A 119,693-nucleotide genomic window follows, 5' to 3' on the forward strand; every position below is an offset into this window, starting at 1 on the left:
AATTTTGTACCTGTATTTAAGCTGAAGAAGTGTTATAGCATAGAATGTTCTTATTTAAGAATAAAATTTTATATAATATATTGTAATACTAGCATTATAATGCTATCCAAATACTTTGTAGTGAAAATTTGTGTCAAAGACCAGACCTTCCTTTCTACAAGGACAGCTGCATGTGACCTTGAGCTTTTCAGAAACATCTGATTTCTGAGCATACCAGACTATCCCAGTAGTCTCTCTTAGGAGGAGAGAAACTTAACATAAGTTCCTTTATCTTCTTTCAAAAATCCTCCCCAGATTGATTAATCATCTTCTTGGCCACTGGCAATTGAGACACATACATGCAAATATTTTAATACCCACCATTATAGTAATGAAACCATGCAACTTCTTTTCTTCCATCCACAACAGTATTCTTGCATAGAATCTTAGAATGGCTTGAGTTGGAAGGGATCTTAAAGATCATCTAATTCCAATATACTTTTATAGTCAAATGATTTTGCTCAGATTCATGTGCTTCCAAAAAAAATTGCTAATCATTTCTAAATGACAGATGGCAAGAAAAGCAGAAGCAAAAAAACAACCAACCAACCAAACAGATTAGTTTTTCTGATGTTAAATCATGTACACAGATCTCTATGAAAATAATGCCTCCTCACAGCTTGCCCAATGAGGCTGTGAATGAATGTCCCCTCCACTGAAGCATTCATGGCCAGGCTGGATGCAACCTGGTCTAGAAGGAGGTATCCCTGCCTATAGCAGTGGAGTTGGAACTAGATGATCTTTGAGGTCCCTTCGGACCCAAACCATTCTATGATTCTATTTATTTCCATTGAAAATACAATAGGCCTAAAGAGCACAATAACACTTTGATTGAACTAATTCTCAGCTACAAAACATGGTTTTCCAACACAATCACTACCATCAATTACGCATTTTCACAAGTAATGAACAAGAGCCTGCTTGTCATGCTTGTAAAAAATCTACATGACCACCTGGGACATGACTTGTCTTTCACATAACTATCTCTGCTGCTTACCCACCCTCAGTGTGCTCTCATCCACTGTTTGGTCTCCATAAATGTTCAACCAGAGTCAATGAATGCCACTTTTCTCTGTATGGAGGATTTCAGTGACAACTTCACACTTTCACATCAGACATCATTTTCATCATATTGCTCCTCTCTGCCATCTGTCACATGGCTACAAAATGTAACAGAAGATTCAACCTTTACTGCCATGATGTTGTGAGCCCACATAATATAATAGGAGGCATTATTTTCAGGGCAGCCCTACTAACATGAGGATAACTATATCGAGAAAAGGACGGAGGTAAATCTGGTTCTTAACAGAGATACAGGAAAGAACAGGAGAAATTGAAATGCTCCTTTGGAGGTTTCCTGGCTACATTTTCACACTGAATTAACACTGTAGTATCCATACAAAATAGAAAAATGACTGCTGCAAATGTATGCGTTCACTCTTATATACTATATTCTGTACAACCTTTAATTCCTTCACTGAGATGCAATCTCGAAGGAGCTATGCAAGCTGATATTCCACAATTTATATGAGCTGCAAGCATCTATAATGATCAGATTAATTGAAAAAGTTTTAGCCTCAGCCAGTATATTTTCAGTTAAATTACTCTGTGCACACAATAAGACAACTGAATTGAGAAGCTTTCCATAAAACATGAAAGAATTACTTTGCCTGCTGTCATATTTAGACATGTTAGAGCAGAAAAAGTGTCAGCACCTAATCAGTTGCGAAAGCAGAGAATATGAGATTCTCCAGTCTTTGTCTTTGACTTAGAGGTATCCTTTTAGCAGAAAAGACTTAAGAACTAGGTCTTTTCCTCAGAAACATTTTTTTAATTGTCTTGTATCACCTAGAAAATCCAGGAGACAAATATTTTAGATAATCTTGCAATTTCCCCAGATAGAATAGAGCTGGAAACGATCTCCTCTTGTATCACTCCCCATTCCCTCACAAAGAGGCTTACAAAGACTATTCATCCTTTGCAGGAAACTGCCATTGTTTTATTCTTTCAGCTATTTATCAATATTTACAGCATGAAAAGCCTAAGTAACCCATAGGGAAAATTTTGAGTCTTAATCTACAATCAAAAATTGAAACTAAATAGCTGTGCATTATGGATTAGGCAGACTCAATACATATTTGCTTCTGTCCTGAATATCTACACGTCATGAGTTAAAAGCAAGTTTTTAAATATCAGGAACTTGTAGCTTTAATTCTGCTTAATTGAGATAATCTCTCCTACCACTTTTCAAGGTAGGAAGATAACAACTAACAATACATCTTCTTATATCCATTGTGCTCAGGAAACTAAAATTTTGAAATGTAGAATAAAAATGTATTCAAATAGATTTTGAATTATTTTTCTTAAGTTCACATAGCATAGTCAGTGCAACTTATCCTTAGGCTGTAACAATTATTAATTAAAATATTACAGTTGAAACAATTCTAACTAGCAATGTCGTTTTTAGAAATCTGTCAGTAGTTTAGTAAATCCTGCTTCAAAACCATGAAAATATGGTGTTCAGAAGGTCTGAAAATATAAATCTCAAGGCCAATTAAAAATACATATAAACTGAAGGCATTTGATTTTAGATACATCCTGCTACAGAATACAAAAATTTCTTAAATATTATTTCACTGATGAATTACTATAGACAGTAGGCTTTTAGGCAGCTTAAAAAAGCTGAAGTTGATGTGAAGACAATCCGAAATATTGCCTGGACAATGTTAAGTGCAGGTGGGTTATACTTGCTTTCTCTACAGTATATTAGAGAAAAAACAATAGCTGAGCAAGGACTGATTAAAAAAAAAAAAAAAAGAATAAGAAAAGATAAGAAAAGATAGTCCCCATTTAAGGTAAACAATACATTACTAGGATGTACTATCTCTCAACAGAACTTCACATCACTGATATGCACAGAAATGCTCCAATGAGTCTCCATATACAAACAACTGCTGCAGAATCATAGAAATTGTATCCTTCAACAGGAAAATTACCCATCCTACATGTTTGTACTACCTGGGATGAATTCTCAGTCTTGCATACACATTAAAAAAAAAATAAAAATAAAAAAGTTAATGGATTTGGAATGTGTCTTCTATTCATACAGAAAAAAAGAAAAAAAAGAATTGGTGAAGATAGCAGTTACCCACTAATTAAAAATAACAGGACACGAGTAAACACAACGGTCAGAATAGAAAACAAGTGGGGAGATACAAACATCTCTCTTAGTACATAATGCAATAAAAAGATTTTTTCTTTGTGGTCATTCATAACTGTTGCACCTTCTTCAATCAGAATCACCATGAAATGTATACAGAAGCAACTTGCTATGTGACAACAGGTTGAACAAGTTTGAAGAAGAGAGACCCGTTATGTTTTTCACTCGTGTATTTTTACAGAGAATGTCTTTCAGTGTATTTTTTCCCTTTCCTTCACCTCAATCTTAGATCTTCCCATTTCTGCAATCACTAGGTTATACTGAGGAACAGGTAGTCATTCTCATAGGTTGCTACCTTGCATTCTATGTCAGTAACTTCTTCAGAATATGAAGAGATAACCAGCTAGAAAGATGATGATGCTCAGTGCAGGAATTTCCTGTTTTTCATTCATGGTATCTCACTCCAGTAGCTCTCATTTCCTTGATGTGCAAAATACACCAACTAGATTCTTTTTCAAAGTGATTTGTATGGAGATCCAGGAAAAAAAATCTGAATGAGACATTAAATTCGTAGTAAAAAAAGAGATCTAGGGATTCCATAGTTGGTTGTGTTTTGATGCTTTGGTTTCACTGGTATTTTATGTTACTGAAAAGCAAACTTTTGAGTGTGTAAAATGCAATACAGCATAGAACCAATGTCAAAGTACATATAACAGACAGTATTCTTTTTTTGCCCTGACTATGAAACAAAAAGATTCAGTGGCTCTTCCATACTCTCCCTTTAAAAAGATCTAATATTGTTATCAGACTCTTTGTACACTTCTCTTTCATTAGAGGATTTTCTCATATTTTCTCTGAAAAGAGAAGAACAACCGAGCACAGAAAAAAGCCTTTCCCACACACAATGAAAATAAAGATTAAATCCATTTTTGAACAAGAGAATATGAAGGAGACTCTTCCTTCTGAGAGTACAATAACAGTTGTTATCTATAATTCTGCTACAACTCATACTGAATGTGAATTTATGTTATTAGCACAGGAATAAAAATTAGGACACTTAACAGATGAGTAGGCATCTCAAGATATATATGCCTTAGAGATCTTCAGTATGATTTGTGTGCTCAGTTTTCTATTACTGTGAATCTCAGCTTCCTCTCCTGGAAAACAATCAATAATGTCTGCTTCAAAATATCATCATGAAGTTCTTCAGAGGAAGCTGTTTGTAATTTGCAGAATATTCTGTACACTGTTTGTAAGAGCAGAGGCTCACAAAAGCTAAGCCAAAGCCACTTATACCAAGGTAAGTTTTTTTCATTTATTTTATGCATTTTAATTTTCAAAGTTATATATAACATATAGAAATAGAAAGACTCCTTAACTTGAGTGACATTAGGGAAAAGAATATTTTTTACTGATATTTGAAAAAAAAATTAACTATTATGATGGCCAAATTTTTAAAGGTAACCTCATGCAGATACCTTGCAATGAACTTTGCAAGCAAAACTCCCCATCCTGACAAAACTGTAATTAATAATAGTAATGAAAATGGTAATTAAAAATATAGCCTTTCAACAAGGATCAAGAGACAGCTTCAGAAGATGTTTATTGTTATCGTTGCTTAAAAATTGAAATAAGTAATAATTTATTCAGTTTATCTTTTTCTCTTTTCCTTTGTCTTTATCTTTTCTTTTTCCCCTCTGTCCTTCCTTTCCTATTTTTCTCTTTCTTCTTGTTCTTCCTTTTCCCAAATAGTAAACATGCTTTCAGAAATACATAATTAATATTAACAATGAAATTAGCACTTTTCCCAAGTTTTTTAAACATCCTTCTGCATTTGAGAAAAATTACAAGACAGGACATTCCTTTGTATTTGATTCTGCCAGTAAAATTAATTTCTGTGGAACTTATTAGTTTAAGTCACATTAAATCCTTTAGTGCTTTCCCCTAAGAGCTGTTTGAGTTGTTTTGCTTAGCAATTTCTCTCAAGAAAGTCTTCTTAGGAGGCTATTGCTCATGTGTTCTCCTGCTACTCAGCTGTCCATATCTAATGCCAACTTAAATTTAAATTTTAACAGACCATGAGACATTGATGAAATGGTTCCAAATTCAGTAAAATTTTGTCATCAGGTGGCTCAGTAAATTAAGTGAGACACCTGTAGTCTTCTATGAAGTTGAATGTTAAATTAATCCAAAGGATCTTCTTTGATAAGCAAGAAACATTAAAATTAAGCTTCAAAATCAAAAGGAATTAAATTTGCAACAAGTACAGGTAAAAAAAAAAAATCCTTAAGTACTTTCAAAATACTGCATTTCATCAGAGTTCACCCTCCTCATATCATTGTACCTTAGCTATAAAAATAAATTTAACATGCTTCTCTATCTTCTTATTATAGGACCCCATTAACCAAGTTCAGGTATGTCTCCTAGAACAGATCTTCTGTCTCTTCTGACACTTGTATTGGCTCTATTATAGATATAATGGCTAATATAAGTCACCCTACTGAACAGCTACCTGCTGTTTCATGTCTAATAGCAACCATTTGTCAGTTGAGGGACATGCAGGTTCTTGTACAAAAAAATCACACTGCACAAAATTATAATTTGGAAGTAATTAAGGAAAAACTTTTCACTAGATGTTGTGAGAACTTCAAATGTTATTAATCTGGTTTATGTTAATTATTTTTACATTATTTAAGAAAATCTGTAAGCTAAAAGACCTTGCCTTTAAGCTATGAATCATAAACCTTCAAAGATCTTTTGTAGTTATCTCATGTTAAGCTAAGTAATTGTGAAAAGTTAAAAAAAAAAAAAAAAAAGGTAGAAGTTATTGATGGGATACTTTGACCCCATGCCTCTCACAACCATATTTGCTATCCTAAATGGGGGCTCATTGAGGAAAAGAAGATTTATTCCATTGTAGACAGAAACCAGATTAGAAATGTACGTTAAAGACCACAGTTGTAAAAATTCGATACATCAGCCACATCAACCAAAGAAAATTAAATTCTGTCATAAAGGAGCCAAAAGCACTCAGCACCTAAGTATCTGGTATTTAAATGAATCTATCATTTCATAAGACAAGTTCAGGAATACAGCGAACTAGAAAACAAATACTTCTGTGGAGAAAACAATTTTTCTGCTTTTGTTATTTGCCACTCAAATTAGCATAGGGTAAATTCTACAGATTCTTAATCTTATGAACAATTTTTAGAGTCTATTTGGGTATGTGAAAAATATCCTGTAAAACAGTCTTGGAAGTAGGCTCTTATCTGCCTTCCAGATGTTTAAACAGACTTTGTAAAAATAAAAATGCTAAAGCATTAGCTATTTCTGACAACTCCATCTATCATTCCTGTACTGTTTATACACAGTAGCATCACATCAAAAACATGCAAAAAAAAATCTTACTCCATAGCACATTGCAAAGGTTACCAAATGTATGCCTTATTAGAAAAACACTTCATGTGTTCTTACTATATATACTATGTTATAAAAACTAAACAAAACAAAATCCCCAAACTTTAAGCTTTAAGATTCCACCCCAAGCAAGGTTGCTTAGCGACTTGGGGGAAAAATAAGACTTTTCTGGACATTTGAGGTAAACAGGTATGACAGTGGGAAGACGCTTCAATAAGACACAGTGTCCTTTAGTTTACACTCAACATTCTTACCAGTGAGGATCAGAACACTGGTAAGTGAAAAAGATGCACATTAGTAGCAGAAAAGCTGTATGTCTCCTATGTTTAGATACGGAGAGAAACAATCTTAACTGGTCACTGAATATTCATTTAACCTAAGGCACAATGAGGAAGAGTATAACCCTAGAAACCTTGTTTCTTCCTCCATAAAGCCAGTAATACTATAAATGGATATCATACAGAAGAGAGGGAGTTGCGCTGTTCCCATTGTCACTTCTTTCAGTGTCACTATAGCCAAACTAGAAGGTTAACTGTGGTTATAAGCAGAAGTGACCTTCTGCCTTGAAAAGGGGAACTATGAAAGAGTTCGAAGTCTTCCTCACAATCTAATTGCCTGACAATCCCTGAAGTGTCAAATTTCAGTAGCAGATGAAGGAGGACTTTGTTTTGTTTGCCCAGCTGACTGAAGAGAAAACAAGATGTGCTGCAGGCAGACTCTATTCTTTGCACTAGCAGCAGCAGCAGCTGGGGACAATGATGGTAACTACTTTGTGTCTGTCCCAGCTGAGGAACAAAATTTTAACCTGAGGAGGAAATTACCTAGGTCATTCTGAAGGATGGTGCTAATCTGTATAGGGGAGGACTGAACTATCTTTCTCCCAAGGAAGAGAAAGAAGCTCCAGTAGTTTGCCCACATGTTGGTGGATTATGCTTTCTAAACCTCAGATTCAGTTTGTAGCATCAAAGAGGTTGAGCTACAGTGAATGACTTATAAAAGAACACTGAGATAATAATAAATTATATAACTCAATGAAAAAAATATAGTGTTAATTATCTATAGCTAGTAGTGGAATATTTTTTTCAGAAACTGTTATTCTGAATTAATAGTTTTCATTCATCTTTGTCTGTATTTCCTTATCCTAACTACAAATCAAGTACCAAATCTCAATGCATTTTTTTTGTAAATTATAGAAGAGTTGAAGATAATTATGTTTGCAATTGCAAACTACACAAGGTGATGGAGGAAGACTAGGAGAGCAAGAAAAAAATATTTGGTTATTGCACTAATTGATTCTTACAAGTGTAATTCTATACAGAAAAAAATAGAACATTTGTCATTTAAATGCTCCATGCCATTTACAAGATATGATCTAAAATAAAATATATAAAAAATGGATGCCAGTTGCCTTTTTAAGAAAAAAATAAAAGCTATCCTACAGTATGAAATATACACTTAGGTTGCTCCAAAGCTATTGCCTCGTATTTATTTCCATACAAACCACAACAGATAAAAAAAATACAGTAACACTATTAGATAGAACACATTCTCAGCTACAAAACGCTATCTTTCAACATAATCACCACCATTAGCTATGTGTTTTCACTACTAATGAATAAAAGCCTGCATCCCACACATGAAAATCCACACCAGTTCAGATGAACCACAGTTGCTGTCACCAGTGCTGAAACACACCATACACCACCTCACTGCTCTCAAATCCACTCTTTGGTTTCCATAAACATTCAGCAAGCACTGACAAATGTCAAAGGGTGCAATTTTTTCCACATGGAATAATTCAATAGCACACCTTCTCCTCATCCACACTTCTATGTCTCACACCATTTTGTCAGACTACCACTCTGCTGACATCTGCTACATGGCAACAATATACAATGAAATACTGGTTGAAAAGTTCAGCCTCTACTGTATTTCATAAGCTGAAATCTCATCACAGTTATGAAACAGGTATTTTTTACTTCTCAAGTGTCTTTTAATTTGCTTTGAACCAGAAGTTGTATAAACCACATAAATGGTTAAAATAATAAGAATAAATCAGTAATAATGTGTGGCTGAACCTAACTGAAGGCAAAGTAGAGGTTGAACGAGCTCTGCTGAATCTTCATTTTGATTATATACTGTCTCTTCATTTCAACCTTTTTTTTTTTTTTTTTTTTTTTACCTTTCAGACAGTGTTACAGAGAATAATTACATGGCAGTCAAAATGGTAGAAACATTTCCTCTTCCAAGAATGGTTCTTTTTCATTTTTAATCCACTATAGTGTAGAACAGAAGCTTCTATGTGACAAATTGGATATTATGGAATATTATATGCAACTAAAGCAATTAACAACAAGAAAATAGGCTGACTAAATTTTCAGGCTGATGTAGAAGCATTTGATATGTGCTAGATGTTAAATACTGTAGGAATTTCATATTGAATGATTTGAATGCCTAAGGAGTATTACTTTGTATTCTAAATTACAGTCATTAAAATGCCATTGGAATAGTCTCCTTAATATTAACTGAGAATTCCTCATTACATAACAAGAAAAATTATTACTTTTGCTGAAGTCACCTTTCACTCTTCTCTTCTAGCATTCTTTAACATACAGTAAAGATCTCTGTGATCCAGACACAGAGCGTCTGTTTGTCTAAAACAAAGAGTTCTAATTTTCCAGAAAGCAAGAAAAAGAGAAAAAAAACATAACAAAAACATTATATACAATAGGGAAATGTTAGCAAGTCTTAATCCTAGTTCCACCAGTTAAAAATCAAAGCAATTTACAGAGTTCACATTTAATATTGAAATGGCTCCCAGTTCTGATTTTCAATACATAATCTTCCACAGAACCTTAATTTTTGGCATAAGTAACACAAACAGTGTTCTTTAATTTGGAGGCAAATTCTCCCCGTTGTAATACTAGTAGCATTAGGAAGGAGTTTTCATTCCCAATTTTTAAGATAAAATTATGTTTCACTTATTTGAGAAAATCAATATATTTCATAAGAGTGAGACCGAAAAGATTATTTTTGAGAAGACATAGTATCCTGAAGACCTTTTCGTGTGATACCTAAGGAGTGTGATCTCAACAAGATTAAAATTAAATTATTAACATGACGTTAACATGTCTGCAAAACAATGAATGGCTTAAGAAAGTAATTTGTAAAAAGACAGGTTTGATAGTATCTGGTGGCTCACACCAGCAGTGATTAATAATTGCAACATCTGCAGCTTACGGGAATTGGACTGTAACAGAGAAAATCTTCACATTGCAGCTGAAAATGAGTGAAATAAATTCTGCTCAAACGGAAAACATTTAAATTCAATCTTGCTAATATATCAGAAGGTTGTAGATAAATTTAGGGAAGTGTCCTTCATGTCAATTATACACATCTATTTCTTTCAGATTTTGTAGCCTGAGGGATGAATTCTATTACAGTTTTTAATACTAATTTATCTAACATATCCAAAAAAATATTTTAGCAATTCTATTTACAAAAAAATCTCAAGTGCCCTCTAAAATTACTATAGGGAACCCATGGATCTTTTCTCTCTGCCTTTAACGTTAAGCTTTTTGAAAAGAAAATATCACTCTGGTCATTTAAAAGATGCAGAATCTTTAAAGCTCTGTAAAACTTCACGGTGATTTGTCCACATGTTTCAAATTGATACCAGTTTGCAACATACTAGATAGGATGGATGAGCAGGCTGTGAAAATTCCTAGTAATTTGGATGAAATAAGTATAAAGTTGGTCATTGAACTAGAATGAGACATGAAGGAGAAGAGAACAAAGGAAATAAATAATAGAATAAGTGCCAATGTGAGAAAAGTAATAAGAAATGGACAACACGCAATACCAGAAGTAGAAGCAGTAGGAGTTCCACCCAGGGAAACTAAGATTCATGATAACAATCATCAGATATGAGACTTTTAAACAATGTCACAGGGACCTGTAGCTTTTTCCCTTAAACTCCACATTTACCAAACTAATTTTTATTGGTCTTACTGAACAACTGAAACTTTAAAAAATACCCCAAACAAACAAAAGCCCAAAACCCTACTGACAAATGCTACTGACAGTATGTGCGACTTCTACAAATGCATTTTTGAAGAATTCCACATATCTCAGAAAGGAAAAACTTTACTTGATGAATTTTGTCAAAAGAAAATAATTGCCAAATTCCACTACCAACAGATACATAAAAACAAATGTGAAATATTAACTAATGAATGCATAATACTCTATTTCCATCTCAAAACTGGCATCTATTTAAGTAACGTTCCAGTCTCTCCTGATGAACCAGGAAAATACAAGGTTCACAAAGTCATGTAATTTTTTATTTGGTCTTGCATAAATTAGTGAAATGCTTTTGGTAAGCAAGTATTATAATCTATGAAACATTTATTTTATGTTAATTGATTTTTTAGAACAAAGAACATCGGCCTAAAGAACTACTGATTTCTGGGAGACTACTCAAGAATCAGTGCTATATCAGATATTCACAAACTCTTTAAAGTTACTGATGCTTAAAGTCTATAGATCTCACTATGAAAAATTATGGATGTATGTAAAGGATCATACTTGCTGGTTTGTGAACTAAATCTAACTTTCTTCCTGTTTCCCTGCATTTTTAAGTTGTATTGATGGCTGAGGAAGAGTCAAAGGTAACTTTTCAGTTTGACAGTAGATTTAATTTTTTGATCTGCTTCATTTCTACATTTTAGTTTTTGTATGGGGGGAAAGGCATTATGTGACATCTTCTATTCTTTATTATTTTGTTAACCTTCTGTAATGCCATAATGCGATGGAAAGCACAGCAGTAATAGCATATTAACAAAGCTTTAGGCAATAGCAAATGAGGAGATGCTCAAACATAGCAACAAATGATAAAGAAACAAAGGAAAGAATCTCTTTACCGTACAAAAGTCTCACATACACAGGGTCCTCCAGCAAAAGATCCTTTTCACCACTGTCAACCCTTAAATGAGGTTTGGGAAGGGGTAGATCCTGGCTTCACCCCTTCCAGTTACTCAGGTGCACTGCATGCAGCTGAGTTCCCCTGGATTGGTCCTGCCTTCCCAGCAGGTGCTCAATCACTGCTTCAGGCCATGACTTAGTATTTCCACTACACCTTGCAGTAAAGTTCATTTTACTGTCTTTTCTGTGTAGTCAAAAGTGATAGTATTTTATTGATTAAGTTAATAGAAAGTCCTAGGGTAAATCTATGTTTTGTGGTTTGTAAATATTTTTATATAATTCATGATAGTTTTTTTACATGATATACTTTTCTCCAACTAACCCTGCAGTGTCCATCAAAGTTTTTATTTCCATAATTAGTTTGATTATTGTATATATTTATAAGAAATCTGTCCATGACTTACAAAAAACTTGCAGAACTTCTCAGTTTATTATCTTATTTATGAATGCATATATTCTGTTGGGTTTTCTTTTTCTTCTAGGAAAAAAAAAAGTATGTGAATGTGCAAAGTCAGTGAAGAGCGATTGCAAATATATATTTCTGCACTTGACCTGTATATTCTCTAAAATTATCAGCAATCTCTCTTTGATGAACAAAATTAAAATAGCTACTTAGGGTTACTTTTACAGACCTTTTGTAGTTTCTCCCTCATTTGTTGGAAAATGCAATGAAAAAGAGGCTCACAGGCCAAGAGTTGTTGATCAGCAAGTTATTAAGGTTTCATCTACAGTGAACTTTCACATATCAAATAATTGTTGCTGCCTTTTCAGATGACTCATCTCCTAACATCATTGCTAAATGTCAATATATAAATATGCGTGAGTCTACCATAAAGGTAAAAGGAAATCATCCTTCACTACCTCAAAATTTGCAATGGATATTAAACTTCTTTGCTTCCCATTCCAAAATGTTATATGGTTTAATACTTTTGAAAACATATACTACTCAAGCTGCATCTGAGTGTGTATTACAAATGGAAGAGTTTCCAGTGTTCTTATAACACAGTTTGAAAAAGTAATACAACAGTAAGAAACAAACAGATTAGGGCATACCATTAGACATTCCTCAGTATTAAGACTTTGCGAGTCTTAAGCATAACTGTGCCCCAGGGACTGCCAAAGTCTCAGGAAGTCAAATGAAGTTTACCCAAAGTAGTTATAGCATCATAGAATCATATAATGACTTGGGTTGGATTTCTTCTCCCAGTTTATTATATATGTATCTGGGATTACCTCGAACCAAGAACAAAACTTTACACTTTGTTCTGTTGAACCTCATTGGGTTCACAAGGGTCCATCTTTTGAGTTTATCAAGGTCCCTCTGAATGACATCCATTCCTTCTGTTATTTTAACCACTTCTCACAGCTTGGTATCATCAGCAAACTTGCCAAGAGCGCACTCAATGCTATCATCTCTATCACAAAGATGTTAAGGAGTACTGGACCTAAGATGGACCCCTGAGGAACACAGCTTGTTACTGGCTTCCACATGGACATAGAGCCATTGACCACAAACCACAAGTTGTGACCTTCCAACTAATTCCTTATCTAAAGAATAGGCCACCCTTCAATTTCATGTCCCTCCAATTTTGAGATAAGGATGTGGTGGGGCACCATATCAAAGGCCTTGCAGAAGTGCAGGTAAATGAGTTGCCCTTCCTTAGTCCACTGATGCTGTTACTCCCTCATAGAAGGCCACCAGAACGGTCAGACGTGACCTTCCCTTGGTAATGCAGGCTTGCTGTCTCAGATCAACTGAGTTGATTTACAGTTGATTTCACTCCAAATGAGATCAAGATAATTCCTTGGAACTCAAGTGATTCACCTGAACTGGAACTTCTCTGAGGTTCTGTCTTTGTAGCATGAAAGATCTATTTTAGGGAAATAAAATTGAATTCTTAAAAGAATTAGAGCTGTAGGAGAAAATTATCTAGCAATAGCAGCAACAACTAGACAGAAATAACATATTTAAACATGTATTTATGTATTTGATTTCCTTCCCTTGCTTAGTTATTCGTTTGTTTTGTGAGAGGTTACTTTTGTTCAGTTCAGGGAGATAGACGAACTAAGGGAGAGGGAAATGAGAGATTATATCAAAGTGGAATGATGTAGGAACAAAGACTTTGTGGTGGCTAAACTTTGCAATGGATAAAAAACAGCTGCATTTCAGATATGAGAACCTGTATTCTAGCAGTACTTAACAGATTAAACATAAAAGTTTTCAGTTAGAAAAAAACTGTGATCACAATAGCAAGACATTGGCAGTCAGAGAGTGAGCTACAGGCACAGATTTCACCCTCATGCTCCAGTGTCCTGTACCCAATAAGACCTCCAGCATGTAATGTGAGTTTATTAACCTATCTAAGCTAAAGCATACCTATCTTCACAGAGCCTGTGCCTTGACCTGTACAGTTACTCTTCTGATCAAGAGAAGCCTTTCTCTTCACTTGATTTCATTAATCACAAATAAACTATTTAACCTTGATTGTATCTAATTAAATACTTACTTAAGAAATTACAAGGAGCAGTTGTGTGTTGTTCACAGGAGCTTTGTAACAAGCTTGCCTAAAATAATTCATAATTGTTAGTGCAGGCATTTTCATAAAATTGAAGTAAATATATATAATGTATCAATTATATTTAGATATAAGAAAGTCAGATCATGGAACATTTTGACTTTATTTTTTTTCCCTATCACCACCTCCACTGATACTACATGGTCTGACAAAAGTTTATAATCACCTTTTAAAAACAAAATGCCACAATGAGGTCTCCCCATAGCCTTCTCTTCTCCAGACTGAACAAGGCCAGTTCCTTCAGCCTGTTTTCATAGAGGAGGTATTCACAGCCCTTTGATCATCCTCATGGCCCTCCTCTCGACCCTTTCCAACCTTTTCAACCACATCTTTCCTGTACTGGGGTGCCCAAGTCCTGGAAACAGTATTCCAGCTGGGGCCTTATGAGAGCAGAGCAGAGAGGGACAATCACCTCCCTGTCCCTGCTGGCCACCCATCTTCTGATGAAGCTCAAGACACCATTGGCCTTCTGAGCTGCAAGACCACACTGCTGAATCATGTTCAGTTTTTCATATACCAGGACCCCTTTGTCCTCCTCAGCAGGGCTAATCTCAAGGATTTCTTCTCTCACTCTGTATACATGCCTGGGATTACTCCGACCCAAGAGTAAAACCTTTCACTTTGCTATGTTGAACCTTGTTAGGTTCACATGGGCTCACCTTTCCAACTTATTTCAGAATTTGTATAAGAATTCTATAACTGTTTTGTCTTCTATGACCTTAATCAACACAAAACCTCCACTGAAGTAATCATGAGATCATTTTTCCTTTTTTTTTTTCCTATCATTTACCCCATAAAATTATAATCATTTGATTGTTACTTTCAAAAGAATATGAAATATGTAATGGCATCTAGTATGAATGGTTAATGTGCTGGAAGGGAATAAAATGATAATCACTTAAGACAGAAGAACAATATGTCTAAATTAAAATGCTGGTCAACAGAACACAGAGCTGACATTTACAAAGGTTATGTTTGACTGTAATAAAATAAATGGCAGCTCTTTGTGTACACAGTTGTCAATTAGCATTGCATATGTGTCTCTTGGATACATTTATTTTTGCCTAATGACTCCTTATTCAAGATGCAAAAATCTATTATTAATGTTTGGTAAGTACTCCTGACTGAGAGAGATCACTAAGAATAATAGCTGCCTCTTCGTATTAGCATTTTCTTTCCATGAGAATGTCACTGAAGTGGGAATATAATATAACATCTAAAATCACCAAAATTGTTTGGAAACAGAAAAGTCAAAATATAATAGAAATGAAAAACATATAAGGAAATCTTATTCACTGTAGATTCAAGTGAGACAAGAATTTTTCTTTTTAAGGTTAAGTTAAAGCAAGTAGATCTGTTATTTATCTACTTTAAATTTCTGATATGTAATCAGGCTCCTAATGTAGACATGATTAATCTTGAATGGTACTTTTTGGTAATTGAAGACAAAAGTAATTTGAAAAAAACATTTATATTTATTGCAATGCAACTATGCATCTCCCAGATGCCTGAATCTTTTGAATGATTCATCTGTAATGGAAGGTTTATTTCCGTTTTGCTCTTAATCAGGAAAAAAAAAATCCCTCCAAATGAAACTCAGAAGGGATAGATTATTTCCTTCAGAAATCTGTATGCAGATCTGCTTTGCCTCAAGAGGAAGTGTAAAGAAAATGTGCTTGCTAATTCTCTCACTATGTTTGAGCCTTGATACACAACCCCCAAGTAGCACACAAAGGGTTCTTTTGCCAGAATTATATCTGAATATCAATTTAAGTTAGATTTATTTCACAATTTTACAGCAAGTAGCAGATCAGACTCTTACTCTCACTCCTAAAGAAATATCTTGATACAAGTAAACTGATACCATTTCCCACAAATGAGAAAATTATTTCATATTGTGATATCCATGATGCTTACCTGAAAGGGCCCTTAGGAGTACCTTGGTTCTAAAATTTACTCATAATATTTTGAACATTTTACATCAAAACAATCATTGAATATAACAAACAAACAATCTTGGCAAAAAAAAATGTCTTGGAATAGGTGTGGTGAGTTGGTCTCAGCCAACAGTCAAACTTCCATTCCAACCTTTCATTCACTTCCCTCTCCCATGGAACAGAAATAAACAAGCAAAAAGATGAGAAGCCTTGTCAACTGAGATGATATTTAATAAGGAAAGTAAAAGCTGCTTGCATAATTGAAAAAGATTCAATTCCCTCTGTTCTGTCCCTTTTTGGAAAAGCAGGATCTCACCATGTGTAGCAGTAAATTGGGAAGAGCAATACTGTAATCATGAATGCCCCTTTCTTTCTCTTTCTCTACTCAGATTTTATTGCTGAACGTGATATCACATCATAGAATCATAGAATCATAGAATCATAGAATCATAGAATCATAGAATCATAGAATCATAGAATCATAGAATCATAGAATCATAGAATGGTTTGGGTTGGAAAGGACCTTTAAGAACATCTAGTTCCAAACCCCCCTGCTATAGACAGGGACACCTCCCTATAGACTAGGTTGCTCAAAGCCCCATCCAGCCTGGCCTTGAATGCTTCCAGGGAGGGGGCATTTGCAGCGTCACTGGGCAACGTGCTCCAGTGTCTCACCACCCTCGCAGTAAAGAATTTATTCCTAATTTCTAGTCTAAATCTACCCTCTTTCAGCTTAAAACCATTTCCCCTTGTTCTGTCACTACATGTCCTTATAAAAAGTTTCTCTTCAGTAGTACAATATAGTGTACTACAGTCTGATAGTAATGCACAGTATGATGGAATATCCTTTTGGTCAGTTTCGGCAGCTGTTTGCACTGTGTTCTCTCCCAGCTTCATGTCCACTCCTAGCATAACTGTAGGATAGAAAGATTTGCTTCTGTGCAAACACTGTTCAGCAATAGCCAAAACATTGATTTGTCATCAAGGCTGTTTAGCCACAAAGGGAGAATGCAGCAACACAAGGGTGGCTCTGAATAAAATTAACTTCATCTCAGCCAAAACCAGTACACCAGGATATCTCCTGACAAATGCATGTGCTATTAATCTACAGAATCCCACACAGTCACAGACACTACCTCAGTGAAGCTAATCTCCTTCCTGTAATTTCTGTTCCTTGATAATTTTAATGTCAAGGGTTTATTGAGAACCCCCAGCTCACTTGTTATTACACTCTCTGGAAAGGTAGAAGAGAGAACTTCAATTTTCCTCTACCTATGGAAGGTTTCCTACTCCTTTTGTGTGATTTCTCTGATTAAATGTCTATCATGAAAAAGATGTTTCTCAGAATTTCCATTATAAAATGTAAAAGGTGATTGCACTGCAACTTTCGAAATGTTGGGCTTAAAGTCTTAACTTTAACAGTCTAACTGTTTGGGTTCTACATTTGAACAAATATCTAAGCATAAAAGACAAGTATTACTTGAAACTCATTCCAAGTCACCGCTTCTCAAGCAAGCTCAAGTCAGTCTTTGTGATGTATATTGTCCAAAAGGGAACTCTGTTGATGAAAATACACTTTCAGGACTTTATTTGATTTCTACTGAAATCAATGTCATGGCTTTTTTCATCTTAAAATAAATTCAACACTTTCTACATCATTTTTTCATTTTTAAACAATATAATTACCTATGACTATTGTTTTCCAAATCTTAACAGTTATGACTTTTTAAAAATTTGTGGAGGCAGAAAATGCCATTAACACTTTTGAAAGTTAAAGTTACTTTCCAGTTATAACCTTTTACCATTATTATTATTTTATTTTTTTATAGAGCAGTCTTGCTATTCTGCCTATTGATAGATTTAATCCACAAGATGAAAGGAGATGTAGAGGTACACTATTATGTTCCTGACTTCTATTCTTAAATTCCTTATGGTTATTTATATGAAGTACTTTACCTAAGCAAATATATGTTCCATTTTAATAACTTGAAAATGAGGTAGTTTATATGATAATGATTTAAGCCTTCATGTATCTATAATGAGTATTTCTTTGGTTCTCATTTACTTCTAGAGCACTAAAAAACTATTTTAATTTATTGCCTGATGAATCTGCTGACAATCTAACTGTGAGGACACACACAAATACTGAATACACTGGGACCCAAGGACAATACACAGAAAAACATTGAGTAATATCCTCATAAAGAGCATAGGTTTTGCTCTTATCTCAGGAAGAAGAAAGTTTAGTATTCAACCATGAAACAAAATAGACAACATTGTCTGTTGTGGTTTAACCTGGAAGCTGCTCAGCAGTCCACATCTGTTCTCTCACTTCCTTCCAATTGGCCCGGTCTGGCCTTGGGCACACTCTCATCACTCCATTGAAACATGAGTGTGCCATTAACACTGTTTCAGCTGAAATCAGGGCAGAATATTTTTTTTTTCTACATTTTTTTTTTTCCTGGTCCTTTCTTTATTCCTTTTATTTAATTAATGAAAATTCCGTGGTCTGTGTATATAACATTTATCTCAGATGCCCTACTTAAGAATACAGCAGAGCAAGCCAATGTGATTTTCTACCTCTAGCAACCCTACCCATGGGAAGGAGCATTAGAACCAGATAATCTTTAAGGTTTCTTCCAGTCCAAGCCATTCTGTGATTTGATGCACTTCTGTGTAGCCTCCAATAAGTGAGGAAATATATTTTGCAACAGAGCCTCAGTAATAAAAACTGTTAATTAATATTATATAATAAAATCCAAAATGTTGAAATAACTCAAATGATCAGAGCAATATTGAAGGTTTTTCTTTTTCATTCCTGAAGTACATAGAAGAAATTATATAACAACAACAACAAAAAAAAGTGTACAGGATACAGGATCCACAGGCCTGTGGATCAAGTGACTGACAAAGATACATTCTGATTTGGGTACTGCTGCTGCAGCATACAGCGATCACCTTAGATTGTGGTAATTCAACAGGCATCTTACATACTAAACTCAACCAAACTCAAGTATTTCTCAGTACAGTATTTCATTTAATTTAGAGATGATAAAGGCTGTTATCTACTCATAGACACACAACAATGATATTTTCATATTACCAAATGACATAAAAATAGATGCATCTACAAACTAAAAATAATCTTTATTAACAAAATTTTTGAACTGTGGTGAAGCTTCCAGCCAGAACAATAAAATGTACTGCAGTGAAAATGGCAGTGTTGAAAAAAAAAATAATAATTATAAAAAAGTAGATTTACCTTTTGTATTGTCATTACTTATTTTACATGTGTCATGCTTTGAGCCTGAAATACTGAAAATGCATTTGAATTGCAGTGTTTAGATCTAAAGCTGGAAGGACTTCCCTTAAAATTAATTCTTGCCAATATAGCATATCACCACCACTTTCATAAATATGGCTCCATAGCATAAATTTTTTTTTTTTTGCAAATGCTAAAAAACTACTTTTATTTTCTTAATCTCTTCTTCTGGAGGAAAATAAATTTATTCTTTATATAATAAAAGTAAGCAAGTTTATTTCTGAGTTCTCTTTCTAGTGCAGATTCTCTAATGTGTCATAAATAACACATGTATTATTTTTTTCTGTGGGAGAACTAGTTTACCTGGGCAACCATTGTAATGAAAATCATGAGAATAAAAGAACTTGGAAATTTCCATCTCATATCCAATGAGTAATCACTTTCCATTGCCATTAGGTAGAAGACAATTGGTGAAAGAAGCCATTGTCACGGAGCATTTTCATGTTGCATAAAATAAGAATGAGAAAGAAACAAAAATCAGATTCCATTGAGATAATCAATAATAACCCATGATTGTAACTTATTTTATCAAACTATGCACAATAGTTGCATAACTGTCTAAACAGCCCAAGTAGATTCATCAAAAAAAGAGCCATAATACATGTCACTCAAATTCCACAGGTTAAAAATGATCCTTCCACTTTCAGGGGAAATCTCGTTGACTAAGCAGAGCCTATGAAATAACAGAGATTCTGGAAGTAAAAATCCTTATAAGTGTCCCCAAAATGGAAAAGTATCAAACAGAGATAAGATCATCTTAGGGCTCATCCAAGTCAGATTTTCAGAAGACAGACAAGCCTTTCTTAGTGCAGACAGATTTTTTTTTTTTTTCATAATTCTAGAACATAGTCCATTAAAGCAGTGACATAGAAGCCTGTCTGTTCAACCTCATGCACATTTGAAACTTGCAAACTCCTAAAATATTCTTGAAATCAAGTTTATAATGACAGTTTTAAATTCAAAGTATTAAAGTTCAGGCCACTCAACTAAGTAAAAATAAAAAAAGCATTACTAACCACAAAAACTAACAAGGAAACAAAAGTTAAAAATTAAACAACTCTTTTTATCCCTACAATCATAAGGTGAGACTGTGAATTCCCCCTCCCTGGAAGCATTTGAGGCCAGGCTGGGGCTTTGAGCAACAGGTGTAGAGTGAGGTGTCCCTGCCAATAGCAGGGGGTTTGGAACTAGATGATCTTAAAGGTCCCTTCCAAGCCAAACCATTCCATGATTCTGTGATAATCAGAATGCAGTTTGCATCAGATTTATGTGTAGCTAGAATATAATTTCCTTGTATTTTTCAAGATTTATGAAGATATAATTTTTTCTCCTTTGTGGGTGCAGAGCACTCAAAATGTAAATAAGTTTCAGGGCCTTTTGAATTTATTTATTTATTTATTTTTCTCCTATGGTTATCTTTGACTGTGCCAAAAGCTCCACAGATTCCCAACTGGCCAATTAAATTTCTCAGAATCCCAATAAGAATTTCCTTAAATCAGTAACAACTCAGAAGACTCTTAGGTCATATATGGTATTATATACCACTTTTTCTAATTTCAGCAGTTGTTTCTGATGCTCAAAGAAAAGGGACTGATTTATTCTCTATGACACTTGTAGAGTGACTGACATCACATATGTAATCAGACCCATTTATATTTGAGACATTACTGCAATAAGTTTACAGCTGACATTACGCTGAGGATTAAAGTGAACATATGTTATTCAAAAGTACTTGGTTACTTTCAAACAAAACAATGCTGCAAGGCCCAGCCCAGCATAAGTATTAATTACTAATTGTGTTGTTATTCTTATTGCATGCAAGTAAAGTGAGATTGTCCTTTTGTTTCTTTTATCTGTAAATAACTCTTTGCATAAAAGAAAAAATGAAAGTGACAATTGTGCGTAGTGTTCAGTACTCAACATAAGGACTACTGCAGCATCCAGTGACAAGATCATTACAAAGGTGTGAATTTGACTAAGTGCTATGAGGAACAACTCTTAGCTTAGTCTTGTGTTTTACCTGGTAGCAGCAAATTCTTAAAGAGGCAGACGTTAAAAAATGAGAACAAAAAACAATTAAACAATTTCTCTCTCTCATCTCCTCTAATGATACTCAGCCTTTTACAAAAGATCATCCACCTGTAGGCATTTTGTGTAGGTACTTACCTTGTCATTAGGAGAAAGTTCAGGGCACTTGGTGAACCCACTTCTTGAATCAAAATCTCCTTCCTCATCACTTCTGTCTGGATGGATGCATATCTCTAGGAATTTCCCTGAAATTGCACTCTCTCTCCCTGTTCTTCTCTTAGTGTTTTTTTGCCATGGTTCTTCTTCACTGGGAAAGATGTAAGCCTCCTCTACAAAGACAATCCCCTCAAAGTCAAATCTCAATGCATAGAAATAAAGATATAAAAGAAAAATTGAATGACCTTGAAAATTGCAGTACAATAATAACGTAAAAGAGTGGAGCAAAAAGGCAATTTTTAAAAAAGAACTTATTTTAACCCCGCAGTGCTAAAGAGGTAGAATAAGAAACACTAGCAGATACTTGGAAGAAAGAGTTGTGTGTGGGATGTAAACCATTAAGTATGACACAACCGTAAAAAATGATGAATACAATTGTGAAAGGAAGAAAGATGAGAAGTTAATACTATTTAATAAAACATCGGTTAGACTTCACCTAGTATAATAAGTACACATCTGACATAAGTTTAAAATTAATTCAAGCTGAAATACTAATTAGGTGAGAAATTTGAAAGTTGTCCCTGTTCCTAGGGAAAAGAAGTTGACTAAATTGTTTGAGCCTAAAAAATAAATAAATTCAGAGGTGGGGTTGTTAGCCCCCAGAGACAGAACAACTGCAAAAGTATGAGAAAATGGAGAAAGAAGAGTCACTTATATCCAGAGACAGAATTACTACATGAAAAATATATGTGTATATCTGATAATAAATCAGTATAATCTAGAAGATAGAAAATAGCATCTAAAACAGAGCTTCTCAGAACAGAGAGCATAGCCACTGTGGAGATAAAAATAGATCCTGACAAGTTAAGATGTTAAGGTGTCCTAAGGTGTTAATTTAGTAGCATTATAGCTGATTTTCATATGTTCTTTTCCAGTTTGGAACTTCTTTTTCTTTCTGGAAAACTTCTCTTTGATGAATATTTCTCCTACAAACAAACAAACAAACAAACAAACAACCCCCCCCCCCCAAAAAAAAAGTAAAAGAAAGAAAATGGCTTTGTTATTTTTCAGAGTCCGGTATTCTCCAGCTAGTTTTTTTAGATATTCTACTCCTTGAGGGTGCAATTCCTAATATCAAAACTACTCATTAGAAGACATTTGATATTGCACAGGATTTTGTATTCAACAAAATCTGAAAAAAAAAAAAAGAAAATCACTGCAAAATATAGCCATCAAAAAGCACTGTTCAATCACAATTGGTCACACTATTAAATGAATCACTTACCATAGCAGCATCTCTCACCATAATAAACAAGCATACATTTCCCAAGTTCTGTGGAGAGCATAGTAGCTAAGGGTGTCATTAATCACAATGGGATCTACAATTTAATTTAAAAACAAAAGACAAACAGCAATATGAATATTGATTATATTAAACTATGCGCAACTTCCAGAGCTTCTATACCTGTAACAGTCTTCTTGTAGTAAGCCTGCATTGATAAGACAGCATACACACTGTCATTTAAATTCTCCAGAATAAATCAATCAAAGATGTGTAGGTCCATGAAACAAGGTGCACTGTAGTTCAAGGTTAAAGAGAGACTGTGCTGCTAAAACTAGCTGCTATGACTCATGAAAACACTTCATCAAATCCAACAGATAGATGTGCCTGATAGTTCATTTCATAAATAAAATTTTAAGGCCACCTAATCCTAACTTTTTGAGCACCCCATATTCAAGTCCAGCTGCGCTTTCAATGTCCCACCTGTTATTAACTCTGCAGAAAGAGATTTATTGTCCTAGCTACTCTGATTAACAAGCCCAGTGCCATTCAGTTCCATGATCTAAGTCAGAGGTTTTCTTTTCAGGATCAGATAAGTTTGTTTTCAACTGCTCAGATTTACTGTGAATTGGTGTAATTGCATTTTTAATTGTATCTTGACTAAATGAAACTTTCTCTTCCTTTGGTTTATCAGTACTGCTAAGAATTTTATAAGTCTGTTCTTACATTGTAATGCAATTTAATCCAAAGTCTAGTTGGCATTCTGTTTGTCATTGGGTTAAAATTAATTCGGGTTAAAATTAGTTCTGGTTAAAATTATAAGTCAAAGGTACAGTAGTATTCAGCAGTAATACCATGAATTGGAATATGAATGTGAAGATACAATATCCTGTATTTGGCCTTAATCATGCCTAATATCATGCTTATGCTGGGTTAATGATGAAATGGTTATGTGTAGTTCATTTCTCCTTTCCCTATGGGCTTGTGCTAGACTGTTTCAGTGGCAGCACTGAGGCAACAGAAGAGAAACTTGAGAAAAAGAAATTAGAAAAGAAGGGTAAACCCAGTTGGTAGCTGGAAAAAAAATAGATAAAGAATGAATATTAGACAAGATAAATTAAGTGTATATGAAAAACAAAATGTATAAAAGATAGAGCTTTCAGAAAAAGAAATGGAAAATGAAGGAGTTTAAATGTTTCTCTTTCCTATTAAATTCTCCTGCATACTAGAAATTCTTTTTTATGACTTTATTCTTAAATGGAAGTATAGATAACAGAAATAAATGCCAAAATTTAATCACTGGAAGGAAACAGCAGTTGCAGCCAATAATTATCTGAATGAAGTATGAATTGTATGCATAAATTAAAAAGAAAAGATAGGAAAGCAATACTGCATAATCCATAAAGGAAAGTGAAATCTATTTATATGAAGAAGTCAAAATAAAAATATATTGCAAATAAATTAAATCATTACTAAATCTGATATTCAACTGATTATAAACTTCCATAAATACCGAAATCTAGCAGTGAATTTTCATAAATCTGGTACAACAAAGGCATGTAGAACTTGAATATATTTAACCATCTCTTGAGAATAAACTATTCAAAAACATGTTTTTTCCAAATACATCTGATTTCTTCAGCTTTGTTGTACAGACAAGTATTCAAATGAATGAAACAAATAGGAGTCTTCATTGATAAATTAATCAAAAGTACAGCAAATTAAAAAAATGAAAAGGGGACAGTGGATTCCCGAAAGACTTCAGAATCATCTGCTTATAAACAAATGTAATTACCAGAGAAACAGGTACATATTTACAGGAAGGAAATTTACATAGTCAGGATGTAGCTTAAAGACAGCTTATCAATTATAACCGAAACAATTAAAAGATACATATTTGATGGTCTCTGCTTCTTCTCAGAAGTGCTAAGTCATCACTATCATTTTAGTGCATAAATAAAAGCAAATTAACAACAGCATGGATAAATCATTAAAAAAAAATAAAATTGTTCACACTATTCAGAGGCAGAAATGTCACATATAATGGAAAAAATAATTAGGATATTATAATTTTAATCCTGCCTCGCTTTTTCCTTAGACAAGTCAAAGTGAACGGATTCTCTCTGAAACACATAATTGAAGGCACTGATTAGATTCAGGATCAAAATAACATTTTAGAATTTTAATTTCTGAAACCAAGAAAAGATCTTTTAGGAAAGGTCCAAAAAATAAGGTTTGTGAAGTAGTGAATATGTAACATGATAATATCAGAATTGGTACATATATTTTTTTTCAAACACACATGAAAAGATAATATAACAACTAGTAGAAGATCTTTCTCAAGCCTCGGGAGTGTGACTTTCAGACACCCCAAAGACCATTTGCCTTCTTAACTCTGATTATGCAATCTGCTGTAAATAATTCTAAAACGTCCATAGGTTAGTAATTGCTGTAGAGGAGGAGCAGCACGATTCTTGATTTTTTTGCTAGATTGCAATTCATGAAGAGACATGCAACTTTCATTCACCAACAAAGTTTTTACGAACCATAGAGCTCAGGGAAACTGATTCAAAATGTTAAGAATAAGGTAGTACTAGACAAATTACTTATCAGGGACCTGAGAGACCTCTCAGATATTGCTGATAAATACTACATATCTTGTCATTGGCATCATACTTGTTTCCCTTAACCAACAATCCTGCTACTTGCCTTGAAAACATATAAGCATATGATTTGTCTAAATGTCAGGGCATACTCAAACTAAGTTATAATAGTTGGAGTTTATTTATTTCTGATGTCTATTGCAAGATTCACATCAGTTATGGATTTGCATGATTTGTATTCTAGATTATTTTATTAAACACTTAGCTTATGATTCTCTAGTTTGATGAATGGCTTTCAATATAGATCAACTTCAAATTGAACTAATAACTGCCACTTAGATAAAATTCACGGGAAGAAATATAAATATTGTTAAAAATTAATAAAGTAAAGGAAAGCAATTAAGCGTCGATTTTTGGTGTGTCTTTCTAGAAGATATTGGAAAGAGGACATTTCTTAATTACGAGAAGAAAGAAAATTTCAGGATCATAAATCCCAAGAATTGTTAACTAGTACCTTACTAAGCCTTACATAGATTGTAGATATGAGCTATATTAAATGCAAAAACTTTACTTATCAATTAAAAATGAAGCAGACACAAATTGATAAAAATATACCAATATGTCTTGCATTCAAAGCTGCTCACTTTTAAATTATAGTTTCTTATTGATTACTGACTAATTTACTCAAAGATAAATGCAATTCAGGCAACGCATGGAAAACTAGATTTTCCTTGCTTTGTTTTCAAAATGTTAAGCATCAGATATATTTTTAGCTCTATCATTTTACACGTTCAGTATCTCTTGCAACTCATCAGAATTCCCCCTCAAGAAGTAATACAGTGTGACACAGTTGACTAACCACAGAAATGCAGTGATTCCAGAACTTGAGGTATCCTAAATACAAACTATTCATAGTGAATAAGAAGATATAGGAGATCCATATTCTTCCAGGGAGGCAGATGAAGTCTGAACAGTTACTGCAACAGCTAAAGTGGTACTAGAGCTTTATTTTTAGAATCTAAATCATTCAATCGTGATAAGACATCCTAGAAACTCAAGTAAAATAAATTATGTCTGCCTCTCTGAATTGAAATTGTACATGGCATTAATATTCTACTAAAAACTCATCCAATTACCCAGAAGTGATAAATTCAACAGACATAAGTGAGCTTTGGAGGAACTCCCAAATACGGAAATGAAATATATTTAAATGTCTGGTTTTTCTTATACCAGCAAATAGGAAGATACTATGAAATACAGACAATTTAACAACTGTCAACTTACCAAAAAATCTTTAAACTAATCTTCCAATCTTTCTTGCAACTGAAAAGAGGAAACAAGACAACTTTGAACATATCTACTAAACAGTCCTGGTTATAGTAAAATTCATCTCTAGGTAATTTGGTACATCATCCATTTTTAACCTTCATAATGTCTCTGATATGATTTAACTCATTCAAGCTATTTTGACTGAATAGAAAAGACTTGATAATGCAGAAATCAAAGATGATGTTGGTAGTGTTAGACTGAAATGATGTGTTCTAATTCTTCTTGGCTGAGGGCCATGTAGGTAGGTACATAGATCTACAACACCTATTTCTCAGTTTTCACTACCTGTTTGGCTTGAAAAAGTTACCTATTCCTTTTCCTCTTCTTGAGTACTGAAAGTTAGTGATCTCTGGCTGATTTTTTTTGTTGTTATTTTCCAAGATGCACAAGCATAGCAGGGAGCAACATAAAACTCTTTACATTTCTGAAAAAAATGCTTGAAGAATCACTTAGAAAAAGAATTAGCAGAAGTGAGAGAGCTTAATTCAATCAAGAGAAGTGGGTTCCTAAATTAAGTGTGGGATTAAATTTCTCCTCTTTCCCTTCATCTTTGAAATTAATGGCAGACTGATTCTGTACCTTAACAGATTTGAAATAATGGTCTAGACTTCAAATGTGGGGACATGCTAACAAACATGACATGGTCATTTTGAATTACTCTAGCATATGGAAGACATTCTCCAAAAAATTTCAGAACAGTCCTGGACACATTATTTTCAGATGGACAGTTTTCAGTTTCCTACAAAAATAATATTTTTTATAATATATATTAATATTTTCAGCGGGAAAATTGAAATACTTTGTTTTAAATATGAAAAATGGTTTATTTTTAATGTTGGCATTCTGACAGTTTTATTATATTGTTGCTATTATTTTGTACGAAGATCACTAATTTGATTTTAGATACAGGACAAAAATAATAGTATCATGAGTTATTCTTTATCTAGCCTGGATGAAATGCAACATTATGTAATTTTATTTTTCTAGTTTATTTACACTATCAGACATAATTCAAATTGTTAATTCTTTGTGTATTTATATGAGCTAGAAAACAGAGGGGAAGGACTGTATTGAAATTTTTATATCTGTTTGACCCAGTAGAAAAATAAAGATTTCTGAGACCAAATCAAGATTTGGTCTCAGAATTTCCAATAGGATCCGATCCCTAACTGGACCCTGTATAGAACTTGTAAATAAATTTTATGCTGCACTTACACAGCAAATTGAATGTGACTCCTGTGGATTGATAAATCCATGCTAGCATTTATGTAGCCAACACAAATAAAAATAATAGCAAAAAATTGGTAATGTAACAACTGCTCTGTCTAGTAATTTGGTGCAAATCCATAGGGGATCTGAAATGCCCATCTGGGGCCTAAGCCCATGCTAAAGGTCTTTCATTTGCTGCTGCTTCTTTCTGATAGCTGCATTCTAAGGCCACCTACCTTACTTTTTTTTCATTCTGTACTAACAAGATAAATAAAACTTAATATTATTGCTTTGGTGTAATTTGATTCAGAGAATGTATGTTTGATAAATAGGGCTTAGAAAGAAAATATAAAAAGAAGAGGGAAAATATTTGGATGTAAACTGTCCTCAAAATTATGTCTTGACAATGTGGAATAGCTTTTATATCTTCTGAGTATCTAAGTATAGTAGGCAAGGTGAAGGCTTGAAGGCACTGCATTCTCAGAGCAAAGTAGACATCTCCTATTAAAAAGTTAGTACTGTCTTAAACAATTAAAGAAGAAAATGGGTATAACTATATTACACACTAAAGCAGTGGTCTAAGCAATGTCAGGACTGAGCACATGCACTTACCTAACTCAGAAACAGGCCAAGTAATATTAGCTTCACGTAATAAATGTGGACTGAACTGATCTCAAGTGAACTAAAACATTTTGTTCTCTAGTACATGATCATGATCTGGAGATCTAATTGGAACATTATTTTGCCTCCCTTCTGTCTACCGTAAAGGAGCACGAAACATCTGTTTATTCTTTAATTCACAGATTAGATGCATTATTTCCCCCTTCACGCTCAGATTCACAGACTTTGATTATTTCTTATTTCTTTTTCATAAATGAAATCCCTGAAAATTTCAAAGAATCCTACCTGTACAAATACATAGTAGCAGCATTGGTAAACAAGTATAAAGTTGCTGAATTCAGTTCCTTACAATGGCAACATTATAGAGTTCTGTACCAGGCTTTATGGCCTTTCTGATAACACTACAACAGTCCAATAAATTATATTGGAACAGTGGTGAATTTGGCTCCAAGGAGAGATGGATAAAACTTTTTAAGCAATAACAAATTAATCAAAAACTTCAGCTTCAGGAGAACTGAACCGCTTTGTGAATTCAGGTTTGAATTACAGAAACATTTCATTCTAACACTCTAAAAAAACCAAAATATATTTTATTTATTTCAAAAGACACTACAGAAAAGACTTTTTTACAAAGTGCTAATATTAAAGAGCCAACTGCTATAAATGTGATTTTCGATAGAGACCAATAGACCATCATTTGAGGTAAAATAATGCCCTACCTATACCAATTTTAAATGATTTTCTTTAAGAGTGTCTTGAACCTAGAAAATCTAGACTGATGTCTGACTATTAAAATGAAAAATGGATAATTCATAGATTGCTTTTTCAGTCTCCATATGCCCAGCTGAGTACTGTTCCAAAAATAAAAGCTTGCATACAAACCCAGTCAATTCCAGAATTCCATACAATTCCAGAAAGGAAGCCTAATATTAAACATAAACTATTGAAACACTAAATAAAGAAAACCTGGAGCCCTGTGCATTAAAACTGAATTTTGGAAAGAATTAGGCAAGTGCACAAAAAGTATCAGATTTTAGCTTCTTTTGTCTTCCAATTTCTCTTTGTCAGATATGCTTATGTTATGTAGAAATTAAAGGTATACCTGGCAAAAGAATAATGTCTAGTAAATTCTGCTTTCAAACTCCTTGGGGCTGGATTGTTTTCTTTAAACTCCAGTTGCAACATGCATGAATTGATTTTTACCAAACACTGTTAGACCTAGGCTGAACTTTCAATTTTCATGTAACAGAGTCCATAACTTTTAATATCATAAAGAAACATGGTATTTGTCCAGTGTGCTCTTTCACAAGCAACAGGCCAGAGAGTTCCAAAAAGCTGCTGAAAGATTCAGATATTAATTTGCAGCTGTCATTCTGAAGCAACAGAGAAGTGCTTTTGACATGCTTCCCATTGGCAGTGTTTTAAGTAAGTCTCTACTGTCCAAAGCACTGTCATGTAGAAATATCTCAATATGGTTCTGGGAACTGGCCAGCTGCATAGAATGCAAAGAATGAGTATGTTCTGTCTCTGAACCTGAATCTCCAATGTTATCCTCAGTGCTACAATCCGATACCCAGCTGTTGGGATGCACATCTGCTCATACAGTAATCAGGTCACACATATGTCAAAAGCAAACATTTTTCTCAAACGGCTTCTAAAAATTATGTGCCAAACTCAGTAAATGTTCTTTGAGCAAATGAGGTCTTAAATCTGCTTTGCAGACTTTTCATGTCTGTGGTTGTGGTGCCCTCTGTGTGTACTTAGGGAGCAAAGAAAGACCTTCTGGGCAGTGAGGAGATAATAAATTTGACTGAGAAAGAAAGAAAACAGAAAGCATGAAAATAAATTTAAAAAGAAGAAGAAAAAAGTTTCCTGATTATCTAGATAGTTACATTTCTTATTTTGAAGAATGCTCCTTGAAAAGTGTATGTACCTAATCTTCCAACTACTTCAAAAACTATTTGAAGGAAAGTGAGCAGAATGAAAGGTTTAAAAATTTCATTTTCTTTAGTGGAATTCTGTGCCTCTCTGAGAGCAAGGTTCTTGCATGGGATTCAGAAGAAGATAAATGTATTTTCTGTAAATACTGATAGCTGCATTGAACCCAATGGTACTAAAAACAAGTTTTGGGTTCTCACTGGATTGTACCTGGTCCAAAAAGGTGTCACAGTAGTACTTTCTGTTTGTTTGATTCATAAAATATAAAATGTATCACTGGCTCTCAGTGCTTCTGACCCAATAAATTCAATGATGTTAAAAGTCTTTTGTGTGTTTGCACACAAAAAAATAAACAAATAAACAAATGTTGTTGTATTTCTAAAATGTATTTCTAAAATTTCTAAATTGGTCTAGATGAACAATTACTGGATGATCCAGAAAAACTTTCAGTTTTGCATACTGTTTAATCACAGACTGAGAAAAGCAAGTAACAGAAGAATTCTGTAGAAGCAGTTAACCTGTTCAGTCTTTAACAGGATACAGGAAAAAGTAGCATTAATACTTTATAAAAGTATTATAAAAAAACTTGTTAATGAAAATGAAATCTTTATTCTGTGTTTTCTGACAATTAAAACACAAACCATTGATCTTATGCACAATGTAACTGAGTTAGCAATACCTAAACAACTGATACGCATGATCCTGCCTTAATCACTAATGCTATATTCAGAATAAGACAATCTGTTTTGTCATCAGGAAGATAGCTTACTGAAGTAGTCTGTCATTTTAAGAGCTCACTCTTCTTCTGGATCAGTGAAATGGCATATTTATGGAATATACCATGTGAGACAGTGTGCACAAAGACAAAATATGACTTTAGCTTGAACTCAAAGTATAGAAATAAAAAAGTTCTTGATAACGAATTAATATGATGACTGCAAATATGTATACAATAAGAGATGTTCTTTCTCGTACCAACAACTAAATTAACACTGAATATGTCTCGAAGTCTCAGAATGAAGTAAAAGAGGATTCTCTAACTTTTTTTTTAAAACATGGCCAACCTAAATTATATAGTACATAGAACTGACATATCCAGCAATATTTTTGATGTTTTAGCAAGTGATCATGTTATATGGTATTTCATGCAGTCAAAAGGTAACTGCGGAATAAAATTGTGTATAAAAATACTTAGGGAACTAATAAGTTGTAGAATTTTAAGGGTTTTGTCTCTGAAATTAGAGTTTCAGAGAACTGTGCAATTTATATTTAACTACGATCCTTCATTCCAATTAGCTTGAATCAAAAATAAATAAATATAGACATAATAAATCTCTGATGACTGATTTCACTGGTGTTCAAAACAGTCTTCACATAGAATAACTCAAAAGATAGATCTGACCAAGTGTTTGGGTCTGCAAACACAATTACCTACTATCAACATTCCTTGTGTCATCTGAACGTGTGTTATTATTACTCCCTCTGTGCAGATTACCCATTGTCAATGAATGCGAAGGAATAGAAGATCACTGTGCAAGTTCCCAATGTGCAGCATATGCTGCACTTATGAAAGCTTGAGCTTTGACACCTACCATGAACATAAGCTGCTCCCAGCTAATGTACCATAATAATTTGCTCTTGCAAGCACAATAAATATTAAAATCCTTCTGCTTTCTGAGATATAGTTGTATATTTGCTAATGGAACAGTCATTAATTAAGAAACCATCTTTAGCCATATTTTACTGAGAAATTGTAGAATTTAAGTTAATAAATATGTTTTCCTGGAAGTGTTCAATTTTAAAAAAAAAAAGTAGTTGTTGTCATAAGTAAATAAAAGGAGCTTTTACATTGCCTTTAAAAGAAGTAAAATCACACTCCAATTTAACCATCTCTTAGTTATTGGACCACAAGACATTCAAAAATGCTTTACACCTCATACAACATAAAACGTTCAATAATCTATGAAATACTGTTCTCCTGTATACTGTAGCATTTTGACACAAATATTTGCATTTAGAAGCAAAAAATGCAGTAGCTTGGATTGCACTACATGCATCTTTCCAGTGCTTCTGAATTGTTTTTAACTACGTAAGCTCTTATCAAAACATCTTTGTAAAGATCCTGGCCAGGAGACTGTCTGGTATCAACAAGTTAATGATCCGTGTAACAGTTGATCTGAATACACTCAAAGCGGTGCTGTTTTGCACTAAGCTTAACATGCAGTGTTGCCTTCACACCTATGTTGGCCTGCACTAAATCCTTGGACACTGAATGAAATCAGTATATCAGAGGAGCACGCAGGCAGCTCAGTTCCCACATGGAATCAACGATGTGACACTTGCATGGCCTTTGTCTGTATCAAAAGTGCAAGAAGTTCTCATGAGAACATTTTATCTGTCTGGCAGTGCAGATAATGAACAGAGTTGCTTTCTTGTAAGAAAATGTATATCATTTAAATGACCAGAATAGTAAGATGTTTATTCATGGATAGGACCTATTCTTCAAGCCGTGCTAAAATCTGAAGTCTGTCTAAAACTTCACAAAAGCAGGTTTCCCATCATCTAATAGGATAGACTAAAACCTATCTATATTCCTCATTTTTAACTCCTTTTTCCTAAACCAACAATTTTATTAAGGTTTTACTGTTGGACCTTTGTAACCAAGATCCAGAAAGCACATTGCACCAGCCCTCTCTTTCACTTTCACATCCCTTCCCCCACTGCAGAACCATTTATCTCTCCTTTTATCCCTTGTTCTTCTTAAAACGGAAATGCTTTTTCAAAATTCTCTGAGGCTGATTTTTTTCCTACAATAAATCAGTTATGAATCCTATTGTTATGGAGTTTGGGTTCTGAGGTTATTTACTCTCAGAACCATAATCTTGAACCTGATGTTTGTTTCCCTCTTCAGAAAAAAAGAATATGTATTCCACACTACCTCTGGGTTGATAGTAGAGATTATAGCCTAACTTGGTGGACAAATACATCGTTGATCAAAAGAACCAGAACTTTTAGCAATCTGAAAGGTAATACTCTTGCAGTAATAAGTGGACAAGTGGGAGTGAAGGTATGGATTTCAGCTTTTAAAATAAATTTAAAAACAAAACAAACAAACAAACAAAACAGTTTGCTGATTGTTTTGTTCCTGAAAAGATCAGAGAAGAGAGCTGAAGTGTCCAGTTTCTGGGTGCATTTGAATTTACCCATTGTTTACCCCAGAAAGTTTTGCTCTTAACAGTGGTAATGACACTGCAAAATATACAGCTGACAGAGTTTAAGAAGGCTGGAGAATGCACTTCTATAGCTGTGTAGAACTTAATAATGGTAGTAGCTGCTGCATTAGGCTAGAGAACCATTAAAAGGGTTTTTTGGTTAACAAAAGTAAAAATAAAAAAATATAAAAAGTAAATAAAAGTATATAAAATAAAAAGTATATAAAAGTAAAAAAATATTATTTGGGAAGCTTCAAAGTTAATCATGATGACAGATGGTTTCATTTATCTAAGAAAGGGCTTTTTCAGTACTGAGAGAGGGAAAAAGCAATAACAGACAAGTGAGCTGTGAGCCACTCAGTGTACATTGCTCTGCATCACCATGACAGAAGGACAGAACGTTCCTAAAAGTGATGACAGAATAAATCTCATATGAGGCAAAGAAAGACTAGATTGCTATCTCCATCTGAAGATATCTTCATTAAAAGAACTGATTCTCCCCATTAAACAGCAGTCTTTGCTAATAAGTACTGGTCATGTTCAATTATCCATTGAGTAACACTGAATTAATTTCCTTTCAGAGGGTTCCTGAAGAAGTAGATTATTAAACTAAATACACTTTACACATTAGGCCAAAAAATGTTGAACATATAAGGACCCAGAATTGAGCTACAGTCAGACAATACACTTTTCACTCAGAGCAAATGTTGATGGGCTTTGAAGAGTAGATATCCCTCTTCAGATATTCTGCTCCATGGATGCTCTAATGCTAACGACAGTGGATGCTTAATTAGACTAATGTCAGCACGGGATTAATCTGCAAGATGACGGTCAGCTGCATAACCTTCAACACATCTCCTCCCAGGAAAGAAGCCTGAGGAGAAAAACTAAGAGGTCGTCAGTGGCACAGATGTGCCTGCAGGAAAATGTTCTTCTGGTCATTTATGATTGAATAAAGAAATGTATAGAACCTCAGTGGACCCAAGGGTCCATAACCAGAGTTGAGAATCTCTTTTCATTTTTTAATCCATATAGGAATTTCTGACTATTGTTTCATACACTGTATTCATGAAATTCTCCCTTCGAAGAAAAATTGGTCTTATTCAAACCCATAGTTTGACCAAGGTTTCTGGAGCAGAATTTTTGCAGAACATTTCCCACTAGAAAAATCAGGATGAAACATACAATTGGCATGTATGCAGTATCAATCTAGCCATCTATCTGGGCCAAATTAAAGAAGGAACTTACTTAAGGAGGAACAGAATAAAAGAAACAAAGAAGTAATGCCTTAAACAGCCAACAAAAATATCTCTTGTAAACATAACTTCAATATTAATTCTGCTCAAGGGAATATATCCTGTACATACTAAATGATATTTTCAAAAACATTTCCCTTCATAATGAAGGGTTTTGTGTTTTCACCTTTGAGCAAACAGAGTTCAAATAATAAATGAAAATCACAACATCTCCTATGTGGCAAAAATTCTCTTTGCTGATAATCTCTCTCATTTACTGGCAAAAGGAAAGCAGAGATATTTCTTAAGATGCATTACAGAAACAAAGTATAGGCAGTAGAGGCAGTCAGCATATGAATGAAATGCAAATTTGGGAAGCAACTGAAAAAAAAAAAAAAAGATTAGAATATAAATACAAAGTTTTCTGGTAATTGTCCAAGGTGGCATCTCCAAGCAGACACCTCCAAAGCACTCATTACAGTCTAGAATTACACATGTTAAGAAAATTAGCTCAGCTGGACAGTAATTTTTACTGCTACAGTAGGTGTATTAAGGATACTTATCAAGAAATAATTATCATTTTCTTTTGAGATCAGTGATATTTTCAGCTCATACGTTCTCTCACATCAATTTTATTTGCTCTAATTGAATGCGTAAAACAAGTGGAATTCAACTCTGCATGCTGTGCTCCCATCTGCACACGCTTAATCTTTTTGCTATAAGAGTGGGTATTAGAAGTATACCCTCAATATTGATGTGATTTAAGGAAGTGTAGGTGCAGGCAGAAAATACTGTTTGTCTGAAAGTATTATTTAAATGCATGTTCCAAAATTTGTGCGTTATTTTCCTATAAACAAGCCACCACACTTTCATCTATTCAAACCAATAAATTAGTACTATATGTGTCAGAAACAGAGCGTAGAGTATAATTTGGTGTTCATAACTTTAAAACTTTCAAACGAATAAGCTACGTGGGAAACCAAGTATTTGGCTTAATGTAATTACTTTTAAATGTAATCTACATCTGCTATTCGTTTTAATGTTCTTTTTTTCAAAATATGATAGCACAATTAAGCCATACTCATCGTCGTGCAGAATAAAAAATACATGCAACTCCCTGTTTATAACAGGAAAGAGATTTCATTAATAGTTTATGGCAATATAGTATCTGCCACTGCCTCTGTCTGTGCATAATGATGTGTCCCAGATCATTACAATCCTGGAAACGAAACAACAAAGTCTTTGCTCTGTGAGATGTGAGTTTTCTACTCTGCTGAACGTCATTTTCAGCTTAGGGTGCCCTAGTAACAGCTGATAGCACCCAATCCCACAGATTCAGATCTCCAATCAGGATTCATACATTTTTAGATGAAGACTGTTCCCAGTATCAATGTGACTGTCTTCTCCCAGGAAGCAGTAAATTTTCAGAAATTTTAAAAAGGCAACAGTATTTTCACCTATGTAGATGTGATCACATGCTGTAATTGCCTATCGCATGACTTCACATTTTAGTGCAGGCTATAGAAAATGTAGTTTTCAAGAAGTCCATGGGGTCACATTTCTTGTTTCAACAACACCACGATATTACAAATGGACTAAAACTGAGCTTTTGGGGTGGGCTTAGTATACATTAAATTACATCCTCTGTAGCCGAAACCATAATTCATACTGATGAGCATCATTATAATGTATCTGCAATTAAGATAAGCCTTACAAATTCTTCGTATACTATATGCAGAGCACAAAAGAACTACTCACTAACATTCAGATTCTGAGTATGATGTATTTTAGTAATTGTGATACCTAAAAAGCTATTCAAAGATAGATGTTATCTCATTTTGGAAATTTCTTTTTATTATATCAAAGTAATCACAAAAGAAAGCAACTATCACCTCATTTTATTCCAAGATGATTTGTAAACATTTTATCATATATTTTATAATAATATATTTTATATATTTGTACATATATATATATTTTTTTCCTGAAGACATAAGAGGCAACCTATTCCTCCATCTGTGAAGACAATAAAACAAGACCAAATTCATAGAGAAGATTAAGTATATGGAAGTAATAATAATAAGTAATTGGTTAAAAGAAAAAAAAAAAAAGCCTGTGAGTAGTGCGGGGAATCCACCTCTCGGGAATCAGAGAGGCATCTATAAAGTGATATAACAGAAATGGCTCCAGATAAGGAAGGTCATGGCAAAATACGCCCCACTCTCAACAGTGTACTAAAAACAACAGAAAGGAGAAGCCAAACCAATCTGATTGGTACTGCAGAACCAATCTGCCTTCACAGTCTTTATATTTAGAATTCTGGATGGGGCTTGAACAGTTTCCATTTAATAAAAGCCTTTTCTCAACCTGTGAACCTCATGTTCTCTCATCTACAGAAGGATTTTAAAAGTTTCCATCCTTTCTGATTGTTTCTGTTAGTTCCTTCTCTCATATTGGTTTGTGTGAAATCTCTCTGCTACTGGTATGGAATACTTTATAACATCATTCCAAAAAGATGCCATTATCAAAAAGAACTCTTCCTTGTTATTCTCACTAAATTCTAAAAGTTATACTGCTGATCCACTGCAAGGTCTTCATTGTTTTCTAAGCAGCTTAGTAAGAATGAGTGAATTCTAAATTGTATGATAACAATGACTTTTGCCTTCGTTTTTACTTTCTTTAAGTAACAGCATCTAACATTATTTGGAGAATGAGACATCTCTACGAGTGGAAATTAATCTGATTTATTTATTCATGAAATGAAATTGCTTTGGCTATAATGTACAAGCTTGAAAGCATCACCTCTCTCTCATCCCATTATTGTGCTGTTTCCTAATTACCTCTCTAATCATGCTACCTAATATTGTAAAGTGCCTTGGAGTATGTAGAGAAGTTGCTGCACATTAAGAACTAAATTAACAGACTTTGAGAGGAAAAAAGTCTTTTTCTGTATATAGAAAAAAAAAAAAGTCTTTTTCTGTATATACTATTCTATAGTCCCATGGGAAGGAAATAACTGTTTTTTAACCTTATAATAACAATTCAGCTCTGAAAGTCCAGGTGGCAGAACATACTTTCCACTTTAAAGGTCTATATGCTTCAAAGAGTATTTCTCAGAACATTACTTGGAAATTACAGTCATTAAACATCACTTTCCCACCCATACCTTCATTGCATTTGAGTTTGGTGCAACTAGTGTGAAGTATAGCAAAAGAGGCTGTAGAAGAACTGCCAACAAAGCTACGGACTGCAACGAGGCCTGACCGCAAAGAAAGAATTTCTGTTTTAGGAATGTCTTGTAACACTGGATTGTATTCACACTAAAATAAAACGAAGTTAAAAATAAATAAATTAATAAATAAACATGAAGGTCTATTTCTTCACCTATCTTGAGTCTTTTATGTTATGTTTTGAATGAGACTTTTTCTCTAAACATTGGCTTCCAACAGAACCGGTCTGTGTGTATACATTCAAACAGATCAATTGCCCTTCTCTAACTTTCATGCAAAGAACTTGATGCATACTTGCTTAAAAATTTATTTACTAATGTATAACCAAATCATCAATTTGTATCATTGTAAAGAAGCACAGAAGTCAGTTTTCAATAACTATCAGTTTGGTTGGCATTATTTGTCTGATTTCAAAATGCTGTTGTCTTTCTTAAATGCTGTGAAAGAATTCCTATATATTATGTTACTTCTTCCTTGAAGTTACATTTAAAATGAGCAAACAAAAACAAGCAAGCAAGCAATCAAAAAAATCCACACCACAACAAAAACAGGCAATCTTTTGTCTATGTGAAAACTGTTTTTGGAATGTCATTCTCTCTTGACCAGGCGTTTTAAGGATGTTTACTCTGTCATAATTCTGAGTGCAATTTGGTCTTCTCCCACATACTTTCTTGCTGATTCATATTTTTATTATTTTTTGGAAGGTTTCCTTTACTATGTAAAGTCATTAGACAGTTGTAGGTATTTGTCTTTGTTTCCTGTATGGTTTTGTTGTTATTCTTTATATCATCATCTAGGCAGTAAGAATCCCAATGTATGATGTGCTCCACATAAAATCTTTCTATGGTCAGAAAATTGTTAAAATTTCATGCATCTCCAACCAAAAATTACTTTCATAGCACCTTATGAAAAGCTCAACAATAAAAATGGGAGTTGTTATTCAAACTTCCTTTGAGGGTCATGTAATTCTCACTTGCATGCATACTTGACCCATGGTTATTTTATTTATGTACACTACACTAAAAACTATTTCTTACAACAGGAGTTACGTGGATCTTCACCCATTGCAGCCTCTTTTTTTTCATTTCTTTTTTTTTTTTTTGTTTTTTCTTTGTTTGACTTGAGTAGTTTGACAAAGACACTGTTTCTATGCACATATTTATGTTCTCCTTCCTTGCAGGAAACCTTAGGCTTAACACAAAGATCACTTTTACCATATTACTTGTTTAATGTTTTCCAATAGTTCACTTCCTAAAGCAGCATCAGACCATTTCTACTGTATTTTATGCACAAGATGTCTCATGATGATGCACAGTTCTGCATTTGGATATGGATATCTATGCACTCCATTTGATTGTTTTGTTCTACTGATTCTTCTTGTTTAAATCTTTTCCCACACCCCTTTTTCTTTTCCTAACACACCATAACCCACAAATGAGAAATAATAAAATGAATGAATACTTTCAAATACTGCTATTTTCATTTTTCCTTCAGTTCACAGGAAACAAAAACAAAGCAGGTGGTACTATTTTGAGGTTATAGTATTAAGAGGTCCTACATATATATAATAGTCTCACAACTCAATTCAGCTTAAACAATGTAATTAGGATCTTCAGCAGACAAACAATTTAATCATTTATAAACTAAGTCACTTTGTTTGCATGTCATGATTTCTTACTGTCCAACAAAATGTACAAAACTAAGAAAAAAGAGGAGAAAGAAAAGATGCCACCAAATAAGAGTGCACAGGTAAGTTAAAAAATTTCTCAACATGTTCTAAATCTACTGTTGGATGGAAACTGGCACAGAACGACTTTTAAAATCAAGCAACCATGATAGCTTCCATAGTAGACCCAGCTCAAGGAACAAGAACTTAGGGCTACCACATCCAGCCAACCCTATTGATTCAACAGCTCCACACACTTCCATCTGCTATCAATAATAGCTTTGTAAGAAGAAATTTCCATGCATAACTTCATGCATTTACCTCTCATAACTCCACGGGTTATGCATAATTTCTTACTAACCTTGCCCATTTGTCCCTGCTTACCCTTCCTCTACACTTAAAACAACTGTGTCAGGTAAACCTAAAAATAAGTCAAGCCATAAGAAAATTATAAATATTTTACATACAGAGGCTGAACCATCATCTGGTTCTCAGTAATTTTACGTATTCTTGGAAATGCTTTTACAGAGAAGTTACAGAGAAGTCCATTACGTCTTACTTAACCCAAGAAAAACATGTTCATACTAAGGATTCCTCAAAATGAATGTGTTTACAGTGTGACCAGGAAAAGAACTATGTATGCTAGCTCAGTTCTTACACGTGCTTTTCTCTCTGTGACACATTGTTCTTGGGCCACAAAATCCTCTCATTTAAACCACCTCAGACACAACATATTTGTGAGTCCAAATTCACAAGTCCAACATTTATTCCTCAAGTAAGTTTTAAACTGTAGGATATGCTAAGCTCATCAAGGTGATAATGACATTCTGTTGTTAGTGATCAGTTTATATTCTGTCTCCAGAGTAGAATAATACAGGATTTTAACACCTTTTTTGTTTCCCAGATGATATCCTCCACTTTTTCTTGTCTTGACTTCTACCTTTAAATTAATACTCTGATGTTGTTCTTGAAACAAAATCCCATTGGGAGATAACACAACAATTACTCACACACTTCTGCTAGAACAAGTGAAGGAAGTATTATTGTTTTAACCAAGTGTACAACTATTTTTACAAGCATAATATCTACCTAAGAAATTCTGTACAATTACACACAGCTCTTAATGTCACTTTCCCTTATGAATAATTTTTTAACTCTAATTCACTATAAATTGAAAATTCATCCATTCTTTTGCTCTCTTCAGAATTTGCTCTTCAAAGACGGGAGAAAAAAAAAAAAAAGAGGAAGGAGAAGCAGTTCATTTGCTTTGCTCTTTTGAGTCCCTATTATTCACTATTTATCAGCATTCAGGTGACTACTATTCATAGAGATATTTGTGAATCCCAAAAGTTCACTGGATTGTAGCATGAATAATTATTCATCTGAAAGTTTGCACTGAAATTGGATTATCCTCTACTGAATATTCACTATTTACCATTGTTAATTCTTCTTCTTAAAAGAGTTAATCACAGAAAAAATCATAAGAAATATCATGCAATACACATGCAATAAATAATCATAGAGTCATAGAGAGTCTTGGGTTGGAAGGGACCTGAAGGAACATCAAGTTCCAAACCCCCTGCTACAGACAGCAGGGCCACCAACCCTCTGGTACTAGCTCCATTCAACCTGGTCTTGAATACTTCTATGGACGGAATATCCACAACATTCTCTGGGCAGCCCATTTCAGTACCTCACCACTCTCTTTGTACAGAACTTCCCCCTTACATTTGATCTAAATCTTCCCTCCTTGAGCATAATAGTACTATTTGACAGAGCAAATTTTCAGCTATAAAACACTATTTTTCAACATAGCTGCCACCACTAGCTGTGCATTTTCACCAGCAATGAACAGGAGCCTGCGTGCTGTGTTCATAAAAATCTGCAGCAGCAGAGGTGACTAAGTGTTGCTGTTGCAACTGCTGAAACGCACCACCTGCAACCTCACTATGCTCACATCCACTCTTTGATCTCCATAAACATTCAGCAAGTGTTGTTGAATGCTGATGGTTGCCATTTTTTCCTCATGAGTAATTCAGTGACATAGTTTTGTTTCATCCACACTTCCATGTCAGACACCAATTTGACAGACCGTCTCTCTGCTGCACAGCAACAAGATGTAATTGAATATTGTCAGGAAGGTTCAACCTCTACTGTCTTACCACCACCATCTGTCTCTGATAACAACATAATAAAATTGTCAAAAGCATTACTTTCGGAGCAGCTGTTGTAGTATTTCATATTCCCTGTTCATAGATATACCCTCAAAAATAAATGTCTAGCTATAAAAATAGATAAGCCTTAATGTCCCTTGGACAAAATTGGTAAATTCCCAAATATAACAGTTTTATTTTTGCAGCATTTTGAACCATGACAGCTAACACCACAATCCCTGCTGGTAACTTGTCAGTTTGGCACATTTATTTCAAAGCCACATATGGTTCCCAAGTACATAATAAACATTAATTATGCCTCTCTGTACCTTTTTACTATGTACTTCTCTGGTCTTTGGGTTTGGGGAATGTGTTTATTTATTTCACTTTATCTAGATTATCAAATATTCCCATTTACATAAAGGTCTGACTTTTCTTGGGTTTTTATTTGCTGTTTTATGTTTCCTTTCTTACAATTTTTAAATTTTTTTTAGAGATAGGTAATAATGGTCTGATTTTGCAATAGACTTGCAATTAAAATACATGCATATATATATGTATATATATATATATACACAGATGTATAAACATATATTTATAATTAAATTGTCTCATCAAATACCCAGATTGCTTTTTAAAATAATTAATGTCAGAAGGCCACCAACTATGACACATGTTAAAATGACACAAGACTCTTACTGTATAGAAAATTTTAGACTCTCAGAACTCTATACGCTCATGTTAACTAATTAATTGATACAGAAAGAAAGCAACACCGATGCTTCATATTAAAAATTAAAATGAAGTAGCAGCTTTATTGCTTTACCTCATCTCTAACAGTAATATCAAAAGCTAGACAATGTCTTCTGTAGACAAAGATCTTCATAATCTAGAATTCTGTTACATTTGCATTTAATCTCACAATACCTTTAAACATACATATTCTCTTCGGACTTCGGGGATTTTTGATTGCAATATGCATTTCTATCTTTTTTTTATTGGAGTGTCCTCACTTTAGTAATTAAAAATCTAGAAATACTGTTCTAATAAGATGTAATTATTATTCAAATGTGGCTAAGGCAAAGACATAATCAAGAACAGGAGCATTAGATACATCAATGCTCATTTTTTTCTACCTATTTTTTCTCATAAGAATCTTTCTACTTTTTCTGCCTTTATATCTCATGTCTATGCCTAATGGTGTAACTGGAGAAAGGAAGGGAAGAAATAGGAAAGATATATGATTATGTGGGAAACAAATATTCTCCTGTTGAGATAATACAAATGCTACTGAATATTGCAATGTGGTGCTATTTTCATTTCCTTCTTTTTATCATTCAGTTTTTTTTTTTAGGAAGCACAGCTTATTTATTCTTTGCCTCAAAAGAGCTAGCCCAGATAAACTTGGAATACAAATGTAACTTCTGCATTCTAGATAGTGTTTCACAATCTTCTCAGCCCATGACTCAACACCAGCAGTTTGGAATTCTTTCTGATATTTTCCCATCTCCTTTATTTCTTGTAATTCTAGTAGGCACAAGTGCCTTACAGTTTGAGCAGTGTTGCCCTAGTGGGGAAGCCCTGGGCAGAGACTTAGAAGACAGATTTACCCATATATGCCATCTCTTATTGTGCAATTTCATAAACTGAACTATTTTTCCCTCTCCCATTCTTTCCTGTCTAAATTATTTAGGCCACAGCATTTTTACAACACCTATCTACATTTCCTAGCAGATCAACACCTTATTTTCTTTAAAGTATTTACCAGTACTGTTAAAGCGTGAAGAAAATAATATAATCATATATTGTTGCTTTATTGGCAACTCATTTTTAATGTTAAGCATGGCACCACTCATCTTCTCTGCATTTGAATTGTGAACATCTCATTCAAATGGCAACACTCACAGAGAAACTGTATATTAACCCTACTGAAAAGAGTCTAGAAGTTCAATTATTTATGTAACAAAATGTCATAGAGTACATGAGAAAAAATGAGAACTATTTACAATAGCTTAAACAATACCACTATACTATGCTGTTCAAGTGACAGGATTGAGAATACAGATTGTCTGCCCACAGACTATCTAAAAAACAAAAGACTTTCTAGAGGCCACTTCTCCAAATGGAATGGAACTACCACACGATAACAATTCATTGTTTGTTATTACAATTATAAGGCAGATGGAAAAAAAAAAAAAAAAAAAACTACACAGAAATGAGAATAAAACATACTAAAAGCTCTAGGACAAAATTATTTTTTTTCAAACTACTTTCTGTGTGAATAAAAGAAAACCAAGTTACTAGAACAACCTGTAACCAACAAAAATAGCATTTAAAATGAGAAACATTTGTCTGGGAAAGAAAACCAGATGCTGACAAGAGCCTGAGAGAAATGTTTTATATTCTCATTTGGCTTCAGTTAGATTTTTCCCCTTGCAGTTTGGAAGAAGAGGGGAAGAACTGTCTTGTTCTTGAAAAATCTCTACTTAGAAATATCACAAATTGAATCCTTGTGTTGATTCTTACACTCAGATGCTACAAACTGTGGAGGTTTCTCTATAAAATAAAGGCTTTAATTTGATTTCTTAACATGTCAAAAACAACACCTTACCATTATTTGACTTGGGTTCTTACATAGCATCTGTCTCTTGGTGACATACAGAAAATATTTTTTAGTTTCTTAAATATCATTAAAGGAGCATTATTATAACAATTTGTTTGTTTCTTTATGAAAACATTATTTATCGTGCTGATATTTATAATAATTATATTTTTAAAGGTTTATTAGGTAGTGAAAACAAACAATGCACATAATGGATGCATGCCACTGCTAAGCATAACAAAGGAAAAAAACCTGAGCTTATGTACTCACCTCCAGAGCAAGGCTGCCAGTCACAAATATCTGATTAAGTGAGTGATACTTCATGATCTTATCCTCCAACCTCATCTGCTTCCCAGCCCCCAACCCAAGTATGTACAATGAGATATGGAGCAATGGTATGACAGTCTTCTGTTCACTATCCCCACAGCTCAGGCATCCATAGAACAGATTTCAGATTGACCTATCTCCTCTAACACATAAACAATGTTACAGGAAATTGATGCTCTCCCATTTATCACTAAGGATGTTTTACTTCCTTGTTTGTTTGTTTTTAACCCATAAAAAAGAAAAGCACATAACCCTACCAATAACCTTGTATGAAATGGAATAAGAGTTGGATTCATCTGAGACTAAAACTGTCAAAGATCCCACCACAAAGCAAACAGCACTTAATCTGCAGGTCTGAATGAGCAGGTAGGAGCTACTAACACTAAATTAAGTATGAAATACCATACAGAGGTGTGATTTCATAAGTAAATAACAGTAAGATAGTTCTTAAGAAAACTTTTAACAGCTGCATGAACTCAGTCTTAAAAAAAATTTATTTCTATAAATTTAGGCAAACTATTTCCTCTGATTTGTAGAGTAAGCTACTCCACAAACACAGTGGTAAAAACAGATAAAGAAACTTCAATTAACTACTGCATTTTTAATCTTGCTCAAATGGCTTAGCTTTTCTTCACATTATACACTCAGCTTGTTTTTTCTATTAGAAATGCTGTTCTTCCTTCAGATTCTTTGGGCTGTAACTAAAAAAATAACAAATGAAATAGCATAGCTACAGGAATTGAATAGTATATAGGAATTGATAAGGGGAGAAAGGATGGGAAGGGAAGTGGAGGAGAGGGGAGGGGAGGGGAGGGAAAAATGCAAGTAGTTTTATATTCCTCAGAAATATGCAGAGTACAGTCAGCAACAAATGGATTTCATGCAATTCTAATAAGAGTGGTTCTATGCTATTTGCACGTATAAATAGTCTAGTTTGTTTTAAAAAAAAAGGCAATGATTTTTCTCTGTATACTAAATATAGTAGGGATACTTTGATAACAGCATTTGATTATAATTGATTATAATCTGATATTATGATTATAATCTGACAAAAGCAGACCAACACATCTCTGTGAATTATGAAGTAATGCAGTATTTTCTGGATTCATTTAACTATGTGCACTTTATTTTCACTGGGAGAGAACCATTTTTAACTTCCAGGAAGCTTCATCACATCTCAGGTAATCGTATACATTTTTACTTCCCTAAACATGCATATACATTCAAGTACAAGCTGTCTTGGAACAAGTTCTACATGACTTAATTGAAATAAAGATTGTACAACAGGGAATATTTTAGATGTAAGGCAACAGTAGTCATCATTTCTGGCCCCGCTTCCAATTGCTCAAGAGCTGCAAAATATGTCACATGCTTCAAAGAGGTGACTGGCAAAGAGATATGAATATGAATATGAAGACGTTCACAACTAAAATCGATTTGAATTCAACCCCACAGTAGGATGCAGGGAGGTTTCCTGCATAGCTTTGTATCTGTAAAATCCAGCAATTGATAACAAATGTTGCTATCTCCCAGTCTCTCAGACAGATTCCTTACAGTACTTACTATCGCTACATGTATGATACTGTGACATCAAAGTCTGTGAAATATGAGCACATCAGGACTGATGGGTTGCCCATTCTTGCACAGAAGTTTATAGGAAATAGGCTGTTTTGGCAACCAAGTGTGATTTTTCTAAAAAACAAAAACAGAAATATAACAGTGTCAAACTTTTCACTCTCATAAGAAACGTCTGTGGTAAATGTGCAACTCTCATATAATGACAGAAAAATATATTTTCTGGTTCAGATATTACATTCAATCTTACCACATGACACTTCATAGAATCATAGAATCACTCACGTTGGAAAAGACCTTAAAGATCATCGAGTTCAACCACGACTTAACCAAACTATCCTCATTCTAACAACCCTCCACTAAATCATATCCCTGAGCACTACATCCAAAAGGTTTATAAACACATCCAGGGATGGTGACTCAATCACATCCCTGGGGAATCTATTCCAGTGCTTAACAACCCATTCTTAAAGAAGTGTTTCCTGAAATCCATACTAAACCTCCCATGGCACAACTTGAGGCCATTTCCCCTCATCCTGTCACAAGTGAAAAGAGACCTACCCCGCTCTCACCATAAGCACCTTTCAGATATTGGAAGAGAGCGATAACATCTCCCTTCAGCCTCCTTTTTCCCAGACTAAACAGTCCCAGTTCCTTCAGCCTCTCCTCATAGGTTATATTCTCCAAGCCTCTCGCAAGCCTTGTTGCCTACACAGCACTCACCAGTGCTGAGTACAGGGGCAGGATTACTTCCCTAGTCCTGCTCACCACACCATTCCTGATACAAGCCAGGATGTCAGTGGCCTTCTTGGCCATTTGGATACAAAGTTGGCTCATATTCAGCCGACTGTCCATCAATACAACAAGGTCCCTTTCTGTCAGGCAGTTTTATAGCCACTCTTCCCCAAGCCTGTAGGGTTGCCTGGGGTTGTTGTGACCAAAATGCAGGACCCGACACTTGGCCCTATTGAAACTCATACAGTTAATCTTGGCCCATTGATCCAGTCTATCAAGGTCCCTCTGTAGTGCCTTTCTCCCCTCAGGGAGATCAACACTCTCTCCCAACTTGGTGTCGTCTGCCAATTTACTGAGGGTGTACTTAATGCCCTCATCAAGATTGTTAATAAAGATGTTAAACAGAAGCAGACCCAGTACTGAGCCCTGGGAGATACTGCTTGTGTTCGGTTGCCAATTGGATTTTACTTCATTGACCACAACTCTTTGGGCCTGACCATCCAGCCAGTGTTTCACCCAGTGGAATAGTTTTATTATTTTAAAGTCACATTTTCTGTGGGAGAAAAAAGGCCTTGGTGATTTCTTTTGACTTGCTTCCTTTAAGACCTTATCCTTAATGTAAAAATAAAACATTTATCGTATTCACTTGAACATTTCATTTGACTCTTACTGTAAGGAGACTTTTACAGTAAAAATAAAACTCCCTAAATTCGCTTACAACTTCAACAAGATGAAGCATACTCTCAGAGAACAGTGGATAATCTCAGCAGATTTTTTATGGGTCTTCCCACTTTCTTCCTACTTGTGCAATTGGAACAAGATGCTCATGACCCTTTTACAGTTCTGGCAGACCCAGTACTGAATTTCACAGCATTCAATTTCACTCTCTTCTTTTTACCCTCTCCTCATGTAGAGTGTGAAGATGTTTTCTCTGTCTCACTCAATAGAACATGAACATGACTACATTTTACTACATTAAACAAAGCACTCACAATGCATGTATCAGAAGCTGAAGCACAAGGAAGAATTTTTCTACTTTTTTCCAACTGCTCAAACTGAAGCTAAAATGGGCTAAAATTGTTTATTTTTTCTAATTTTCAATGTAGCACAAATGAAATGAAATTCCTGCAACACCAAGTTTTTATATATACTGCAAATCTTAACTTTCTATGTATGTTTTTTCAGGATTCTAGATTTTGGAAGTTTCAGATAGAGTGCACATCAGATTGATAAAGAACAATAATTTTTTAATGAAGATAATTACACCCTCTTACGTACATACTTGTACACAGAATACAGTATATATGGGGAAAAAAAAAAAACAGAAAAAAAAAACCTGGAGTTTTTCCACAATAAAGAAAATAAATATAAAAAATGAGCATTATGCAGTATTCTAATAGACATAAAATGAAACTAATTATAGATTATAACTACTTAGCTAATCTACTTAGATGAAATTGCATTAGCTATGATACTTCCAGTGTACTCAACCCTTGTGATCACCATGCGACATTAAGAGATTCCTTTCCCAGAAGTGAAAGTACGAAAATAACCCAGTGGAAAATTATTATGGTGCTTGTTATTTTCCTTACTTAAACTCTGTTTCTTCTTAGTCTTCAATGTGTTAGGCCTAGTAAACAAAGTATTAAGCTGCAATTCAGGAGATCTGTACGCTGGTGATAGAGGTCTGTTGCACAGTCCTTCACAAACCAGTGTGCCACTCTCCACCTTTCTACTTCTTTCATCTTAATAATGACAGAAACTTGGGGAAAAGATAGGATAATATACTATCTTTCTATTTCCCAAATAATTCCAGGTCTCACTTCCCTTGGAGTCTTTTGGTGCTAATGAAATATAAATTATAATGCAGACATTTATCTTTAAACGCTTCCTAAAAAAGTAGGTGAAGATTACATCCCAAATGATACAGGATTCATTTGTTTTACAAGATTTTTTAATGCCTTGCACAGATCTCCTATTCTTGGATGGTCATGGCAAAAACTGTTCTCCCATAAGAAACTCAGGTGAAAGTAATTTACTTGAGAAGCTTAATCGATTCTCCTTTTGAATGCACCCAACTCTGCAGTAAAGCAGTATTTCAGTGATAAAGAAAAATGTAATAGAAAGTTTCCTTTCATTTCTAACATCTTAATTTGACAGAAAGAAGTTTGTCTTTCACAGAAGGTGGATTGCAAGCTACAAATAAATTAACTTTTGGGAGAATAAATTTCTGTCACATAATTCTATCATGTTTGTCAACCACCTGATATTTCTGTGAGGATAATAAAGAACTATTTAAACTGTCATGCCTTTACTGAAGCCATCTTTTATCTTTCAGACACAGTAAAATTGCACTGTAAAATTTATAGCAGGAAAGGTAGCAGGGTGTTGATCAAGTCCAGCACTAAGTTCTTTGGACTGCGTAGCAGCAGCTGATGCAAGTTTATTGTTCTCATTTTCACAATGGATGAGCAATCCATTTATCAGTGTTTTCCACAGCCCACTAAAATCCTACCAGATTTTGGTCCCAGTGAGGAAGGTAGAACATGGTTGTGTATTTTCAAGATCTACTAAAAAGGCATATTTTGAATTGAATGCGCATTGTTGCAGGAGCTGGGAGTTGCCATGTGCTCATAGCAGTCTACGTTTTTCATCTGTCAGTGACTATGCTATATTCAAAGCTTTTCTGTATGTAGGTGTTATATACATACCAAAATCATATGTAGATACAAATGCATAGTTAGATGTATATATATAAACCTTCAGATGGATAGACATAACCCTAGATATCTTGTTAGTTTGTCAGAGCATCAGAATGAACAGTGAATGCTCCAGAAATTTGATGCAAACCAGAGTTTTAGAGAACTCAGAAACAAGTATGTATACAGTAAAACACAATAAATCAATTAACCTTCCCAATTCCTATCCAAAATCTACTCTTTAAACAATGAACACAGACAGATCAAAGATTCCCAGAAATGAACAATAAAGAAATCCAGTACTTCGATTCTCTTGGAAACAAAAGGCATAAAATGGATGAAATTAAATTCAGAATACCAATGAACAGATAAACTTCTGTAATGCTAAATTTGACCAGACAAAAAGAAAAGAAAACCTTCAGATATTTACTCTATATATTTAATAAAATATAAAGACAAATTATTCACTATTTGGAGCTGCAAACTGAGGCCTTCATGAAATCCCCCAAATTGAACTCCAGACCTTCCTGAACTGTGCTTTTAAAGAATTCTTCAATAGGTAGAAGAAAATGCTGTAAGAAAAGGCAAAAGAGGAACTATCTGGAATTAGAGAAAAAAAAAACCAAAGAGGTTTTTAGGTTGTCTACAGGAAAACTGTAAGATTCATTTTTCACACAAAGATTTAAAGAAGAAAGATGGCATGGAAATTATACATTTTGAATATTTAAAATGGAGCCTTATTGGAAAACAATTAAGATGGCAATGCTGATTGTAAAAATGATTGAAGATAACCAAACACATATTGATAGGAACAACTGCACTCCGAACTGAGTGTAAAAAATTACCTGTACAAATAAATATATCTTTATGATATATTTTTAGGCACACCTTGGGATCAGAGTTTTGTACACATTTAAAATTTATTCTTGATGGCTTGAAAACTGCATGAGTCACCTCAAAAAAAAGCATTTCTGCTGTCTGGTTAACAACATAGAAAGAATTATAATGAAGCAATGCCTGTGCCTCTGTGGACTGTAGAAGCTTTTCTTCAAAAAAAAATTAGTGACAATCAATAGAATAAAGAAACACAAGAGTAACATGGATTTAAAAAAAAAAAAATAAATATTCTGAATATATGTTGTTTTTCTTTCAGCTTCAAGGGGCATATATCACTGAACATAAATTAGGATTTTAAAGAGAAAATTAATTGTTATTATAACCAATTTGTAACTACAATAAAGAGCTTACAAGCCACATGAAAAAAAGCTATTACATCTAACCGTATCTTAGTCTACATTCTCTGTATTTAATTCTACCAATTACCCAAATAAAATTCAAAATAAAGAGCCAGCTCTGTATCTCCTGAGATACAGAAAGAGTAGTTTATGATGAGTGCAATCAACAGAGAGCTACAAACTGAACATAAGTCTTAATATAAGGATCATTACTATCACTCAGGAAGCCAAAAGGTATAGTTGTGCTGCAGCCAAGAAGTAGCCCTCTAAACAAATGGGTCCTCAGCTGGCAGGCTTGGAGATCAGTCAGGAGTTCCTTCTAATGGGAAGCACTCTTTGACTCAAGGCAAGCACTATCTGAAACACATGTAATCAAAAAGCAGATTAACATGGGCTTAAAGATGTCTTGGTGGTTGGTTAGTTTTAATAGTATTAATTGCAAACAGATCAGAGATGAAACAAGGATCCTGAAGGGTACCCTAGGTAGCATAGAATAAGAAGTTGAACACGCTACACTTCAGGACCCATAGTATATAGAAAATAAATATACTTTGCCATAAGTGCACACAGCTGCCAACGGAAGTTTTTCTACTGGGCTAGCACAAGAATTTCAGCATGAATCTTAATTATTAATGATTCTACATACAAGAGCAAATCGCATATTACATAATGCTGCATCTTCTGAGCATTTGTGATGAGGGGCATATCTCAAAAGTGCAAGGTTTTGTTTCTAGTGTGGCAATCCATCTTCATCTTATCCAGGGAAGTGCTTCTGTGAACCTTCATAGACAGAATGTTCTTACAGAAGCAAAAGCATTACTATTTTTACTATAATTCACACTTTATTGAATCATATATTATACTCCAGAAAATTCTCTATGTAGATCAATATTCAATATAAAATTTGAAATTTTATTTAACATTGTTTCTTTCTTTTTTTTTTTTTTTAATTCATAAATGCACTCAGTAAGCACAAAATTATATACATCACCAGCTGAAAGAAAAAAAGAATTTTCATTTAAGTCTGTGTGAATTTTTATAATACTATTTCATTCTTTAAAATTTAGGAAATATCACAACAGAAGTTAGGAAAAGCTGCATTTAAGTGTCATAATGCAAATATCTTCATTAATCATTAATCATCATGTGTTTGTTTTCCTTTAATACTCATTAAACTGAAAACAATTTTCAACTAAAAGCAAATAGTTAGGTAAATCTATGGTATCTAGTACTCTTCAGTACTAGAGTCCTGAAGTTAGGCTGATTTATTTGAGGGCAAAGAAAAGAAGAGGAAATATTTATTTCAAAAATAGTAACTGCTCTCCTGCACTCCACCTCTAGTTTAAAACTTAAAAATGCCTGGCTAAAAATTGGTACATTCCTGTCAGTTGTTACATTAAAACGTTATTCCACACGTTGTGAGCATACAGTCTTTGATAAGTAATAAATTCCTGTTGTGAGGCTCCATTCCTTTAACAGACTGGAGAACTGAACCCAAACTTCCTGCATGATATAAACAGAATCAGTGACAGAAGCACTAACTGATAAGGCTCAAAATCTCAGCATTCCAAGTTGTACCACTTTTGTCCCCTCATTACTGAAGGAGAATATTTGTGATTCTGCATCCCATTTGTTTTCAGCAAGACACTTATGGAGGCTGGTCCATAGAACAACAGTCTCAGTACTGAGATAAAAGGCTCACAGGAATATCTTTGTGAAGTCTCATTTTAATAACTCATTCATATATTTCATCATTAAAAGCAGAGGTGAGAATAACTAGAAATTGCTCCCACCTACTAATGCTCTACACCTTGGCAGTATGAATCTAAGAATTCAACCTATTGTTTTGCTTTCAAGATTGTTCTTTGAGTAATCAGTGTCTGCACCCAGTGTATTTATGATTTCAATTTTTTCTTCTGTTCCACTTCCCTAGCTATGTTGCGGACACATTTCAGTTATTCTGTCATCTTTTAACAGCTACTCTATGTCTTCTGTTTCGTTTGTTTTCAAATTAAGTTCCTGTTCATTCTAGCAAAGACTGAGTTTGTGATGTATGACTGTGCTTAACCTGAACACGTCATCAGTATCAACTCTGTGAACAGCTATTTCTGCAGATAAACGAGACCAGTATGACACTGGGATTTTGGTTCACTGGAGATCAGGATGATAACAGCATTACCAACATCATGCTTTTCTGTAATAATTTCTTATTACTTCCAGAGTTATTGATGCATACAGAACAAAAACAAAAGTATGACGAATTAATATCACTGATAGGGCTCAGACAGCAAGAAGCAGACTCACCCTGCTAGTCTTAACCAGATATCTCACAGACATACTAGAAAAGCATTCATCAGTGCCGAGGCTAGTACTGATTTTTCAGTTTTTGGGAAGAAAAAAAAGAAAAGAATAAAAGGAGGAGAGCTACCTAATCTTTGATGCTTTCAAAGCGGCTGTCTTTCTCCATCCCTCTTTCATTTTCCAACAATAGCTGAATTTACTCTATGCAGTGTTAGCTACTTTGCATGCCTTGAAATGAACTAGTTCCCATCCTGTTCAAAGCATCCTCAGGAAGATGCAGAAGCCTTCCCCCTCTCGCTGCACAGCTACAACAATGCTATAGCCAGAAGCAGCTGCATACAGTCTGTACACAGGAACCACCTGATCTTCTTTCTCATGAGATCCTGTTGCTTGTGCTATGTTAGGAAGGACCAGGGAATTTCTGTCCTTGCTGTTGAGTTATTCACTGGGAAAAAAACAATGAACACTTCTGCTTGACCACAATCTCTCCTGAAGAGTACTGCTGATATAGTTTCCCTTGACCTAGCAACATGACTTTCATGTGGTGAATGCTGATCTGATAGTGACAATACGACAAACACGGTAGCCTTTTCAGCTGCACAGAAGACATTGCAACATGGAGATGTTCCTCAAAGGTGGGACAGCCTGAAGCTTCCAAAATGTATTCCTGTGTAATGATTTCTCTGCATGTGTGATCCAGGATCATTGTCTGGGGGGAACTCTTCTCAGAGCAACCTGTGCCTTGGTGTAGGAAAACATCTCTCTTAGTAATGAGCTGGGTGGAAAGCAAGAGAAGGTAGAGTTAATCTCTTCAGTAAGTAAAACAGTTTATACAATTGATAAAGGCAGCGAGTTCCTGCAATGAGCATCTTAAACAAGGTCATGCAGGTAGACTGTGGTATAATAAGCCACAATAATAAAAACAGACTGGCAAACACTCTGTAATAGATTTCTCTAGTATTAAAGCTTAATTCTTCCCTCAGTTCCAATAAAATAAAACAAAATAAAAATTTTATTCCTTAGTGCTCATTTTGTTTTTCTTATCTTTTTCCACGTATCATTACGCTGCCTCTAATATTCATAGCAAAGCCAAAAGGCTCTCCCTGATTTCAAGAAGAATGTTTTCCTAAGCTATTAGTAATCATACTAAGGCACAGTTCCATACATGGTTCTATAAAGTCAGGGAAGAAAATATTTGAAATGCAAAGCATATCTACCACTAAATTATCAAAAAGACATAATAGCAAGATAGTAAATGTGTGGTATGTATATTTAGTATTTATTATAGAAATTTACTGAATATAAATTATAAGGAAGTGCCAGATGCAGCTAATAAATATGAATGAGGAAGGTTTCGTACCCCTAGAGCTATATATGTTGCTGTCTTATAACTCTCCAGTTGAAAACATTGTATGAATATCACTTCACTTTGTTTAATTGGAATTGTATCCTCTAAATCTTCTGTACCTGCCTTAATCAGCTAGTGCAACACAAGTTTGTATGTGCAGTTAAAGTTTCCGATAGAACACTTCAAAAAGGAAAATAAAGTTAACAAAGAAACAAAGAGTGGAGGAAGGAAATAAAATTGAAACACCAACACAGCAGGAAACAGTATTCTCAGTAACAAGAGCAAAATATCTCAGTAACAAGAAACAAAATATCATGATTATTTGTTTTTGTGATTAGCTGATGTTCCAGCCTGATTTAAATGAACAGGGAAGAGAAAAAAAAGAAAAAAAAAAGAAAAAAAAAAGAAAAAGAAAAGAAAGAAAAGAAAGAAAAAGAAAAAAATAATGAAAGAAAAAAAGGAAACAAACAGTTTTTAATAAATAGTATAAATAGTATCTTCACAAATAAATTAGAGTCTATGACTATAGTTTCTCCACTTCAGAAATACTTCATACAGTACATTTTGCCCTTGAATATTATTTTCAAATTTTCATCTTATATTTTTAATATAAAAAACAGTGCAAAATATGAACAACTTCAGACTGCCAGACCATTTAGAAAGACAGAAGGTGAATGTTGCATAGAAAAAAAGCTCCATTGATAGAACTATATAAACTAGAAATTAAATCAAAATAATGCTTTGATTTTCCTATTATCATACTCATAGAATTTATACAAAAATAACCCAAGTGTTCTTTCCCAAGTAGTTAAAAAATAATATAAAATCCCATGGAAATGTGCTGCAGAATTAAAAGAAAGTTTAGTCACTGCTTCTACTGATTGAGATAGTAGCAAACAAAGGGAAAAAAATGTATATATATTTCTCAGCAACCTGATAGCAAATTGTTAGGTTCCATATAAGTATGTGGGTGAATAGCAATATTATTGTCATCTTCCCTTTTTATTTTCTTCTTTTTAACACAAGAATATGCCCGTATTTATTAAAATTATCTATAATGCTATTCATTAACCTATACATTTTATAGAATTTGATTCTGTTCTTGTGGTAAATTACATTGACCAAATTCAGATTTCAGAGAATCTCTCTGAATCCACTGCTGATATTACAGCCACCTCACCTGCACTGGTACTGCCAGAATTCAGAACTTACTGCATGTTATTTACTAAAACTGAATCTTATTTGTAAATACATATATATGGAAACAGCTTGTACTGCAAACAACAGAGGTACATCCAAGAATTGCCCCTATCTTTCAAAGACAATGACAGTATACATCTTTTTCACAAAGAAAGCCAGCTCAGTAATTTATGTTGATTTTTAGCAACTCTGACCACTACTTTGACTGAACTCCATTTATCAAGGGTATTCCTGGCATTCATGCTTATTTAGAGGGAAAAATGGTTTCCTGCAACCACTCTTCCATACATTTTCAATAAAATAATAAATAATAAAATAAAAAAGCTAGGTGGCAGCAGCTTAGATTACTTTTTAAATACAAAGGTCCTTCGAAGTTTGACATTTATGTGATCATGCATAGAAAATGGCATTCATTTCTTACCTGCTTACTTAAAATGAGCAAAGGATGAATGCAACCACCATGCAGATTGTGAATAGAATCATAGAATCATGTAAGTTCTAACACAAGTTTTGTCACAGAGTCTCAGCACCATGCTGAACTATGCTCATGAGGAACTTTCTGTCCACCTCCTTTTCCTGTACTGCTTCACATATGATTTCTAACAAAAAAAAAAATAATTATTATAATTAGAACAATAAAGAAAAATACACTACACATTATACATGCAGAGTATGGCTGCATCCCTTATGTCTAGCTAATTAAGTCTCCAAAAGCCTGCAAATCTTGAGGTGATATTGATCATGTGCAACTTTGGTGTAAATTGCAAAGACTACTGAGGCTAGGAACTGGAAAGAAATTGACTTAATTTAGTTCTTGTTAGAACGGGTCATTATCAAAAAGGTGACTAAAATATAAGAGAATGAATTTCACTTCCTACAAATCTTCTGAGATGAAAATCATATCTTAAGACAGGAAATCAGAGATGTTAATTGCTGTGAAGCATAGAAGTTCAACTGAGAACAGCACACATTCTAATTCATGAATATGAAAGCAGGGTTGAAGAAAGTGATAAATGAACCAACTACAGATAAATGCTGTTAATCTTTGTATTGATGCAATAAATTGCTCTGAACCTTAAATTCTCAAGATCTATTCAACAAATGCTTCTGTTAGGACTTCTGACTTCCTTTGTTGTTGATTGTTTTTGAACTCTCTTTAGAAATAGAAATTCTAAAGAATGATTTATGTCCTAGATGGAAAAAACGCAGCTACCTTGTGAATTTTCTGTTTCTCAGTAACAACTGCATTAAAAATATCAAAGATGTTTACTTTAAATGGCTAATCTCAGAGCAGAGCAACAGCCACCACAATGAAACATTTCACTAGTGAAATGTTGCACATGAACTTGTCATCATTTCACACTCAGAAATTCTTCCTGGCAGAATACCCAGAAGCAAAAAGGGTGGTCTTATTTTTTCTTTTCTCTTATATTCTGTTTTGTTGTTGTTGTTTTCTTCCCTGTTTTCCCTGTTTACTCCAGTAAAACTGCAACAGAAATAACTTTTTTTTTTTTTTTTTTTTTCATTTCATTGATGTTTTGTACTTTACTATATTTATAATGACAGGGATATACAAGAGACAGGTCTGATTTTGTTCAGATACAGCATATTGTTTTCCTTCTTACATATAAGCAACAGATGGATAACTTAGTATTTATTTCCTTCTTTCTACTAACAACTCTTTCTTGTCATACTTCTTAATTATTTCAGTGCTAAAATAGGGAAACAGTTACAACAGAAACAGAAGGTTTAGACTGGACATTAGGAAGAATTTATTCAATTCAAATTAAGAAATTAATGGTTGAGCTTTGAAAAGTGCTGCTCAGGGAGATAGTAGAGTCCCCATTCCTGGCGATATTTAACAAACATGGCACTAAGGAACATGGTACAGTGATGGGATTCAGTAGGTCCAGTTGATTTTGAGGGTCTTTTCCAACTTAGATGATTCTATGAGTGAAGGACCCCAGTCCATGTGAGATCAAGCAACCCATCTTCACCAGGAATAGAGTAACATTTTCTATTTGTCCAGCTGACAGTAAACCCCACATTATACAGCAGAGAATAAGTTCTTCAGAAGGAAAGTTCTTAAATGCCTCATCTAGAGTTCTTCTTGTGTCCCAAAGCATAAACATTTCCATCCCCTGAACTATTTGCAACACTATCTTGCATCCTGTTTGTCCTCACTGTCCCTGTGAAAATCTTTTCTTAATTCTAGATCCACTAAGGTTTTTGCTCCAAGAATATATTATAACACTAATTTCCTTAGATTAATTATAAATAGCATGGGAGAATGTCTTTTTAAGCAGTTTCATGCATATTGTCATTCAATTTTATTTTAATTTTATTTTGAGGGGAGGAGAAGCAAGAAATAAATAAGTTAAACAGCACTGAAATCAGTTTTCCATGTAATGTCATTGATTTAATATTTTACTCTCTATCACATTTCCTGCATCCTTCTTTTTTAACATTTGGTGTCATTTTCCTACACGTTACTATAAACACTAAGATATTTCCATTAAGAAGTTCATGATGGAAGCTTGAACAACATTCTTACTTTATCATAAATGAAATTACATTTGAAATAAGATAAATGAAGTGTGCAGTTTATAAATGTTCTTTCAATACGACAGCAATTCTAAAATTCTTTCCACTATTTTTGTAACATCTATTATTTTTACATCTCTTAACCTCTTCATACCACTGTCAATTTTGGGTTACCTGTAGGTTACTATTTTTTCTTTACAGGTTTTGACAATAAATGGTGATTGACTGACCTACCTGTAAAATCAAAATGAAACGGAAAAAGCACTCCTCGTAGCAAATAAATCACATGATAAAAGAAAAACCATAGCTCTTAATAGAATTCTGTTCGCTCGTACGTAAATAAATAAGAACGAATCTACTACAACTGCAGATTGTTAATTCACCCAAGGTGAACTAAAGCATGCTCTCAAAGCCTTTTAATTGTCATCTACTTCACCCCACCCCCTTTTCCCACTATTCATTGCTTCCTGGAGAATGAATTGCATCCTACCCAAATAGAATCATAGAATGACCTGGGTTGAAAAGGACTACAATGATCATCTGGTTTCAACGCCCTGCTATGTGCATGGTCACCAACCACTAAACCAGGCTGCCCAGAGTCACATCCAACCTGGCCTTGAATGCCTCCAGGGATGGGGCATCCACAACCTCCTTGAGCAACCTGTCCAGGTGCATCATCACCCTCTGTGTGGAAAAACTTCCTCCTAATATCTAACCTAAACCTCCCCTGTCTCAGTTTAAAACCATTCCCCCTTGTCCTATCACCATCTACCCTCATAAACAGCTGTTTCTCCTCCTGTTTATATTCTCCCTTCAAGTACTGGAAGGTCACAATGAGGTCTCCCTGGAGCCTTCTCCAAGCTAAACAAGCCCAGTTCCCTCAACCTTTCTTCACAGGAGAGGTTCTCCAGCCCTCTGATCATCTTAGTGGCCCTCCTCTGGACCGCTCCAAGATCTCCACATCCTTCTCGTACTAGGGGCCTGTCTCACTCCAATTTATAGGAGGAAGATGAGGTTCTTTTAATATCTGTATACCTGGCGTGAGATTAAGAAACAACGGTTCATATGTCAGTCCAACCAGTTTAAATCCTAATTAGGGAGACAGGGAAGGGAAGGAGGGCTATAGAAAAGGTAGGAAGGAAGCAAGAATGCCGTAAAGCGGGGATAGTCACCACCAGGATCCAGCAGCGATCCCATTGCACGTCGTTTCAAAGGTCCGAGGCAGAAGCAGCAGGGGGGGGAGAGCAGCAGCGTGGCCGGCCTTGGGCAGCAAGCAGGTAGCAGGAAGAAGTCGCAGAGCCAATCTGGAAGGAAGCAGCAGAACTCAGGTAGCGGGCCCAGGAGAGTCCATCAGCATGTAGGAATTCCATAGTGAGGAATCTGATGGCAGACACCTTTGTTCTTCTTCAGCATTGTGGTAGAGCGCAGAGCAAGTCCAGGAAGGAGAGAGGTGGGTCGTGAGGTTTCTTCATGGCAGAAACCTCTTCTTCTTCATGAAGAATCTGTTACCAGAAAACCTCACGTTGTTCAAGATTGTAGGACCCCATTTTATCCTTCTTCTCTTTCTGCCTACGTGACATCCCTGGGTGCTTGAGCAAGTCATGTGAGTACCCCCTGAGATGGCCATCTTCTTCGAGATAAGCCCACACAAAAGACCACTTCACAGCTATTAAGCTGCAGCTTGTCTCTCTCTTGCTGCCCCTGACCTTGTCCATCTGTGTCCCTCAGACAAAGGATTTCACAACCCTTGCCCAGGACTTGTCCATCAAAGTTCTCCAGATAAAGGATTTCTCAACCCCTACCCAGGACTTGCCTGAACTTGTTCATCTGTGTCCTCAGCAAGCTTTGAGAGAATGATGGAAAAAGAATAATCTCTTACAGGGCCCTAGGTCTGGATGCAGTACTCCAGATGGGACCTCACAACAGCCAAGTAGAGGGGGACAATCACCTCCCTCTCCCTACTGGCCACCCCTTTTTTAATGCAGCCCAGAACACAGTTGACATTCTGGGCTGCAAGCACACACTGCTGGCTCATGTCCAGCTTCTCATCCACCAGGACCTCCAAGTCCTTCTCCGCAGGGCCGCTCTCAAGCAGATCTTCCCTCAGTTTGTGTAAATACCTGGGATTGCCCTGACCCAAGTGCAGCACACTGCACTTGGTGTTATTGAATCTCATTAGATTTTCATGGGCCTACTTCTCCAGCCTGTCCAGGTCCCTCTGGATGGCTTCCCTTCCTTCCAATGTTTCAACTTAATCACTCAGCTTGGTGTCATCCGCAAACTTGCTGAGGGTGCACTCAGTGCTATCGCCTATGTCATTGATGAAGATGTTGAAGAGCACTTGTCCCAAGACTGACACCTGGGGGAAACCTCTTGTGACCGGCCTCCACCCTGACACACAACCATTGATCACAACCCTTTGGCTGCAACCAGCCAGCCAATTCCTAATCCATCGAACAGTTCATCCTTCAAATCCACGGCTCTCTAATAATTATTAACAATTTTCTGTCAATTTTGCATACTTAATCACACTTGCTCTAGTTCATTATGAGATTTGAATACTTTATCTTGTTTTATATTGTGATTTTTTTTTTTAGGAATCTGAGCTTTCATTAAAAGTAAGAAAATGTTCTCTATTCCCTATAGGCATAAGTAGATCCATGAATATATGAAACAAGAATTCGATACAAAGCTCATGTTAGTTTTTTTTTTTTTTTTTTATATGCAGAAGAAAACAACATAGATAATAAAATCAACAAGATCACTGATCTGAAATCTAAACATCTTCACTGTATCTCTGCTTTTATTTTTTGGGACAAGGTCCCACAGAATTTTGAGGTTTGAAGTTTTTTCCCATCTCCACAAACAGAAGAAACTGAAAGTGGTCTTAGAAATCACTTTCTTAGAATCTCAAAAACTGTTCCAACTCTGCCAGAGCAATGTAATTGCTTAGCAAACATTCAAGTCGGAAAATAAGACAGAATCTATAAATCATTTGGTATACATTTCTGGGATTAAGTAGTCTTGAAGTCTGATGCTTGCTTGATGGTTATGAACTTGCACTGAAGAGTCATCCCACCAAAATAAAAATAAAATACTAGAATATATTAAAATGTTTTAAACATAAAATAGCAAGATAAAATTTGCAGAATTAAAAGTCCCCAGAGTACATTCATTCCGAAGAATTTGTACTCTTAATTTTATGAGTTATTAGTATTGAAATTTTAATTAAAATTTTGTTAAGAAAGAAATTTGATCTGAGCTCCTCATCTAGAAAACACGAGGATTAAAAAAAAAAAAAGAAAAAAAAAAAGCAATATTTAATTAGTCTTGATGGTTTTTGCCTAATGAATAAAATCCTTCAGGGCTAATTAAAATACTTTTAGCTTCTGCTAATAAGATTTAACATAAGGAACAAGAAATAAAATATCTGACTTTTATGAAGAAAAAGTGTTGAATCACATATATCTCTATATCTTTTTTCCAAGATAGATAGTTGCAGAACTTTTAGCAAAATTTTAACATTAATCGGACTGGAGAATATGAATATTTGCAACTAATGCAATAATGCTGTTAGTTATCAATAATAAGTTTTGTTCATTTCTTTGGATCCCTGCAGGAACATAAAAACTGAGATCTTCTGCCTTATTGTGTTTACAATAATTTTATAGCTGAAATACTTTTTAATCTGCCATCTACACCTCAAAGGGAAAGAGAAACTCACCCTTTCTTGGCAGATCTTTTTTCTACAGCACTTTTTGACTGAAGTGCTGAAAGTCCTTTTAAATCACTATGTTCACTATAAATAAAATACATAAACAGAACTCTTAAGTTTAGAATTCTGTTCAATGTACAAATCAGAGTTCATTCCCAGATAAATCAGTACAAGACAAAATTCAGAAGCACAGTAGGGCTTGGATACTAAACTACACTTTCAACTTGTGCATGTATCAACAAATGAACAGAATGTAAGGGAATTATTACACTTGGATGCCAAATCTCAATGTCTGAAAACTTCTTTTCCTTTTGTAGTTAATTAAAAAAATTAATTTGCTTTTACATACCTCACTTTTAAATTCTTTTCTTCTATTGCTGAAGAAGCTTCAGTTAACTGCACTGTAAATTTCTACAAGTTTATTCTGTACTTTATAACATCTTATTTTGAAATGCATAGTGCCATTTTATTTTTCAAAGATAAAAAGCACATGTTTCTCTAAATAAAGGAGTGTTCATAGGTACAACACAGCTTTTACTGTCAAAGAAATACCAGCATCAAACAAACCCCAGATCTTCTTAGATAATATTTATAAAGAAAATTTGAGATCTGCATTATCAAGATATTACAGGGTGCCACAGAGAGCGGTAAAACACAAATATCACTCCGGAGCACTATAATCTCTGTTACTTTAAACCATGGTAAAGATGTGTGGAAAGTGAAGTACCTATAGACCCATATTTTTAATTAATCTAGATTGTAAAATCTTGCACAAGTGTGAACTAAAGGTCTATATTTCTCAAATTAATTTGTACAAATCAAATGGGGTTACTTTTAAAACAATAGCATCAGTTTTTAAAAGACTTAATAAACACTGTACAACATTAGACTAACCATTAAGTGCTTTTTTATTCAATGTAAAAATGAGACCTGGGAAAATACAGTAAGTACTTCCTTTTGAAGTAAGGAAGAAACACAGAACTAGGAATAATTTCTACACCGAAACAGTAGTGATTTTCTAACATTCTCTCACTTTCTTCCCCCCATAAAAGAGTTGATAAATAATTGTACTGTCACCTTTCTCCATTTCATTTTTTCTATACAGAGAAACAGAATATTTTATGAACATTTCAAACCATTGAGCATAGCTTTGGAGCATTAAAACGTTATAGCCATCAAAAATATAAAAACCTCACCGTATCAATAAGTATTTCACTATAAGCTCTAGCTATTGGCATATAATGTCTTTACTTCTCCTATATTTCTCATGAAAGAGAAAGACAATAACCCTACATTATCATAAAGAGGCTGAGATAGTTAATACTACAGAAGGGAAGAGGTATTTATGTCAGCTATTTCTGTGAATTAACTCATAGACCTCATGCAAACTGGCTTTTGAAGTAGAAGGGAAGGAAGTGAAAAAACGGGAAATTAGAAATCCATTGCTATATCACAAACAGATGCTACACACAGATTTAACCTAGAAGTTACCCTGATACAAGCAGCTCATTGGAATAGTCAACCTCTCAAGTCCCTAAAAGAATCCTATCACAGATTATAGAACTAACAGAAAGCCCATAGCAAAAAGTAAGTGGGTAAGCTAGGGGAAAAAGAAAAAAAAAAGAAAAAAAAAAGAAAAAAGAAAATTTAATGTTAAAAAAAAAAAAATCAGTGAGCTGATTTGCTTGCATACTTTTATTCTGGAGTGTGATCTGTTCATCACTGTCATACACAGACTGCATAATTATCAGTTTTTAGAGAAGTGTCTTAGTAAGCTTCTTTAGGAGCAGGCCAACCCCAACCTTAAATCACGTATTTGGTTGTAATTTTCTGGACTTCAAGTTAGGATGTCCAGGCTTCTTGCTTTGGTGCATAGCCCACTGATTTGGCTTGAGAATAGGCCATGATAAATGAAAAGAATTTGATCTACAAGCCAGAATGCCAGAGAAGATGAGCAAACACTCCTTTCTGAAAGTCCAAAACTTAGAAGGATCAATAGTGCCCAGTCACAGAAATAAAATATATTGATCCAGGCAAGTGATAACAAAGCAGAAGGTGTAGAAGAGGTATAACAAGTAACACGAACCAACACACTGACTAGGCTCAAAACAGTTCATCTGGCGCTTCCCAATACAGACTCTCACTTTCCCATAGATCAAGACACTTCCAGATAGACAAGAGCCTTAGACCTGCAAACAAGTGTCTTGCAAGGAACTGATGTCCTTTAGAGACCAGAGGTAACTCAAAAGGCAAAGGAAGCAGAAGGAACTTGGTCCCAACACCATGAGGATGCAGCAGGCTCCTTGCTAATATCTATCTCAGCTCCTTTACCCCTCTGTCCAGTCTTCCTGATGAGGATGATTCTTTCATAGATGGAAACAGAGTGGGAAACTTGAGTAGGCTCTTGCTAATAATGCCTCAGCATTCACATACAAATTAAATATACATGCTTTTGTGTGACAAAGGTAACTGTCTATGTGTTCATTTGGAGTAGGCAGTTTCATGGAATATATGAAAAAAAATGTTAATGTCCCAGCTATCTTTACTAAAGGACCCCACATTTCTATCAGTAAGAAGGGAAATCTCATGGTACACATGATATATGGCAACTTAATCAACTTACCTTTACCAACTGCACAGCTTTGATTTTCAAGTATATTATGTATCAGTTATTTATTTTCTCTCTTAGTTGGTAAACAGCACATATAAAAGTAGAAGAGAACAATTACCTAAAAACAAACCATTGAATTTAGTACTACAGATATCAGCCATTTTGTATTGTCCAATTTTCAATGACTTTGTTGATTTGCACTTTATCAGCAATGACTTTGATGCAGAGCTGGAAACTACTAGAAAAGAAAGAGCTGACAAGAATAACTTGATAATGAAAAGCATTCTGCACAACTCCCATACATATTCGTATTACCAAAAAGCTTAATGAGTAAGTATTCTGCCTTGACAATCAAATCGCACAATTTACAAATAAAGCATTGCAAAGTAAAATTCTATAGAGTTGAAAGAACCTGTGTGGAAAGAAGCCTTCAAAAATGAATGCCAAGCACTATGTAAGGTGCTGAGAGAGTATATTTTTTCCACGCACTAAGAGTATGCAGATTTTAACAGCTATCTCCTGTCCTCATGCTTGCAGCTGATAGTCATTACAGTAGCATTAGAACTGCAGTAGATTTATCACATTTGCAATGTAAATTTATTACCATTCAAGTAATCCTAACACCTGTGCATTACCATTAATAGATATTCCTTTACTTTTGCAATTTTCTCATCGTCCTTCACAGCAGAATGAATCTATAAATGAAACTGAAATGTAAATTTAAATACATTCTTTCTAAAGTTTTGCCCTTAAAGCCCATTCCTATTAGAATTAAAAACCGCAATAACTTTGTAATGTTTCATTTCTTAATCAGAAATTGATTCAGGGAGATAAAAGTCACATGAGCAGTGTTAACTTTTTTTTTTTTGTTTGTTTTTTAAACAACAAATGAAATCGTGCATTTAATTCCAATTAAAATTCAGGGGAAGTAGTTATACTGCATATTTCCATTGCATGCAGGCACAGTGAAGTATGTATAATCACAGAGGAATTTGAGCCTTAATACTGGTCTTACTGAAGAGTATAGGTCCCTGAGAAACTTTATGGTCCTTAAGAGAACACAAAATTGCAATATTTATGGAGATACCTATGCAGATAGCTCTTTCTAAACAGCATCAGTGGAAAACTACTCAAAATAACTGGAAGCTTCTTCTCACACCTGCCTGTAGACAATATGCAGAAAAAAATAATTCCCTAGTTTCCCTTCAAATTGTGGCTTTGTGAATGTTAAGACTGGCCTTTTCCCAGCGCAGGGAAACACCAAGGGTATTATTTGTGGAGCTGTTATCTCCCAAAGATACTGTATGCAGATGAGATTTATAGTTATGGCAACTAGAACTCTTCAAAATACTCACCTCCACACAAACACATATGCACACAGAGTAAATTTACTTAAAGGATCTATGCAAAACAATAAAATTACATGACCTTAATGTGAGTAACATAGATTAATTTTAATCACTTTCATAACAGCATGGGCATATTTACAATTTGAGCTTTATTCTGGAACAAGTAACCAACAGCAAGTTGAAATTATTTTTAGAATGATGACACAACTATTAAACCTAAAGTAATTTTTTCCAGGAAGTTACATTACAAAACAAACAAATAAACAAATAAATTACCCTTTATTTTTTGTTGCAAATTTGAATTGAAGGACTTTTTTTTTTTCTTTTGAAGAGTAAAAATATACTGAAATATAAAAATATAATATAAAATATACTGAAAAATATAATAAAAATATACTGAAATATAAAAATAAAAATATACAGTATATAAAAATATACTGAAAAATATACTCCTTCCTATTTTCTGGTACTAAATGATAATACTGATTTGAATTTCAACACTTCATGCTACCAGAGCATTCTTTACTTTTAATTAGCATTATTTTAACTATGTAAAATCTAAGATCTCCTCTTTGCTCTACTGCATACTACTAATGATACTGGAAAGAAAAAAAGATCAAGGATATGTACAACATCCATCAGCCTTTAAACAAAAAAAGAAAAAGAAAAAAAAGGGCAAAGTATTTTTCTTATGTTTTAATTTTCTTTTTAATCAGATTATGTTACCATGAAAATGGGAATTTTTGACTGTATTCATCTTATTTCTTATTATAACCAAGTAAATTAATTTTGAATTTCAAATGAGTTAATTTATTTTTTTCTTTCTTTTTTAATGTTAACTTTAATTTACATAAAGCTTAAATTGCAGTTTGCCTACAAGGAGTCTGCTTTCATGGGGGCAGAAAGTGATTTTTTTTTTTTTTGCCAGTTGTACAATTAGAAGTCAAGTCTATCAGTGAGGTGAGTTGATTAGTTGTTCAGAAACATAATCTGGATTGGATAATCACCCCTGAGAAACACATGATCGTTCTATCCATAATGTTCTGATTTGTATTTAATGATAAAATAGCACACTAATATATACATTGAAAGTTTCCTGCTGTAAGTTGAAGTAATTTTAGTGTTACCTTTGCCTGACTTTGCTTGATGTATATACTTGTTCGTATTGTCTAAATGCCTTTCTCTCTCATAATTGATAGCTTTGATCTTAAAAGAATCCATAAAATCGTAAGGGTAATTACACCTTCAGGTATCATTCTCACACCATTGAAAATAGTATGATACAGTGCTTACTAGAGCAGGTTCTAATTACCTGTCCCACTACTGCAACACAAAAATTACCTTACAAAAGGATTTGAAGCTAATGTTAGAGATAGTGTGAAGAGATATACTAAATGACTACCAGAAAATAGAGCTTAGTCATAATTAGATTAGCTTGCTGTTAATAGAATTAAGCCTCTAATGAGGCAAGGTTGAAAAACCATAGACTGCTTTTATGATTGCACCAGAATAAGATTTGGTAACAGATCTGAGAAGGCTTATTTCTCCACAACAAATAGAATGAATTCTAAGTTGGGAAAATAAGGTTTCTGTCATTTTCTCTCTTATCCTTATAGCTTTTATATTCTAAAATCAGTTTAGCTAAAAACGGTATGCAGTATGTAGTCTCGCATCATGAAGGCCAAGTTGCTTAAAAGAAAGCTAGCACAGTTAAATAACAAATTCCTCTCTTCCTAATATTTGACATTATAGTGACGTTTTTTCTAAAGTTGCTTGAGAAATATCTTGAGTCAGTTTATTCATACTGATGCAATTTTTTCTAAGGAATTAAAAAGAAAAAAAGCTAGTAGAACAAACAGATAAAATATCTTCCTTATGCCCTTTTACACACACATTGTTAATACCACTCACTTTATAATGAACTCCAGAAGTATAAGCGAGTCTCCATACAATGCATTAAAATTTCCCCGTAAGTTTGAAAACAGTCATTAGCCATAGTCGGAAGTACATTAACATAGTAGAAGTAGGAAATAATAACAGGGAGTTTTACAGTAGCAAGGCCTCATAATATTGAGTTCATTCGTTCTCTAAAAAAACTGTGCATAAAATCCAGCAAATGCATTTTAGTTTTAAAATATTCATTGCTTTATTATATCCTGCCTGCAAATGCAAAGATCATGAATGGAAAACATGAGAGAGACTCATCCTTTACCCAAAAGGCAACAAATTAAAATATCACTGAAACCATCTGCTTCTTACATATATCTTTGTCTCCAAAAGGAAAAGGGCCACTGAAGAACTGAAAAAAATCTGAAAATTTCTTTAAGATACTGTAGCAGCACGTACAGGACCTGGAAGGGAAGAAACTCCTTCTGAGTAAGACAAAACTCTGTACATTAAGAAGATCATCTTAAAAGAATTTGCTCCTACAGGAAAAGAGCAGGGACAGGATTGTACTCCCTGATGGTAGGTGCTGGTACCCTTGGAGGGATACAGAGGGCTGCTGAGGTAAGGAAATAACTTCTTAGGCTTTACTGAAAAGAACAAAATAATAAGCAAATAAAGAAACAAAAACAAAAATCAAAAACTGTTTCAAGTCAGTTTAAAAGAAAATGAAAAAAAGAAAAAAAGATTCTGAATTTTTATATCTGTCTGATGGTCACATGCATTGTCCCACCAAGCAAAAAGTACAAGGCAAATGGGTGACAATAACCTTCTTTAGCATCTAAGATTGTCTTTATTCTTTCATTTTGCAGCTTTAGATCAGCTTGAGTTATCATTCAATCTCATTTCTCTGATCATAATTTTCTAGCTAACCATGAAAGATAGCAAACGCTCCTCACAGTACAAGAAAATGTATTTATAGTGATATTAAGACCATAAACGTTAACATACTAAATATGAGGATATTCTCAAGGTTAAAGCTTCAGAAAATATCTGTTATTTCTTGCATCAGGAGTTCAAGTGCAGAAGCAGTCATAACTTCTGCAAAAGTAAATAAACTTCTCAAGTAATTTGCCAGCTATTGAATACCCTAGAGTACACATGTATTTATATGTACTGAGGGATGTCATACTGCACAGAGTCATGCAGGGACAGAGAAATGATTAGATACAGATTTCTCTAAAGGAGATCATTAATGCCATTAAAAAAACTGCCGTTTGGGAAACACTGAAGTCCCAGATGGCTTGCTGGTATAATTCTTTAAATCTTTTCTGTATATTGTATGCCAGCTCTTAATGGATATACTTAGTGAGATGCTTGCTAGAGGGCTACTCTCTAGAGATGTAATGCTTTCATTAATCATTGCAATCCTCAGCAAAGGAAGGGATTCCTATGCTGTATGTATCTGCAGCAGACCTGTACTTTTGCTAACAATATAAATGCAGAAAAAAAACAACCCAAGTTAAAGTGGAACTCTGACAAAAACAGAGCAATTTCACTAGCCTAACAGGCATAAAAGCAAAAAATAACCCCCAACAACCCCACAACCCTATAAAAACATATAGCATAGTTCCATATGGTTGCATATACTTATGTGCAAAATTACTTACTGTTGTTTCCAGCTTTTCAAACTTTAAAAATGAATCACTTTGGATATTAAAAACAAAGCTTATTTACAGTCATTAAGATCTTACTGAATGCAAGAAGTCTTTAAGATTTCACAATACTGAAGTCAGTAATTGGTACATTATACTCCACATATCCCACATTAATGGTATTTTTGATCTGCTACAATTTGATTATAAAATGCTTTAACATCTATGTCAATTATCAAAAGAATATAGCTGACCTTTAATTAGATCCCATATTGTCCATAAGAAGTATAGTACAGTTCAAAGTCAGATATTTTGTTACCTAGTCTACTTAAGACAGGGTTTTTTTTGGCTCAGCTGGTACTTTATCCTAGGATAGATATTTATGCTCCAAGTATGTATTAAAAAAGAGCTAGTAGGTACGATTTTTCACAGCATATAATGACAAATACATACCTACAAATTTACTTTACTGGCATTCACAACAGCCATTACTCCCGAGTTTGCTACACAATCTAAACTAATTTAGATGTAATATTTTCAGGTATATTAGTCTAGGAATAATCTTTGCAAATTTTCATCATTTTACTAAGTGAATATAGTGCTCATGTCTTTCTTTGGGAACTGACACGTGCATGATAGAAATAATTGCTTACGAAAGTACAGATATACACAAAAAGAGATCATGACATACATCCCATGATCAACATAACTAAGAATTTGTGGACAAGAAAAAAAGAAAAACAAAACAGTCACAAAAGGGCCCCAAACTAAAAGAAATAATACATTATCAATTTTATTACATCTTTATTATAGGAAGCTTCTCTTGAGAAACACGAGCAGTCAGCAGCAAGTCAGCTGTAATGGACTTTGGCATGTTTAAGAGGTCTATGCCATAGATGAAAAGCTACAACTGGGAAGCAGCCCAAAGTACTCTGAATCACAGTTTCCTTTCATTCACTTTGAAAAGTTACTTTCACAAAATACAATCAGGAAGCCTTAATCCCTTTTACACTTGCCTCAACTCAGGTCCTTGCAGCTTGTCATCCCAGTCTCATTCTGCAAGGTCAACTCTAGAAGTAATGCCTCCTACTTTATTATGTTGGCCCACAACATCAGTGGTGGATGCTGGTGATATGGCAGTAGAGATCGAGCCTTCTCAACAATATTTCAATATCTTCTTGTTGTTGTGTGACAGACTGTAGTGGGCAGTGCTATTATGTTCTTTTTATTTGTTGTAGTTTCCATGGAAGTAAATAGGAGGCATTACTTTTGGAGCAACATCAGCAGTTTCTTATATTATACCTGTTAAATACTGTGGTTGCTCTCAAAGGTAATCCTTTAAAAAACTTTATCAATGAACCAACAAAAACAGTTATTTCTTGTTTCACAGTCAAGCAAAGCATGGTTGTATACTATGATGTTTGGTAAAATTTCTTTCACTGTATTTTGAAGGCGATAATGGAGTCTGCTCCTCAGTTCCATCAGTTCCTTTTTTCAAATGCACTATATGAAGAGCATACCTAGGATGCATCTTCTGACTACCAAACTTCTGGACATGTGAGTAGTCAAAAGATTTTCAGCAATCATCTTGTTCATGCATTGTTCAGGAGTGCTGATAGCATGTAATTGTTCCTACCAGATGAAGTTACCATTGTATCAAGGGCTCCAGTTGATCAATGTCCCCCCCCGCCTGCCTTTTTGCCTTGCATAGCATAGCCTTACACTCACTATGTGCAGATGCCACACAATATGTATTTTGCCTTCAAACTCACTACAAAACAACAAAAAGCCAGCCAAATGTATGCCACCATGTGCCCAGTTCATTTTGAGATTTTGTTGCTCAGATGTGTGATTTCCATATGTTCCTACAGAAGATAAAGATTTAGAGCTGCTGAACTGAGGAGCCTTTAAAAACAACAACAGAGTGGCTTGTCAGCATACACAGCCACAAGCACACATAATCCTGCACAGTGAAAGCTGAGGAAGCTGTCCATTACAAACTAACAGGCATCTCATTCATGTGTCTGCTCATTATCTAAACAAATCTGAGCACTCTGAATCTTGAAGACAGAGTGCAATGTTCTGGGTCAATATGCCAGTATGTCTGCCAGCTGGGGCTAGGCAGCAGCGCCAATGTTAGCAATTGCACCCACTGCTGCTATTGGAACACACTGAACATTACTGTAAGACTCGAGCTCAGGTCCCTGTGGTGAAACAGCAACAAATCTGCCTGATAAAATAGTCTGCCGGTGTCTCAGTAAGGAAATGTTACAGCAAGTTTCATGTAGATCAGGCTTATTTTACCTGTACTTAACATACATGCATCCATGCTGGCTAGGTTAAACGTGTACACTGCCTTCAATTAATTTAAAAAAAAAAAAAAAGGCAGAAAAAAATCATACTACAAAGTATTAAATGGCAATAGTAGATTAACCTTTTCCTCTTTACTTCCTCATACCCTCCTATACAGCAAAGTCTCTCAGACTGTACCAAATAATAACAAAAACAGATAGTACGCACAGAAACATACACACTATTTCTTTTTCCTTCTACAGTAGTTTTAATTTCCCAATACTATCCATGATGTAGCTACACAAAAGAAATGTGCTAGTAGAACTAGACATGAGTTTCTTAAATTAACGCTGGTGCTGAATTATCATTCAAAAGTACAGTGTTAGAAAATCCAATACAACTATAACCCTCTCAGTCTTTCTTATAGGACTACCTAAAAGCACCTGAAAAAAGCAACCACATATATTACCTACAAAGTTGAGATTATTTATGCCGAGGACAAAGCAAACAAACTGAAGAGATAGAGGCAGTAAAGCTAAAAAGAAAATCAACCTGACAAACAACATATGAACAAGCAGAGCAAACTACAACTCTCCATGAGCCATAGCATTGCTTTCAGGGCTCAGAAGGCTTATGCTGACATCTGTCTTTGTAGCAAAGCAGTCTTTTCTTTTCCCATTGTTGCACTCAAGTGAACTATCAACATCCCACCATACATATGTTATAGTATTTGATGAGATCAAATCATATGTTATTTAATGCTGCATTGCAGACAAGCAGATTCCAATTCAAACACACATAGCTTCATGAAAGCATTATATAAATGCTGTCACTAAGGTATACTGATGGGGATCAGCACCTTGGGAATCAGAGGCTTGTCATACTGATAGCTTAGGTAACTAAATTATTCACATAGCAGAGATAGATAAAGTCACCCAAACATTTTATTGGAAAAGACTCCTCCCACCCCCCCACACTCTCTTTATTGACACATACGCATATTCCTCAGTCTGAAGTGCACAAAAAGCTAACTACTCCAGATATCAAAAAGTTCAAAGAAAAAGAGTTTGAAGAAAAACCAGGGAGTGCAGAAAAGAAATGGAATGTGGGGAGAGGACAGTAAAGAAAAGACGTGTACTTTATTTGGTTGAAAGGATGTTTACAGATTATTTTTTGAAGAGAGAAAAGGTGTCTGTCTCATAATTTTCACTTGCAATACAATATATAAAATTTTCTCGCTTCCTAGTCTCTAAAACAGCAGAATTTTACTGTTAACAATAGTAGGTTTGTAATGCTTCTTCCAAACACTGAACCTTGAGCAATCTCAATCTTCTTGTGCTGAGGTGAAGATATTAAAACATTTTTATTCTTGAGCATTCAGCAGGCTGCTAGTAGTCACATTGCATATCGTCCTCCTCATCATCCATCAATCTAATCTTTATTATTATTATTATTTTTTAAATCACCCTGGACTCTATGGTGGCTGTTTCTTTCACATATGAAACTGCTTAGCCCATCAGCTCTCAAAGTACCTACTACTCAGATCTTTAGCTAAAAAGCACTTCAACTTCTAATCACTGTAATTTAGTGAGAGATGCAAACATAGAGGCACTTGACACTAAATTTCTAGATGTCCTAGCATGATTGTTCCATTCTTAAGAAAGATCATGAGATGAGTTCTACATGAAGAAACAAAAACCCTTCTGACTCAGTAGACACACTAATGCTAGAATACCGTCATTTAAATTCTCCACGTCCGCTTCACGGGCTCTCTTAGTTCATGTCTTCTCTCCTGTGCTGTCCTCATCTGTTCATCTACCTTCTCTTAGTGCTGACAGGGCTTGCAGTCAGAAGAAACTATCAGCCATTTTACGTGGTATTGATTAGCATGGAAAGTATATTTCCCCCAGCTACCATATTATTACTTTACTTAGTCAGAAAGCATTATCAAGGACTGTGATGACAAATGCATCCTTTATATTGCAGTGCTCAAGAGCTTGAAGATGTACAGCCTCTAAAACCCAAAATGGAAAAATTAATGAGGGATCGAAGGGGCAGTACAATTCCATTTCCTTGGAGACTGAGAGAAGAATACTGATTATCAGAATTATTCACCTACTCTTTCACAAGCATCTTGCAATTTAAGAAAAGATTTTTCTCCAGACAAAATAGCATCTTTATTTACAAATCATTTAAATTACTCATTTTTCTTTACTTGCATTAAAAATGTCTTGTTGACCAATAAACATTCAGTTCTTGAGCATCAAAGAAAATTATTTTCATCACAGATGAGAGATCACCATATATAATATAGATGCCACTACTAAATTGCAGGTCAATTGCAGTTATCATAGATAATAAATTGCAAAGTCTAACTAGAAGGCTACAGAAAGTATCATTAGAATTTGCTGTCTAACACATACTCAACAGCTGAAAATTCTGGTTGTGAATAGCTCTTTATTCCTGTTTACTTTGCTTTTTCTCATGTGATTAAAAGATGATTTATTGCCTTAATGCAACATAAATCAATGATTTTCTAAATATCTCTACTCATTATACTTCATGTCAGAAATATTTGAATTACGGTGGTTTCACAGGAGTTTTCCTTTATTTCTTAAAGGCAAAGAAAAGGTGTTAAGAGTAAAAAAAAAAAAATCATCAATACTTACAGACAAATCTTTTCTCCTACCATTCTGTACCCCAGCTAGTATTTCAATTTTGATGATGTGCCATGTTTTCCTTTCTCTCTCACTGTTTCATATTCTGCCTATCAAGGCTGTGGACACCATCCTTCCAAGTTTAGTTTATTTTGTTCATCAACACAGTGGATCATGGTGTATGTTCCCATCATGTCCTTCAGGAACAGCATAACTTTTTAATGTATTTCTCAAAAGCAGATGGTTGATGTTTTTTCTAATCTCGTTTCAAAGTCATCATGTGGTCATAATGATAGTAACCCTGATTCTCTGCCAAATGGAGACCATAGAAGAACTCTTACAAGGTTCAGTAAGTACCAATACTTCTTTCAAGCTCCTGAAATTTCACAGGGTATCTGAAAAACATCATGTACTTTTAACATTTTTTGTTTTCTTTATTCCTCCTCTCTATTGCCACTTGCATTTCTTTGTTGCTGAAAATAGTAGTACAAAATGTAGATTAGTAACCTGAGATTAGGACTAAGTTGTACAAGGCCATCTGTCTTTCATTAGAGAGCATGGAAGACTGTTTTAGGCCTGCTTTTGGTAATAATACTGATCAGGGACAGTGCATGCTCATTGCTGCAATGTGAATTCCTGATGTGAGAAATTTTCAATTTCAATTTGACATTGCACAGATAAGAAATTATCCACAGCTCTGCTGACTTGTAGATAGCTCCTGTCTTTCAAAGAACGAATGATGATATTGATTAGCTAAAATGAAGATACTTAAGTCTTATTTTCTAGGAACTGAAAACAACTTTAGAAGAACAGCCCTCTTAATAAATTATGATTTTATAACCTAAGCAATCATGAATACCTCACTAACCTCTCTATGAACTGAACAGCAGCATGTCTCAGTATTGAGATGTCTAAACATGCTTTTATTTTTTTTTTTGTAATGGCATGCTTCATGGATGCATCAGTGTAGTCATGGTCCCAGAGAAAATGAGATCATCCTCCAGCACCAGAGCCCTATTATTACTGGTGTCAGACTTCAATACCTAGAAGATGTAATTGTACATAGATAAATAAATATAGCAACCTATCTCCTCCAGACAAGAAAAACAAAAAACACTATGCATATAACCTGGTACTAAAAAGAGGGAAAAAAATTATCTCTAAGTAGAACAGAACATAAAGACTTTAAAGGGCCTCCCAGAATTTGTTCTTGCTAGGTTGTTTTCCTCCTTTATATGAAGCCTCTTTAAATGAAATATATAAATATATTTACTGCTTATATTTTAGCTTGATAGTACTTTATATTTTGTTTTTGAGTTAAGATGGGGAAATAAGTTTTGTTCTTACCAATATAAAGTGGTTTGCCCAGGCTCCTAACACACTGGTAAAATACTAAAAAGGCTGCTAATTGTCTGAAAATAAATAAATATCTGGGTATTTCTGTGAATGAGATGAATAAAAATAAAATCAGAAAAGAAAGCAAACAAATGGATTTCAAACAAATAATAAGAAAATCATAAGAGTAGAATTTCAAATGTTACGAAAATTATTATAACTATTCCTTTTTCCTTTTCTAGTTTTTTTTTCCCCCCACCACCTTCACCAGGTCAAGTTCTGGAGGAAGAAGAAAAAAAAAAAAAGCAATTTTTGAATTGTGAACACAAGATAGGAGAAAAAATCTCTAGCACTGCATTCATATTCTCTTACTTTAAATATATAAACTTCATTTCCTTAATAGAATTCCTTATGTTATATATACTGATAGTAGCAGATCTGTATTTGAACAATGCTCAGATTTCCTTGAGCATTACTGTGATTTTTTTTATTGGACAAATGTCCAACAGTACTGAAAAGTAACTTGTTCCTTCTTAGAGCTTCTTTTAAAGGCAGTAACTCCATAATGAAATACATACTAACGCATTACTGTATAGGAAAAATATTCTAAACATTGAGATTCTTGCCACAAGTTTCTCAACATTAAAAAACTTCAGTAAGACCTAGGTCTTGTAAAGCTGAATAGATTAAGAAAACAATGTTTTCTTCTTCACTGTAATGTCAGGTAAGCCTTTATCTAGGAATTAGATGAAGGATTTAAGTTACATCCATGGTTATCTGAAAAAGAATGACAGTACAATGATTCACAAGGCGTAGAAGAAGGAATGTATAGGAGATTTATTGCTACACATTGAAACTAAGTAAAAAAAATAAAACTCTCATCAACAGCTTAGAAATTATAAAGAAATGTGTATGAATATCTAATTGTCATTTTAGGTACTACAGAATTTAATATTGGAAGGTTGAAAGCCAGCTCTATGTGCAAGACTAGTGTAACAACAGAGTACTCTGAAGTTGAACAAGAAAAAAAAAAGAAAAAAATCAACAACTTCCTCTAGGTAAAAGGGGAGTGCAATCCTTGTAGTCCATAGAATTCTTTGCTTCCACAGTTAGTTAATTATCACAAAGCCTGGGGATGGCATAAGTGATTTAAAAACTAAAATTGAGTCCCCAGTAAAAATCATGTCACAGAGGCTGCTAACCATCCCTCAGAGCCAAACAAATTGAAGTTCTAAATTGGCCTAGATTCAATCACTGGCATACAAACAAAAGGTTCTGCAGTTCACCAGTAACACCTCGGGGTAGTGAATCATCTTGCAACTGCTAAATTATTCACAGAAGATATTCTAATAAAAATAAGCAACAGTATGTCAGAAGAATGTAGAAGTTACAAATGAATTTGTAACTCAGCAAAATCCACAGAAAGGCTAGTTTTTGTTATTTTCAGTGCTTCCTCTTATTGTACTTAAGAGGTGGACAGAAACATTTGTATCTAAGGCTTTCATGTTGACAATGTAGATATTTAAGCTGAAAAAACGTGGCTATGAAAATACTTCCAATGCTGCAATTGGCCTATACACTTGGAATTCAGTGAATTTTCTGAGGAAAGGTATGATGTGCATTTGTTACCCAGAAAAGAAAGATATAAATGTTGCCCATGTGCAGTTAAGCCAGAAAAGAAAAGATAAACAATCAATCTGAAAAGCATATTGTTATTTGTAACATATTTTACGTGTTTGTTTTGGAAGAAATTTCAAGTGGAAATTTTAAATGTATGAGGTCAGTAATCAGTTGACAAATGCAGTCACTAGATCTAGATGAGACTAGCGTCTGTATATATCTCCATGCGTGATAGATCACATTCCTCAAATGGAAGCATATTTCTTAACTGAAAAAACAGCAAATTAAAAATATATTCTTTTTCTAAAATGAATACATCGTGAAGCCATGTTTGTACCTTCATTTAACTCCAGAAGCTAGTTGTATAGCAATCCATATCTACTATGTAGAAATGGCCCTACGTGTCTGTGAGTCATAAGGTTTATTATCTACCATTCTCTTATGTTTCACATGCTCAGCTTGGTTTTTCTTCACCTATAGCCTTGAAGTTCCAAAAAGAAAATGTTGTTCACCCATCTATAGGAAATAAATATGAAGACAAAATATATGTCTAATCTTTATCCATCCATATCCACTAGTATATTTTGAATGCCTCTATGCTTTTATCTTCAATGGGAAATTGTCTCTACTAGAAGAAAGCCCCCCAAGAAATTGAATCATATCACCAGCAATATGGTTTAATGTACACTGATGAACTTTCTTAGGAAATCATCCAAAAGCCATGTCTTACCTATGCCAAAATTGGATGATGGTTTACTCAGCAAAATTTACGTATACAGCTGTGGAGGAAAAACAATGACACATATTTTAACATCTTTAAATGTTTAATCTAAGTTTATTTGGGAAATATTTTTCTTCAGTGCAACTTTTTTAGTAAGCAATTTGAGAATTAAAACACATCTATTTCTGAAATGTTATGAAGCCAAAAATGGCTAAGAGAAATTATTAACACTCATATTTAGGTTCAAATCCAAAGTGGCAAGTAACATACTAGTAAATAAACTTTAACGACACTGGGAAAATGTTAGTCATCTTGACATCTACTTTCATTCTGAAAATGCTACAAGAGAAGATTGAAGAAGAAATAGGTTTGCATGATAAAGTTTTTTGTTTTTTTTTTCTCCCATGCCTCCTTCCTCTTTTCAACTCCTTCAGCATCAGAATTGAACCAAACCACTGGCCCTGTAGCTCAGAGAGGTAAAAAGTAAGAGAGGCTGGAGCAGGGGAGAAAGGAAAGGGCAATACCTTACATGTTTACAAAAAAATAAGTATAATTATAAATACCAAATTAAAAACCATCTGCTGACGTTTTACTTACTATAGTTGATGCACTAGGAAGACAAAGAAAGCTTGAAGTTACACCAATTTAGAATCCCTCTGGTCTCCCTGACTGCATTAAATCTCCCTGACTCTAAATTCAGTTTGAAGGCTCTGAAGAATAGCAATATGACTCTGACTGCTTTCAGAAGTTTCTACAAAAGGGTAAAATGAAGACTGCAAATCAAAATTGGAATGAGGAGGAAAAGATCAAAAGTCATGCCACACCACACATTTCTCTTATGGGAAAGGAATAAGAGAACTACATGACAGATTAGTTATGTTTCTTAACACAACATGAAGTGATAGTCAAAGAAAATTAAAGTGATAAGGGCAGTATAGAAACCTGAACAAAAAGAACATGATATCATAAATGTGATGTATAAAATCCGGTATTAGATTTCATCAGTATGACCCTTGCCTTAAATTGCTATCCTTATCTACAAGGAAAAGAAAATTATACTCATTATGCCTTGCTTACTGTCTTCAAAAGCAACGCCTCTTGAATGTAGGGTGAAACTTCCTTCTCTTCTCAGCTACTGAGATTATTACGGTGCAATTAGTAAGTAAGAAATGGTTCTAAAATACTATCTGCCTCAGAATAAATGAAAAGCACTAAGGTATTCCTACTCTGACAGAAAGATGCTTGCTTTTGCACACATCTGCATATGTACATATACAGTGTCACTCGGGTTATCAGTTAAGTGTATAGGTTAAAATCACAAAATTCTGGGGTTTGAAGAATATCCAGAAACCATCCCAAAAAGCCCACCTGTGCTTTCTTTTATTTTACTATGTAGAATAACCCAAGAATAAAATGGAAGTACTGCTTCACACATCTTTGTGACATCTTCCTTTTTTTCTTGATGATATTGCCCAGTCAACTGAGTTGATACAGAAATTTTGCTAGGATTCATCAGTGATCCTCTACCAAAAAAAAAAAAAAAAGATTAACATTGACAGCTAAATCCTTCTATTGCATCACCTGAGGGGGATCACTTCAGGATTCTGCCCTAGTACCAATGAAGGTACTTTTATACCTTCATAAGTGACATTGACAGTTGGACTGAGCACATCTCAGGAAATCTGCAGATGACACCAAGCTGCGTGCTGCACCAGACGCGCCTAAAAGATAGGATGCCATCCAGACGGACTGAGACAGAGTTAAACAGTGGGCCTAGAAGAACCTCATGAGGTTGAACAAAGCCAAAACCACCTGGGCTACGGCAACATGTACTATCATTACAAGCTAGAGAATGAAAGGATTGAACACAGACCTACCAGAAAGTACTGAAAGGTATTGGTGGATGGTAAGCTGAACATGAGCCAGCTATGTGTCCTTGCAGCCCAGAAAGCCAACCATATCCTGGGATGCATCCGAAGAAGTACAGCCAGCAGGGAGAAAGAAGCGATCCTGCCCCTCTACTCTGTGCTAATGAGACTTCACCTGGAGTACTGCATCCAGATGTGGAGTTCTCAGTACAGGAGAGACATGGACTTGGAGCGTGTACAGAGGAGGGCCACAGAAATTATCTGAGGAGAAAAGGAACCATAGAATCATAGAATTACTCAGGATGGAAGGGACTTCAAGGATCATCAAGTCCAACCTCAGCCCTACCATAGTACCCTAACTCTAACAACCCTCTACTAAATCATATCTCCAAGCACCACATCCAAATGGCTCTTAAACACATCCAGGGACGGTGACTCAACCACCTCCCCGGGGAGCCTATTCCAATGTTTAACCATACTTTCTGTAAAGAAGTGTTTCCTAATGTCCAACCTAAACTTACCTTGGTGCAACTTGAGGCCATTTCCCCTCGTCTTGTCACCTGTCACCAGTGAGAAAAGACCTACCCCGCTCTCACTGTAAGAACCTTTCAGGTACTGGAAGAGAGTAATAAGGTCTCCCCTCAGCCACCTCTTCCACAGACTAAACAGCCCCAGCTCCCTCAGCCTCTCCTCATAGGGCTGATTTTCCAGGCCCTTCACTAGCCTTGATGCCCTTCTCTGGACCTGCTCCAGTACCTCCACGTCCTTTCTGTACTGAGGTGCCCAAAACTGAAAGCAGTACTCAAGGTGAGGCCTCACCAATGCCAAGTACAGGGGTAGGATGACTTCCCTAGTCCTGCTCACCACACCATTCCTGATCCAAGCCAGGATGCCATTGGCCTTCTTGGCCACTTGGGCATACTGCTGGCTCATGTTCAGCTGACTGTCCATCAGAACACCAAGGTCCCTTTCCATCAGGCAGCTTTCCGTCCACTCTTCCCCAAGCCTGTAGGGTTTCCTGGGGTTGTTGTGACCAAAATGCAGGACCCGACACTTGGCCCTATTGAAACTCATGCCGTTAGCCTTGGCCCATCGATCCAGTCTATCCAGGTCCCTCTGTAGTGCCCTTCTCCCCTCTGGCAGATCAACACTCCCTCCCAGCTCGGTGTCGTCTGCAAACTTACTGAGGGTGCACTCAATCCGTCATCAAGATCATCAATGAAGATGTTAAAACAGAAGCGGCCCCAGTACTGAGCCTTGGGGGGCACCACTCGTGACTGGCCGCCAGCTAGATTCAACTCCATTGACCACAACTCTTTGGGCCCAGCCATCCAGCCAGTGCTTCACCCAGCGGAGCGTACACCCATCCAGACCATGGGCAGCCAGCTTCTCCACGAGAATGTTATGGGGGACAGTGTCAAAGGCCTAACTGAAGTCCAGATAGGCCACATCGACAGCCTGACCTTCATCCACTAAACGGGTCACCTTGTCACAGAATGAAATCAGGTTTGTCAGACTGGATTTACCATTCGTAAACCCATGTTGACTGGGCCTGATTCCCTGGTTGACCTTTAATTGGTCCACGATGGTTCCTGAGATTATTTGTCCCATAACCTTCCCGGGCACCGAGGTGAGACTGATAGGCCCGTACCTACCAGGATTATCTTTCCAGCCCTTTTTGAAGATTGGCAAATGTGACGCCCGTTTCCAATCCACCAGGACATCCCCGGTTAGCCAGGACTGCTGAAAAATGATGGACAGTGGCTTGGCAATCACATCTGCCAACTCCATCAGCACTCTAGGGTGCAATCCATCTGGTCCCATGGACTTGTAAGCATCCAGCTTTCACAGCAGGTCCAAAACTATCTCATCATGGATCATGAAGGGGTTATTCTGTTCCCCATCCCTATCTACCAGCGCAGGGGGCTATGTTCCCAGGGAGGATCAAAGTTTACAGGTGAATCAAAGTAAAAATTAATTTGCAATTTAATTAATTACAAAAAATTAATATAGCAATTTATACAGAGGGTTATATCAAATCGATGGGTGTACATAGAAGTGCCAATAATGTACAATTAAAGAAAATGAAATAAATATAATTTTACCGTGGATTCACATTAGAGCATGTTTTCATTTTAAGCACGTTTTTCCTTCTCATGAAAGCAGTATGCATCAGTATTTAAGCTGAATTTAGTTCTGTAACCACAATTAAAAGACACAATAACCTATGTATGTATGCATCTACCTACTTATCTTTACAAAGAAGTTAAGAGCATAACCATTCTGATCTGAAGAACTACTTATTCCTATAACTATATAAACCCCTATAATATAAACCCCAATTATGGTTCCACTTCTGTATTTTAAAACTTTTAGGTTTATGGTAATGTTAGTGGAATTTGAATATCCATCCATATGTAAAATACCACGGAGTTTAAAACTTTATTTCCGGTTTCAAATCAGTCCTTCACTCTGAAGTCCATCCACACTCAAAAGCTTAGGCTGAACCCATGGACAATTACAGCTGTGATTGCTGAACAAGGTAGAGATAGCATTAAATTACAGAGTAGAATTTGTTGAAGATGTTCTTGGTATTTCTCATAAACATATTCTGTAGAAGTGTTTTTTGAGCATAGGAATGCATAAAATTTTGCAGTAAGACTTTTCAGAAATACAAAATTTCCTAGAAAAACTCTGCAAGTTAAAAGAGAAGTGTTTTTAAAATGTCATATCTTATTTCTTTTGAACCTATTACTACACCTGAACTCAACTTATTAATTAGTATTACTTATTTTTAATCCTAAGGCACAGTTGGTCATTTTGAAATTAACCTGAATCAGCTGCAGATGCACTGCTAAAACACGTGAAGTAATTAAAACACACAACTGCATCACTCAGGTAAGCAACATTACAGTTTAGTAAATTATGTCTCCCTGAAGAGATAATCAAGAATTGTTAATGATCTAGTTTAGCTAAATACCCTATTTTCTGCAGTTTTTTAAATTTGTGGCAGTCAATATTCACTTGCAAGCTCTTAAAAAAGCTCCTATTGGACCAAAGGAAAACTAAACAAGCGTGACTAATTTTTTCCTTTGATTAGAAAGAATTGTAAATACCCTCACATTTATGGATAGTTTCCTATTTAACTTAGCCATCTACTTCAAAAGGAGAATACAGATATATTCATAACATCTGTTACACTGCTAGTACATTTAATAAGTGCACATCATCTGTGAGGTAGGGAGACATCAAGCTTTTTAGCAGATTCTATCAGAACTTATCTGTAAGTAGACAAAAGATATTCTTATCCTCCATATTTTCAGGCTCAACCAAGACAACAAAATTGATACACAGACATTAGCGCTTAATTTAGTTTTATCCCTTATTCATTGATCCCCTTTTATCACCATCAGTTCATAGATTCTAAAAATCTGTTTTCTGCAGTCCATCAAGTCACAATAAAGATGTGTTAAGCTGTCTACTATCTAAAAAAACCACCAAACTGTAATTGTTACTAGCAACCCTAAATATCCAGCTCCTGAAGAACAATCAAAAGAAATACTTAGCTCAGAGATAACAATGAGTAGTTAATCAATAGGTCTTATATACACAAGACAAAAGGTGCATCTATCTGTGAGCTGGTACAGAAATAGCATTAAGGCTAATACCAATTGAATAAATATATAAGATCAGTTCCCTCTAACTCCTGGACATTATTACTACCAGCTCAGCACAAGCACTTTGGAAGGCCAGTTAGAACTTAGTCCATGCCATGTCCTCTGTATATAGACTGGAGGACAATTTCATTGGCAGGCTTAATTGATCATGAAAGAGCAACAACAATAGCTAAAACAGAAGGACTTTAAAATCTTTAAAATTTCCTTGGAACTGAAGAAAAGAAGAGCTTGTAGGACTACTATGAGTGAATGGTTTTAAACTAAAAGAGGTGATATTTTCTGTTGTAAATCTCTCAGAATCACAGAATGACCAGGGTTGGAAGGAATCTCAAGCATCATGAATCTCCAACCCCCCTGCCACATGCAGGGCCACCAATCTCCTCATTTAATACTAGACCAGGCTGCCCAGGGCCCCATCTAATCTGGCCTTGAACACCTCCAGGGACGGGGCATCCACAACCTCTCTGGGCAGCTGTTCCGGTAGGTACCTCACCATTCTCTCTGTAAATAATTTCCCCCTGACATCCAACCTAAATCTTCCCTCCCTCGACTTAAAACTATTTCCCCTCGTCCTGCTGTTATCTATCCTTTCAAAGAGTTGATTCCCCTCCCCTTTGTAGGCTCCCTTTAGATACTGAAAGGCTGCAATGAGGTCACCCCACAGCCTTCTTTTCTCCAAGCTGAACAAGCCCAGCTCCCTCAGCCTGTCCTCATAGGGGAGGTGCTCCAGCCCCCTATCATCTTCATGGCCCTCCTCTGGACCCTCTCCAACAGCTCCCTGTCTTTTTTGTACTGGGGGCTCCACACTTGGACGCAGTATTCCAGATGGGGCCTCAGAAGAGAAGATTAAAGGGGAACAGTCACCTCCCTGTCCCTGCTGGCCACCCCTCTTTTGATGGAGCCCAGGATAGTACTTGCCTTCCAAGCTGCAAGGGCGCACTGCTGGCTCATATTAAGGTCCTTCTCCACAGGGCTGCTCTCAAGGACTGCTCCCTTCTAGTCTGTAGGGATGCCTGGGATTCCTCCATCCCAAGTGCAAAACTCTGCACTTTGCCGTGTTGAACCTCATCAGGTTCACCTGGGCCCACCTTTCTAGCCTCTCGAGGTCCCTCTGAAGGGCATCCCTTCCTTCAACCGTGTTGACCGCACCACTCAGCTTGGTGTTGTCAGCAAATTTGCTGAGGGTGCACTTGATTCCGTCATCGATGTCATTGATAAAGATGTTAAAGAGCACCAGTCCCAAGACAGACCCCTGGGGGACGGCACTCATTACTGGCCTCCACCTGGACATAGAGCCATTGATGATGACCACCCTCTGTCTGTGGCCTTTCAACCAGTTTCTTATCCATCAAGTGGTCCACCCATCAAATCCACATCCCTCCAATTTGGAGATAAAGATATAGTGGGGGACCATGTCAAAGGCCTTGCTCAAGTCCAGGTAAATGACATCGGTCACCTTTCCCTTGTCCACTGATGCTGTCATTCCATCATAAAAGGCCACCAGATTGGTCAAGCATGACCTTCCTCTGGTGAAGTCGTGCTGGCTGTCACACGGATCACACGCCCTTTCCTCATGTGATCAAGCATGTCATCCAGGATGATCTGTTCCATGACCTTCCCAGGCACAGAGATGAAACTCACTGGCCTGGAGTTCCCAGGGTCCTCCTTGCTCCCTTTCTTGTAAATGGGAGTGATGTGACCCCTCCTCCAGTCATCCGGAACCTCACCTGACAGCCACGACTAAATAGATGGATTTTTTTTCACTCAGAGGGTAGAGAGGTGCTGGAATAGGCTGCTCAGAGAACTTGTGGATGCTGGAGACATTTAAAATCAGATTGGATGATGCCTTAGACAGCCTGGTGGCAACCTTGCACATGGCAGGGGGTTGAAACTTCAAGGTTTCTTCCAACTCAAGGCAATGATTCTACAGTTTAATGATTCCATGTTCTGAACAACTTTTGGTCTAAGATAGCATGCTCTGAAAACTAACAGTAAGAAGAGATAACATTACCCAAGGCTGAATAGTGCTGGATTTTTGAAAAACAATGAATCACAGAATTGCTTAGGTTGAAAAAGACCTTAAAGATCATGAAGTCCAACCACAACCTGATGATACTACCCTAACTCTAACAACTGCCACTAAATCATGTCCCTGAGCACCACATCCAAAAGGTTTATAAACACATCCAGGGATGGTGACTCAACCATCCCTGGAGAGCCTATTCAAGTGCTTAACAACTTTCTGTAAATAAGTGTTTCCTGAAATCCAAACTAAGCCTCCACTGGCACAACTTGAGGTCATTTCCCCTCATCCTGTCACCAGTGAGAAGAGACCAACCCTGCTCTCACTGTAATCATCTTTTGGGTATTTGAAGAGAGCAATAAGGTCTCCCGTCAGCCTCTTCTCCAGACTAAACAGCCCTAGTTCCTTCAGTTGCTCCTCATAGGGTATATTCTCCAAGCCTCTCACAAGCCTTATTGCCCTTCTTTGGAATCTCTTGTTAACAAAATTGCAAAGAGCACTTAAATGAGTTTTAGATATGATTCTAGGCAACAAGGATGAAGTGGTTAAGAAAAATATTATATTAAAAAGTAATTTCAATGAAATCTATGAATAAACAGAATAGCACTAAAAAAAAAAAAAAAAAAAAAGATAAGTAACACTATCAATATTCTTAATTTCAAAGAGAGATCTTGAGCAGCGTTACTCATTACAAACCACCCTTTTGTCAAAGAAAGATGATGAACTCAAAGAACATGTTCTTCACTGACCTCATATATAAAAGAGTATAGAAAAGATGGAATAAGACACTGAAGTAAACAAAAAAAGAAGAGTACAAGCATTTAGGGACATTTTAAAAGAAGTACAAAGCAAAAGTTGTTCCATAAAAATAAATCTAAAAGTAGCTGCAAACAAGTCATTCTTCTGGCTCTCATACTACCAGCATCAATAGCTGAGTTTGAAAAAAAACAAAAACAAATAAACAGAAGACCAACCAAATATTTAATTTCGCTTGTTACCTCATTGAGTAGATCAGTTGTGATAAACATTATTCCAGTTAATACCATGGGAGGAAGTAGAAAAGAACAGGACAGCAGTTGTAATATGTACTAAACTGGAGAAATTCAGGAGAGAAAAATAAATAATCACAGTGCTACTAAAGCTTATATAACTGAAAACACTGAACAAGTTCAGTTTGTTTGCCTTAAGGAGAAATCAGAATTATACAGCAGAGACATGGAGAAAACATTGAGGACATCTTCCCTCCTGAGGTTTGGTTTAAGTGTAACAATTCTGGAATAGAAGCAGAATTACCACAATAGCTCTATTTTCTGACATAAGCATAATCTTAGACAAGACTGTGGCATAACAATATAGAATAACTTAAAGTCTTATAACAGGGAAAAAAATCTGCCTAGCCAATTTTCAAGTTGACTTATTATTCATATTTCTAATAAAATCAATTATTTCATGGAAATAAGTTTGACTTAAACTTTTCATTGGAGCACATATATAACATTTGCCTCAGTGTCAAAAAATAATCTGATTTTTAAATAAAGCATAGTACAATATCAATACATACTAATTGACAAAGAGCTCATAGATCACAAAAAAAAAAAAAAGGACTAAAAAACTGAATAAAGGAGCCTGCTTTCATTCAATATTTTTATCAGTCACAAAGATAGGCTGTTACATAACAAAACTGTTTTATAGTTACATAAATGGTGTATGAAATTCACTGATAATTCAGAGATTCATGAAATATTTAAATAAGAAAAAAATGAGGAGCAGTACAAACAGTGAAAAAAAATCTAGGGATGAGAATGAAGGGTGGGACTATCTTCTGAAAAGCATTCATTGAGGAAAAAATTTCTGGGTCACAGTGAACACAATCTCATTTATGCTTCTGGTGAGAAAAAAAATTGGATGCACAGCAGGGAGAGAAAGATTTATTGGTTTTACAAAATAGAAATGAGGTTGAAAGAAACCAAGTGACTTGCCTCAAGATGAATGATAAGCCCTATTGATCTCAATCAGCCTTTTGCCAATACAATACTGAGATTTTGTCCCTTTGTTTTCAGATGAAATTTACATTTTGTTCCCAAAATAGAGATCTCAGAGGAATAACCTTTCAGCAGGGTTGTTTTTTTTTTCCCACTAGGCCATGACCTACTGTCCGCTTACGAGCAGAAGTAGGGTGAGACAGTAGAATGCTAGCATATATGTTCAGAATAACATGTTTTCAAAAGCAGCTGCAAAAGCTTTTGAAGAAGTTCTAACAAAATACTTGCATTGAAACACAGATGATAGGTGGCAAATAAGAGACTTGCTATTAGTGTATATGTACATTTTCAGTAGAAGTATTACAAAGAATTCTTTTAAGCAAAGGAAATTTATTTTTAAGAATTTGAGGAAAACGCAACAGATACTATTAAAAATTAAGATAACCGATGCAGTAAATGAAAGAAATGATGGTTGTTCAAGACAGCATGGAAAAAAATTGATGGATTCGGTATATTTAGTTTTGAATTCTGTTTGCTGTGTTGGAAACAGAATTTTAGAAGTAACCTGTTCACAAAAAGGAAGTGTTTCATTCGAAATAGCATGTATGCTAATGAGTCAAATACAGAGCTTCCATTTGCAATTGTATTTTTTGTTCAAATCCAATCAAAAGCCAAAAACAAAGTTCAAATAACATTTATCACTAAGAATGACATCACATGAATACCTTCATAATACATAATAAGATCCCACAATAAAGCACTCGGGCATATATTTATCTGAATGCCTGAAGGCTCCCATTCTGCTTTTAAAAGTGTGGGTTTTTTTTTTTTTTTTTTTTTTACACACCTTCTTCCATTTCTTCTTCACTACAAAAAAAATCACCAATTAATCAATCGTGGAAAACAACAATGAATGCTCTTCCTTTGGTACCTTTACATGGGAAAATATTTGCTTCACTCAATTTTGAGAAGCAACAGATAAAAAAAGAACATCCTTAATGCTTTCAGAAGCTATTTTATGTTCTAATTTATTCTTCTGCTTCATATATTAGTTTTAATCTCATCTTGTTCTCATGAAATACATTCTGGTACAAGGTTTCTTTATTTCCTGCCTTTTTTTCCTTGTTTTCCATTGTTCAGTAGTGTCTTCTGCGCAAGGTTACTCAAAATTTTTTTTTTTTTTTTTTTTTTAAGTTATCCTTAAGTAGTTATTGTAATTGCTTAGACATTTCCCTTTAATTGCGTTGTTGGAATATTGCTATAGCTCTTCCATTTAAAATTTGATACCTAATACATCGTATTGACGCCATCTGTTTCCAGAAACAGGGATATAACTTCTATTCTTGTAATGGCTGCAAACCAAAGTCTGGCTTCAGCTTGCGTGTACAGATATTTAAGTGATGTTAAAGACACTGTTGAATTTATTTTGAAAACACAAGTATTCCAAATTTTAACTCCTAAAGAACTATTTTCAGTTTAGTTGTCCTGACTTTGATCAGACTCCATTTGATCTTAGTGATACATCCTGCCTGTTACATTCCTGCATATTTTATTATATTTGTTTTGTGACTTGATTTGGAAGTATCTTGTTGCAGACTGCATTCTATACTAGTTTTTATGCTATCAGAAATATTTTTAATATATAAAAATATATAGAAATAGCTTTTATTCTATTTTCCTTTAAAATATGAGACAAAAAAATTAAAAACCAACAATTTTTCACAGGAGTATTTTCTTTACATTCAAAATCACCTTTCTGGACATTACAGTATACATTCAGCTGTCAAAGAGCAATTTTTCAAGATTATTTGTCATAGAGGAAAATTTACCTGAGAGATCTCATTTTTGCCTCAATGACTTTTTTTGTTCTGACCCTTAGAGAACACAACATAGAATCTATGCCCTTTGTGATTTTTGAGTCAATACTACCAGAATTTTCTTAATTAGCACTGTTGCTTGACCTGATAAACCTTTTTGTCTATACATCTAAGTCTTCAAATCTTCCTTTCAACATATGGCACATATATATATATACACATACATATATACATACATATATACATATATGTATATCTCTACATTCACATGTGTATTAAACATAAAAGCCCTTGAAGCCCTTGATTTTCATCCAGTAACATTAAAGTAGATACTCTCACATTCCTCATATTCTTAAAGTGCAATTTGCACTCTAATTTTATCTCAAACCTGAACTCTATAAGGAACTACATCCTCACCGTAATTAGATGGTAATTACAGGCCTGTCTCACTCTAGTGCCCGGTAAAATTTTGGAGAAAATTATTCTGGAAATCAAAGGAAAGACTTGATAGGCACATACAGACACTGTTGGTCATAGCCAACATAGGGTTCAGCAAGAGAAAGTTACATTTAACTAACCTCTTCTTATGACAAGATTGCCCATCTAGGTGACTAAGGGAAGCCAGTAGATGTTATTTTTTTTTTGTATTTCAGTAAAGTGTTTCTCACTGTACATTTCTGGACAAGTTGTTCAGCACATAGCTAAACAACAGCATAACACAATGGGTAAACACCTGATAGATGAGTCAGGCTCAAAGGATTACAGTAAATGGGATTACATCAGTCTGGTGGCTACTCAGCAGCAGGACTCACCGCTAAATAGAGCGCAACTCCATTTTAGGGATTGTTTTTTTTCCAATGTTTTCATAAATGATACGTATGCAGGACTCAAATTTGTACTAAGCTTACAGATGATATTAAATTAGAACAAGCTGCTGACTCCTTTGAGTAGAGAAACCTTGCAGAGAGATCTTTACAAATTAGGAAGAGCTGTTAGCAGTCACCAAATGAATGAAATTTAACAAGAGTAAGTTCAAGATGCTGTACCTGGGATGGAGCAACTCTTGAAACAGGTTCAGGCTGGGAGGATGAGAGACTAGAAAGCAGCCCCATAGAAAAGGATCTTGGGAGTCAGGTTGATGACAAGGTGAATCTCAGCCAGCAAAAGGGACCAGTCATACCATTGGGTGCATCAGGCTCAGCTGGGAAGGGAAGGGATTGTCCTGCTCTATGCTGGTGCAACCTTGCCTTGAACACTGTCTACAGGTCAAACACCACAACATATGGAAGATATATAACTTTTAAAGAGCATTCAAAGGAAGACTACTAAGATAGTGAAGGGTCTCTAAAGAGCAAATGCATAAGGAGCAGATGAGGTCCCTTGTTTGTTCAGCTCTGAGAAGAGGAGGCTAAGAGGAAGACTCACTGTAACCTACAGCTCCTCACAGGGGTAGCAGAGGGGCAGTGCTGATCTCTGCTTTCTGGTGTCAGCCACAAAACCCAAGAGAACAGCACGGATCTGTACCAGGAGACAGTGAGGCTGGTGTTAGGAAAAGGTTCCTCAGTAGACAGTGTCATGTCCTGGAACAGAATCTTGAGGGCAGTGGTCACAGCCCCAAGCTTTCAGTTTTAAGAAACATTTGAACAGTGCTCTCAGCCACACGGTCTGATTTCATATGGTCCTATGTAAAGACAGGAGTTAGGCTTGATAATCCTAATAAGTCCCTTACAACTCAAGATATTCTATGATTCCGTGATAGAATTCCTCTTCTATTGGTACAGCACAGTGATAAGATGGAAATACAATAACTGACTAAAATGGCCTATTATTGAAAATACAATATCCTTGTGTTTGTTGCATAGAATGAAAACCTTAATCTACACTAAAGAGTCCTTTTTATTGCACTGTCATTCTCAATACTTGTTAGATTTTCCCAGGTCTGAAATCTGTGCGATGTTTGCACACACTTGAGCTTAAGTTAGTACTTATTCTAAAAGTAATCTTCCTATCTGGTTCCATTTTTTCCTAGTAAAAATATTTGACACAGCAAGTCAAATCCAACTCTTCCTCTTGTCAAACTTTAAACCCAAATTTACATCTGACCATGTTTCTTCACAAGAGAAGAAATTTTACCTGTTTTAGCTTTATGCAAAATGTTTTCACTTGGATATCTTGTTAGATTGGAAGTTGCATCCAAATAGTATCCTATCAGTTTGCAACCCATTTCTAATTTTTTTTTCCCCAACAGAAGAAATACGTCTGTTATGCTAAAGAAAACATCATCCCAAGGCATTCACTGTAATTCAGTCAGAATTTGTTTTAGTTGAATTAAATACACAGTGTCCAGACTGTTGAAATCCAAGAATTTAAAAGGTTTCTAGAAATTCTTTATTTAGAAATTTTTTAAAAAAATCTAATTTCTCAAACCTTCTGTGAATGAACTGAGGAAATCCAGTAAACATTTTATTGGGAAAGCATACAGGATATTACAAGCAAGGACATAAAAAGCTGATGTTATTGAAAATCTGGTTCTGAAATGCCATCTGTATCCTAACATTTACATTTTCACAAAGTAGAACAAATGGCATAATGAAGCTCATTCTTTTTGTCCTCTTCCCCTCACCCTTCTCCACCTAAGGGATTCTGTCGAATTCAACAGTTCTTAACTGCTATGTTTTCTCCTTTTTTTTTTTTTTTTTTTTGGAAAAGATTTAGTTTTATAATACTTCACTATCCTAACTTCATAGTGAAAATAATCACTTTTCCTAACCAGAACATATCTATTAGCACAACCTTGGGTAACATTACAGGATTGACACAGTAAGTGTACTTGTTTGAAGTATATTTTAATAAGACATGGGAAAGGTGGGGGGGGAGAGGGAGGGAGACATTTCATTGTAATTTCAGTTAACCTGAATACATTTCAGTAATTTAATAATGAAAATAAAAATTCCACAGTTACACCTAGGAGTGAAAAAAAAACATATGGATTTACTAAATTTGGCAATGCTAGTGAAAAAGTAACATGTAACTGCAGTATTTGAACAATTGCAGTAAAGGGGAAAAATTTCAAAATGATGAAATTATGTTTTCAGACTAAAAGATTCTGAATCACAAGTCACACTGAAACAATGCAGTATTTATAACTAGGGGAAAACACTTTTTTCTTCTTCTTTTAAAGCATTTTTCCTAACAACTCTTCCAAATCCAAAGAACAAAACAATGTAGAAATATTTAAGTTCGTAGATTAACTTCTGCCAATTCCTTCTCTACTGACAATTTAAATAAAAGAACTAAGTTTAGGAAATCCAGAATAAATCATTTATTTTACAGGCAATCTGAGGAATAGCATACAGAAAATCATTAGCAATTTATTACTTGTTTGTCTTTAACTAAAACATATGTTGGAGGGGAAAAAATAAAGTCAATCAGTTGTTCTCTATAAGAAAGCAAATCTAGAGAATAGTAAATTATTTTTATTTTGTATTCATACATCTCTTGGGCTTACATGATTGAACTGTCACAGAATTTGTCAGAGTAGTATCTGATTCTCCAAAGGAACAAAATATGAACTTATATAATGTGTTTAAGATATATACGTAAATAATGTACTGCATTGTGTTTAGTATTCTGTCCCATCTACCAGGTTTACCTTTAATTCCTTCAACTGCTTTTTTATATAGCGGGTTTCATTCAACTGCTTTTCTTTTTTTTTCTTCTTCTTTTTTTTTTTTTAATATAGCTGGTGTGGAAACGGGAAAGTGTTTTTTGTACTTATACAGAACTTTTGATGTAGATAATTATTAAAAACGCACTAGCTTCAAAAAAAATCTAGATCTGAAACTGTATTTTCTATCTAGCAATTGTAAATGCTATGTCTTACAGCATTTTATGCTTTCTGTTCTAAATACAATGAACATAAACATTTAGTTCTATGTCTCCAACAATCCTCAAATCTTGATCTTGAAAGTAAAGAAATGCTTACTCGCGACCTACATGTTTTTTGACTGACACTGGATGTTTTTTCATATAGACTAAATGTTTCTAATTAGTTTAGACTGATTATATCCCAACACCCATCAAAACTACAACTCTAGAGAAAAACACCAATTTTTTCCAAAGCTATATACACAGCTGAATTCATCTGTCCTGGTATCTCAATGTCTGCAGAATAGTAGTGCACAGATGGAGGAGTAACATACTAGTTGCTGCTCCAGAAAAAAAACATAACCAAAGATCAGACACACATATCAGTTTCTTTGCCAGTTTAGAAGTACCACATCCGAGAAGTATTTGGACAACACTCTTTGAAATATGGTGATTTTGGGGTGATCTTGTGTGGACCTAGGAATTGGATAGGACCCTTGTGAGTCTCTTCCAACCTGGGTTATTCTATGATTCTGTGCTAAAGAATACTACAGCATAGTCATAACTTTGATCTTTAGTTCACTGTCCTGAAGCCCTATAAAGCATTGAACTTCACAGCTGAGCAAATAATTGAGAAGACAGAAGATACTAAAAGTAAAGAGATACTCAGAAACCAAAGCAATCTGTATTTGACAAGTTATTTCTTCATTCATTTGAATAAGAAGAGCCTTCAGTACTCTACAGAACCTGGCACAACAGTTCAGTTGCATAAAGAGGAGCTGAGTTCATTAAAAACAAAATTAAGAGAAACATAACCGCTTACCCTATGGGAATACATACAGTCCTACACAGAACAATTACATGACTATAAAAATCTGTATTTTTTCCTGTGCCTTTTTTCTAATCCTTGTTTTCATTTTGGGGGATTAATTTATTTAAAAAAAAAACACTCACTGCAGGCTAGTAAAAATTATATATTAAAAAGGTCTCTGAAAAATTAGTAGCTTCTAGTGGGAGGGACAGAGAAATAGGATCTCACACTGCTGAAATCAGTTATATATATATATATACACATAAATATATAAATAAATATATACACACATATATATATAATATATATATAAATAAATATATACATATATAAATATATATATATTATATAGTCTCATATATATATATATATATATATATATATATATATATATATATATATATATATATATACTTATATATATGAGACTGAAAAAGATGTGCTCTTGCCTTAAACATAAAAGTGAAGACACTATGGTAGCACCATCTTTCTGTAAAAAGACAAACCATAAATATTTCAGAACATAATTCAGAACATAAGACTTAAAGCAGTAACAAACAAAACAAACAAGATATTTCATGGGATAAAACACCAGAACAAGAAAAGGAAAGAACTATAAAAGATCTGTTTATCTGCTATTATTAGTGATGTCCTTTCTCAGTGACAAAAAAAAAAAACACAAACATTATAAATCCCATGAAAAAGATTCACTACTCTGATGCTGTGCTTACAGACTAAACCATGATACATAGCAAACTATGGAGACAGCAAGGCTCCTTAGAAACAATTCCACTCAGTTTTTCCCCCTCAAGGACCTTGGAAGTCAGGACAGTTGTAGTACAAGGAAATGAATGGATCAGGCTGACAAAACTTAATTCTAAGCTAAACATGCAAGTAATTTCTATTTCTCTACTTCTACAACAGACTGTTGCATATTATTGCCCTATTTTTTATCTTCTTGAAAGAACATTAGGTATTGAGATTTTCAGTTAAGGTCTACATCTAAAGCAATAAATAGCAACAACTGCATAATTTGCATTAAATGATGGTTTTTATGTTATTCTGGCCAAATCAGAATGATCAGGCAAGTTAAAATTATAAACTCTCTTACAGAGTTAGGAATATTTACTTTTTGAATTATTATTATTTATACTTCAACAAGCTGCCCAGAGAGGAGGTAGAGTCTCATTCTCTGGAGACAAGCAAAACTCACCTGCACTTTCTTGTGCAACCCACTGTGGAGAACCTGCATTAGCAGACTGACCAGATGATCTCTAGAGGTCCCTTGTGACCCCTGCAATTCTTTGATTCTGTGATTAAAATAAGGGGAAGAGGATTTCAAATGATATATATATAATTTAACAATTAAATTTAATAATTTAAATGATATATAAATCATTTAAAATCATCTTCCCCTTATTTTAATATATATATTTTAATATATATATATTAAGATAAATTATATATAATATAAATATATAATATATATAATAATATATAAATATATAAATATATTTATATAAATATATTTATATATATATATAATATATAAAATTTATCTTGTCTACAACAGAGCACTTAACATACAAACTAGAAGTTAGAGTCAGCAAACTAAAAAGCTAGTATTAATCCACTTCAAATTATTTTGTACCTTAATAGGAAAATCACAGCAGTAGGTGGTATTCCTTGCAACATTTTCCTCTGCAGAGAATCTTGGGATCCCTTTGAAACAGAGACTTCTCCTGTACTCCTAATATTTCTCTTCAGGGAAAAAATAACACTATGCATTTACTACTGAGCTTGACCCTGTCTGCATATGGTATATATGATCAGAGAAGAGCTACTACTTCTATCTTTAAACCTAATTTCCAGGTTATGGTTAGATCTGGATGTCAGGTCACTTTAGCAATTGTACCTTGTAAGACTAAAATTGTGATGGACACATACAGAAGTACAGTATTAAAGTATTTAGTATCTTTAAGTTAAACTGCTTATGTAAGCACAGATAAGATTTTTGGATTTGTAATTAGGGGTTTAGAAGCAAGTTTCAAGTATTTTCTACTTTGTGCTCTTTTACAAATCAAGCTCTTTAAGGATCTTCAGCTGAATAGAGAAATATTCTTTATGCATATAATCTCTTGGTTTCACCACAGATCTTCTGTGAAGACATTTCTTATCCTGCACCTTCTTGTGCCAATATAAAGAAATATTTCAAATCCCTGTCTCTCAACATATTTCACATTATTTCCTTTTGAGAACAAATAACATTCAGCAAGAATTCTTAACCTAACATTAATAAGTGGATAAATACTCGTTCTGAAATAACCTCATTCAGCGCATTTTGTAGGTCATCAAATTAGTCAACTCTTCAACAGCTTGAGGTGGACCTCAGCATATATAGTTCTCATTAGACCACAGTCAGAGTACAAATAACTGCTAATGAGTTCATCACATAATTGTTCTGTACTTGATATTTATCCATTCTAGAAAAAAAAACTATCTTTGGATATCTTTATGACAGGTATTTAGGCACAGAAGTCACAGTAGTTAAACATTAATTACTGATTGGAATGTTGGGTACATTTCCAATGCTAATACAAAACCTTTGTTATTTCAGATTTGAAACTTTCAAACAATGCATTGGAGATTAAGATGTGCACGTGGAGCTATACATCTCTGACTGGATGCATAAGCAGTTATTTGGAATTCCTAATAGCATCCTTGGATAGGTTTATCTTCAAGATGTTTCTCATTTACACCAAACAATTCCTATACAGAATGAAGGGATAGCATGAATACTCCTCTACCACATATCACTTCCACGCTTGCTGTTCAGAAAGCAAGAAATAGAGCTAGTACTGTAAGTTTAAACTACTCTTTGAACAAAAGTACATGTTTTCATACAATTTATAAGTATAGAAAAGGTCTTCCATCTATTTATTGTTCCATTTGAACTATATTCAACTATATTCAACCCCTTACAAATTAGTGCTCACCAGTAAAACATCTGACTGATGGAACAATGAGTTGTAGAGTGAGAAAAAACGTCCTGAGGCCTTCTAGCCTGAGTCAATAGAAGCAGACTTATAGGGTGATTAAACTTTCGAGGTCTTTATAGCCATTGCCCTACAAGCCAGCCAATGTAGACCAGGTGTGTAGAACATTGTATTCCAGCTGAGGAGCAGCACTTCCCATGCCTTGCAAACCGATTTTCAAACCAAGGTAACATGAACCTTGATGACTCTTAATTTTACACACAAAATATTGGTGAGGACATCAAGTGTCAACACTATAAGAACTATACACGTACAAAAAATATATATGAAAATATATTTTCTAAAGAAAATACATGAGCTGCATTCATACAATCTTACTGAAATCCTGTTTAGGAAAGTACTTTAAAACTCCAAAGGTGCTAAGGAAAGTATTTAATAACATTCTAATACCTGATGCCATTCCATCAGTTAATAGGAATTATGGTCTGATTCCTAGACGAAGATGAAAAATAAAAATCAGAGACAATTAGAAACAGTTTCCTCAGACAATCTTCCTCAAAGGAGAACATGTTCTGTTTTTGTTGGAAAATGGTCTGATAACAAAATAGGATATCCCTTCTAAATAGGTGGTGCAAACAAGAAAATAATTTTGGAATCTTGGCCTAAAGTGTCTTCACTATTTCCAGACATGTTTGCTGGGTTGTCATTAGATATATGAAGTGATTTAAGTTTCTAAGATTCAAACAGAGTACTTGAACAGTTTAAATTTTCAGTTTGTATTCACAAAATCCTCACAAAGTAAGGTTTAAGACATCAAGAGAAAAACTATATGACAAGGAACATTTTATCAAATGACAGAGGTAAAAACCTCATCCCATTTAGAAGCGCTGGTCCTTGCAATTCACTGAGCACACACAAGATTGCAATTAACTTGAGAGAGTTCTAGAAATGTCATAAGCTAGCAGAGAGCAACTCAAGTATTTTATGAATGACAAAAAAAGCCAAGGGAGATGATTATAACCTTGCACTCATTCAGCAATCAAGCATCATCATTATCAAATATAGCAAAGCTTAAAATACCTATGCAAGTTGTGGTTGCTGAGGACTCATTCAGCAAATTATCATATAAAAATAAAGGTAGCAAAGGTTATGGGTTTGGGATCTATGGGTTTTCATATTTCCCCAATTACTCACATCATACTTCAGAGCATTAATGATACTAAATTTCTGAAGACTGAATCTTATGTGAAAAATGTTTTCACTTCTGACCATATCAAAATCAATGAAACATGCAAAGTTTGTATGATCTTTTGAAGAAGTATCAATAGAGTTAAATTTTGTGAGCCTGATAGGTTAAATTGATTAATGTTACTCAGTAGCATACATTAGTATACCATATACGAACATACACCATTTAATTAGCTTTACATGAAGAGGAGGTTCTTCAGAGTATTAAAACAAAAAAGCTCATATTAACACCATATACCCAAATTGTTTATTCCTGTTTATAGTGCTAAAAAAGAAATGTTATCAAAAGAAAATAAGCAGAAAGCAAATCAAGTAAAATAAGAACTATTATTTTAGGTCTGTTTGTGAGGCCATTTTAGTCAGACATGATTATTCAAACTTGGACTACAACAACATGCACCCTGATAAGTATGCTTAAGACTTGAATAACTTTGCAGTAGTAGATCATAATTACAGCATGGTATTTTTTACTGTTTCACCTTGGCCTTTTCAGGGATTCCCCAGTCCTCTAACAAAGGCCTACATAGTCTGTATGCAATATTGTACTCCAGTCATGGTAGTTTTTAAGCTAGTGAACATTATGTTATGCCAATCTGCATTCCAGAAGACAACCTCTCTGTCTACTACATCTCTATCCTAATCTACTTAAACAGGACATTGCTGACACCAACTACTCCTTATGGCAACTTCTGTGGATGCACCATACACAAAAGAGAACATTCAGATCCTACAGCTTTTCAAGGATTACTCAGACTAATTACAGATTCAAAACAAGAAAAGACACTCATCTCACAGCATTTCCTTATGGATATTGGGATAAGTATTCTCCTAATTTTATTCATTGATTACTTTACAAAGAAGAAAACTTACAGCTACTCCCATTGAATATCTCTCCAACTGACTGTTAGCCAATGGTCTGCAGTTTTAAAACATACTGAGTTCATAAATTGCTTCTTGATGTCACACTCTATTTCCAAAACTTCATGTTGAAAAATTGCAACTCAAACCACAAAAACATCTTTCTGAAATGCATTTTAGTTAGTTTCAGAGTTTGAAATTTAAGTATAGCAATAGCTAAACTATGATACTTCAGGAAAAGTACTTATAAAATGCCTTCATATAAAGAAAGACCGATGTCCACAGTGTGAACAATATTCATATACTGTCTTTTTACATTAAAAAAGGGAAGAAAACCAAGATCCAAATACAGACTATGGAAAATAATATAGGTAAAACGAAAAATACAGGAAACTCATTCGTTTCAATTTTAGACAGATTTTCTTGGTAAAACAAAAACATTCCTCTGAAACCGTATTAAAAATGTACAGCTTAATATTTTTTCCACAGCCAGAAATAAAACTACAGCATAGACTTACAGCAAAATGATGTTAAGATTGGATTTGTAAAAGGAGTAATGGATTATTCATCTGTGCTCAGATGGAAAGGCTGGTTGCTTCTGCATTTGTGTAGAACTGTACAAAACAGAAACAGATTTGCAAGAGGACAAACTCCTGACCTAGTCAGCCTATGTTGAATTGCTTGAGGTTTTTGTCCTCCCCACTCTACTTCCAAGGTTATACAACAGCACAGTGTTCCAGATACATTTTCCACAGCTCTAAAACCGCCTCCTGCTCAAAGCAGGATGACTGCCAGCACCAGATCAGATCAGTCATGGAACTTTCTAAGACACAGAAATCTTCAGAGATGGAATGAGCTTGTTTCAGTACCACATTATCCTTGTCCTGAAGAATTTTTTCTAATATGCAATTTAAACCTTGTGCCTATCTGAACCTTAAATATATGGGTGGCTTCCACTCTGCAAAACTCATTTTCTATTCAAACAAATAAAAATAGTATCTTGGTTTTACTCTGTATCTCTAAAGGAGATTATTGCCTTTGAGGGGAAATTCTCAGATCGGCTAGGTAAAATTCACTGTTCCCTGTCCTCTCTTCTAGAAAAATCAGTTCTCTCCTACAGTCACAAGCTATGATTGTATTAGCAAAAATGTAGAGCAACACCAACAGTTCTGCCAAGTTAAATAGTTGATTCTAAAGATCCAGAAATACACAATAGGCATTTCAGGATCATTTTACTCCAAACAAGTTCAAATCAGGTAACATGCATTGAATGTCCAGTAAGCTCAACAATATAAAGTTAAAGTTAATATTGGAGGAAATCTTCAATTTCCAAGTTCTCAATGGAATTCAGTTCATACATTGAGAGCACTTGACAATTTGAGCCAAATTTCAATTAATGGTGACTATTAGAAGGTTAACTTCAAAAATGCCTTTCTGAAGTAAAACAGATAATGGCACTCTCTCCCCTTCAAATCCATGCATTCTCATAGTAAGTTAGAGAATAAATTCTCTTCCTTCTCCTTTGGGATCCTAGAAATGACTGCATTTTATCATATCTACAGCTGCACTGTCATGTAAGACTTAATATGAAATGTCAAAAAGAAAGTAATCCTGACCTCTATGTCCTGACCATTCATTCCATAAGAAAACTGTTATGTTTTGAACCATCACCTGGGGTGTGCTTAGCACAAAAGAAAAAATACTTATGCTGTGATGAAGGATGGCCTGTGGGCTCTGACAACTTGGAGAATTTTTATTGAAAAGTGTAACATAATTAACTGCTCAGTACCTAGTTGGCTATAATAGGAAACTGAAAGGTAAGAAAAATTTAATATTGTCACAGAATCACCAAGGTTGGAAAAGACCTTCAAGATGAACCAGTCCAAACATCCACCTATCACCAAGAGTACTCACTAAATCATGTCCCTCAACATAAAATCCAAATGTAAACTCTGTGTTCCAGAGTTTTAACAAACAGGCTCTAAAACCTACTCAGAATGTGATTCATTCCACTAAAAGAATTGATCCAGAAGGTATCCCCAAATCAAGATTGACACAGGAAAACATTGAATTTACTACACACTATAGCAGCACTACTCCTCGATAAATTCTTCACAAATAGGTTGAATTTTCAATAGTTTTAGGAAAGCATCGAGTGCAAGGTGTTTATTTTCAGAGAGGAACATTTAACTAGCAGTCTATAAAAGTGTTATTAAGGGCATTTCAGAAGAGTGAACACTTGGGTTGTTTTTTTTTTTTTTTCTCCTCTTTTTTTTCCAGACAGGAACTGTTTATCTGAACAGAAAGGACTGGTGAGTTTTAAGCCCCAAGTTACCAGCACTGTAACGGTGTCAGGCAAAAGGTACAAATCTTGCTTCAGTCTTCTTCCTGTAAACTGTCCTAAAGTTCTGCACTCAATGGCTGTTTCCCTAACTCCTTTTCTGCTGAGGGATACTGAAATATTAAGCAGGCAGTAGGTGAAAAGGAAGATGGTAGGGAAACATCAGAGCAATGTGCAAAAACAAAGCTGCAAAACTTCTCTGAACCTTTATTTTGGTCAGACCATTAGCAAAGCTTCCTCACAACGTACTTGATGATGAGCATTCAAGCACACTTTCATATTAAGCATTTCTTACAACCTAGCTCTTCGTTGTTTCTCATTAGGGGCATTTTTTTTTCCCCAAAAGATCTGTTTAACATCTACTCCACATCATGCAGTGTGCATAGTGCAAAGGTACTGATATCTCAGTTTTGGATTCAACTACAGAGACTCAGCATCTAATCCATAGGCCTTTTATTGGATCTTGCCCCACAGAGCTCAAGTCACTTTTAGAAATATCATGGGTGCTTTTTCTTATGACTTCAGTTATTGCTTTCAAAAACTCCCTAACAAAAACATCAGTTTGCAATTGAAGAAGAGACAGCTTTGGTTAGAATTAATTACAAAGATGTCCTGAAAATATCTGATGAGTGTAAAAGGACAGGATCTTAGTTAACAGACATAGAAGATGGATTAAAGAAAACTGAAGACCATTGACATCTCAACAGAACCAAGAAAATACACTGAGAAGTACATTTAGTTACTAGCCAAGTCATTACTCTGTTTCGTAGGATAAGAAAATAAAAGCTGTCAGTCTTTTGTTGTACACCCAAGTTATTTGATTCACAGTGATATCTTTAAAACTACAATGCTGAATAGTTACACGTAATAAGCTTAGAATAGAATAGAAATGAAATACCATAAGATGGAAAAGGTGTTACCAAAATGAAACAGTCAATTATTCCAAATATATGAGACAATCAGATGCCTAACTGTAATAGATGATTTGAGAGGTACAGCTGATTGATGTGTCCAGACAAAATAAATGCGATAGAACAATCACTGCAGTGTATCATTCTAACTCACCAAATAAATCAGGATCAACAAGGATGGAGTCAGATCAATAGACCATATTGCAATAAGGGAAGAAGTTGACCTCCAAAACATTTATAGTTCGTAGGGATTATAAAACAAAGCCAAGTAGCACATATGCATGTTGCTAAGTAGTTACTGGGTAGATCAATTGGAAAAACGAGTAGGTTTTTTCATTTCAAATACAGTAGTATTGTGAGAAATTAACTTTCAGAGATTAGCTTCCTTATAATAGAGATACTGAAAGAAATTCCCTGCAATGCCAGGGAAACATGCATAGAGAGCTAAAACAGTACAGCTCCTTTTAAAGTGTTCTAAACAGGCAAGAGAAGTATCAGAATGCTTATACAAACATGCACTCTGACAATATTTTTTTGTACAAGCGTAAAAGATTAATTCAAAAATTGAAAATTGTAGACCACACTAAAATGTGGTACTTGTACAGATGTATAAAAACTCTTAAAATACAATAATATTCATGTCTTCAAATGTGTTTTTTTTTTTTTTTTTTTTTAAATATAGTTTAGGATAAGTTTTTCTGCTTTTTTCTTACTCTCCAAGTTCTCTTTTTCATCTCAAAGCAAAAGTTATCTTGGCAAATGATCCTTATATATTTCCTCATTGTATATTTACCCACATAATTCCAGTAACACCTTAAGCGATCTCAAAAACAAAAATTTATTACAACATTATTTAGTAATTCTTCCATGAAAGATTACCTTGGTAATTTCTAATTAGCACAGAAAAACAGTTTTTCTCAACTATTTTCACTGCTTTTGCAGAACAACATCCTAACCCTACCAATATCAATAATAGAAGTGCAGGGAGATTGTGTTGCCTCATGGTCTTGTTTAAATCCAGACTAGTGAAAATCATCCAAAATCCATGTAATTCAATGACTCAGTTGATCTCTGTGGACCAATTTTGATGAGAAACTGGTCCAACAGCTCAAAGATAAAGACATAATTCCTTTTTGCTTTTCTTCAGGAAGAAGAACTGAGAGGACTCCATGCCAGGCTTACATACACCCTATTTTTATCCTTTGACTATCTTCAATAAAAAAAAAACAAATCATAACCTAGAATTCCCTTAGTATGAGTATGGAAAAACAAATGTGCCCATAGGTATGTATGTGATAAATAAACATGTTTATGAAAACATTGCCAAAACATGAAGAACAAACAAGAACTACCTATGAAAATGAACATGTTCTTAATGGCAGAATAACACCTGACACTTCTGAGCAGTTATTCTTCCAGCACATCAGTTTTTACTACATCAGAAGAGATTTGATTTCAAGTTTAAAGGAAGAGAATATTATTCCAATCTGCATCATCATGTTTGATCCCAGTGTTTCAGTACATTAACTTCAAACAATTAAAATGAAATTTAACATTTTAGTAAACTACTTCCAGATGATTTCTGTTACCACTAACATTGCTACTACTTTTTAGCAATAACATCTAGAGATATTTAAGTATTTCTACATTATATACTACATTTAGGACAAGCACACTGCATACTCTACAGTAATATCTTCATAAACTATCTAAAAGCCTAGGATTTTTTTTTATTATTATTATATTTTAAGACCCAATTCTAAACAGAAGAGCATAAACTACTCATGACGAACATCCATTGTTTTTATGGTATCTACACATATAAAATTACTTTTCTAGTTTACATATAGAAGGAATGAAAACATAAATGTGAGTTGCTGTATTCATAGTCTCACGTTAAGTAGAGGAAGGAGAGCAGAAGTAGCAAAATCTCACAGTAAATAAATCAAAAAGAAAAAGCTGATTCATATTAATCAAATTGCAGGAATTAAAACTTTAGTTTAAATAAGCAAATTAATTATTGAAAAAAATTACTACATATCGTATGAATATAGAGTAGGTGCCATGTTTAACTAATTGTAAAGACACTGATACATTTGCAAATACAGCCTGCAAAATATAAAGGCCACAAGTTCCCTGACAATTTTTCACTCAAGTAAGAAAACAACATGGCTCAAATGCTTCCCATTAGATCACACTGAGTTCTACCTTCCCCTCTCAGGGAAGTGCACGTACATTGATTCAAAGTGAATCTGCAGAGTTTCACTAAATTACATGAAGTAGAGCTTAAATCCCACACAAATATAAGACTTAAGATGAAAAAAAAAAGAAAAAAAATTAAATACTGTGAATGACTCCTCATGTTTCTTCTCACTCAACCTTTGCAGTTCTTACAAATCTGAAATTCAAGCAGTCAGCAACACATAGTATCATAATTACTACTCTTACCCTTTATCCACTGGTTACCCATGGTGTTATTACTAAAAGAATTTGCCAGTAAACAATAACATGCATTGTAATATTAAGCAAGCAAGCAATCAACATGCTTCAAGTTCAATAAAGAATTTTAAAGAACTTGCAAAATTTTTTATTAAGTAAAACAAGAATGCATAGTGCAGGACCAAAAGATGAACACCACCACACACACACAAAGGAGCTCCAAGCTTATTTTCCATACCTTACCTAATGCAAGGCCATTTTACCATAATGAGAAGTGATACAATTAGCCACACTCTGGACAGTGTCACTACACATCCCCAACACTCCCTTTCCCCTAATATATAACTAGAAGATGTAAGTTTATTTCTTGTTCAAAAGTGATGTTTCATGAGACTGTTTCTCCTATAAGCTGATCCTACAAGCGCTTCACAGAAAAAAAGAGTTGTTCTGACACAAACAGGATTAAACAGCTGTTATAAATCCCTCTTGTCAGAAGTTTTTTAAAATTTGAATCTGTTTCCATATTACAAGTAATTTCCAGTGATAAATGTAGTACCAGGTCACCATACGTATCAACAATAACGTATGTGGGGATATAGAAGAAGAAGGGACAAAGTTGCATTATTTGTTTGAAAATATTAATTTTCAACTTCCTGATTAAGAACAGGGAGCTTCTCTACAGTAATCTACACCATGGGATATTGTTGTGCTAATGGTATTCTGTGTAGAGCATTAAAAATTAAACAAATGCCTATTGAAATTATACCAGGTGATAAATAATTTAATGGATCAGCTTCATATAATGTAAACATTCACAAATTATTTTAGCATGAATTAGTAATCAAAAGCTAAATTATTTAGATTTCTGCTGCAAAAAGGAAACCTAATGAGATCATAAAGAATTCTTATAAGAGATCTCCAGACTAAAAAAAAAAAAAAATGTTTTCCAGGAAGGTAATATACTATCTTACAACTTATAGTTATAAAATTGTATTTTTACAGTCAGGATGATTTACTGTTCGCTTTTACTATAATGAATGTTTGAAGTATAGTGCTAACTTTTTTTTTTTTTTTTTTTTTTTTGGTAACATTGCAATATCATAAATACCCAGAAAGTCTTTTCATAAAATAGATGTACTCTTGGTTTGATTCTCCAGGAGCAGTCTTCAGGAAACAAATACATGAGAATACAGCAATACAGACATCACTGTATTTTAAAATATTTACATTGCAATTAATTTTCAAGAGTGATATGTCTAAGAGTGTCAAAAAAAGTAAGAGGCAGGGGAGATAAAATAAGCCATCCAACAACTTAGTCTGTAAGAATTTTCCACAGTGAAGAGACAACTGAGGGCTTCTCTTGTCTAGTGTTACTTTGAAATCATGAACTTTGGCATCCTTACACTAGTAATTTGTTTTTGTTCATTTTTTCTTTCCTGAAGGTAAGTATGCACTTGTGTTTTAACTGTTTTTAGTTTAATTTAGATTCCCAGCATGAGGGCACTTCACAAATAGATCCAATATAGAAAGGTCATCAACAGATTCCCTGCTGAATGATTCTGATATTTGTGGTATATTTATTATAACATAAGAACAATGAAAAAGCAGTGACTTTTCAATATAATTGCAATGACTATTTCAGTTCATAAGTAACAGAAAAATTAACTTCACCAATATGAACTTATTGGAAGATCAGACTGACATTACCCAACATTTCATTTGTTTAAAAGTTCATTTCTATGAAACAAAATGACTAAAGAGATTGAAGGGCATTTCCCTTCTCAATTAAGCACATAAGTTGGAAGCTAGAGAGGAAGGTGCTGCACTGGGGCAGGCTGGATGAAGCAGTATTATTTTCCTGTTTAAGAATATCCATATAAAAATCAGCTGGAGACAAAGCTGACGAAGTTACAGCACAATGTTCCTCTGGTAGGAAACTTTAAAACCTGAACATTATTTATTTTCCTGAGAGGAAAGATGATGAGGATCAAGGCCATATTTTGAACATTCAGTTTTCCATAAATATCACTATTCCTGTATACAAAGAGTCATTCTGAACCCAAACTGACCTAAAAGAAAAAGTAACAGCACCCTTACATAAGCAGGAGACCGATTTAAATTAATCATAACTGGTTTTGTTCTTTTATCTTCCTTTTATTAAGTTTGTTTTCTAATTCTGTACTCCTTTTCCAGTACACATTTTAGTGTTGTAATAGAAATTAAGACCATACTCAGTATTTCTCTTGTCATTTAACATATTTAACATTAGTTGTGACAATACTTAAACTCATCAACTGAGTATGTGTAGAAACAAGTAACATTCCAATTAAGGCAGCTGTATCACAACACTGTACAGTCAGTAAACAGCAAAAAAAGTTCACAGAGGAAAACTAGTGCCTCTAAGCAGTACAACTCTATAAAAATGAAGTTATAACTGTAAGATTCAATCTTATAAGTCATAGTCTTGCTAATTTCCAGACTGACAACTTAAGAGTCAATTAAAATTTCTCAGTTGTTACTGCTGATCACAGGAGATACTGAGTGCTTGCCAAAAGTTATCAACTGTTGGTTTTCTATCATTTACCTCCTTTGTTGCTCCTTTTAACTACTCTTTTTTTCCTGTATTGTGCAATAACATTTTCTATCAAACCTTCTTCAAATGTCTGAGACTGTCCCAGTCTCCTAAAATATTCCTCTACCTTCCATTATTAGTACCTTTCCTTAGCTCTAAGACCTCCCTGTTTCATTTTCCCTCCCCTCGAAAATCCTACTGTACCATTTGTTTTCCAAGTTTTACCCCTTTCCCTGACTTACTTCTCCAATTCATATTTTCATCCTTGATTCTCATTCTTCCATCCTCCGCTTCTCCCAGATATTTGGGGCCAGACATTTCTCAGCGGTGTGCAGTGACAGGACAAGGGACAAAAGGAATACAAGAAGGTCCATACAGACATGATACAAAACTTCGAGAGTAACAGAGCACAGGAATAGGCTGCCCTAGGAGGTTGTGGAACCTCTTTCCCTGGAGATACTCATTACCCTGGATGCTTTCTTGTGGGGAACCTAGATGATTTCCAGAGACTCCTTCCAATCCCTACGATTCTGTAATTCTGTCTCATCCTCCCTTTCTTTCCTCTTGCGCACACTTTTCCCATGGTAAAATCATTCTTTCTTCCATAGAACTCTGAATTTAGCTCCAAGTATCCTCCTCCCCTATTTGAAAAAGATATACTCTGTAATGTACCTCTCCTTAGCAGACCTCCCATATCTAGTGCAGAATATAGTAACAAAATACATGATTCACATCTTTCCTGTTTTCTCTTCACCATCACTCCATCCTCCTTGAAGCCTTTTTCTTCTTACTTTTTGTTACTCCTGTAAACTGGTCTGTTCCATAATCTACAGACCTCCCTTCTTCCTGATAGAGCTGCTCCTAGAACCCACATCTTTTTCCCCGCCTCTTACTACCTATCCAGACTGTAACGTGTTTATTACGTGAGCCCACACAACTGGATAAAATTGCTTATGTCTTCCACTTTTGTCATAGGCAGTATTAGGATTCTCTTTTCCAATAGAAATAATTATATTGTTCCACTTTGGACAAATTCTCTCAGAAGTGATTTTTCTCTCTAAAACAATTCTGAGCATTAAAACTTTATTTAAGGCTTCAATCTGCCTTAAAGCTCTTTGATGTATTTCCAACGATATGTTAAATAATAGGTTTGTTCAAACTCCTTTTAAAACTGAATGAATGTTAGGCATCTTTTGAAACAGAACGAAGGTACAAATCAATGAAGCTTTAATCTGTCAATCTCTCATAAGTAATCTGCCAGTAATCCTCATCTGATAAAAGCAAGACTGTGAAGGATAGGCTAATTCTTAGATCAGTTCTTCGAAGAAAAAGACCACTCTTGTTTTGACTTCCAAATTTAACAGTGAAAGATTGAAGTTAGTACACATATAGCTATATGTACAGCAACTTAATAAAAACAACTAAGAAAAGAAATTGAAGTCTTTTGTCTAATTTAATCATCAGGCATATATCAGGCCTAAGGTGTACAACACCTGCCATTGATGAAAAGGAAATTTGCAGATGTTCATTCCATATTATGCATCTCCAAATTTCAGGGGTGCTTAAACATAGGCTTTACACTAATTCTGGATTTACTCTGTAATTTAGACTGTAACATCTTTGCTTCTAGTTGTAGTGTAGAAGGTTGGAAGATCCTACTTCACTAGAGGAAATAAGATATGCCCATACTTACGATGTGGAAATTATTTAGAGACTGAATATGAATTCCACAGTGAAATTTTTTACAGTAAAAATGAAGGGAATGCTTAATGTTGGCAACAGTACAGCTCCACAGAGAGTCAAAATTCACTGTATGAGGTTAAAGACTATATTCACAAAGCACAGTAGCTTCAGGAAAAAAACTTCTACTACAGAAGAAGGTATTTTTGAACACAACACTTTTTCTGAAAAAAATATTTTTCATTGATTATCTTGTAAAATAAATGAAAGTCGTGACAAGACATGGATGTTTTCTACATTCATCTCATTCCTTCTGAAATTCATTTTCCCCATGTTTAGTAAACATGTAAACAGTACTGAGTCACAGCTGTTCTGACTCCATCCTAATAGTAGCTATTAATACTTTTGTTCTCAAAGAAGAAGGTACCATTTAAAAAGATAACTTAAACTACCTAAATGCCTATATGAAGGCACAGATGGGAAAATATGCACCAAAGATAGAGCATGCATTCCCAAACGCTAGAGCAGCACTTTGGTACACTTACATTCAGTGCACAAATTCATTTCACATAAAGTGAATGTTTCAGTTTCGCATTATTTCACTTCTACTTTCTAGACTGATCAAAATGTTTTTTACTTGGAAAAAAAAATGTAACATGAGTAGTTTGACAGAAATACAGTATTTGGTGAAGTATAACAACTGTCCTTCCTGCAGAAGATGTCACAGTTTTGCTACGTGAATTGCTGAAATCCTAGCAGACAAGGCCATAATACCCTTGTAATTAATAATGTCACATCAACATCTGCAGTTCCCTGCTCAGCACTTCAAGCTTCCTTCAGGCATTTGTCTATTTTCATTCAGTAGTAACACAATGTAGTGGTGTGTGCTAGTATCTTTATCAAATCTTACCCCTAGGCTTTTATAGAGAAGTGGTAACTACCAGACCTTTTCACCCTCCAACTTTTAAGTACTTATTCACTTGTTTGCTAGCAACTCCACAGGAATTGGAAGTCAATTTATCTGAACACAAACTTTGCTTTACTTTTTTTTCCTGAACATTAACTGAAAGCAAGTTACATCTATTATGCAGAGAAACTACTCTTGCCTGATGTACAAAGATACATACTTCTTCCAAACTACACTCAACTGGCATTAGTTGAATAAGGGAAGCAGTTAACATGTACAGAAAATTGCCTCACTTCCTAAACCTGTAAAGATTTTTTTCTCTGAAGAACGTACTCCAACACTGAGCTGAACTTTCAAGATCAGTAAGAAGTTTCAAGACTATAAATTTAATAAAACATGCACACGTATATGGCATCAGGTGTAATATATATTGCCCTGATGATCTAAACTTTCTAGGGAAGATAACAATGGAGAATGGAGTCAGAGACAATAGCACTGTGATAAAACACTACCTCAAAGACAGAACTATTAGAACAGCCACAGGAGGTTTAGGAAGATAGTAAAAGTTCTAGAGAAAATATGTTTGAAAATCAGTTGTTGAGCCTAGCAAAAAGGAGGCTACAGGAAGTCTTCATGGCAGCTCCTCACGAGGGGAGCAGAGGGGCAGCACTGATCTCTCTGGAGACAGCAATAAGATATGATGCAATGTTGGTCAGGCATTCAAATACGCTCTTCAGGGTAGTAGTCATGGCACCAAGCTGGCAGAATTCAAAAAGCACTTAGACAAAATTCCCAGACACAGGGCTTTGTTCTTGAGGAGTCCTGTGTAGAGACCCCTGTTTTATTCTTCTTTATTTTAGCCAAACATTGAGCCTCACTTAGAAATACCAATGTCCAGACAGAGAATGAAACAAAACTCTTCTAGTTCCAAGTGCTGACCGTTAATTTCACAAAACAATGAAACTACTTCTGAGAAATTCTTTGCAGTATGAGACAGTATTGCTGGGAATACCAATAGTCATTTACTACAAGGAGGAAAAAAAAAAACCAAAAAAAACCCAAAGTTGACTCACCCAGTTAATGGTGAAAATCTCTGACAGGCAAGCACACCCACTAAGCAAGTGACCCTTTCTGCAAGAGATGTTCTCCCTAGGGAGGCTAGCCCTTAATTGAGCCCAGGGCACTTCTGGTCAAGTGGGAAACACATGTCAATTGTTCGCACCTGTTCTTCCCGGGCCAGCCATACTCCTTCACCAGCTGCTCAATCGTCAGTTCAGGGTGTGACATAACAATTCCCCTACCAGCCACCATCTAGTCCATAAAGGGAAGCCATCAAAAGAAATACATAATGTTAAAACATGAAACTGAAAATCTTAGGAAGGGAAAAACATTTAACAAATAAAAGTCACTGCAGATATGCAGGGAAGAGATGAGCAAAAGAAGACAGTCACATGCAAACTGTGAAATGCTTTATAGTTTTAATGCTCAGAGAAAGCTTATATTGAGACTAAATCACAGGATTGTAATACTAGACTCCAGCTAAAAATGAAATGAATGCCACCCTGAGAAGAAAAAAAAGGAGGAAACATGAAGAAGCCATGAAGGATATGAAGCTGGGGAGTCATTCCTTTATTTTTCAAAACTAATTGGATTCCTCATAAGCAATCAGATGATTGATGCCTGAAGGCGAAAACAAAAATTATCCTTAAGAGTCTGCTAGATGGCTCACAATTAACTATGTAAAGCAATAGACCCTGAGAAATAAAGAAGACATCCGTACATAGAGATTGATAAAATACTTGTGCAAAATCTACATATACCAAAGGGTAAAGGAAGATGCCATTCTAATTCTCTGTATCTAGCATATTTGGAGAAAAAAATGATACTACAACAAACTTAAAATTTGAACCGTTTTTTGTACTGAATGTGTCAGTGTTGTTAAATTAGAAAGATGCATGGGTAGGCTCCTAGACAGTCTCTGGAATTAATTTTTGCAAGCTTTAGAAGAACTGAATTGTTGTCATTAACAGCACATTAATCCTTTCTCCCAAGAAATGATATCTAAAAAGTAATAGAAAAAGTACAAGAGCATCTCTTTCCTTCCCGAAGGCTGCTATCAAATCAGTACGAAGTTCCTTACCTCTTCTTCCCCAAAGAAAGAGGAAAAAAAAACAAACAAAAATAATTCTAACAGAATAATTTTGTAAACTATCATGCTTGAAGAATTTTGTCTGAATGCTGAAAAATTCAACAGACAAAACTGAAAATTTTCTTATCAAACAATAAAAATACATGAGACAAAGCATCAGCTTTTCTTTGACTTATTTTCTATAAATCAAATAATAATGTACAGTAATACAAGGACATGCTAGCAGTATGGATGTTCCCATGCAATTGTGACAGCCGCTTGAGAATTAGGAGAATTGGTCTTAACAATTATAAAGTCAAAAATAATTGTAGAATTTACTGCTTAACTATTTACCATTTTGTTAGAGACATTAATTTTAGCAACAGTGCTATTTCTTTGGAAATAACCCTGATAATAAGTTTTGTGACTATTATTAAATTTAAAAATGTAGGTTTGTCTGTAAGGTAAATCCTGAAGAGAGAGAAAAACAAAAACATCAACAAAAAAACACCCCTACAAACTTTAATGCATGATATATTTGTATGCAGGTCTCCCTTATGGTAACAGAATACATAATGAATGAGTGAGAACATAAATGAAAATCAGGTCTCAATTTTTCTGAGCACTGAAGGATAAAGTTAAAAAAATTTAGCTTAGGAATGCAGTAGTAGATTACTTAACAGATATTTTAAAGCTATAATTAACAATGAATTCACAAAATTACAGTTTAATTTTAATAGATCTCTTAGGCTGAACTAATAAAAAAAGAAACCAGTATACGAATTTGACAAAGGGGAGTTGGGTGGGTATGCTGTTAGGAGATGATGTCACATGACAATTTCTTTTAAATGAGATAGAGATCTGGCTGAATTACCTTAATTTCCCCCCACCTCCTCCTTTTTCTTTTTTTTTTTTTTTTCCTTTAAAAAGTGATTAGTATGATTTGATTGAGAAAGAAAGGTCAACAACTGGTGTGACCACACCTCTCTTTTTCTCTATAAATTAATAGGCTGTCATATTATGAATAAGGTAGACATCCTGCAGCAGATCTAGTTCTGTTTCTTTTTCATCATAGCTGTGTTGCTGCTCTTCTTTTGCGCAGTTGTTCAGTTTTGCCTAAAGGTTTTTGCAAGCAGTTAAGAGACATACCATGTGCTTGCCAAGTACATTTTACTCTTCTTTTCATTTGTTGTACTCGTATTACAATAAAGACAAAACTTACAAAGCTGTTTGAACATTTCAACAATTTGTAAACAGGAAGAAGATGCATGTGTGTCTATTGTGGGTTTGTTCATCTTTATTAATTACACAGATGATGGAATCAAGTACACCCTCAGTAAGTTTGCAGATGACACCAAGCTGAGTGGTGCAGACAATACACTGGAAAGAAGGGAAGCCATCCAGAGGGACCTGGACAGGCTGGAGAAGTGGGCCCATATGAACCTAATGAGGTTCAACAAGGCCAAGTGCAAGGTGTTGCCTTTGAGCCGGGGCAATTCCAGGTGTTTATACAGACTGGGCAAAGAACTCCTTGAGACAAGTCCTGTGGAAAAGGACTTGGGGTCCTGGTGCATGAGAAGCTGGACATGAGCCAGCAGCGTACCCTTGCAGCCCCGAAGGCCAAAAGGGAGAGGGAGGTGACTGTCCACCTCTACTTGGCTCTTGTGAAGACCCACCCCAAGTATTGTGTCCAGGCCTGGGGTGCCCAGCACAAGAAAGACGCAGAGATCTTGGAATGAGATCAGAGGAGGGCCACTAAGATGATCAGAGGGCTGGAGCACCTCTCCTATGAAGAAAGGTTGAGGGAACTAGTCTTGTGTAACTTAGAGAAGGCTCCAGGGAGACCTCACTGTAGCCTTCCAATACTTGAAGGGAGTGTATAAACAGGAGGGGAAATGGCTGTTATATGGGTTGATAGTGATAGGATAAGGAAGAATGGTTTTAATCTGAGACACAGGTGATTTAGGTTAGATAGTAGGAGGAAGTTTTTCACACAGAGCGGTGACACACTGGAACAGGCTGTCCAGAGAGGTTGTGGATGCCCCATTCCTGGAGGCATTCAAGGCCAGGCTGGCTATGACTCTGGGCAGCCTGGTCTAGTGGTTGGTAACCCTGCCCATGGCATGGGGGTTGAAACTATATGATCTTTGAGTCCTTTTCAACCCAGGCCATTCTATGATTCCATGATTCTATGATTCACTGGGGCTGATACCCCATGGTTGAGAGCAGTCATATTTTTGTTGCATTCTTAGACCCCCTGTGCTGAGAAAGATTTCAAGGACCATAAGGGGTATTTTACTTGATTTTCAATTAGATTTCCTTCTGAATTCTTGACCTGGGAGTGACCACAATTGCAATTTTGGTAATACATCTTGAGGTGAGCTTAGTGCAGATGACAAAATACAAACAGCATTTGGAACTCTGCAAGTTGAAATGTATTGTGAAGATACCACTCTAAAACATCATTAAATTGGCACATGAGTTTTAAGTAATATTCGGTGAGACGAAGTTGCACCCTCAGTCTGAAATGAATACTCTATGGGCTTCAAAACCTTCAAAAGTTTAAAGCATACACTCACTAGGAGGTAAGCGGTCCCTATCATGTGAATATACCATATATCCACGTTCCTTCCACTTCATGCATTTATCTTAAGGTGAACCATCATGTTGTTTTACAGAATCATTATTTTTTCATCCTTTATCTTGCCTCAGTTCTCTCAAATTTGGTGATGGCAGTGGGGTTGAAACTATTTGATCTTTGAGGTTGTTTTCAGCCCAGGCCATTCTATGATTCTATTATCCTATGACATTTCCTCTTGAAATTGAAATTTGGAGAAAATGGCATGATCTCAAGTGCTGTCAGAGAGATTATTTATTTTGAGAATCTCCTCATACAAATACAGAGTTTTTGTAAACATATGTAGAAGACTTTGAGCCATTGACTTGAAAATCTAGAATTTAGTCTAGTGACTGTGGTTCGTCTGTACAGTGTGGCCTTCAATGTTCCCAATGAATCTTCTGTTGGCTTGCATAAAATATCAAAATTGCTCTTTTTTTTTTTTTTTTTTGGCTTGTATCCACTACTATTCACTGTTTTTTATTTCATTAATCTGAATATCCACTTAAGGAAATATTGAGGAACTTCTCCAAATATTTTGGCTATCTTAAATTTCTCTATTTCAACTGTACCACATACCTCAGTTACTGCAACTTATACCAAAGCCAAGTCCAGTTTCAATGTCCTACAATTAATTATTAATTCACTTTTTATCATTGACATATATTCTCTTCCTCCTGGGATCTTCTCATTCTCAGTTATCTTCATAAATAAATAAACAAAAAGCTGCACATATTTTTATACTACACATTTTGAATTTAATTCATATAATTGATCCTCACTGCAGCTCCTTCTTCATCTTTTCTATGCTCCTACTTCTCCATCCTTACCAGAGTATGATGTGTGACATTTCTGTGACTTACATTCATATATCTGGCAATCCAGATGCTTGCATTTGTCACAGGTCTTTTGTCAGTATTTTCATGAGCTCCTAGAGTCCTCTTCATTCATTCTATTGTGCTTTCCTTCACTGGGATAGGGGCATCGGCATTTAGAAGGTTTTCATCTGTCTCTGAAGTACAATCTCATTAAAATTCTGTTTCACCTTGTAATCATCTACAAATGCACAGTTTTATGAGCAGCAACTGAGCTTCCTATTCATCTTTGGCTAAGAGAGCCTTGGGTACTCTTATGAAAGCTTTCAGTTTGAATGGAAATTCTTTTTTGAAAGATTCATGCATTTTAGGTAAGTTGGAGAATTATGCTTATCAAGGGTTATTAATCCATTGGATGCTCATTCTCTTTATTTTGGTCCCATGTATATTTGTTAATGTTCAACCTTATAAGTTGTCCATCTGTCTCCTTCAGGTCCTGCAGACATCAGTATCACACAGCTTTTTCCATCTGATGATGTTTTCAAAAATGTTTGTATTTCAACATCAACTGGAGATCATTTTCTGACAGCAACTGTATTTGCCACTTGAGTTTTTCTTAAACACCTCATCTTGTAACCAGAAAAATTCTTTAACTTCCAAAATCAAAAGAATCACTTAGATCTCCAATATAATTTCCAATATACTGTAATTAGATTGTGTACCCACTAAAGAGGCCAGGAAGGCCTGTCATTCCTGATAACATCAACCAAACCGTTACAGATAGCTATAACAGCAACTCCAGCCATAATAAAAGCCCATTACATTAAGCATTATGTGAACATCATAAAACTAGAGCACTTGGACCCATTCTTTTTCTATCTACATTCTCCTTTTGAGATTGCTGACTTGTCATCAATAGAAATCAATACAAAAGCTGAAAGATATTTCTATATGGAAATCATTTACATTACAAAGAAGGTGAGTAATTGAGAGCATATTTGCATATTTGTTTATTTAATGAGCAAATAATCACCTGGCATTTCTAGCTGCAGTTTAATCTCTCCAGTTAGATGTAAAATAGCACCATTTAGCATTTATTTCTGCACATTCTTAATGTTATTTCCAAGCCTAAGATACCAGAAAAACATCATGGTTTCTTCAATTGCTGTGAATGGCTAATGTCCAGCTTTTAGTTACATCTACTGTATGTTCATCTGATCAATAGTTCAGAAGGGAGAAAAGCAACTACCCTACTTAGTCTTTTGTTCTGTCCTTCAAAATTCATTACCTTCCAACTTAAAATATGTAGCATTGCCTTTGTGCTTCATCAAAGTTTAAAACATTCAATGAAATATTGTAAAGGCATTCAATTTCCCATTTTCTCAACTTTACTTTCATCTTTATTGTAAAACATTTTTTCCATCCATAGAACTACTCTTCTATTTTAAAAACAGTGGAAATGAATTTCTTTTTCTCTTTGCAGAATTCTTTTAATACATTGAGGCAACGTGTAGAGATTGAAACGAACAACTTATTTTCATTTTAGATCTCTATAAAGTAACCTATTGATAGAAAGAAAAATCACAGACTGACAAATCACACTGTAATACAATAAATATTCTCCACCTCATGAACTTCAGTGTCATATCAACAAGTTGAAAGCCAACAAATGCTATAAAGCCCAGGTTAAAAGTTGAGAAGGGGAGAAGAAAGAAAGATAGATCAATCTGTCAAGTGTCCAAGTTTATTTAATTAAAAAAAAGCAGAATTGCCTAAAATAGCACACAGGTCTTGTAAGTAACTGCTTGCCACTTACCACATAAATCCATGAGCCAAATTCTTTTTTCTTTTTTTTTTTTTTTTTTTTTTTTTCCCCTCCTTAAAGGACTAAGCAAGTCTTTTATTCCCAGAAACTTTGTAAAATGCAAGCATATCATCTAAAACTTTAAAACTACTCTATGTTCACACATCTTATTACGGGAACATTTTAATTGCTCCATACAAGCTGTTGATGGTACGAAGAATATCTGAATTTAAATTCAGAGCCAGACAAATTAAATTAATATCCGTTGTTAAACTTCACGTATTGACAAGGTAGTATAACAAATATACCTCAGCAGAATGACAGAAAACTTAAATTCTGCTTAGATACAGATTCAAAACATACTTGTGATATTATCATCATTCTGTTAGATTACACAGCAGACTGAATGTATGAATTTAATAGTTAAACATGAAGTGATTTCAGAAACTGGACTGTCATCCAGTATAACTCCAAAATAGCTATACAAACTTTTAAACTGTAATAATTCATTAGACTACTGCAAATACATAGGATTGCTCTGAAAATAGTGCCTCCTGTTTATGTCCATGGAAACCATCACAAAGAACGTGATAACACTACTTGAAAGAACAAATTCTCAGCTACAAAACACTGTTTTTCAATGTAATTGCCAACATTAGCTACGCATTTTCACCAGCCTGCATGCTGTACTTGTAAAAATCTGGACAAGGAGTCCATAGTTTCACAGTTGCTATGATAGCAACATTGCTGAAACACACCACTCATCACCTCACAGTGTTCATATACACTCTTTGGTCCCTGTAAGCATTCAGTAAGTGGTGGAGAATATCAGTGGGTGAACATTTTTTCTGTGAAGATGAATTAACACCTTTTCTTCATACGTGCTTCTATGTCAGACTCCATTTTGTCAGACCGCTCCTCTGTTGCCATCTGTCACACAGCAACCGAATGCAACGGAATACCAGCAGGAAGGTTCAACCTCAACTGCCATACCACCAACATCCATCTCCAACATGAGCTAGTATTATAAAATAGGAAGCATTACTTTTTCAGCAGCCCTCATATTTTAGCTAAAGTAATGGCTTGCTGGAAAATCTGAAGCATTTTCAATGATATTACAATTTTGATAAACTGTTATCCCACATATTTTTTAACACACGACAAAGTAATGAAGAAAAAAATGTATACAAAGAGATCTAAAGCTGAGGTAAAATATCAGTTTCTCATGTCCAGGCAGCTTGTTGGTCCTACATCTCATTACACTTACTCTTTCTTATTTAATGCAGGCATAATTCTCTCTAGTTCTTTAAATTTACACCTATTTCACCCTCCTCTGAGCAAAAGTAGATGAGACCCATCAAGTTAATACATTCTTATTATGTAGTCATGGATTTTAGTGTTCTTGCTATTCAGACATAAGGCTTTATCTATTTAAATGTGGCATTCACCCTTTAGTGCATTTATTGTAAGACTGGCAACTTAAAAGCTTTTTTTCAATCAGAATCAAACATTTTAAACTTCAACTTTCATTGAGGTCTTTATAAGCATTTATCTGAGTTAGAAGGCTTCAGGTTACTTATCATTTACATACGTTGCTCTGAAAGTAATGCTTCCTACTTATTTCCATGGAAATTACAACAGATACAAAGAATACAACAGCACTATTTGATATATCAAATTCTCACCTACAATAGAAGTATAAGTTGAACAAAAGTATTTGAGAGCAAGAATGAGGTGGAGATTGAGAAAAGGATGGACTGGTTTTGTTTGCTTCTTAAATTATGCCTGCATCTTACTGAAGATCATTGCAGGAGAAAGATTATCATCTATT

At 34.9% G+C, this 119,693-nt stretch overlaps 1 long non-coding RNA gene across 3 annotated transcripts; it reads right to left on the minus strand.

The window, feature by feature from the left end:
• Nucleotides 1–50,955: 50,955 nt before the first annotated feature.
• On the minus strand, nt 50,956–111,631 carry LOC149918481 (uncharacterized). Of its 3 annotated transcripts, none has more exons than XR_016465510.1 (3): nt 65,001–65,079; nt 56,540–56,717; nt 50,956–51,626 (listed from the first exon to the last, which is right to left on the minus strand). It is a non-coding gene; the product is annotated as an uncharacterized LOC149918481 (long non-coding RNA). The 3 variants fall into 3 exon arrangements; XR_016465509.1 differs by lacking the exons at nt 50,956–51,626; nt 65,001–65,079 and adding exons at nt 53,584–54,345; nt 111,572–111,631; XR_016465508.1 differs by lacking the exon at nt 50,956–51,626 and adding an exon at nt 53,584–54,345.
• Between the last annotated feature and the right edge of the window lie 8,062 nt (nt 111,632–119,693).

The sequence above is a fragment of the Phasianus colchicus genome, chromosome 3, assembly GCF_987193195.1.
Source record: "Phasianus colchicus chromosome 3, bPhaCol1.hap1.1, whole genome shotgun sequence".
Lineage (NCBI taxonomy): Eukaryota > Metazoa > Chordata > Aves > Galliformes > Phasianidae > Phasianus > Phasianus colchicus.